General features: G+C 37.3%; 4 protein-coding genes, 2 long non-coding RNA genes and 1 pseudogene across 7 annotated transcripts; 4 read left to right on the forward strand and 3 right to left on the reverse strand.

Moving 5' to 3' along the window:
• Nucleotides 1–9,487: 9,487 nt before the first annotated feature.
• LOC139142049 (cell adhesion molecule 3-like) lies at nucleotides 9,488–12,868 on the reverse strand. The gene has a single exon (XM_070711843.1). It carries the CDS (start codon nucleotides 12,721–12,723, stop codon nucleotides 10,735–10,737), a length of 1,989 nt encoding a protein of 662 aa, XP_070567944.1. The 5' UTR covers nucleotides 12,724–12,868; the 3' UTR covers nucleotides 9,488–10,734.
• Nucleotides 12,869–24,634: 11,766 nt separating this feature from the next.
• LOC139142051 (uncharacterized) lies at nucleotides 24,635–28,285 on the forward strand. The gene is made up of 3 exons (XR_011554288.1): nucleotides 24,635–25,249; nucleotides 26,324–26,443; nucleotides 26,887–28,285. It is a non-coding gene; the product is annotated as an uncharacterized lncRNA (long non-coding RNA).
• Nucleotides 28,286–28,290: 5 nt separating this feature from the next.
• Nucleotides 28,291–32,442, reverse strand: LOC139142050 (uncharacterized). The gene is made up of 3 exons (XM_070711844.1): nucleotides 31,290–32,442; nucleotides 30,931–31,063; nucleotides 28,291–28,707 (listed from the first exon to the last, which is right to left on the reverse strand). Exons 1-3 carry the CDS (start codon nucleotides 31,491–31,493, stop codon nucleotides 28,403–28,405), a joined length of 642 nt encoding a protein of 213 aa, XP_070567945.1. The 5' UTR covers nucleotides 31,494–32,442; the 3' UTR covers nucleotides 28,291–28,402.
• An 11,491-nt stretch (nucleotides 32,443–43,933) lies between these two features.
• Nucleotides 43,934–51,223, forward strand: LOC139142052 (uncharacterized). 2 transcript variants are annotated; one of them, XR_011554290.1, is made up of 6 exons: nucleotides 43,934–44,183; nucleotides 45,099–45,197; nucleotides 47,084–47,132; nucleotides 47,584–47,722; nucleotides 49,266–49,351; nucleotides 49,582–51,223. It is a non-coding gene; the product is annotated as an uncharacterized lncRNA (long non-coding RNA). The 2 variants fall into 2 exon arrangements; XR_011554289.1 differs by having other exon boundaries at nucleotides 43,977–44,183; nucleotides 47,088–47,132.
• A 26,689-nt stretch (nucleotides 51,224–77,912) lies between these two features.
• Nucleotides 77,913–79,406, reverse strand: LOC139141510 (cell adhesion molecule 2-like). The gene has a single exon (XM_070711103.1). The coding sequence runs from the start codon at nucleotides 79,404–79,406 to the stop codon at nucleotides 77,913–77,915; it is 1,494 nt and encodes a 497-aa protein (XP_070567204.1).
• A 5,809-nt stretch (nucleotides 79,407–85,215) lies between these two features.
• On the forward strand, nucleotides 85,216–92,127 carry LOC139141511 (para-nitrobenzyl esterase-like). Its single transcript, XM_070711104.1, has 5 exons — nucleotides 85,216–85,453; nucleotides 86,379–86,523; nucleotides 89,072–89,994; nucleotides 91,058–91,144; nucleotides 91,604–92,127. The coding sequence occupies exons 1-5, from the start codon at nucleotides 85,216–85,218 to the stop codon at nucleotides 92,125–92,127; spliced, it is 1,917 nt and encodes a 638-aa protein (XP_070567205.1).
• A 15,834-nt stretch (nucleotides 92,128–107,961) lies between these two features.
• Nucleotides 107,962–126,634, forward strand: LOC139142053 (alkaline phosphatase-like; annotated as a pseudogene).
• The last annotated feature ends 17,545 nt before the right edge of the window (nucleotides 126,635–144,179 follow it).

The raw sequence follows: 144,179 nt of genomic DNA on the forward strand, positions 1-144,179 counted from the left end.
ATTGATAACTATCTAAGCGAAATACGAGCATACCTGCATTTCTTTTCAAATCAATATATGTGGTTATCTGGGATCAAAATATCGTGACACTCGTACTCTCTCTGCTCGCACATTTGATTCAGTTCAACCAGAACAGTGGAAAAATATAATTTCACCGGCTACATGAAATAATATCAAAATCGTACTTATCCCTTTACATTAAATCAGTTTTTTCATGTAGGACTGAATAGTATCAAAGGGCCAGAAGTTGTAACTTTTGATAACTTTTTTACTTTTTTGGATTTCAATGTCGACTACAGTTTCTTGTTCTACTCCCCATAGTATGCTGAGATTCACAGTGTTGATCTCGTCATCTCAGCCTGTATATGTGTAAACTGCATTGTTACTGTGGACAAATGAATTCAGGTCCAGACTAGAATTCAATGATAATTCATTTCCAACGTATAGGCGCCAGGTTTGACAATGTGAATAGTAAACTTTAATCATGAAGAACTTGCAGTGGACATAAAAAACAAAAATAGTGAAAAACAAACCCATAAAAGATTACAGCTGCTGGCCTTGCAAAGATAGTACTCCTATCACCGTTGCCTTCGTGCAGCAAAAATATACATATATACACTCAAAACTACCGTAGTTAGCTCTTTCAGAATCAGACGATAATTTGTGTTTTTATGACACAAGCAATAATTTCGACAGAGATGACCAGAATAAGCACATCTGCCTTCACGTAGGTCAAAGCATTCAATATTCCGATATATTCCATCGATGAGTAAATTGCTTGTAGCTGGTACTCTGAGGTTTAAGAGTTGCTAAGTCTTGATTTTTCAATTTCACTATCCCAAAGATCAAATGATCTGTTTTGAATACTATTTTCGAAGTGTCTACGGATTTATGTTTGATGTGAATCGATCTGAATGACCGACAAATCTAGCACTAGATAACTTACATTCCGGGACAACATAACGCACAGCAGTTTTGATAACGTCAAATTAGTCGTTCAAAATACGAACGCCTAAAATAGAGAATCAGATTTGAAAAGGTTAACTTACTTTATTACATTAAAAGTAAAAACGAAACCTTGTAAAATTCTGGGCCTGCTGGTCTATATATATATGCAGAAAAACTATTGATCATAACAAACGCATAATTTCATTATATTATTTCGGAGATGTGGTTATGTAAAATAACTTGTATTGGTTTCTCCTTATTACATGCATTTAATATCTAAATTTGCAGGATTAAAATGTGTTTGTTGGGCGATTTAATTTGTTTTTTGAATTTGAAAATAATTACCAAGTCTCTTTCTCCATCTTACACTGGACTTCAAAGGTGTTCCTTAGCAAACTAAATATTAAATTAAAGTCTTCATAAAATTATAAGAAAGGAGGGTTTAATTGGCGGGTGGGCACACTCTTTCAGAGAAAGCGTTTTAGCAAACGAAATGAAAAGAGAAAATCATACAAACGAACTTGTGTCTTCCGCAATGGGTGGCGTAGGTATAGAAATGAGTATTGCTGGTGAAAAGTATTGATATCAGACAGGCTAGGCTCATGCAGTAGTCTATTTCTTTGGACTCTGTAGTTCCGCATAAATCACTGATGGTTCTTGTCTCGTCAGTGTCGAATCAGAGGCCCAAGCAACATTGCTACCACGATGAAGGTCAAGATCAGCGTAAACTATCTCCTGCACATTTCTGGATTTTCTGGATTTCTTATCTCCTTCTTTGCTTCCCTGGTCGCAGGATCCGACGTCAACTTGGGAGAATGATAATTTATCATAGTCATCAAGTTTTATTTTATTGCGTTCACCTTTGCAAACACTGGCGTAAATCACGTCGGCGGTACCTACGCTATCGTTCTCACATGCCAAATGTTCCCCTGTTGCAGAATTCCACAACGATTCTTTATTCGTAGTTTCAGCCGATATTGAATGCAAATCGCTGGTAACGATGCCTTGCACTACGTCATAATGCACTGTGTCTCCATGATCAGTGTAGCTGCACCGAGGTTCGCTCAAGTTTAGCGACCTGGTTGTGGATTTGGGCACTTTTCTCCGGACACACATTTTCCGTGAACGGACGTAGACCATCACGATTGCTACTACAGCTAGAATGAGACATACAGAGATTGTTAAGGCGTATACTAAGTGAGTTTCAGAAGTACTTTTTTCGTTCAGGACCAAATCTGGTAATTTTGAAGTAATAACTGTTGAAGATGATATATACATCTCAGCTTTGGATGAGCCTGCCGAACCAGGTAGTACATCACCCTTAACTGTAATTCTTGCTTCTGAACTTGTTTCATAACTTCGTGGCTCTGGATCGTAGTGTATTCTAATAGGACCGATGGCACATTCACGATCCCGCAAAATGGCAGGACCATACATTGAACACACTATGTAAGTACCGTTGTCTCGTTCGGTCAAGGTCCATGTAGCCGCTACAGAAGAACTTGGTCGGGATGTTTTGTTTGTCTCGATGCCATTTTTGCTCCACGTAAAATACATCGGGGCATTTCCACCCCGAGTCCTGCATTGCGTGTGAAGCAAGTCACCTTCACTGTAATAATGGTCGAGGGTCGATGGGATGCATTCTGGATATCGATGGTCCGGTGGGAAAAGCACAGAAACCCATGCAGGTTTTGATGTTAGAAAGTGCTTCATAAGGATAGCGATTCTGCAGAAATACCGTCCAGTACTGCCCCTACTGATATTTTTTATCATTAAGTCATACCGACCAGAACCCGCATGGCCAAGAATTGATACCACTCCCGAAGACTCGGAGAGATCAGCATTCACGATTTCGTAATTACTTGAAAGTTGAACATAATTTCGAAGCCAAGTAACGGAGAAACTACCATGGTCGAAGTTTTGAAGGCGGCAATGTAGTGTCAACGTTTGTCCTTCGACGACTGTCTTGTTTGAGGGGAGATTTTGAAATGACGGTATCCGAATTACTTTCAGGTAGCCACGTCTGGATTGCATTTTGAAGACACCGTCCACGTATATCTCGCAGCAGTAAAACCCCTGATCAGTTGTATCGCTGCGTATCACGGTTAGTATCTCTCCTGGTATTGGAGTAGTTTCTGAAATTGAGTAAATTACACGATGTTGCGCTTTGGGATACAAATAGTTATCATTAAACTTCCAGTGTATTGTAAGCTTATATCTTGCATTTTGAGTAAGCGCACCACCAACTCGACAGTTAAAACGGACGGCATCGCCCCGTAAGACTGTTGTATCAACGGGCTCTCCGTCCCGAGCAAAGAATAGTTCCCCAGCAGTTTCCAAGACTCCTAATTCAAACAGACTGAGCAATATAAACGAAAAAATGTTCAAGAACTTCATCCCGCTGTCTTCTGAAAACTGGCTCTGCTGACGTTTTTGATGGTCTTCAAGTGATGTATGAGTATTTTGATCGACTCAGCGTTTTATTGTGCGCCAGGGATGAAAAGTTGTCTATGTACCGGAGGCAAAATATACCGCCAGGGATGAAAAAGAAAGAAATGCAGGAAATAGATAAGGTTACTCTCACAGATGCGCACGTATATCATTTTCTCTAACCCACATCAGATAATCTATGTCTTATTTCTCTTCTGAAACAGCTCCATACAGCGTCTATCTACATCTTGACGCGTTTTCCATCACAATTTTACCACCTAAATACCACCTAATTTTTTCCGCACTCAGAATCAGGAACATAAAGAGTAAGCGTGCCGTTAATCCTACCGGGTTTCCATTTTTGCACTTGTCAGGCATCATGACAGCAACCGTGAACAGATTATACAAAATAATTTCACTTTCACAAAGAGCAAAATATTACATGTAACCATTGGTATATATTACTGGGCACGTACGGTGGTCAATAGCTGTCGTCGATTAAAGTATTTAGAAATTATTAATATTGAAATGAAAGTAAAAGTAAATTTAAGTAAAAAACCGAAATGAAATGCATTTTAACTATTGCCGACAGCGGGCACAGTATACCAGCATGCCTTTCGGTTTCCATAGAGCTACACACAGACGAATGGCAGCCCAAGGCAGCTGCGTCACGAGAAAAAAGGGAAAAGAAATCATAAATTTACGATGGCAGACAGCTGCCAATGTATACCAACATGCAATACGCCCGTTTTGGGTGTCGGCAAGACAAAGTCAATAGAGACAAGCAAATATCCCAATAGGAAAAACCTCTATTTTTTACCCGAGCTCCTTAAGGTATGCAGTCACCTGTAATCTATTAATATGGTCAAAGGGGCGTTCTAGTATTCAAAATGCCATGTGAGGGAGCGGCAACCCGCTTAAAATCACCCCTTTGTAATTGCGCGTTAACGGTTCACATCTCGGATATTTCGTCTTTGACGGTTAGAGAACTTTTATTCGCGCATTTTTACTTCGTTCTTTATCGGTCTCACTACTGAGATGTTATCCATGACAGTAATACTCGCCAGTACTTACTTTGCTAATATTCACAATGTTCAAATTGTATGCACTTGTCTCTCTTTCATTTATAACTAACTTTGTCTCAAGATTTTGTCAGGAAGGATCGAATAATATGACAGTGACTAATACCGCATGGAAACTTGTCTCCATCATGAAACCTGCTTACATGAAAGCGGTCTTTGTCAACCTTGTTGAGTTGACAATGTAGGGTCACATTTTCCCTCAACTTTGTCCCTCGTCAATCGCATGTAAAACATCAGTTAAACATCGTAGAGTATACAATGTATTGTTTCAGCATATGAGAGTTTGGCTTTTTATTAGCTCACGTGTGTAAACACGTGGGCTATTGTCATAGCGATGTCTGTCTGTCTGTCCGTGTGTGTGTGTGTGTGTGTGTCTGTCTGTCTGTTTACACGATAACTCAAAAACGCCTGAACGGATTCAAGTCAGATTTGGTACACAGGTACCATATGCTATTTGCAAGAACTGATTAGATTTTGGTTAGTGTGGCTTGCATATTAATGAAGTTATGCAATATCGTTTTTTTCCATATAATGGTTTCCCTATGGAGACGGTAATGACAGTGTAGACATATATCAAGAAATACTGCACAAAATTTCATGAAACTTTTCACAGATCACAATCTCAGAACATTATGATGATACTGTGAGTGTCATGTCAATTGCCTTCTCATTTGCATATTTAATGAACTTTTGTCATTAGTGAGATAACTCTGAAATTCCTGCACCAAACTTGATGATACTTGCAACAAATATTGATCTGATATATATCTAATTATACTTAGAAGCATTGGACAGTGTCAAGTTAATAAATAGGTAATTTGCATATTTTATGAAGTTTTGTAATTAGTCATATAACTTCGATATAACTTCACCAAATGTGATGAAATCTGCTGCAAATACTGATCCGACTGATATCTAACTGTAGTGTAAAGTATTCAGTAGTGTGAAATTAATTAAGGGTTCATTTGCATATTTAATGAACTTTGTAATTAGGTATATAACTCTGAAATTACGGCACCCAAGTCTTTGAAATTGGGTACAGATATTGTTTTGATAAATATCTAATTGTACTGAGAAGCATTTGGCAGTGTCAAGTTAACAAATAGGTCATTTGCATATTTTATGAAGTTTTGTAATTAGTGATATAACTCCAAAATAACTGCACCAAATGTTATGAAATCTGCTGCAGATACTGATCCGACTGATATCTAACTGTAGTGTAAAGTATTCAGTAGTGTGAAATTAATTAAGGGTTCATTTGAATATTTAATGAACTTTGTAATTAGGTATATAACTCTGAAATTACGGCACCCAAGTCTTTGAAATTGGGTACAGATATTGTTTTGATAAATATCTAATTGTACTGAGAAGCATTTGGCAGTGTCAAGTTAACAAATAGGTCATTTGCATATTTTATAAAGTTTTGTAATTAGTGATATAACTCCAAAATAACTGCACCAAATGTTATGAAATCTGCTGCAGATACTGATTCGACAGATATCTAATTGTGGTGTAGAGCATTTACTTGTGTGAAGTTAATTAAGGGTTTATTTGCATATTTAATGAACTTTGTAATTAGTGATACTACTCCAAAATTACAGCGTCAAATTTGATGAAACTTGCTACAGATGTTGATCCGATAAATATCCAATTGCACTGAAAAGCATTGAACAGTGTCAAGTTAATAATTAGCTCATTTGCATATTTCATGAAGTTTTATAAGTAGTCATATAACTCCGAAATAACTGCATCAAATCAGATGAAAACTGCTGCGTATACTGATCTGACAGATATCTAACTGTGTTGTAAAGCATTTAGTAGTGTAAAGTTAATTAAGGGTTCATTTGCATATTTAATAAACTTTGTAATTAGGTATATACCGGTAACTCTGAAATTACGGCACCAAATTTTGTGAAACGTGCTACAGATATTAATTTGATAAATATCTAATTGTGCTATGAATCATTGAACAGTGTCAAGTTAATATAGGGATTATTTGCATATTTAATGAACTTTGTAATTAGTGACATTACTCTAAAAATACTGCATTAAATAAAACGTGCTACAAATGTTGATCTGATGGATTTCTAATTGTCCCATGAAGCATTGAGCAGTGTCAAGTTAATTAAAAGCTCATTTGCATATTAAATAAAGTTTTGTAATTAGTGATTAAAATCTGAGAGTACTGTGCGATATTGAAAAAAAACCTGCTTCATTAGTGATAACATATATCTTATTGTTCTGTGAAGCGTACTACTATTAATGAACCTGTTGTAAAACACGTGAGCATATTCAGTTCATATCTGGTTTTAATCAGTTGATGACAAGAAGCAGCAAATATTTTGTAAAAGAAGTGAAGAGAGGCACTGTATATGAAAGTCTCACCGTGTTCCTTAAACTAATCAGCCCCTTGTCTTTCATTTAAAGTCTCATCTCGCCATTACCTATTGTTGCATTTTTTCAGGATGTAAAAAGTTGGATTTAACTGAAAATCGAAGAGTTGTTACAGGAGCTGGTGGTACAGATAATGAAGAAGATGAGTGTACAGTGCCCAGATGCGTGTCTGCTTTTAATGATATCTCTTTTAAATGTAATATAGATATTTTTTCTACGCTGTGTAGTTTTTAAAACTATTTTATCCAGTCACTTTAACAGTTCTCCTTTTTGATACGTGTATGTTTAATGTATCGTGCTACTTTTATGGTTGTCTTGTATATTTGTCTTGTGTTTGTGTGACTTTTTTGTTTCGCAGATCTGTTAATGGGTTTGCCCGTTGATCTGTGTATCAAATAAAATAAATAAAAAGTACAGGTAGCTGTCTGGAAACAAGCTTGAGAACCTCAGTTCATCTATAATGTAGATTTAAACTTCCAAGGGTCAGTAACTGAATTTTGATAAGATTCTGTACTTTTGTTCTGAATTAATCTGAGCTTTGGTAGCATGCTATGATCAACTAAATGTTGCTGGAGAATAAGCATTCACAGATGTGTAGTCTCCGTTATCAGAAGCAAAGGGTGGAATAAAAAATTGAAGCTGAAGTCAGAGTAAAAATGTCCACTCTGAATTACTGAATTTTCTGAAATTTTCATTCTGAATTTTCTGTCACTTTCTGCTTCAATTTTTCATTCCCCCTTGCATCTGATAAAGAAGATTTCACGTCTTTGAAAGCTTATGCCCCTGTAACGTTTAGTTGATCATAGCCTGCTACCAAACCTATTAAAGATTATTTTGTATTGTAGCTCAACACGTCTCTTGTAATTAGCAACTGGTTTTTAGCTTTGCTGTCAGCTAAATAGGTGGATGTGAAGCATTGTCCTGAAATTTGTACATCCACAGGTTTTTCTTCAAAATAGCCTGTACGAATCCTTTAATATTTGGATTATTGGTCCCAAGGGATTACCCTAACCGGATGTGTTCAAATTATGATGAAATATGCAAACTTATATTTTTGAGGCTAATTTTGCTATCGTTATGCAAAAATCTTCTTCTCTTTTACTGATGTCTTCAATATTTGGTAAACATGTCCCTAAGAATGACCTTAGTAAAATTTGTGCTAGTTGTGATGAAATATTCAAATATTTATATTTCATGGCAATGTTTTTCATTTTTGGTCAAAAAATCTTTAAAAAATCATCTTCAAAACTGCTAATTGAACAGCTTTGATATTTGGGACATAGACCTCTACTGATAGCCTTTTTCAGATTGTTCAAATTATGCAAAAATCTGCAACTTTTTTTAAGACATTAAAGACATTTCAGATATTTTTAAGACATTAGGGATTAGCATAATATTCAAATTGTGATGAAATCTACATTTTTTATTTTAAGGGTGATTTTTACCATTTGTGGTAAAAATAATTGTATAAAAATTAATAGCAGGTACAACAGAATTTGAAAGTTCTTCACGAATATGTTTTTTAATTTCTGAGAAGTAGATTTTGAAATGTCACAGATTTATTTCAGGGTTTATTTAAAGATATTACAAACAAACAAACCTTTTTGTTTATGAAGAACTTTGTTGGACAAGGAAATAGGTTTTACCCTGCCAAGGACCCACTTTCCCCACTTTCTGCATGTTGTGCCTTACTGTGACACTTTGACAACTTGACATCTTGTGTTTACTTTAGTGTGGACAACTATATACCATGTGCACTAGAGAAGCCTTGACTAACTTTTTTTTCTTCAAAATTTACAATTGTCTATACAAGAGGAAATGTCTTTAAGAAACCATCTTACAAAAATGGAGTATGCATATCATACATATACGTGTTTTCAACACAATAGTATGCCGAATTTTGAGCTTTTTCAGATTTTTTTGTACATTTTAAACAAGTATGAACATAAAACGTAATACACAATATTTAAGTAAAATCTGTTCTGTCATTACTTTGTTCATATTTTTTTAAACGATCTACAGTGTTTATGGAGATTTTCATGCTTATGTTTTTGATAGGAGGGTGTTAACACCGTTGGTATTTTCCTCTGACAAATTTTACATACAAAGTAGTGATGTTTATTTGCTCATTTTACAGAAAATTATTGTATTTTACTCTAGAAATGTTTTGTATATTTTTAGAATAAAATAATTTTACTGAATATCAGTGGTCCGTAATGTTACTTCAAGGCTTGACACCCCCCTGAACGCCCCAAATTAAAGGTGTTCAACAAGCGCGCATCATGTGTTCTAGCCTTTAACACACTTATCGTTGAACGGCGTCCATGCGTTCAAAAAGTGTTACAGCCCTTTGATCGCGTAATGTGTGTTCAATTTTTTGAACACATTTCATGTGCAACGTGTGTTCAGATATGGAACACCATGGTGTTCAATATAATGTCTGATGAACACGTAGCGTTCAAAATCTGCACACGTGTGTTCAAAAATTGAACGTTGGTTGAACACGAAGTATTGAGTTTCTGAACGTCTAGACGCGTTCAAAAAGTGTTACAAAAAGGCGTTAATTGGTGTTCTATCCTTTAACACTTAACTTTACAGTGTAGTGTAATAGCATAGCCAAGTAAGCAACTTGGGCAAAATAAGAATCTTTTCGATTTTAATTAGTGTTGAGTTTATATTTGTGACACCTTGAAATCTGTAAAAAATCTAGATTATTCATGACAATGGAGAATAGTATCTGAATACTGCTTTAATACTTATAATATCGCGCATAGTTAAACACGCAGAACTTGTTACTATAAACCAATTTTATATGGTCATTAATAAATGGCTGAGGTTCATTTTATCAGATCTTAGTTATTGCCGTCACCATGGCATCGTGTTAGGACACCGTTGCAGCCCACTTTATCACATGTCTTAAATTACCACTCTCCTGAAATCATGAGATTCGTCAATGTTTTCCAAAGCTTCAACTGAAATGAACAATTTACAAGTCTGCCACGCACAACAATAACGGCAGTCAAAGTTATCTCCATATCAAGCGAAGCTATCTGTGCATAGTGAATGATGGCGACGCATGGGTATAGGTTACCAAACTTGATCGATCGATATCGATTAAGTAATCCAGGCAAAATAAATTATATCCCACGAATTGCAGAGGGGACAATGACCTTAAATGACAGTACGTTAGTTCAATGTCACGGCACTCTTATTGTGAGCTTGAGCTTAGCCGTAAACTTGACTGCAACAGTGTCATTCAGTTTGATCAACAACTCAGGGCTTAAATGGAACGGTGTTGGCTGGAAACGTTACAGTATTTTCTTCCGACTTCGCATTCACATCTCTTTGACATAAACTTGAAAATTCTTTCTATGAGTATTACTTAGGATACGTGAATATATTCTCAGTGAAGTTGCTTGACAATTTGTGAAGCCGATTCAAAAACGGACTGTACACCTCGCAATTTGAAATAAAATATTTTGCTTCTTTCTACATTTTGCGATATAGTTTTAATGACCTAGTGCGTTTTTATATCGGCAGGTCCTTTCCTCACCCAACCATCGGTGCTATGCCGACACTTGGACACATATCAAATCAAGACATACCAAAATTCACTGCTTAGAGAGCGAACGACTGGGAAATTCTATATCTGCATATGTCACCGGCGCCTCTTTTTGACCAGATTTTACAAGACTTTCTCCCTGACCAGCGCCATGTTCATTGCCGTGGAAAGTCAAGTTCAGCATAACTAATCCTTCCACGTTTCTATATCACTGCCATCTGGTACAGCGTTTCCATTATCAGCAATCGGCGGTTGAATCTGTTTTACGGCGTAGGTTTTATCTTAGTTTGGGGGTCGCGTTTCGGGACGATTCTTTTCCTAGCAAACCGTTGCGTATGTATAATCGATCTCTTCCTGGCTGGGAAGACGTTCTACACACTCTAATGACACTTTCAGGGAGGTTTCATCTAGTGATGCGATGTTGTCTTCTACATGTTTCGCTTCCAGATTCAAATATTTTACAGGATTGATCGGCTGTAGATCTTCATATTGTACAGAATCGTCGTTCATCCTATAGTTCGCATACACCTCACGGTCGGACTCGCGAGTTTTCGGTTTGTTATCTGGTAGGGTGATGCTACATTCCACTGGTTTCTCTCCCAGATACATATACTTTGGAACTTTGATTGGCTGTATTTCTTCGTACTCCGTAGTCATCTCATTCATCTCGGCGCCTGTGCTAACGAACGCCTCATGGCGGGACTCGTGATTTTCCGGCTCGTCGTCGGGTTTCCCCTCTTTTTTCGTCAGACGAGTTTTTCTGCAGCGGAAATACACGATGAAACTTACCGCTGCGACGAGAACGACAGCAGCAATCGATACTATTACGATATTGACTACTGCAAGGCCCGAATGAGAAGGCGGCTCCACCTCATCCAACGGTAGAAACGTTGACTGTTGTCTTTTTGTCATTGCTGACGTAGATGGCGCTGTTTCTGTTGTTTCTTCCGTAAAGGCAGCTTTTGAGACATTTAAACGGACAGAAGCGCGCACAGTTTCATTGTTGCCAGCTTGACAGCTAATCAAGGAATCATCATCCGTTTCCTTCAGCGACTGAAAGATCAAAACGCTTCCATCATCTCTATCTACGATCTGATATCTTGTTGATGAGGAGATTTTGTCACCGTTTACAAACCAGAAATATTCTTCCACTTTTGGATTTGAACGAACAGAACAATTGACGGTGACATTGTCCCCAACGTTTGACTGTATGTCATCTGTGGTAACAGAGATTATAGGGCCATAGTGTACACTGATAGGTCCAATCGAACATTCTCGCTTCTCTGAAATGGCGGGGCCTGTCATGGAGCACACTATGTGACTACCGTCATCTTTTGCCGTTAAACTCCATGAATCATTCACACCTTGACGAGAACTCTTTCCCGCCTTTGCGAGCGCCGTTCCATTCTCTCTAACCCCGTCCCTAACCCACTGAAAGTAAACCGGGGCATTGCCACCTCGGGACCAACATTCCGTTTGTAGCATGTCACCCTCTGTGTAGTTGCGCGTTAACGTTTCACATCTCGGATATGGCGCTTTTGGCGGGTACAAAACTTTTATCCGCGCGTTTCTGCTTCGCTCAATATCGTTGTCAATGTCAGCATGATATATACGACAGTGATACTTTTCAGCTCTTGTTTTGCTTATATTTGCAATGCTTAAGTCGTATACACCGGACTCCCTTTCATCGATGACACTGAACATATCTGAAGACTTTGCCGAGAAGCGTAATTGTGGACTGATATGACCACGCGAAATACTCGACCCATTTCGAAACCAACTTACGTAAAAGATGTCATCGTTAAACTTGTCTAGCTGACAGTGTAGAGTCACATTTTCTCCCTCAACAACAGTCTGATCGGATGGCTCTTGTCGGAATGAGGGTCTTGAAATCACTCTCAAATATGCCTCTTTTAAATCTGTCGTTGCATTCCCGCCTTTCAACAAACTGCACCTGTACCAACCTTGAGCAGGCTTAGCTGCGGACTTCACTGTTAGCAGACTGGCTTTAAGAGACTTCGATGAAATGTTGTAATTTTCGTCCCTGTTAATGACAGATCCATGTCTACTCATATTAGCCGAGGAGAACGTCCACTGTATAGAATATGGGTCAATAATGTTAACGTTCAGTCGACAACGGAAAACCGCAGACTCGCCTTCAACGACGCTTACGTTCTTTGGTCCTTTGCTGTCGTCGAACCGTGGTTCTGGAGTCGCACGAACGAGTTGAGAATGGAACACCACGAAAAAGATCAAGGCCGGCGAAAACATGTTGAATAAATCTATGCCTGTTACAATGTTCAACATAAAGTTTCCCTTAGTGGTTGTTGTGAAGAAATCTCAGGACTGTTCACTGATTTTACAGATGGTCTGGTTTCATATTGTCGATGCCATTCTTTGCAGCACGATATTATAATACGTGTAGATAAACACAGCAGTCAGCTTGGGGAAATGTAACACAAGCAAGGAAATAGAAAAAATCTTGTAGGCAACGATAAGTTATCGAAAACATGTGTTCCGGTACAATGTGTTTATCATACATGTATAAATAAACCGCAATATTTCTGATGGCATGTTATGATGTACTATTTTTAATGTTAAAACATATATGAGTAAAATTGTAATCTGTGTCATCATTTGAGACTGTAGTCTGTTTACATCGCGAGATTCAGGAATCATCTTCCTTGTACTCGTTGTACTTTGCCGGCCCCACTTTATATAGCCACTATACAGGCGAGTATCAAGACTTGCCCGTCACCAGCAGTTGAGATTGTCGCCGGACAGCTGTGCATGCCACTATCTTGCAGACAAAGGTGATATTATTACCGCATACAGGAACAGCCAACTGGTGGTTTGTCTCAGTTCGGCTGCTAAATCGTACAGTTACGTCGATCAAATATCATACAAAATTTCAAAAGTAAAAGGTGAAGTTTTGTTAGTTTAAATTTGCAATATTCGATACCTATAAACATGATGAGATTTGCTTAGCTATTATTTTGATTTAAGGCAGAACGCGCCTCGGGGACAGATATTCTGACTCAAACTTTTACAATTTTTTTCTGATCTACCACTTGTGGGTGTTGGTTTTAGAGCTCTTGGTGTAAGAAAACTTTTCACCGGCTTAGTTTTACGAAATTCGAAAATTTTCGCCACAGAGTAAGCACAGGGATGGGGACCATTTTGAATTTTTAATATCGGTATATCTTGGATTATTTGTTTATAGTACCAAAATTTGCACGGTGACGCCCAATTTTTGTTATTGATTTTGAAAGAGAAGAATGGAAGATTTGTTAAGGAAAGTTTGAGCAGAAGTTTAAGTCTTTCACTTTCGAGGCGCATACTACCTTAAATGAAGAAATATGACTGAGTGGTCGGCATTGTAAGTCCGAGTAAACGAGTCAGATCATTGAAATTCCTTCAAATGTTAAATTCTGTTTCGGACATTAAATGATTTTATGTGCGTACCTTTAGAACGGCAACAACGTAAAACAAGGAAATTATGTCCTACCAGGATATAAATTCAATATTTATAACCCAATCTTTCTAATATTGAATGTTTACAGGGAAGAGAAAAACAAGGAAATTTAAAGATCTGGCTGAACCAGATAAGAGATTCTCTTGCAATTTGCAGCCGGCGTTTGTTGGGCTAATGGCGTATTGTGATCGGGAAAATTGGAATCAGAAAGTCTGCGTCAGTAACACTGCAAATATTTGATTTTTTGGTGTGATATGAAAGTGAAATGTCTGAGGATGTGCACAATGACAAGATTGATAACTATCTAAGCGAAATACGAGCATACCTGCATTTCCTTTCAAATCAATATATGTGGTTATCTGGGATCAAAATATCGTGACACTCGTACTCTCTCTGCTCGCACATTTGATTCGGTTCCACCAGAACAGTGGAAAAATATAATTTCACCGGCTACATGAAATAATATCAAAATCGTACTTATCCCTTTACATTAAATCAGTTTTTTCATGTAGGACTGAATAGTATCAAAGGGCCAGAAGTTGTAACTTTTGATAACCTTTTAACTTTTTTTGATTTCAATGTCGACTACAGTTCTTGTTCTACTCCCCATAGCATGCTGAGATTCACACTGTTGATCTTGTCAACTCAGCCTGTATATGTGTAAACTGCATTGTTACTGTGGACAAATGAATTCAGGTCCAGACTAGAATTCAATGATAATTCATTTCCAACGTATAGGCGCCAGGTTTGACAATGTGAATAGTAAGCTTTAATCATGAAGAACTTGCAGTGGACATAAAAAACAAAAATAGTGAAAAACAAACCCATAAAAGATTACAGCTGCTGGCCTTGCAAAGATAGTACTCCTATCACCGTTGCCTTCGTGCAGCAAAAATATACATATATACACTCAAAGCTATCGTAGTTAGCTCTTTCAGAATCAGACGATAATTTGTGTTTATGAACAAACAATAATTTCGACAGAGATGACCAGAAAAAGCACATCTGCCTTCACGTAGGTCAAAGTCCGTTTGCATTCAATATTCCAATAAAGTCCATCTATGGGTAAATTGCTTGTAGCTGGTATTCTGAGCTTTAAGAGTTTCCAAGTCTTGATTTTTCAATTTCACTATCCCAAAGATCAAATGATCAAATGATCAAAAGATGCCATTTGCTCCACGCAAAATACACCGGGGCATTTCCGCCTCGAGTCCGGCATTGAGTTTCAAGCAAGTCACCTTCACTGTAATAATCGTCGAGGGTCAATGGGATGCATACTGGATATCGATGGTCCGGTGGGAAAAGCACAGAAACCCATGCAGGTTTTGATATTAGATAGTGCTTCATGAGGATAGCGGTTCTGCAGAAATACCGTCCAGTACTGTTCCTACTGACATTTCCTATCATTAAATCATACCGACCAGAACCTACATAGCCAAGAATTGATACCACTCCCAAAGACTCGGAGAGATCAGCATTTACGATTTTGTAATTACTTGAAAGTTGAACATAATTTCGAAACCAGCTAACGGAGAAACTACCATGGTCGAAGTTTTGAAGGCTGCAATTTAGTGTCAACGTTTGTCCTTCGACGACTGTCTTGTTTGAAGGGAGACTTTGAAATGACGGTCTCCGAATTACTTTCAGGTAACCACGTCTGGATTGCATTTTGAAGTTACCGTTCACGTATACATTGCAGCAGTAAAACGCCTGATTAGTTGTCTCGCTGCATTTCACGGTAAGTATCTCTCCTGGTACTCGAGTATTTTCTGAAATTGAGTAGTTTTCACGATGTTGCCTTTCAGGATACAAATAGTTATCATTAAACTTCCAGTGTATTATATTTCTTGTATTTTGGGTAAGCACACCACCAACTCGACAGTTAAAATGGGCTTCATCGCTTTGTAAGACTGTATAGTGTTAACGGGCTCTCCGTCCCGAGAAAAGAATAGTTTCCCAGTAGTTTCCGAGACTCCTAATTCAAACAGACTGAGCAATATAAACGAAAAAATGTTCAAGAACTTCATCCCGCTGTCTTCTGAAAACTGGCTCTGCTGACGTTTTTGATGGTCTTCAAGTGATGTATGAGTATTTTGATCGACTCAGCGTTTTATTGTGCGCCAGGGATGAAAAGTTGTCTATGTACCGGAGGCAAAATATACCGCCAGGGAGGAAAATGAAAGAAATGCAGGAAATAGATAAGGTTACTCTCACAGATGCGCACGTATATCATTTTCTCTAACCCACATCAGATAATCTATGTCTTATTTCTCTTCTGAAACAGCTCCATACAGCGTCTATCTACATCTTGACGCGTTTTCCATCACAATTTTACCACCCCTAATTTTTCGCACTCAGAATCAGGAACATAAAGAGTGAGCGTGCCGTTAATGGTTCCATTTTTGCACTCGTTGTCAGGTATCATGACAGCAACCGTGAACAGATTATACAAAATAATTTCACTTTCACAAAGAGCAAAATATTACATGTAACCGTCAACTGGTATATATTACTGGGCACGTACGGTGGTCAATAGCTGTCGTCGATTAAAGTATTTAGAAATTATTAATATTGAAATGAAAGTAAAAGTAAATTTAAGTAAAAAACTGAAATGAAATGCATTTTAACTATTGCCGACAGCGGGCACAGTATACCAGCATGCCTTTCGGTTTCCATAGAGCTACACACAGACGAATGGCAGCCCAAGGCAGCTGCGTCACGAGAAAAAAGGGAAAAGAAATCATAAATTTACGATGGCAGACAGCTGCCAATGTATACCAACATGCAATACGCCCGTTTGGGTGTCGGCAAGACAAAGTCAATAGAGACAAGCAAATATCCCAATAGGAAAAGCCTCTATTTTTACCGAGCTCCTTAAGGTATGCAGTCACCTTAATCTATTAATATGGTCAAAGGGGCGTTCTAGTATTCAAAATGCCATGTGAGGGAGCGGCAACCCGCTTAAAATCACCCCTTTGTAATTGCGCGTTAACGGTTCACATCTCGGATATTTCGTCTTTGACGGTTAGAGAACTTTTATTCGCGCATTTTTACTTCGTTCTTTATCGGTCTCACTACTGAGATGTTATCCATGACAGTAATACTCGCCAGTACTTACTTTGCTAATATTCACAATGTTCAAATTGTATGCACTTGTCTCTCTTTCATTTATAACTAACTTTGTCTCAAGATTTTGTCAGGAAGGATCGAATAATATGACAGTGACTAATACCGCATGGAAACTTGTCTCCATCATGAAACCTGCTTACATGAAAGCGGTCTTTGTCAACCTTGTTGAGTTGACAATGTAGGGTCACATTTTCCCTCAACTTTGTCCCTCGTCAATCGCATGTAAAACATCAGTTAAACATCGTAGAGTATACAATGTATTGTTTCAGCATATGAGAGTTTGGCTTTTTATTAGCTCACGTGTGTAAACACGTGGGCTATTGTCATAGCGATGTCTGTCTGTCTGTCCGTGTGTGTGTGTGTGTGTGGTGTGTGTGTGTGTGTGTGTGTGTGTGTCTGTCTGTCTGTTTACACGATAACTCAAAAACGCCTGAACGGATTCGAGTCAGATTTGGTACACAGGTACCATATGCTACTTGCAAGAACTGATTAGATTTTGGTTAGTGTGGCTTGCATATTAATGAAGTTATGCAATATCGTTTTTTTTTTCCGTATAATGGTTTCCCTATGGAGACGGTAATGACAGTGTAGACATATATCAAGAAATACTGCACAAAATTTCATGAAACTTTTCACAGATCACAATCTCAGAACATTATGATGATACTGTGAGTGTCATGTCAATTGCCTTCTCATTTGCATATTTAATGAACTTTTGTCATTAGTGAGATAACTCTGAAATTCCTGCACCAAACTTGATGATACTTGCAACAAATATTGATCTGATATATATCTAATTATACTTAGAAGCATTGGACAGTGTCAAGTTAATAAATAGGTAATTTGCATATTTTATGAAGTTTTGTAATTAGTGATATAACTCCAAAATAACTGCACCAAATGTTATGAAATCTGCTGCAGATACTGATTCGACAGATATCTAATTGTGGTGTAGAGCATTTACTTGTGTGAAGTTAATTAAGGGTTTATTTGCATATTTAATGAACTTTGTAATTAGTGATACTACTCCAAAATTACAGCGTCAAATTTGATGAAACTTGCTACAGATGTTGATCCGATAAATATCCAATTGCACTGAAAAGCATTGAACAGTGTCAAGTTAATAATTAGCTCATTTGCATATTTCATGAAGTTTTATAAGTAGTCATATAACTCCGAAATAACTGCATCAAATCAGATGAAAACTGCTGCGTATACTGATCTGACAGATATCTAACTGTGTTGTAAAGCATTTAGTAGTGTAAAGTTAATTAAGGGTTCATTTGCATATTTAATAAACTTTGTAATTAGGTATATACCGGTAACTCTGAAATTACGGCACCAAATTTTGTGAAACGTGCTACAGATATTAATTTGATAAATATCTAATTGTGCTATGAATCATTGAACAGTGTCAAGTTAATATAGGGATTATTTGCATATTTAATGAACTTTGTAATTAGTGACATTACTCTAAAAATACTGCATTAAATAAAACGTGCCACAAATTTGATCTGATGGATTTCTAATTGTCCCATGAAGCATTGAGCAGTGTCAAGTTAATTAAAAGCTCATTTGCATATTAAATAAAGTTTTGTAATTAGTGATTAAAATCTGAGAGTACTGTGCGATATTGAAAAAAAAACCTGCTTCATTAGTGATAACATATATCTTATTGTTCTGTGAAGCGTACTACTATTAATGAACCTGTTGTAAAACACGTGAGCATATTCAGTTCATATCTGGTTTTAATCAGTTGATGACAAGAAGCAGCAAATATTTTGTAAAAGAAGTGAAGAGAGGCACTGTATATGAAAGTCTCACCGTGTTCCTTAACCTAATCAGCCCCTTGTCTTTCATTTAAAGTCTCATCTCGCCATTACCTATTGTTGCATTTTTTCAGGATGTAAAAAGTTGGATTTAACTGAAAATCGAAGAGTTGTTACAGGAGCTGGTGGTACAGATAATGAAGAAGATGAGTGTACAGTGCCCAGATGCATGTCTGCTTTTAATGATATCTCTTTTAAATGTAATATAGATATTTTTTCTACGCTGTGTAGTTTTAAAACTATTTTATCCAGTCACTTTAACAGTTCTCCTTTTTGATACGTGTATGTTTTTTTTTCAATTTAATGTATCGTGCTACTTTTATGGTTGTCTTGTATATTTGTCTTGTGTTTGTGTGACTTTTTTGTTTCGCAGATCTGTTAATGGGTTTGCCCGTTGATCTGTGTATCAAATAAAATAAATAAAAAGTACAGGTAGCTGTCTGGAAACAAGCTTGAGAACCTCAGTTCATCTATAATGTAGATTTAAACTTCCAAGGGTCAGTAACTGAATTTTGATAAGATTCTGTACTTTTGTTCTGAATTAATCTGAGCTTTGGTAGCATGCTATGATCAACTAAATGTTGCTGGAGAATAAGCATTCACAGATGTGTAGTCTCCGTTATCAGAAGCAAAGGGTGGAATAAAAAATTGAAGCTGAAGTCAGAGTAAAAATGTCCACTCTGAATTACTGAATTTTCTGAAATTTCATTCTGAATTTTCTGTCACTTTCTGCTTCAATTTTTCATTCCCCCTTGCATCTGATAAAGAAGATTTCACGTCTTTGAAAGCTTATGCCCCTGTAACGTTTAGTTGATCATAGCCTGCTACCAAACCTATTAAAGATTATTTTGTATTGTAGCTCAACACGTCTCTTGTAATTAGCAACTGGTTTTTTTGCTTTGCTGTCAGCTAAACAGGTGGATGTGTAGCATTGTCCTGAAATTTGTACATCCACAGGTTTTCTTCAAAATAGCTTGTACGAATCCTTTAATATTTGGATTATTGGTCCCAAGGGATTACCCTAACCGGATGTGTTCAAATTATGATGAAATATGCAAACTTATATTTTTGAGGCTAATTTTGCTATCGTTATGCAAAAATCTTCTTCTCTTTTACTGATGTCTTCAATATTTGGTAAACATGTCCCTAAGAATGACCTTAGTAAAATTTGTGCTAGTTGTGATGAAATATTCAAATATTTATATTTCATGGCAATGTTTTTCATTTTTGGTCAAAAAATCTTTAAAAAATCATCTTCAAAACTGCTAATTGAACGTTATTAACAGCTTTGATATTTGGGACATAGACGTCTACTGATAGCCTTTTTCAGCTTGTTCAAATTATGCAAAAATCTGCAACTTTTTTTAAGACATTAAAGACATTTCAGATATTTTTAAGACATTAGGGATTAGCATAATATTCAAATTGTGATGAAATCTACATTTTTTATTTTAAGGGTGATTTTTACCATTTGTGGTAAAAATAATTGTATAAAAATTAATAGCAGGTACAACAGAATTTGAAAGTTCTTTACGAATATGTTTTTTAATTTCTGAGAAGTAGATTTTGAAATGTCACAGATTTATTTCAGGGTTTATTTAAAGATATTACAAACAAACAAACCTTTTTGTTTATGAAGAACTTTGTTGGACAAGGAAATAGGTTTTACCCTGCCAAGGACCCACTTTCCCCACTTTCTGCATGTTATGCCTTACTGTGACACTTTGACAACTTGACATCTTGTGTTTACTTTAGTGTGGACAACTATATACCATGTGCACTAGAGAAGCCTTGACTAACTTTTTTTCCTTCAAAATTTACAATTGTCTATACAAGAGGAAATGTCTTTAAGAAACCATCTTACAAAAATGGAGTATGCATATCATACATATACGTGTTTTCAACACAATAAGTATGCCAAATTTTGAGCTTTTTCAGATTTTTTTGTACATTTTAAACAAGTATGAACATAAAACGTAATACACAATATTTAAGTAAAATCTGTTCTGTCATTACTTTGTTCATATTTTTTTAAACGATCTACAGTGTTTATGGAGATTTTCATGCTTATGTTTTTGATAGGAGGGTGTTAACACCGTTGGTATTTTCCTCTGACAAATTTTACATACAAAGTAGTGATGTTTATTTGCTCATTTTACAGAAAATTATTGTATTTTACTCTAGAAATGTTTTGTATATTTTTAGAATAAAATAATTTTACTGAATATCAGTGGTCCGTAATGTTACTTCAAGGCTTGAACACCCCCTGAACGCCCCAAATTAAAGGTGTTCAACAAGCGCGCATCATGTGTTCTAGCCTTTAACACACTTATCGTTGAACGGCGTCCATGCGTTCAAAAAGTGTTACAGCCCTTTGATCGCGTAAATGCGTTCAATTTTTTGAACACATTTCATGTGCAACGTGTGTTCAGATATGGAACACCATGGTGTTCAATATAATGTCTGATGAACACGTAGCGTTCAAAATCTGCACACGTGTGTTCAAAAATTGAACGTTGGTTGAACACGAAGTATTGAGTTTCTGAACGTCTAGACGCGTTCAAAAAGTGTTACAAAAAGGCGTTAATTGGTGTTCTATCCTTTAACACTTAACTTTACAGTGTAGTGTAATAGCATAGCCAAGTAAGCAACTTGGGCAAAATAAGAATCTTTTCGATTTTAATTAGTGTTGAGTTTATATTTGTGACACCTTGAAATCTGTAAAAAATCTAGATTATTCATGACAATGGAGAATAGTATCTGAATACTGCTTTAATACTTATAATATCGCGCATAGTTAAACACGCAGAACTTGTTACTATAAACCAATTTTATATGGTCATTAATAAATGGCTGAGGTTCATTTTATCAGATCTTATGTTATTGCCGTCACCATGGCATCGTGTTAGGACACCGTTGCAGCCCACTTTATCACATGTCTTAAATTACCACTCTCCTGAAATCATGAGATTCGTCAATGTTTTCCAAAGCTTCAACTGAAATGAACAATTTACAAGTCTGCCACGCACAACAATAACGGCAGTCAAAGTTATCTCCATATCAAGCGAAGCTATCTGTGCATAGTGAATGATGGCGACGCATGGGTATAGGTTACCAAACTTGATCGATCGATATCGATTAAGTAATCCAGGCAAAATAAATTATATCCCACGAATTGCAGAGGGGACAATGACCTTAAATGACAGTACGTTAGTTCAATGTCACGGCACTCTTATTGTGAGCTTGAGCTTAGCCGTAAACTTGACTGCAACAGTGTCATTCAGTTTGATCAACAACTCAGGGCTTAAATGGAACGGTGTTGGCTGGAAACGTTACAGTATTTTCTTCCGACTTCGCATTCACATCTCTTTGACATACATAAACTTGAAAATTCTTTCTATGAGTATTACTTAGGATACGTGAATATATTCTCAGTGAAGTTGCTTGACAATTTGTGAAGCCGATTCAAAAACGGACTGTACACCTCGCAATTTGAAATAAAATATTTTGCTTCTTTCTACATTTTGCGATATAGTTTTAATGACCTAGTGCGTTTTTATATCGGCAGGTCCTTTCCTCACCCAACCATCGGTGCTATGCCGACACTTGGACACATATCAAATCAAGACATACCAAAATTCACTGCTTAGAGAGCGAACGACTGGGAAATTCTATATCTGCATATGTCACCGGCGCCTCTTTTTGACCAGATTTTACAAGACTTTCTCCCTGACCAGCGCCATGTTCATTGCCGTGGAAAGTCAAGTTCAGCATAACTAATCCTTCCACGTTTCTATATCACTGCCATCTGGTACAGCGTTTCCATTATCAGCAATCGGCGGTTGAATCTGTTTTACGGCGTAGGTTTTATCTTAGTTTGGGGGTCGCGTTTCGGGACGATTCTTTTCCTAGCAAACCGTTGCGTGTGTATAATCGATCTCTTCCTGGCTGGGAAGACGTTCTGCACGCGCTAGTGACACTTTCAGGAAGGTTTCATCTGGCGATGCGATGTTGTCTTCTACATGTTTCGCTTCCAGATTCAAATATTTTACAGGATTGATCGGCTGTACACTGCAAATTCTTCTGGATTGAAATTTCAGAACACTGTCTAGTATTTATTCCAATTAGGTTTGCGGGCAAGCTTATGTGTCTTTGAGCATGAAATACTGATTAATACCTTAACCAGAAAACTTATGGTTTGTGAAAGGCACTGACCAGAGGCGAAATTAATGGTTTGTATTCCACCCGACAAGATCACTGTGCAAAAATTGGTCATCATTGGTTTGTTGACAAACTAAACCTATTCTATGATCTGGCGAGAATTTATTCCATTTTGAAATAGAGATTATTATCCACTGCAGCGGTTGATTTTTGACCGTTTTTCATGACATGCGGGATTGCCCCTGGTTTGAAAATATAACAAGTGGAGCCACACTCGCAAAGTGCAAATAAAACTCATTTGGCGATTTTTTATTTGATAGTCATTATATAGCCATGCATGCGAATTCAAATTTTCGACCCGAAAAACGGTTTGGTTGGATCGATCACTCAATTGCGACCGCTTTTCTGCACTGTTACTTCCGGGTTCTGGAAGCGACCCGAGTACTCCGTTCAGAATGGTATTAGAATGCAAGGGTGAGCAAATGCACTACCCAGAGCTCACTGGCCAGCTGATTTTACCGCCGGGCAAGTACTAATTGTTGGTGCCTACAAGCCCGACGGGTTAGCGTACTAGTTTAGGAGAGTAGCAAAGTCATTCGGCATCAAACGCCATGGAGTACTATGAGAACTGTATTGCTTCACGATAGCACAAAGCAAACATAAGCTTAGAGACGGTTTCCGAGCCCAACCAAACTGACAAAAAGTCTTCAAGGTTTGAATTCAAAGAGCGTATGCAGTTCCCGGATGAAGAAAACGTAGCTCTGAGTAAATATAGTTTGAATTTAATCTTGGAAAAAAGGCAAACAATCGATACGATTTAGCGTCAAGCGTTTTACGTCTAAATTCAACTGATGTGGGTCTAGTACATGTATCATGCAGCGTAGCTGCAATAATTGTAGCCTTTGTTGTTGGTGCGGCTCGCGCTTGCCCCGCACGATAGAAGCCCAATCCCCACCAACAACCAAGGCTACAATTATTGCAGCAACATGCAGCGCAGTGAGAGCAGCATACGAAAGTACAGACCTTTCAAAGATCAAAATTAAAACAATTGCAGCAATATTAGTTGTAGTCACACTTAAATTTTTCGAATAAAAACATTCTTCATGTGGATCGTGCTGTGAGAGATGAATTCTCTTGTACCAAAAGAGTAAATAAACTTCTGTCGAGCTTGGTGGAGGCCGTATAACGCCGGGAACACACAGACCTGTACGAAGGGCTAAGTTCTTACCAGCGCGTATTTATTGCAATTATGAAGCGCGTATTCGAAGTGCAGCGGAGAATGACGATGCCGATGGTACGTTGCTATGACTGCCGTGTACATGAGCGCGGTGGCTGGAATGGAAACTTGCACGATTACGCACATAGGGTCATATTTTAAGCGGGAAGACTTGCCACGTTTGCATGTCATTTCCAAGTGACACACTGAGTTACACAACATGTTTAACTTTCAAGTTTCTCGACCTTCGTTGGACGGGGGGGGGGGGGGGCGGAGGCACGAATATGTAAAGAGGGTAAGAGGTCAATACGTAGCCCAGTTTGCTTTCCACTGCTAATGCTTGATACTTTTACCCCTGAAATCATCATGAGAAAATGTTCATATTTACGATAATGAGTGTAAACGCTGCTGACTCGCAGCGATTTTCCAAGGTTGGAACTGATTGGTTGGTGTGTTTGAGTGACAGGCTCCGCCCCAACGGTTTTAGGATAGCGCGCAATCCCAATCCTTGTGGAGCCTGCTATATGTTTTGCCATAGACAGTGGAGGGGGAAGACGGACGCGTCTCTGCCGCATTTTTTTTCAAATAACCTATGTTGTAATAACCTATGTTGTAATCCTTAAATCAGATTCCCGGTAACAAGATTATCCCCGTGAAGTTTTAACTTCGAGGGCTTCCTGTCTTCGTAAAAAATATCGCGATCTCACGCATATGTGACTCTGCAAAATAGCTGTGAAGCGATCATGACTGCCAGTCAAGATGGACGCCACGAGCTCTGAAAGTGAATTTGCCGACGTGTTTTCTGCTTTAAAAACTGATGATTACGAAACGACTGTGATAGTTCGTTCAGCGAAGAAGAGAATGATTTTCAGCCCCAACCAACGAAGCGTCGGGACTTGCGTTATTTGGAAAATTTTTTGAGGCGTATCGACACGAAGACTGTAAAATGTGACGTTTGTGAGAAATCATTCAGTCGAATTCAGAGCTGCAAACAACATTTACTGAAGGCCCACAAGATTGTTGGTATGTAATTTAAATTACACATGCTGATTTTGTCAACTTTATTTACGGGATGGTCGAGAAAATGACACGTCTTGTCAGGCGACAAAGTTTCACTGAACAACGCATACTGAATGTGAACCCTCCCCTACACTGCACTCTACCGTAACTCTATGATAATGACATGATGTAGTCCGATGGCAGTGATGCAATTTGGAATTTTAACCATGGTTCGCCTATTTTATATCACCTCCTGCCTCAGAATAACTTCATCTCTTTTGTAAAAGGTTGAGTCCGGAGGCGTTCATTTGTGAGCATGTGGTTTTCAGTTTGGCATCACCGGTCTCCCAATTGAGTTGTCGGTAGATCGGGGTCGTTATGAAATAAATGAGCAAAGCTGAGAAAGTAGTGTCCGGAACTAGCTGCAAAATTGTAGCGCTACGGTGAGGCGGTCGGTGATTTTTGGTTTTTGCGACTTCGCTCACCAGTAGCGCTACAAGGCCGATGGCCCTGGGGAGTATCATATAAGCGCGTCGTACTCGACCAGGCGTTTTGATGTGGAATGCAACATATTTACTGCATTTGGTCGTACCGATTTATCACTACTGAAGACTAAACAGTATACTGCACTAACTTTGTCATTTATGGGGTTTGGAATTTGTTCAAACACCACGATCGCGTTCCGAAACATTTCTGGGAGCCGTCATTACCAACTTCCGGTAATGGCGGCTCCCACAAACACCGACGCCCCACGCTCAATGTTTTCAGAACGCGATCGTCGTGTTTGAACAAATTCCAAACCCCATAAACGTCAAATTTAGTGCAGTATACTGTTTAGTCTTCAGTAGTGATAAATCGGTACGACCAAATGCAGTAAATATGTTGCATTCCACATCAAAACGCCTGGTCGAGTACGACGCGCTTATATGATACTCCCCAGGGCCATCGGCCTTGTAGCGCTACTGGTGAGCGAAGTCGCAAAAACCAAAAATCACCGACCGGCTCACCGTAGCGCTACAATTTTGCAGCTATGTCCGGAACGTGAATGTTCTGCCTAGTTTGTGATTTCCACTGACCAATACATGTATTTTTTTTCAGCAGATCAATCACAAAAGGAGAACGTTGTAAAACATGGTATCAAACTACCTAAACGTCAGGCTACAGATTATGCTTGCCCTAAAAACCAGCAACTGCAAAACCATGATATGGGCAACAAAGGTAAGAATTATTTTTTGTCATCGTTCATGGAAACAAGATAATTTCAAATAAATGTCAAATCACAGACAGTCTACTGTCTTGGTCATATCATAGAGAGTAGAAGGGAGGGAGATATCTAAGTAAACTATTTTTACATATACCAATGAATTACTCTATATTAAAATCTGATCTCCTGATTACTGTAGTACCAGGATAATAGTTTTATTACTTGTTGTCATAATGCAAAATGGGGAAACTCAAAACTTCTTTATGATGTAAATGTTGGGTAGAATTTTTTTGTCTGATGTGAACTTATGCAGGTAAGATTGTGATATGATAGATATAGGGTAAAATTCACAACAAAATGCTACACATGAATAATTTAGATATCTCTATAGGTCATGAATGTAATTATTTTCCTACTACGATTTATTTACGAAATACTCTCTCAATTCTAATATCAGCTACGACCACATCACTGATGACGATTGAAGATGCTATCAAGGATGCACCAAGTATGGTCTGCTTAGCCATGGAACCTTTGAAGACAAATTCCATCTTCAACAGCAAAACTTTGCCTGGTGTGGCAGAAGTGAAGACTATGGCAACTACTCTGTGTGAAGTCCTGACAGAAAACCCCACGACTGTAAAGTGTGAGCTGGAAAATGTTGTCAAAACTCTGTGGGTAGCAGTTGTTGCTGGTGACCGACAACGCCTTACATCAAATAGACGTGAAGCAATGTTCAGGGCATTTCATTTACTGAGAACTTCAACAGAATTACGTGAACATTTGAGGACACTTTGCGCTACTAGCTAGGCATATTTTTGAAAGTCTTGTCAGTCAGAGACAAAAAGTAATCAAAGTTAATGGCAACTGTGATGGCAGCATGAGTTCAGTTGAAGGAAATATTCTTCGATATGCATGTGGGTATATACCTATGGCATTGATATCAAAGCTACAAAAGCGTGGGCCTAAATTTAGCTCAATGGTCAAATGTCTTCAAGGTATGAGGGGTTCAGGTCAGACTGCTGCAACATTTCTCTCCTACACCACTGAATGGGTTAATAAAGAAAATAGGGGAGGGTTATACACTGTGAATGACACAGCATATCTATTTTTTAGACGGGTGGAGTTTTTCATAAGAAAACATAATAGGGTCTTGTTGAGCAACACTGCTTCCAATATTCATGAGTTAGTCAGTGATGAAATTTTAGATGACATGGCAACTCTGGAGCACTGGTCCAAACTGGCAATAGGACTGAGTGAGAAGTGTTCTTTGCAACTGATGTTAATGTGTGCTAAAATGTGGATAAATATCAGGGGCCATTCCACTGCCAGGAAAATGATACAAGAATTCAAAGTTGGTGAAGGATCAAAGAATAGAAGTAATAAAGCACTTAGAAAAGAACTCAAAAATCAAAAGTCAGATTAGAATACTATAATATTATCAATTGCTCACAAGATAATGACAATTGAAACTAACAAAAGCAAGTGTGCGATAGGTAACTTAGTTTTGTTTTGTTCATGTATTCTCCAGAAGATAATACATTGGTAATCAAGATCTTTTGTAGGTGCAAGTATTTTTTGAAATAAAAGCCAAGCTATTTTAACTTTGAAGTTGACAATTTTGTTCATGTGTGTATTCTCAGGAAATGAATACATTTTCAATAAATTATCTTAAGTTCTAGTACCGGTACTTTTTGCAATGAAAGCCAAGCTGTTTTATTTTAACTTTGAATTTCAGTTTTGTTCTTTTGTGTATTCTCAGGAAGTGAATACATTTGTAATCAATATATTTTTTTAAGTTTAGTGGAAGTATGTAATTCAATAAAAGCCACGTTATTTTGTTTTGTATTAAAAAACGTGTGTTTATTGCATCATTTTCTTTTTCGAAGAGCTGTCCAAGTACATACACATAGAATGGAATGCTGCATGTTATCTGAAACATTGTCCCACTAGTCCTCAGATTCAATGAATTTCTATATGTGTCCACGATTATTTCGATCTGTATATGAGCGTCGTGGTAAAGCTGTACCGTCAATAAGTGCATCAGCATACGTTGTAACATTGGCCCCTCTCACAGCTAACAGATGAGATGATTTGAGTCGTAGGGCATTGGCATTCTGGCAGAATTGCAAGACGGATGGTGCTTCATTCCCTCCCCTCATCTGCCGCTGGTTACCGAAGTAGGACTCCAATGGATCCTGGTTGAATTTCTCTGAAAGGACGCAATGGACCCCAGGTCTTCCCAGCAAATATCTTGATAGGTCAACACATGATTTGACTGTGAAAAAAGAAAATGTAAAGAAACATTACCACAGCCAGCATACTTAAAATCCAATGCAAATTGTACAGGAACATTTAATATAAAAAAACTGGTACTAAATGGTATCTTTTTTAGTCCCCACGGACACCGTCCGGGGGGGGACTTATAGGTTTGGTCATGTTCGTGCGTCCGTCCGTCCGTCCGTTCACGCAGATATCTCAGACATGCCCAGGTCAATTTCTTTCTAACTTTGCACAAGGATAGTTCCCTACCCCATACAGATGCACGTCGATTTGTTTCACAATGCGATCAATTTTGGCCGTGTTGGAGGACTTTTTAGTTTTCACCTCCATAGACACCCATGTATAAGGCATTCTCCATAGACTCCCATGTATAAGGCAGTCCATAGACTCCCATGTATAAGGCAGTCTCCATAGACTCCCATGTATAAGGCAGTCCATAGACTCCCATGTATAAGGCAGTCTCCATAGACTCCCATGTATAAGGCAGTCCATAGACTCCCATGTATAAGGCAGTCTCCATAGACTCCCATGTATAAGGCAGTCTCCATAGACTCCCATGTATAAGGCAGTCCATAGACTCCCATGTACCGGTATAAGGCAGTCCATAGACTCCCATGTATAAGGCCAAGAAAAATAAAAATTTAGTTTCTCATCGTATTCATATTGCAAAAAGGATGCAGTGACACAGTTTTTAGTCCCCACTGATGAAGTCCAGGGGGCTTATAGATTGGGTCATGTCCGTCCGTGAGTCCATCTGTGAGTCCATCAGTTCACGCAGATATCTCAGATATTTTGACAAAATGTCACGTGACCTTGGTGACCTTTGACCTCAAATATATATATTTGTCCATAACTCAGTAACCACAAGTGCTACACCCTCAGTCCCTTCATATATGGTATGATGGGACAGCTTATGACGCCACATACTGTACCTCATTAATTATGTGTATATCTAATTTTATGCGAGCCAATAGAGCTAGAGGTCTGATTTTTGGTATATATGGATACTATTTTTTTTTCAAAATGTCACGTGACCTCGGTGACCTTTGACCTCAAATATACATATTTGTCCATAACTCAGTAACCACAAGTGCTACACCCTTCATATATGGTATGATGGGACAGCTTATGACGCCACATATTGTACCTCATTAATTATGCACATATCTAATTTTGAGCGAGCCAATAGAGCTAGAGGTCTGATTTTTGGTATATAGGGATAACTTAGCAATACAATTTTTTTGACAAAATGTCACATGACCTCGGTGACCTTTGACCTCAAATATACATATTTGTCCATAACTCAGTAACCACAAGTGGTACACCATTCATATATGGTATGATGGGAGACCTTATGATGCTTCATACTGTACCTCATTAATTATGCGCACATCTAATTATGAGCAAGCCCATAGAGCTGGATGTCTGTTTTTTGGTATATAGGGATAACTATAGGATAGAAATTTTTGACCAAATGTCATGTGACCTCGATGACCTTTGACCTGAAATATACGTTTATGTCGATAAATACGTAACCACAAGAGCTATGTCCTTTATATTTAGTAGGGTGGGAGACCTTATGACACACGCTTTACCTCATTAATTATGCACACATCTAATTCTGGGCAAGCGAATAGAGCTAGAGGTCTGATTTTTGTCATATTGGGATTAATTAGCAATACAATTTTTTTCAAAATGTCACGTGACCTTATGACCTTTGACCTTGATTATACATATATATGCATAACTCAGTAACCACAAGTTCTATACCCTCCAATTCTGATAGGATATTAGACCTTAAGATGTCACATCTTGTACCTCATTATTATGCGCATATGCTTGGCTGGCCAATACAGCTAGAGGTCTGATCTTTTTTCCCGATTTAGAACCATAACTTAGACATGCCTCATGTGTTTCAAATTGAGAACAACGACATAGACCTATGTGCCCATAGATCTCAACATATACACTCCAGTGATACTTCTTAATGACCACATTTCCCTGCCCCATCAAGACTAATACTCCCCTATTACAAGTGGGGACTATGTCATTGTCAATGACTTGTTCTTTATACACCCATTTTTTTTTCCTCATTGATACATTAGCCATATTCACATGACCAGGAATAATTGTAATTGCATATGGATTACATCATAGTCAACACTAAATTTTGCTCAATTATCTGGCTGGTTGTACCTTGTTTTACCATTACACATACCTGTCATTCGAAGACCCTCTAAAGTCTCTCTGCTTAATTTCATCCGGTTCTTGTTCTGCTTTGATATGTGTTCCCTTGCTTCAACTCTCTCATCCCAGTTCTGTAGATAGTTCAAGAAGTCTGTTTCCAGCCACTGTAAGCAATTGAAACATATTAAGTGTCCTTGCTCAAAATTTGTATTAAAAATGTTTAAAAATGATAGTACAGTACAGAACATAGCATTAAATTACTCTAGCTTAAGCTATGGAAGTGATCCTACATGTGCAAGTTTTTTTTCACTGAGAAAGCATGCAAATAAATGCCACATAATGTTTTGATTACTGTGATTTGATTATTTGATTACAAAATCAAATACTTACTGTTAATCTCTCATCATTTGGAGATCTGTAGGGCAGCAAGTTTGGTTTCCTCTTCTTGAATCCTTCAGTCATACTACGGACGTTCAGACAATCAAAAAACTTGTCAAAGTGTCTGACAAACTCAACTGTAGCTCTGTGGCCATCCCCATACAGCATCTCTATACCATTCATGTCTTGTGATGTAGGTGAAGGACACAGTGTCATAAACGGTATTTCTTGTATTTGAGTTATTTTTTTTCAAAGAATACTTTTAGTCAGCAGGGTATGTTCACGTCTTGTGATGTAGGTGAAGGACACAGTGTCATAAACGGTATTTCATGTATTTGTATATTTTTACAACGAATACTTTTAATCAGCAGGTATATATTCATGTCTTGTGATGTAGGTGAAGGACACAGTGTCATAAACGGTATTTCTTGTAATTGTATTATTTTTTTCAAAGAATACTTTTAATCACCAAGTATGTTCACGTCTTGTGATGCAGGTGAAGGACACAGTGTCATAAACGGTATTTCATGTATTTGTATATTTTTACAACGAATACTTTTAATCAGAGGGTATATATTCATGTCTTGTGATGTAGGTGAAGGACAGTGTCATAGATGGTATTTCTTGTAATTGTATTATTTTTTTCAAAGAATACTTTTAATCACCAAGTATGTTCACGTCTTGTGATGTAGGTGAAGGACACAGAGTAATAAACAGTATTTCTTGTATTTGTGTTATTTTTTTTCAAAGAATACTTGTATTCACCAGGTATGTTCACATCTTGTGATATAGGTGAAGGACACAGTATCAAAAACGGTATTTCTTGTATTTATTATATTTTTTTCAAAGAATACTTTTAATCATCAAGTATGTTCACGTCTTGTGATGTAGGTGAAGGACACAGTGTCATAAACGGTATTTCTTGTATTTGTATTATTTTTTTGAAAGAATACTTTTAATCACCAAGTATGTTCACGTCTTGTGATGTAGGTGAAGGACACAGAGTCATAAACAGTATTTCTTGTATTTGTATTATTTTTTTCACAGAATACTTGTACTCAACAGTGTATGTTCACGTCTTGTGATGCAGGTGAAGGACATAGTGTCAGAAACCATAGACAGTGGTCTCTACTGTCTATGCTGAAATGGTATTTCTTGTATTTGTACTAAGTTTTTGTTTTGACTTAAAAGAAAAAAATCTTTTAATCACCAGGTACTGGTTTTTTCATATCTTTAATGATGACTATAATAAAGACTAAAATAAGTTAAAAGTTAGTTTTGGCCTAATGTTATTTTTTGGTCAATTTTCTGCATTACCCAATGCAATTTACCAAGGAACTATGACTGTTAGTCATAACAGTCATAGTTATATGACATAGTTATAGTTATAGCCAACTATGATGGCTTAGTTTTGCGATATTTAGTAATTTCAGGGTTATCTCTAAGATTTTTCACAGGCGGCAAAAGGAAAAAGAGTAGCTGGCGAGGGAACGCAGCGACCGAGCGGGAGGGAGGGTTTTGGAGGGGGCCCGGGGTGTCCCCCCTCCCAACCGTTGAGGATTTTTTTATTTTGAGCTTCCATTTGTGATGATTTGTTGGCATTTAAATACCTGATTTTTATAAAATTTATCTACTATGGATCTATGAAAATTTGGTGTTTTGGTAGTTTTTAATAATGTAATTTTTTATTAAAGAAATATTTGCGTTGTTTGACAATGACACATTCCAGTTACATTATTATTCATTTACTTTTAATATGATCATCAACTGTACATCACAAACATAGTCATCTTTATCTGATGAACCACTATTAAAGAGACAAAGTCACTATCTTTTTTACCCTTTTTCACAAATATTGTTGCTAGTGTCAAGTTACTGATGTTGTTAGACTTTTGGAGAGAGGTCTCAAAAACGGTTGACGGTAGACAACTTCGGTCTCGTTTGCGTACACATTATAAAAAAACCCTTTGTCAGGGGTTAACGCTAGGCTAGTATTAACCCGAGCCTGATATAACGGTCATGTCAGGAATGTTTGAATACAAACTGCAACATATCGTGCAGGCATTTGTAACAATGTTTTTACTGTGTGGCCGCTGTCACAGTGATAAGGACAACAATCGTTACAATGTAGCAGTAGTTGTCTATAACTGAAACCTCTGGAATAGAAATGGTTCATGTCTTCTGCGAGTTGAACAAAATAATAATAATAATAATAATAATAATAATAATATTTATTTCTTTAAAGCGCACTACACATACGTCTCAGTGCGCTTTACACATTTAAAATAGATAAAATACCAGCAAAACATGACAAACAAGAAATGTAGAAATAATCAAAATATGCTAAAAACGTAAATGGATTAAAAATGAAGAAAATTTCTGCTGAGTAAAAAAAAACCAGTTGAAATATAGATAAAAAAAAACATTATTAAAATTCTACAGAGTAAGTAGCAGAAAACGTTAAAATAAAATAAATGAATAAATACTCTCCTAGCGTTAAGCATAATGAGAGGTTTTCCGCTAGTTATGTACCATCGTAATTTGATAAAACTATCCAGAAAATAATGTATTTTTAGCTCCGCTGTCAGCGACGCGGAGCTTATCAAATAGGTTGATTTTCCGTCGTCGTCCGTCGTCGTCCGTCGTCCGTCAACAATTGCCTTCTCCTCTGAAACCGCAAGTCCAATTGCTTTGAAATTTTATATGCAGTTCACTTGGGGTGACCTCACTTAAGTTTGTTCAAATTGTGGTGATATTTGCATATTTGTATTTTTGGGGCATTTTCTGCTGTTTTTGGTAAAAAAATCTTCTTCTCTGAAACCGCTTGTCCGATTGCTTTTAAATTTAATATGCAGTTTACTTAGGGTGACTACAGTCAGATTTGTTCAAATCGTGGTGAAATTTGCATATTTGTATTTTTAAGGCAATTTTTGTCATTTTTGGTAAAAAAATCTTTAAAAATCTTCTTCAAAACTACAAGTCAGATAGCTTTGATATTTGGTACATATGTCCCTGGGGATGATCTATTTCAGATTTGTTCAAATTGTGCAGAAATATGCAAATTTGCATTTTTAAGGCAATTTTTGCCATTTTGGTCAAAAAATGTTTTTTTCAAAAAGTACTGGTCTGATAGTTTTGAAATTTGATATAGAGGTTTCTATAGATGAACTTAGTAATATATTTGAATTTCTGATGAAATCTGTAATTTTGTATTTTTGGGGCAATTTTTGCCATTTTTGGTCAAAAAGTGTTTCTCAAAAAGTACTGTTCTGATAGCTTTAAAATTTGGTATACAGGTTTCTACAGATGAGCCAAGTAATATATTGAATTTCTGATGAAATCTGTAATTTTGTATTTTTGGGGCAATGTTGCCATTTTTGGTCAGAAAATTACATTCTCAAAAAACTACTCATCGGAAAGCTTTGATTGACATGTTCTTAGGGATGATCCGATGTGATATATTCAAAGTATGATGAAATTGTGTATTTTTGCAGCTTATTTTGGCCACTTTTTTCTGGCCATTGCATTGAGCTATCAAAGATTTCCACCTTCTTCATCAACATGTGTCAAAAATAGTTACTCTCTACACAAACACAGCGGAGCTCTATCGGCCGCTAGGTCGCTTGTTAAAATTAAAAAAGGTCAAAAGATAGTGACTTTGTCCCTTTCAATTCACTGATATTAGCTGTTTGTAACGTCTTGTCCAGTCACTACTTTAAAAAAAATTATACATGAACTACAAAAAATGAAATAGTAATACAAAAAAAGTAAAACAGTAGGAACACACACATGATTAAATAAATATAATTGGTACGTTTTTATTTGAAATTTTACTCCAAAACATCTTACATGAACTTCCAAGTTTTATTAGAATGCTGTGATCATTCCGTCCTACAAGTTACGTATACGCTCGTTTCTGTAAGTTCAAAGCACATTGACCGGCTTCCTCGATTAGACGTGTGAAATTAAAACCACTTCCAAGTGAACAAACTCCGTATTAACCAAGTGTTCTTGTACATGTAATACGATCGATCGCGATGCACATTATTTCAATCGGACGGGTCCGTGTACAAGTAGACGTTCAACATCCCGCCCGACCCAACATGTATTATTCAAAACATACTTGATACTTATAGCGAGAGTAATATTTGGTCAGCTGTTTGTAATATTAATATGACTGTTAAAACTGTTCAGAATAACTTACGCAAACATTATCAAGCTTCTTGGTACAGTGACTTGTTCAATGATAACAAGACTCTTGGGAAGGGAAACAATAAGCTCAGAACATACAGAGAATTTAAAACTAAATTTGGTTTAGAAAATTACTTACTAGATATTAAGAACATTAACTGCAAAAAATTGGTCACAAAACTTCGTATTTCTGATCACTGTTTACAAATAGAGTTGGGTAGAAGGTCAAAACCAAGAATTCCACCTGAATCAAGATATTGTAAGTTTTGTAAAACTTCTGTCGAAGATGTAGTGATAGAGAAGTTCTCTTTTCTGCAATGAATCTGTATTATCCAATGTTTGATAGTTTAAATGAAAGAGAGAAGTTTTTGTATATTTTAAGTTCAGACGACACATTGTCTCTAATGAAGTATATTAGAAAGACTTTAGTTCCCCCAGCAGCCGAAGGTAAAGACATCAACAAGAATGTTTCATTTAATGTATAGTTTATTGTCTTGCTATACTGCACTTTCCGAAGTGTGTTGTTACGCAATAAAATGATTAAAGTGATTTATTTTACGTGCATGATCTATCATCGATACAGCTTAGTGGGGCGCGATCGGCAATGCACACTTTATTTACCTTGTGAGTTCATATGAAAAACCCTTGAATTGAAACATAATTGTGGTACTTACTTTCATTCTTTTTTAGTCTCTTACGAAAAATTGATATGCTGGGAATTCTTTTTCCCACCGCTGAACTTAAAACGCCATGATTGTTTGTTCATGTGACGAAGAATTACGTCCTCTTGTTGCAATGACAACACGATGACCAATCATAGCATGGGTTACATCTCCCCCGCATGGAATCCCAATGCGTTACAAATCTTCTGTTTAAAACAGACGCTGTGATTGGCTGTATGCACGCATTCAGGTAATTCTACAAGGTCATGACATTCAAATAAGCACTGTAAATGCGGCTCACACGAGTTTTAGTGGGATCGTCTTTGCGATTTTCAAGCTTTCTCGCCATTTACTCTTCAACATATAATTTAAGATCACAAAATACTTAAGTAACAATTTGGGTGATGAAACTTCTGAAAGTAGCCAGTAAGTCACGTACACGACTTTTAGTCAAACCAGGCGGTTGTTTTTTGCCCGTTGTTTTTTGCCGGCTGCCCAGCCGGCTTTTAAGTTTTAGCGAGAACACTGACTAAGCTTTAACAGATATGCTGGCACGGTAGAGTTGACTTTTCAGGTCCTCAGATTCAGATCCTCAGATTCAGATCCTCAGATCTCAGATTTCAGATCCTATAGTACGGTGGCCCAAAACTACCTGTTCTCCGCATTCAAAGTCTGCGTCGCATTCAATTGTTTTTCTCTCACATATGTCTCCGCATTCAAAGTCTGCGTCGCAATCAAATGTTTTTCTCTCACATATGTCTCCGCATTCAAAGTCTGCGTCGCAATCAAATGTTTTTCTCTCACATGTCTCCGCATTCAAAGTCTGCGTCGCAATCAAATGTTTTTCTCTCACATATGTCTCCGCATTCCAAGTCTGCGTCGCATTCAATTGTTTTTCTCTCACATATGTCTCCGAGGTATGCCTCAGTGTACGTTATTCCGCGAAGCATAATTTCTATCGAACAGCGCTCTCAGACGGTCGCTATTGACAACGACGAACATTGTATCAAGTTATTTTCAATAGATTATCGATCGAAAATTTGTTTGGACGCCGCTTGTGCCGGGCGCTCGTGTGTTGAGGTCACGTCATAAACATTTCCACAATAACCCATATATTGACTTATACACTTAAATATCAACATTGAAGGTATCCGTTGGTTTCCTGTACTGAAATTAAATCGACGACAATTTTTTTAGTTTTGGTGATACTGTTACGTACGTTTCGGAACATTTTGGCGCACCTCGGCGTAGTTTGGCGCCATTGTGAACGGGGGACAACACGCGAGTGAGCGAGACAACAATGTATCAATTTCGGACAAAAGGATATCGATCGATAACGTTCACTGCACGATTACAGTGGAGACTCTACGCCCGTTCGCCTCTGTTCTGTGTTATTCTTGCAGTTTACTGGGATTTTCATAGTTAATATTCGCCAAAATTTGGTATAAATTACAACAACCTGACTGGTATTTGGTCTGTATAATTTAAGAGACGCTAACCGATTAAAATGGGTCAATATTAGACCCTGATTCTGCATATGCAAACGCTGTAAGATCGCCATTTTATTGAGGGCAAGAGCAAAAATTCAGCGATCGGAAAAATAAAATGCAACTAAAACAAGTTTCGTCGAGAAATTCAAAAAACTAAAACGACAGCAATTTTGTATATATATCAAGGAAACACCGTGCCACTTTTCACTATAATTGGTTCAGAATTGAGAAATTTGAACGAGCGATAGTTGTACGGTCTGTTCAGTACATTAAACGCAATTGTTTTCTATGGAAATCGAGCAGAGTAGACACATCGTAAAATGAAAAATACATCTGAAAAAAAACCGTTGGTTTAACTTTTCATTTCGCTGTTATTTTTATAGTATTGGTAATACACATATCATGAAGGGTAACTAAAACTCTATGGTTTTATTTTTTTTAGTTTCCCTCTTTTTTTATGAAATGACGAGTTGAAGATCGTTAGCTCCTGCACTACGGCCCAAAGGCGCCCCATTTTGTACGGTATAGGCTATGGCGTCCCGAATTTTTGCCACACATACGTGGAGTGCGCGTTCGGAGAGTCAATTTCACCTCCCGCGTCATGTTGAAAATTTCGCCGTATTTCCTTGCTGCACATCTAAATATTAATGAAAGAGCAACAGGTCCTATTTCCCGTATATGCTGCCCTTACAATTATAATATTTGGGAAGAATTTCACAAGGGAATTCCAAAAATACGTAAGCGATAAGAGACATATGCAAAATCAAGTAAAAACACAGTCAACAGCAAAACGATCTTCAACTCGTCATTTCATAAAAAAGAGGGAAACTACAAAAATAAAACCATAGAGTTTTAGTTACCCTTCATGATATGTGTCATACCAAATATTATAAAAAATAACAGCGAAATGAAAAAGTTAAACCAACAGTTTTTTTTCAGATGTATTTTTCATTTTACGATGTGTCTACTCTGCTCGATTTCCCATAGAAAACAATTGCGTTTAATGTACTGAACAGACCGTACAACTATCGCTCGTTCAAATTTCTCAATTCTGAACCAATTATAGTGAAAAGTGGCACGGTGTTTCCTTGATATATATACAAAATTGCTGTCGTTTTAGTTTTTTGAATTTCTCGACGAAACTTGTTTTAGTTGCATTTTATTTTTCCGATCGCTGAATTTTTGCTCCTGCCCTCAATAAAATGGCGATCTTACAGCGTTTGCATATGCAGAATCAGGGTCTAATATTGACCCATTTTAATCGGTTAGCGTCTCTTAAATTATACAGACCAAATACCAGTCAGGTTGTTGTAATTTATACCAAATTTTGGCGAATATTAACTATGAAAATCCCAGTAAACTGCAAGAATAACACAGAACAGAGGCGAACGGGCGTAGAGTCTCCACTGTAATCGTGCAGTGAACGTTATCGATCGATATCCTTTTGTCCGAAATTGATACATTGTTGTCTCGCTCACTCGCGTGTAGTCCCCCCGTTCACAATGGCGCCAAACTACGCCGAGGTGCGCCAAAATGTGCCGAAACGTACGTAAAAGTATCACCAAAACTAAAAAAATTGTCGTCGATTTAATTTCAGTACAGGAAACCAACGGATACCTTCAATGTTGATATTTAAGTGTATAAGTCAATATATGGGTTATTGTGGAAATGTTTATGACGTGACCTCAACACATGAGCGCCCGGCACAAGCGGCGTCCAAACAAATTTTCGATCGATAATCTATTGAAAATAACTTGATACAATGTTCGTCGTTGTCAATAGCGACCGTCTGAGAGCGCTGTTCGATAGAAATTATGCTTCGCGGAATAACGTACACTGAGGCATACCTCGGAGACATATGTGAGAGAAAAACAATTGAATGCGACGCAGACTTGGAATGCGGAGACATATGTGAGAGAAAAACATTTGATTGCGACGCAGACTTTGAATGCGGAGACATATGTGAGAGAAAAACATTTGATTGCGACGCAGACTTTGAATGCGGAGACATATGTGAGAGAAAAACATTTGATTGCGACGCAGACTTTGAATGCGGAGACATAAGCTTATGTGAGAGAAAAACATTTGATTGCGACGCAGACTTTGAATGCGGAGACATATGTGAGAGAAAAACAATTGATTGCGACGCAGACTTTGAATGCGGAGACATATGTGAGAGAAAAACATTTGATTGCGACGCAGACTTTGAATGCGGAGACATAAGCTTATGTGAGAGAAAAACATTTGATTGCGACGCAGACTTTGAATGCGGAGACATATGTGAGAGAAAAACAATTGAATGCGACGCAGACTTTGAATGCGGAGACATATGTGAGAGAAAAACAATTGAATGCGACGCAGACTTTGAATGCGGAGAACAGGTAGTTTTGGGCCACCGTACTATAGCTTCAGATGCAGATTCGAATTTACAAGCCTTTTACAATACCCGTATTAACAGTATGATTGCAATATTAAATTAAATGATTTGAATATGACATGTACAAGGCAGTTATGAAAATAAAACAAGTCTACGTAAACGTTTTCGCTCAACAAGTTTCAACGAACACGGGTCTACAATTACAGATTAGCTAATTTGCTTCTTCCGACCCCTGAATTCTGATTTAGCCCTGGGTAACTGGCCTCCAACATAGATTGGTTAGTTTCCTCGCCATCAATATTACGAACGATGGTAAAATACGGACTGTCGATAGCCAGCATTTACATGATCATCGCGGTCTTGATGGTTTAGATCGCGGGTGTGTTGATCTCTGTGAGGGAACGTTCACGTGATGACATAACAAGTGGAGTCATTGCGCACCATGTCTTCGACTGATGACATTCTGATTCTGAGATCGAAGTTTTTAAGTTCAAGATACAAGATAGAAATAAAATAATTTCTAAAGCCTTTTCAAATCTACATTATATTTTATTTATCAGTTATTACATCAAACTTTGAAAATTGTGAAATTTTAATTCCGAATCTGCGTTTGAAGTTATAGGATCTGAGGTCTGAGATCTGAGGATCTGAATCTGAGGATCTGAGGATCTGAATCTGAGGATCTGAAAAGTCAACTCTACCATGCTGGCACTGTTGAAGTCACAGCTAGTAGCTGTAACTTTTGCCTATATTTTTCACTCGATGTCATGATGGAAATCAAGTCATATTCTGTTGAAACCACACTTAAGGTAGCGTGTTATGTTCGTTGGCAAATTTTACTTACATGTTGTGCTCAAAACAGCAGAAAAAGCCCTGAAAGCCTAGCTGTGATCATAGACCCTCGAGATTTCTCTCGAGTCTATGCTGTGATCAACAGTGCTCAACACAGAAAAGCCTGTGATCAACACTGATCAACATAATCAACAGTGCTCAACACAGAAAAGCCTGTGATCAACACTGATCAACATGATCAACAGTGCTCAACACAGAAAAAGCCTAGCTGTGATCAACAGTGCTCAACACAGAAAAGCCTGTGATCAACACTGATCAACATGATCAACACTGCTCAACACAGAAAAAGCCTGTGATCAACACGATCAACAGTGCTCAACACAGAAAAGCCTGTGATCAACACTGATCAACACTGCTCAACACAGAAAAAGCCTAGCTGTGATCAACACCCGGTGGTGGCAGTCTCGGAGCAGCCGGGTACGCACGCTCGTTAGAAATTTCGCGGAAAAGGGGGTGATTTTCGTCGGACATCAAGGAGACATCTAGGTCCGTGAAATCGACAAAAAGGGGTACTTTTTCAGATCACCCTCCGAGAATAGGTCTGGTTCTTCTCCCAAGACGCTTTTACACTCGAGAGAGTAAAACTCAGCAGCGGTCCCCCAAGCATGGATGTAAAAAATAGCTATTTACATCCATGCCCCAAGCCATGATCCAGAACCGTCCCGGGTACATTCAACAAGGCAGTCTGTTACTGTGCACATCAAACACAAAGTCAACCCATGCTAAGCTAGTGTATAATGTGTTCCTTTTTAAGAGTCAGCAAACTCGCTTTAAAATTGGTAAATTATGGTATTCAAATGTCTTGGCAAACATTTAGGTAAAATCTCCCAGATATAGGAAAAAAGGGGGTGTTCTTCGCAGTGATTTTCTCCCAGATTTTCCCAAAAAGGGGGTGTTTTTCAGAGAAAAATTCTGGAAAAAGGGGTACATTTCAAACTCTGCTAACGAGCGTGGGTACCCACCCATCCAGAGACTGCCACCGCCGGGGATCAACAGTGCTCAACACAGAAAAGCCTGTGATCAACACGATCAACAGTGCTCAACACAGAAAAGCCTGTGATCAACACTGATCAACATGATCAACACTGCTCAACACAGAAAAAGCCTGTGATCAACACGATCAACAGTGCTCAACACAGAAAAGCCTGTGATCAACACTGATCAACATGATCAACACTGCTCAACACAGAAAAAGCCTAGCTGTGATCAACAGTGCTCAACACAGAAAAGCCTGTGATCAACACGATCAACAGTGCTCAACACAGAAAAGCCTGTGATCAACACTGATCAACATGATCAACACTGCTCAACACAGAAAAAGCCTAGCTGTGATCAACAGTGCTCAACACAGAAAAGCCTGTGATCAACACTGATCAACATGATCAACACTGCTCAACACAGAAAAAGCCTAGCTGTGATCAACAGTGCTCAACACAGAAAAGCCTATGATCAACACGATCAACAGTGCTCAACACAGAAAAGCCTGTGATCAACACTGATCAACATGATCAACACTGCTCAACACAGAAAAAGCCTGTGATCAACACGATCAACAGTGCTCAACACAGAAAAGCCTGTGATCAACACTGATCAACATGATCAACACTGCTCAACACAGAAAAAGCCTAGCTGTGATCAACAGTGCTCAACACAGAAAAGCCTGTGATCAACACGATCAACAGTGCTCAACACAGAAAAGCCTGTGATCAACACTGATCAACATGATCAACACTGCTCAACACAGAAAAAGCCTAGCTGTGATCAACAGTGCTCAACACAGAAAAGCCTGTGATCAACACTGATCAACATGATCAACACTGCTCAACACAGAAAAAGCCTAGCTGTGATCAACTAAGTACTCAACACAGAAAAGCCTGTGATCAACACTGATCAACATGATCAACAGTGCTCAACACAGAAAAGCCTATAGCTATGTATGATCAACAGTGCTCAACACAGAAAAGCTATAGCTGATGATCAACAGTGCTCAACACAGAAAAGCCTGTGATCAACACGATCAACATACAACAGTGCTCAACACAGAAAAGCCTGTGATCAACACGATCAACAGTGCTCAACACAGAAAAGCCTGTGATCAACACTGATCAACATGATCAACACTGCTCAACACAGAAAAAGCCTAGCTGTGATCAACAGTGCTCAACACAGAAAAGCCTGTGATCAACACTGATCAACATGATCAACACTGCTCAACACAGAAAAAGCCTGTGATCAACACGATCAACAGTGCTCAACACAGAAAAGCCTGTGATCAACACTGATCAACAGTGCTCAACACAGAAAAAGCCTAGCTGTGATCAACAGTGCTCAACACAGAAAAGCCTGTGATCAACACGATCAACAGTGCTCAACACAGAAAAGCCTGTGATCAACACTGATCAACATGATCAACACTGCTCAACACAGAAAAAGCCTAGCTGTGATCAACAGTGCTCAACACAGAAAAGCCTGTGATCAACACTGATCAACATGATCAACACTGCTCAACACAGAAAAAGCCTAGCTGTGATCAACAGTGCTCAACACAGAAAAGCCTGTGATCAACATAATCAACAGTGCTCAACACAGAAAAGCCTGTGATCAACACTGCTCAACACAGAAAAGCCTGTGATCAACACAATCAACAGTGCTCAACACAGAAAAAGCCTAGCTATGATCAACAGAAAAGAACGCAAGTTTAAAGCATGAACAAGCTGTCGTGAACAACACAATCCCTCAAAAAAAAAAAACAAGTGTAGAACAAGCGTACCAAATTTACATTTAAAAAAAAATAGACGCACAAATAGTTAAGAACACTTAGCTTATCCCAATTTTTACTATTGTGGTTTAATTGACAACATTGAACAGAGCCACAACCGTCAATGCATTACTGCTTCTAGGTAAATTATGCACATATGCAAATTATATAATTTGAATCGGCCAACCAGCTACAACCTTCGAAACTGCTGCAAGTCAGCCCTGTAAACGTTCAGGTGTGAATAAGATAGAGAAAAAATATGGTAATAACGTTACTTTATATTTTTGATCGGCCATGAGTACGAGTGGGAGCGTCTCATAACCTTTGACCCTGCATCCGCTGTCATAAGTGCGATGAACCGCGCCTTTCAGTTGTTATTTCGCTTGCGGATGCCTCGGACGCAGGACAGCCACTGTTCTTCAAAACTATCCGCCCGCCCTTTGTACCCGGTATACGGTGAAGACAATGGCCAACTCTGGACCAAAAGCCCGCCTGTCGCTAACATGTCACAGGAAGAGCTTCAGCTGCATCTAAAGGACAACCGTTTCCCACAGACAGTTTTGAAAATTCTCAACGGTAAGTGACGATCGTCCGACCTCCATGACAGGCCCCACGGTCTTATTTACAGTGTTCTCACTCATGTTTCCTTAAATGTTGGGTGCTTCATCATTTTATCGTCAACGCATAGGCAACTTGCAGCTGAACTTAAACGGGACTAGAACATGATCTTAAACGTCTTCAAATCTGCTTTGTTATATATCTAACACATTTCATGTCACCGTTTTACATTCGACATTGTGTAGCAGAGGCCATGACTAGGGTAATTCTGTGAAAGGAATTCATACATCATTTCACCACCACAGTAAGACAGACGGAGAGAAGATAAGTCGTGTTTTCTGAGATACTAATTCATTTTGCCAAAAATTATTGTGTAGGTATGTTTATGTGAGTAGAAGGCTAACAAAAATCAAATTCAACCTCGGCTAAACTTCAACTAGAAGGGATTTACCCGCCAAAATTCTTTTTCGCACCGCTTGTGGTATCAAGTTACGATTGGGTTCGCATAAATGGTGTGCCGTGTGTTTGATTTTCAAACGTCATTGCTATACTATACGTTTTACTATTTTCACGGCAGGAAATTTTCTGCGCAGCGGAAAAACTTACAAGGTGATTATTCCTCAACAATTTCAGCTCTGCGGTCAGTAATGCAGAGCTTGGAGAGTGCTGAGAAATGTTATGGTAGAACATATGACACTCTCGCATCTGCTCATCACACAAATGGCCCTTGTTTACACTTCATTCTCTTTCAGTCTCGCAAGCTTTATCTGTAACCAATGAAAGGCATTTGCCCGTCTTACTTACCCGCCAAAAGCGATTAAATTACTGCCAACGCAGTCATAAGGTTCAGTGTCTCAGACTTCATGTTCAATCTCATTAAACAACACGATAAAGCAAATTAAACTTGTTTCCTAATTTATTTTTCTTTTGCAGATCAAAAGATTGATGGGCCTGATTTCTTTCCTTACAATGGAATGACGTCAATAACCTCTAGGCTGAAGGGCCATTTTGCAGTTCATAGAGAAAGTTAAGGTAAGGTTTAATTCCTTTCTCACCATAGCAATGTATTATACTGTGTATTCTGTGAGTGTCTTCTATCAAATGAATAATCTTCTCAGAGATGATAGGCCACCCTATCTAAATCCATATTTACAGTATACTGTAAAAGTTATCATAATTGATCATGCTAAACTAACCTATTTTGCGTTTAATCCAAGTTGATCATAAAATTTATATGCAAATAATCAAACTTTATATTTGAAATATCAAAAAACTATATCATACAGAGAATTTTGTAAACTTTGTGATGTTCACATTTGCCTAATTAGCTCCGCTGTCATGAGCTTATCAAACAGGCTGATTTTCTGTCGTTGTCCATATGTCCGTCCATCATCCCTCAACAATTGCTTTCTCCTTTGCAACTGCAAGTCTGATTGCTTTGAAATTTGATATGCAGCTTATTTGTGATAACCTTGTTCAAATAAGTTGTTCAAATCGTAGTGAAATTTGCATATTTTTGTTTTTAAGGCAATTTTCATCATTTTTGGTTAAAAAAATATTTGAAAATCTTCCTCAAACTCACTGGTCGGATAGCTTTGATATTTGCTACATAGATCCCTATGGATGATCTATTTCAAATTTATTCAAATAGTGGAGAAATATGCAAATTTGTATTTTCAAGGCAACTTTGTCATTTTTGGTCAAAACAATTGTTTCACCAAAGTCGCTCGTCTGTCAGCTGTGATATTTGGAATACGGGTTTAAAGGGATGAAAAAATGTGATATATGCACATTAAGATGAAATCTACAATTTCGAAATTTTGGGGCAATTTTTGTCATTTTTGTCAAAAATTGTATTTCTCAAAAAGTATGGGTCTGATAGCTTTGATATTTGGTATACAGGTTCCTACAGATAAACTGAATGGGATGTATTTCGACATTATGATTAAATCTGCAATTTTGTATTTTTGCAGCTATTTTGCCTTTCTTTGTCCAGCCACTGAAATGAGCTATCAAAGATTTCCACCTTGATCAATACATGTCAAAAAAAGTTATTCTCTACAAAACACAGCATAGCTATATTGCCCGCTAGGTCACTTTTTATACTACTGACAGCTTTACACAATGTTTTGTTTGCATACAAGTGAGTAAAATAACTGATACACAATTGCACAATATGGATGAGAACTTTTAAAAAACCAGGTGGACCCAGTGTTCAAAATTGTGTCAGTGTGAAAACCAACTACATGTCATGATACATTGTGTTCATTAATATTTACCATTTTCAGTATCAAACAATGAATGCCATCAACTTTATTTCCTATTTTCTAAAAGGGTTTCCTGAATTATTATGGGAAGATAGTTTGTAAAGATAGGAAGAAGCAAACACAATTGCACAATATGGATGAGAACTTTTATTAAAAAAACAGGTGGACCCAGTGTTCAAAATTGTGTCAGTGTGAAAACCAACAGCACGTCATGATACGTTGTGTAGGTGTGTGTATGTGCAGTGTGTCTCAAAGCGTAGCTGCCTATGACACTTGACACCGGAATGCACTTTTTAAAATAGAGTCGCTGCCAGTGAAAATAGTGTCCAATAGGATTGCACGCGATGTATAAGTTTTTGGCTGTGTTGTGCGTGCAATGTATGTTATCCTATGTTTTGGTTTTACACCTGCCTATGCGTCAATTACATTCACAATCCATAAGGAACGATGGCAATACACAAATATGTTCATATATCCTCAATGTCAAATTATCTTCAGTTTCAAAGTAGCTGGATTCAATCTCAAGTGTCAACTGATTTAATTCCGCACACGTTGTGTTCATGAATGTTTACCATTTTCAGTATCAAACTGTGAATGCCGTCAACTTTATTTTCTATTTTCTAAAATGGTTTCCCGATTGATAATGGAAAGATAGTTTGTAAAGATAGGAAGAAGCGAAGGAGGAGAATAAGACATATAAGTATATAATTAATTTTGTATTACACTTTGTAATATGTTTTTCACTCACACAGCACTCTATCCTGTAGTCACTTCCTTCAGTAGTGAACCATAGAGTTTAAATTATGTAATACAAACTACAAATTCAAAAGCATACATTTTCCCCAAACTTTTCTTCAGGAAACATTTCACTATACATACTTCAGTGCCAGGGGCCTCCATGGCAAACATGGTAAACATTTTACATACTGTTAAGATTCAAACAAGCCATCATTTGCGTATGAAGTTTGTGGGGGAAATTACATGTCAACTTTCAATGTTTACAAAAATATGTATGGCGAAATCTTCTTTTGCTCCGTGAATATCATCGTGATTGCTCATTAGTGATGAACTAGTGCATGTTCAGAGTCCAAATACCTGAGCAAGAGGTGCATACTATGTATTTCAACATCCAACATCTTTTCTCTGTACAGATTGTAGAGGATATGATATACATCATCCAGCAAAATCCAAATTCACCACAAGTAACCAGAGATGAGCTTCAGGCTGATTGGAAAGCAATTGAAGACAGTCTCATCACGTATGGCTTGTTACAAAACATTGATGCCAAAGGTAAATCTTGTTGCCAGGTATTACAAGCATGAAAAACGGGCATAATATGATAGACAGCAAAGCAATGACACGTAAATTGCTATTCTGGTACCTTAATGGAAGTTTCATAAACAGTGTACACATAAATGAATAGACACTACTCCAAGATCTCTGTTTTTAACATCTATAGACTATTGTCTATAGAAGCTATTGGGATGGGTATCCGTCCGGCGTCAGTCTGTATGTATGTATGTCCGTTTGTGAGGTGTCCGTCCACTCAAATATCTTGAGAACCGCAGTACTTACTGATTTGATATTTGTTGTGTAGATGCAAAATATGATTATGAGAAACTAGTTTTTTTAATTTTTTGATATTGTTGAAAATATGCAAATTAGTGCCAAAAAAGGCGTTTTTGGTAAAAAATCTTCTTCATAACTGCTGGTCAGACAGCTTTGTTATTTGGTATACAGATCCCTAGGGATAACCCAACTTAGCTTTGTTCAAATTGTGATGAAATATGCAAATCTGTATTTGTAAGGAATTTTTTGTCATTTTGGTCAAGACTTTATTTCATCAAAACCACTCATCTGACAGCTTTGATGTTTATTATACAGGTTCCTACAGATGAACTAAATATGATATATTGAATTTATGATGAAATGTGCTATTTTGTATTTTTGGTGCAATTTTTGCCATTTTTGGTCAAAAAATGTGTTTCTCAAAAACTACTTGTCTGATGCCTTTGATATTTGGTATACAGGTTCCTAGGGGTGTCTTAGTGTGATATATTAAAATTTGATGAAATCTTTAGGTCACTTTTTGCCATTTTTAGTCACAATATTTGTTTCCCAAAAGTACTCATCTGATAGCTTTGATATTTGGTATACAGGTTCCTAGGCTTTATCTTAATGTAATATATTGAAATTATGATGAAATCTTCAATTTTGTATTTTTGCAACTAGTTTTGCCATTTTTGGTTAGGCCATCCTGAAATGAGCTATCAAAGATATCCACCTTCTACATCAATACATGTGTCACAAAAAGTTATTCTCTACATAACACGGCAGACCTCTGTCGACTGTTGGGTCACTTGTTTTGCAAAACTGCTGGTCAGACAGCTTTAATATTTGGTTTACAGGTCCCTAGGATGACCTTAGTGAGATAATTTCATACAGTCAGGAAATACTTAATTTTGTATCCATGTCTATAGTAGCTTCAGGGACTTTGGCCGTATGTTTTTAAAGTTGGAAAGGTTGGCATTGCAATAAATCTATCCATGTTTGCTTTGTTATTGAGTAGTACAGTATTGAGTAGGGTAGAATATTGTGCTGTACATAGTACATAGTTGTATAGTCAATGATTCATTGACTCTCTATTGCCTTATATTGTTTTACATTTCGATGCAATTTTGAGTCAAATGCACCTGAAATTTAAAATGTAATGACATGCAATATGCTGGACTTATGTAATATCAACAGGTTTGCCCTAGAATGATTGTATAAAAAGACTTTATTTTAATGATAAGATACATAATGCACAATATTTTTGGCATTTACACTATAGGGATCAGAACATTGGCAGTTATCAGAGTGTTGGAGATCACCTTTGGAGGTCAAAGTGCACTGGGGAAGATTGTAACCATTGTTGATGTAAGTATCATATCTCTCAGTAATTCAACGTAATATGATAACTTGATAATATTGTGTCATGTTCATTATGCTCTTTGTCTCTTTTGAGTAAGCTTCTGTCACCACAGTAGTGGTTTAACTCTGTGTTCACATGCTGGACAAATTTAAGAACAAAGCCTTTCAGAGTTATATAAAGAACCTTGTCTTATATTGGTTATATATTTTTTACCATGATTATTCTTTCTTCATAGGATGCTGGAAAACTTTCTGTGAAAGGAAGAAAAGATGCCAGACTACCTCGTTTGGGTGTTTTGGTACACGAGGACAAGGTTATTATATATATAAGCAGTTTGTTATTTTCCTTGAAGGAATAATCTTTTGCAATGTTGAAAGCAATAATCTTGTTCTTGCACTCCTTTCTTATATGGGAGTGCATTTCCTGTGTAACTTTGACTATGCTCGAGCTGTAAAGAGTGCATGTCAGTTTTTAGAATACTTTTGGCTCACATCTAAAGAAAAAAATACAATCCAGGGTAGGGTCAGACAGTTAGGCCTTGCTATTATGGGAAATGTGTAATTTGGTCATAGCAAGACAATGTCTTCTGAAAATCATGAAACATCAAAAGTAGGACTTTGTATGTATGCCTATTTTCTCAATGGCAGTATTAAGAAAACTTCATTTTTACTATTTTTTGCTTTGCTGTCAGAGATGGGAAGCTGATCAGATAAGCTGACTCATTCATTTTGTCTGTCCTCAAATTTAGTCTTCACTAAAACTGCTCAGATGACATTCACCATGTGATATTTGGACTACAAGCCACTGACTATGACTGATTTATAATATTATTAGAGGACAAATACCTTGCATATGCAAGTTTTTTATCTGATTTTTTTGTGTTTTCAAACAGCCTCTTTTCTGATGTGGTTGGTTTGACAGCTTCTTGTCTGATATGGCTGGTCTTACAGCTTCCAAAGTCAATGTGCAGCTTCCTTGGGAGCCCTTATCAACTGTTAATGTCAAAATGTACAAAAAATTTGTACATGTACATGTGTTAGCATTTCTTTATATTGCTCAACTTACTTCAGAAATCTTCATTGAAATTGTCCACTTCGAATATTTAGAAAAATGTTTTGGTAAATTTGCTACTTTCTCATAAAAGCATTTTCTCACATAGTGTTTATCTGAAGCTCTCAAGTATAGCTTTTAGCTTTGTAGGGATGCTATTGGTAGGTGTTTGTTAAATTAGCATGAAAATAGATATTTTAACTTTTGCAAGTACTCTGACTTTTATGCAAATGTTGGTAACATTTGTATCAGCAAGTGTTTTGTATTTCCTATGATAAAAATATTGTTGGTATCCTACTGGTCCCAGGAACTCCTAATTCAGCAATCTAGCACTGGCATAATAAGTTTGTTTGAATTTTTTATACTTTTCCAGCTTATTTTTGTGATCTTTTTCTCCAATACCAATTGCAATTAAAATTGATTTTGTTTCCAAGGATGACCTCACTATGGTTTGTATGATCATAACAAGTACTTACTGATCTGGCATGTGCCACTAGAAATTATAAACATTATTCACAATTGTTTTTATTTCATATAAAAATCACTGAGGATAACCATACTTGTTATATTGATATGATGAGGATAATTTCTTATATAAATTTTTGGCAGCTCATTTTATCATTTGTGCTTGTCTGACATTTATTCAGATGTTACCAGTCGACAGGTTTTCAGTTTTGCTGTGTTGCTGTCTCTCAATACTCCCATGAAGGAGCGTAACAGTTACAGAAACATTGTTAGATGTGTAGAGTAAAGAATGAGGCTGTTCAGGTGGTAGAGTTATTAGCTCTGCTGTGGGCATGCAGACCTTATCAAATATGTGTGGCATTGTCCAGGTGTCAACTTTTAACATTCCAATTTGTGCCTTCAAAAGAACTTTCCAATTTCTTTAATTTTTTTAGTACAGGCCGTCAAAGATGACCTTATCATATTTGTTCGTATTTTAAGGCTTTTTTCATCAATTTTGGTCAAATATTTCTTTTACTATAATTGCTTGTCTGATAGCTTTGAAATTTGGAATATATGTTCCCAGGTATTATCCTTATTATCATGTATATATAGCAACATGATGAAATCTGCAATTTTGTATTCTTCTGACAATACTTTCCCTTTTTTGTTAAAAAAGATTGTTTCTCAAAAACTACTTGTTTGATAAATTTGATATTTGGTAGACATGTTTGTAGGCACGATCTTTATGTGATCTGTCAAAATTATGATGACATCTTTAATTGTGTATTTTTGCAGCCAGTTTTGAAATATTTGGTCATGCCATCCTGAAATGAGCTATCAAAGATTTCCAGCTTCATACTTAACATAGTAGAGCTGTATTGGCAGATAGGTCGCTTGTTTAAAGAACACCAACATTTTGGTGACACACACATTGCCTTCTTCAGGGTAAACACTGATAAAGGATTTCTTCTATCATGGTTTACCCTGAAGAAGGTGAAATGTTTATCGCTGAAACATTGGTATTCATTAAATAAAATATTTTACTGAAGATTTGAGACCTGTTAAACTTCCTCATTCTTTGCTCCCCACATCTGCTATGGTCCAGGCATGTTCCCAAACTCCATTCGTAACTTCAATGGTTGTAGTAGGACTGACTTTTTCCATCAAACTAAGACATTTTTAGACTGACTTTTTTATAAAAATTAGTTATTTTTTACATTATTTCTTAAAATACTTTTTCTTGTAAACTGCTTCAGTAGAAGTGATGACTTTGATTTATTGCAACAATGAAATTAGTGTACTGAGTCTGCAATGGTGATGAAATTCACAAATGTACATGTACATGTACATTATTACATGTACGTTATTTGTCATCAAATTTTCTCACTATTTGTTTCAAGTATTGTTTTTATATGCAACTTGTTAGATTATTTTAAGCTTTGTTTTGTAGCTTTCTAGGAATGCAAAAGGTTATGTAGTTGCATTATAATTTATTTACAAATTTTTTTATTATTATTGTCATTGAAATTTATATACTTGTTTTTTCGAGGGGCAGTTTTACAGTTTCTGGTCCAAAAAATCATTTTTAGCTACTATAGACTATAGTCTATAGAAGCTATTGGGATGGGTATCCGTCCGGCGTCCGTCGTCAGTCTGTATGTATGTATGTATGTATGTATGTATGTATGTATGTATGTATGTATGTATGTATGTATGTATGTCCGTTTGTGAGGCGTCCGTCCACTCAAATATCTTGAGAACCGCAGTACTTACTGATTTGATATTTGTTGTGTAGATGAAAAATATGATTTTGAGAAACTATTTTTTTAATTTTTTGATATTGTTGAAAATAGGCAAATTAATGCCAAAAAAGGTGTTTTTGGTAAAAAATCTTCTTCTTCATAACCGCTGGTCAGACAGCTTTGTTATTGGTATACAGGTCCCTAGGGATAACCCAACTTAGATTTGTTCAAATTGTGATGAAATATGCAAATGTGTATTTTTAAGGAATTTTTTGTCATTTTTGGTCAAAGTTTGACTTACATTGTATGTAATTCTTGTACTCTATAAACCCTATCAATTCACCCAGAAAAAAATAATTAATATGATTTTAAATAATTGAATTAATTAGGAAATCATCAAAGCCAAAATAATTTTAGTGTGGAATTATCAGAAAGTTCAACTTTTTTTGACAGTTCACAGTGAATTGAGGATTAAAACATGTAAAGGCAACTTTCCTGAATCCCAACTTTGATATATTCTGAACCACCATTTATGTTATCTAAAAGAAATTGTTCATAATAGTTTGTCATGATAGGGTGGTCAAATAAATAGAGATAGAGAAAGTTCTAATTACCATTTATGGTTGACTTGGTAAGGATAAAATAGGATTACTTTTTGAGGAAAAAAATAGAGTGGTCAATTAAAAGAGTGGTCAAAGTGATAGGGTTTTTATGGTAAAGCTGGGCTGTAAGCTTCCTCATGTGCTATTTATAGCAATTATGCAATCTGTGTAAACAGTGCAATGAAAGTGTAACATGATTCCTTATAATGCTTTTGATGACCTTGAACTTCTTAAGTTTGAAACATTTGTCTCTTCAGTGTGCTTTCTCTGAGTAGTACAGTCTCAACTTATTCAACAGAACTTACTTACAATGTTAATTTGATAGTAAAATGTGCTTGGTTAATAGGATGAAAATACTGATATTACCAAAAGATAACCAGCTCAAGATTCTTTATAACCTGACAGATATGCTGTTTTTTTATGACGTAAATCTTGATTTAAGCAAATCTTGTTTACTTTGATTAGAATGTAATTAACTCTCGTTTATTTGCTATTATACACTAATATAGTCTGATGAAATATGCAAATCTGTATTTTTACGGAATTTTTTTCCATTTTTGGTCAGGCAATCCTGAAATGAGCTATCAAAGATATCCACCTTCTTCATCAATACATGTGTCACAAAAGGTTATTCTCTACATAACACAGCAGAGTTCTGTCAACTGTTGAGTCGCTTGTTTTTTCAAAACCACTGGTCAGACAGCTTCAATATTTGGTTTACATGTCCCTAGGATGACCTTAGTGAGATAATTTCATACAGTCAGGAAATACTTAATTTTGTATCCATGTCTATAGTAGCTTCAGGGACTTTGGCCCTATGTTTCTATTAATCAGCTCTTCTGATTTGTTTGAAACTTGGCATTTAGATTCCTTGGAGTGACCTCAGGTTTTTGGCTTCCCTGTTAGTGATGCAAAGCTTAATTTTAGGTGGATTTGTGGCATTGTCTGTCGTCCGGTCCGGAAGGTTTTACACTCCAAGCTTCCTCTTCAAAACAGCCAGTGGGATTCATTTAGTATTTAATACATTTTTGTTCAAATTGTGATGAAATAAGTCTATTTTTGTGGCTAATTTTGCTATTTTTGGTCAAAAATTTCTTTTACCAACCCGCTTTTCTGGTAGCTTTGACACTTTGCAAACGGACTTCATTGGAATGATCAAAATGTTACAATATATTGAATCTGTGTGATGAAGTCTAGAATTTGAATTTTAGCCATTTTGGGTCATTTTTTGTCCTCACAAGTGTTTGTCTATTAGCCATGACATTAATTATACAGTCACCAAGGGTTATCCTATGGTAATGTGTATCGAAATTATGATAAAATCTGTAATTTTGTATTTCTGGTGCAATTTTTATCCGAACATTTGGTTTCCATAAATTACTTGTTTGATAGCTTTGATATTTGGTGTAGAAGTTCTAGTGTTTATCTTAATATGATATACTGAAATTATGCTGACATCTGCAATTTTGTATTTATAGGGCAAATTTTGCCATTTTTGTCACAAACTTTGTTTTCTAAAACTGCTTGTCTTATAGCTTTGATATTTGGTATAAATGTTCTTACGGATGATATTAATCTAAGTCAAGGTCAGCCAGGAAAGTGTTATCTTTCCTGCCATTCAGGCTGAGCAGAGATGCTTTGCCTTTCATCCTAATGAGTCCCATGTCTTTCTTCACTTCAAACATATCAAAGGTTGTGAAAGATTTCCACCTTCGTCAAAAATATGTCACAGATAGTTAAATCTCTACACAATACAGCGGAGCTCTATCGGCTGCAAGGTCGCTTGGTTACAGATTTTTGTGAGATTTGCATATTTGTATTTCTTTGGCAGGTTTTGTGCCTCCATTTGGTTTTTGTTTTATGCACAAATACCAGAGAGCTTCTATAGTTGTCGGTATCTGTATGTCTGTAAGTATGTAAGTATGTCCGTCCACATCTAAATATGCAAAACTGCAGCACCTACTATCTTAGTATTTGGTGTACAGGTGCACCCATGGGTGGAGATGTGAATTTGTTCAAACAAATATGTCAGTGTACAAAATATCTAATGAAGTTATAAAGGGAAAATCCAGTAAATTGCTCAAAAAATTCGTTTTCTCTGAACTAACCGTTCTGATTGCTTTGAAACTTGGTATACATGTACCTAAGGCAACCTTATTTGAATGTCTTCACATTTTGGTGAAATTTTCTTATATTTGTATTTTTGGGCAATTTTTCCAATTTTTTGTTAAAAAGATCATTTTCTCTAAAATTGCTCATCTGATTGCTTTGAAACTTGGTATGCATGTTCTCAGGCGTTAACTTTAAATATACACACTCTGGCCACATCAAACCAAATGTGAGCCAAGTGTCATTGAAGCAATGTTTTCAGTTTCAAGTCAAAGAATTATTCTTCAGAACTACTTATTGACATCCTTAATGTATTCTAGTCACTGGGAATGACCTAGTTTAAATTTGAGTGACAGTGTCATTGACACTATGTTTTGGAATCAGATGTTATTTTATGCCATTAATTGAACAGTTGGCCAGTATATTTTTTAAATCTTCATCAGCACTTTGTCATTTTAGAGTCCTGTAGTTTTTTTTTAATATTTTCCACATACAGCAAACCTGTCTACCTCCACTTGGACTGGAATTTTTTTGAAATGATATTTAGAATATTTGTCATTGTGCTGAAAACTTGAAAACCTCTAACGTTTGACTGTGCTATTTAGGCAAAGTTGAGATAACACAGGTTTTGCTGTATTTTATTTCTTACCAAGTTACACTTATTATTTGCTTACATATATATATTCAAGTCATTATTATTATTATTATTATTATTATTATTATTATTATTATTATTAGCATAAATGTTTGTCAAGTCACCTTTACCGTAATTGTAAAACTTTGTCAAGAATTTTCATTTTATCAATAATAATCATAATAACACTAAAGACATTTCTCTGTGTGATTTCTTTCACAGGTTACCACCATAGCCCTCTCCCTTTCACTGGACAAAATGCCATTGTATAGGGGTGTCTTTTACTGTTTCTTACAGGATTACGCAGTTTGTCAGTGTTTAGTGTACCGGATATATACATCAAGACTAAGTCATTTTAATCCTCTTTCTCCTAAGTGATATTAATATCCAAGCTTTGTCTATGGAACCTGATAGAAAAAGGATTAAATTGACTCTAAGAGGACAACAGACAGAAAAGGCGTCGTCAGTGCCAATCACTCCATGCCAGCCCCATATCCCTCCTTCCCCCGCCCAACTTCGCCCTACCTAAAACTGGATGCTCTCCCGGCCTGCCGACAGACCACAAATGTATTATGGATGGCTTGCAAGCAAACCACATTCATGCCAGTCTAACAAGGAAGACCTGGCTTGCCTGTAAACTGATGTTTTTTTGAATTTGGTCTAAATTCAACCTTTTTTAGATACATGTAGTGGCTTGCCAGCAAACCAAGTCCTACACTCTGTGTGGTCTGTTAACTTGCCAGTCTGTTCAATCAAGTGGCCTGTAGGCAAACTGAAAACAAACCAAAAAGCAAGCCAATTTAGGGAAAATGAAGCAATCCGTTCAGCGACAAATAAACCGGTACGAATTTAGCACGAATTTAGCTTGCCGGAGAGCTAGAAGAATTTGCAGTGATATGTAGATCATTTTCATATGTACAGAAGCGTCGTTCATCCTATAGTTCGCATACACCTCACGGTCGGACTCGCGAGTTTTCGGTTTGTTATCTGGTAGGGTGATGCTACATTCCACTGGTTTCTCTCCCAGATACATATACTTTGGAACTTTGATTGGCTGTATTTCTTCGTACTCCGTAGTCATCTCATTCATCTCGGCGCCAGTGCTAACGAACGCGTCATGGCGGGACTCGTGATTCTCCGGCTCGACGTCGGGTTGCCCATCGTTTTTCGTGAGACGAGTTTTTCTGCAGCGGAAATACACGATGGAACTTACCGCTGCGACGAGAACGACAGCAGCAATCGATACTATTACGATATTGACTACTGCAAGGCCCGAATGAGAAGACGGCTCCACCTCATCCAACGGTAGAAACGTTGACTGTTGTCTTTTTGTCATTGCCGACGTAGATGGCGCTGTTTCTGTTGTTTCTTGGGTAGAGGCAGCTTTTGAGACATTTAAACGGACGGAAGCGCGCACAGTTTCATTGTTGCCAGCTTGACAGCTAACCAAGGAATCATCATCCGTTTCCTTTACCGACTGAAAGATCAAAACGCTTCCATCATCTCTATCTACGATTCGATAACTTGTTGATGAGGAGATTTCGTCACCGTTTACAAACCAGAAATATTCTTCCACTTTTGGATTTGAACGAACAGAACAATTGACGGTGACATTGTCCCCAACTTTTGACTGTACGTCATCTACGGTAACAGAGATTATAGGGCCATAGTGTACACTGATAGGCCCAATCAAACATTCTCGCTTCTCTGAAATGGCGGGGCCTGTCATAGAGCACACTATTTGACTACCGTCATCTTTTGCCGTTAAACTCCATGAATCATTCACACCTTGACGAGAACTCTTTCCCGCCTTTGCGAGCGCCGTTCCATTCTCTCTAACTCCGTCCCTAACCCAATGAAAGTAAACCGGTGCATTGCCACCTTGCGACCAACATTCCGTTTGTAGCATGTCACCCTCTGTGTAGTTGCGCTTCAACGTTTCACATCTCGGATATTTCGCCTTTGGCGGGTACAGAACAGTTACCCACGCAAGTTTACTTTGCTCGATATCCTTTCCACTGCCATCATAACGTATACGACATTGATACTTGCCAGCGCTTGCTTTGCTTATATTTGCGATGTTTAAGTCGTATACACCAGATTTATTTGTATCGATGACACTGAATGTATCCGAAGACTTTGCCGATAAGGTTGGCTTGATATCACGACCACGCGAAATACTCGACCTATTTTGAAACCAACTCACATAAAAATGATCCTCGTTGAACCTGTCTACTTTGCAGTGTAGCGTCACGTTCTGTCCTTCAACAACCGTCTGATTAGACGGCGTTTTCAGAAATGAAGGTTTTGTAATTACTTCCAAGTATGCCTCCCTAGAATATACCGTGGCATTTCCGTCTTTATGCAAACTGCACATGTACCGACCCTGGTTATTCTGGTCTGCAAACTTCACGGTAAGAACTTTGACTTTCCGAGGAGATCTTGATGAAATATTGTAGTTTCCACCACGCTTAATTTCGACGCCATCTCTCTTGGTATCAGTGGAAAAGAAGTTCCAATGTATCGAATACGAGGCATCAACAGCAACGTTCAGACGACAACGAAAAACAGCGGACTCGCCCTCAACGACGGTTGTATTGTTTGGTCCTTTGCTGGAGTCGAACTGTGGCTCTGAAGTCAGGTTTACGCTTTGAGAGTAAGACAACATCGAAAAAAGCGTGGCAGACAAAATGATGCTGAATAAGTCCATGTCGGTTACGTTCCAGACTGCGTTGCTATGCCGTTGATGTTTGGGCTAATGTAGTCGCAGAGTGGTGATATCACAGATGGCCTGAGTTCACTTCATAAATACCATCCTTCACACGCTCATTGCTATACTACATATACATCATCATGGCAGTTAGGGCCACAGAATGAAATACAAACAAGGAAATAGGAAAGTATTGCAGGCAACGATAAGTCATCGAAAATATGTGTTCTGGTACGATGTGTTTATCATATAAATAGACTGCAATATTATGATAGTTATATTTTTAATGTAACCTGAATAATGTAGAGTTTAAATTATAATCTATGTGTTCTCATTTAAGATTGTAATATCGGTACTCCGTCAGTTTCAGGAATGATCTTCCGTGTACAAAGTGAACTTTACCGGCTTTACTTTCTGAGATCGTGTCGGTGTGGCCATCATGCATGCGAGTATCAATTTTTGCCATGACCAGCAATTAAGTGCGCGTTTCTGTGTATTCCAAACTGTACAAAGAGTCTCTATATTTTCCTGCAGACAATGTGATATGCTTACCTCCTGCTAACAACTTTCATGTAAACAATAAAAATTAGCGTTTTGTCAGAGTTTGGCTGCTAAATCTATATCATAGATTTAGCGGCCAAACTGTGACAAAACTCTATATTTCATGATCAGTGAAACCAGCTCTGAAACTACATTAGCACAAAAGGACCCGCAATGTTCTTTGGATAGGGGTGATCAGAGTGCTGCTATTAGGCTTTCAGTATTTCAAATTCTATCATTCCAATATATTGATTGCGTAAAACACAGCGATCTGATTGGTCGAGACGTGAAAAGAACCGTGGCATATTCATGATATAGCACGGTCACAGTTAGGAAGGTCCTCTTTTTATGTTCCATGTCAAAATTTCAATGTACTGTTCGATCTAATAGCAATAAATCACACCCAGCGACGGTATACTACTCGATTTGCCCAGTTCACTTCACATATTCACTTGCTATCGCTCTTACATATATGTCGTGAACTGGTTAAAATTTTGCGGTATACCGTCGCTGTGTGTGCTTTATTGCTTAAATGTTCTATTGAAAGGTATATCGTTTACAACAAAGTTTCGCTTTTGGCCATAATCCCCTAGCAGTCAGTTCCTAAAAACCACTGAACAGCGCAGAATTCCCCTAGTGTTACTGTAGCACCTTAAGAAGCATCTTACGAAGATGCTTTTACAACTGTTTAAACAGCATATTTACACCGCCACTGTATTGTGAGGAGGATGGGGAAACCAACACAATCTATTACACCCTTGGACCTTTTTGATTGCGAGACAGATGCAAAAGAATCATAGGAAGGTTGACGACATCAATCGATGCATGCTCTAAATACATGTTGTAAAAGAGAGACTGGTACATAGTGCAATAGATTAAAAAAGGATAAATTCTGTCTCCATTTATAACATTAGGTGGTTAGCAGCCTGTATAGACACGCAATGAACTGTAAGCAACAATAACGCTCGGTTAATGTTGTCATCGCTTCAAATAACTGATTTCTAACTTCACGGCTTCACTGGTCAAAATATTAGCCGTACAACGATGCCCTGTGATGCATGTTTGACTGTTGATAGAAAAACGGCAACTTTCTATCTCAATAAACTCTATCAGAATAGTTGTGTCGAACAATCATTGAAAGATCACGGACTCAAGTTTCTGAAAAATACTGCTAAAATGACCATTGTTTTGCATTATTTTATGATTGTATGACGTTAGCTTACACTGAGATCCACAGAGGAATAATATTCCCTCTTCTAGTAAGTTGTTATTGACAGAGAATATACAACAAACATAGTATTGGGGCAATATTTGTTGCTCTCTTTATTTCAGATATCATAAGTAAATACACAATTGTATAGCAAAGTTAATCAATAATGTGAACTGCAACTTAAATGTTGTCAATTATTCCGATCTTCATCTTGTCAATACAAAACCAAGCCTTCAGTGCTTTTAAATTTGCTTACCATAAAAACTATGCAAAAGTTATCGCTTCCTAGTGATGAAAATTAAATGGCTTCCCCAGTTATAGATTGATATTTATCATATAAATCGACGGGAATATTATTTGAAGGTATATTTTAATGTAAACTGAAACTTGTATAGTCGACACTGTAGTCTCTGTTCTCATTTAAGATTGTAATATGGTTACTTCGTCATTTTGAGGAATTATCTTCCTCGTACAAAGTGAACTTTTACCGGCTTCACTTTCTCATGTAAGTGCGTCATGCCGGTATCAAGTCTTGCCATGTGTGGGGTAAACACTTGGGGATAGGTTCGGGTTAGAGAGAGACAGAATGGCCGGAGACAGCTTTGTATTGTGTCTTAGTATGACCAAGTTCAAGTCTGGCCCGCAGTTGTAATTTTCGCTTTTCTGAGTAATTCAAAGCTGTACAATAAGTTTCCGTATTATCCTGCAGACAACGTGATATGCATACTCTCTGCAAGCAACTTTCATGTCAACCATAAAATAAGTGTTTTGTCACAGTTTGGCAGCTAAATCTATATATTATATACGATTGTGCCTATATGCAGATTACCGTAAGGTAGAATACGACTTGAAAGATACATTAGAACGCTCAAATCTTTTTCATACCCCCTTTTGTCTACCTCTTGGTAAGAAAAGTTTCACCGCCTTAGTTTTTTGACAAGCGAAACTTTTATTTTACTCTGCAGGGTTTACGCAGTCTGGGGGATGGCGGCCACTTAACGCTTGTAGTGTGTATTCTTTTGTCTCAAGCGAAGAAACGTAACATGTTAGTGTGAATCAATATTATAAGTCAGGGTGAACGAGACCGAACATATTCGATATGACTGTAAATGTAAAATTTTGGTTCTAGCCAGAAATTTTCTTGTCGAATCGACAGTGTCAAATAAGGAAATAATGTTCTAGCAGGATACAAACTTAAATGTTTATAATCCCGTCTTTCTAATGTTACACATATAGGAAGGGGAAACAAGGAAATGTAAATATATGGTTGAACAGATAAGAGTCTCCGTACATGTGACGGCGTTTGTAAAACAAATAGAAAATGCTGATCAGAAAGTCAGAAATAGAAAGTCTCTTTCCGTTTTACTGTTCTGTTTTTGTGATTTTACAGCCGGATGTTTTGCATAATACTAACACCTCTTTAAGGTAGAATGCTTCGTGAGGACAGATATTCGAAATCTCAAACTTTTATTCTTTTTTGATCTACTACTTGTGGGGGCCACTTTTAAAGCTCCTATTGCAGGCAAAATTTCCATCGTCTTAATTTTTCGAAAATCAATATATAACACGATTGGAAATATTTTGGGTTTATAGGATTTTGAAAAGTTTGTCAAAAATTATTAAAAAATAAGGCACCTGACCATAATTTGTTGCTACAGAGTAAGGTAAATTTCTTAATTTTGTTCAATCTACTTGGCAACAAAGTTAAGTTAACTGCTTTTTACTAAATATAGTCAAATTTGCTTTTTTTGCAAAGGTAAGTACAGTGAAATAAACAAAAATTTTGCAAAATGTACTTATCATATAATTCTGCAGAATGTTTTGAATCTTACAAATTTTCATCCTTTACCTGTTTTTGATATATCACGATTGTCAAATTGCAATTTTTCGAACAGTTATAATCACTACTTTGTTTGACTGCTGATAGTACATTGTAAACTCTCCTATTTTGCTAAACTTTCATTTTCATTGTGTGGTAGATGTTCAGGAAACTAAGGTATTTCATACTTTTGAAGTTAGTACCTCAATAAGGCAAAGTAAAATAGTTAAAATTGTATTTTTTTATTCTATCTACTTAAAAAATACAAGGAGTTCAAGTAGCTGGTGAAATGTTTGTATTAAAAAGATATTTTGAAATTGAAAAGTTGAAAATGTCTAAAAATTGTTCATAACAACACTACCTTATATTTTCAATGCCACCTTGAACATGACCCTCTATTTTTCAAGGCCACCTTAGACATGACCCTCTATTTTTCAGGGCCACCTTGGACATGACCCTCTATTTTTCAAGGCCACCTTGAACATGACCCTCTATTTTCAAGGCCACCTTGAACATGACCCTCTATTTTTCAAGGCCACCTTGGTCATGACCCTCTATTTTTCAGGGCCACATTGGACATGACCCTCTATTTTTCAGGGCCACCTTGGACATGACCCTCTATTTTCTCAAATTACCAAAACTTGGGGAATGGACAAAACAATAATGACAATTTCAAAGAAAACAATAGGATCTGTCATTTTGAAATGGTAGAAATCTATTTATTGTGCAAATTTATCAAAAGTGTCGGGTACCCTATAGCTGAAAGTTACAATATTACAGATTATCCTTAAAAACATGTGAATTGCAAAAACAGAACAGTAGATGAGCTTAACTTTACTGAATAAACCAATATTACTACAATATCCTATTATCCCAAAATATTTCCAATCGTGTTATATTTCTTTTTCAGGATAGAGTTACCATAGGGAATGCGGCCATGTTGAGTTTAAAATATTGGTAAATCTTTGGTGATTTGTTCATAAGTCTTCCACTTTCAAGGCGCATAGTGCCTTTGAATGAATGCCTTTTGATGGATATTATTATGTGGTTCACTGGGATCAAAATATTGTCATCCCTGCATTCATGCATTTTGCATCGGTACAGTGAAACATATTTCCGGCTACAGAAAGTAATATTGTAATCTTAATTACATTGCAATGACTTAAGTTGTTGTTTGTATATGACTGAATATTATTAAGAATAGAGCTCCTTACTGTTACTAACATGCAACACTTGAGTGTAAATACATGGCAAGTCATCGTGGCAAATGTTAGTGATAGTATAAGGACCAACAATGATCTGTGGATAGGAAAGATCAGAGTGCGCCTATATCTGCCGTTAGGCATTCAATATTCAAAAAATTCCATTGAAAGGTATTATATCGTGTGAGAAAAGTTTCAATTTTGGCCACCATCCAAGGGATCTACACGTCAGCTCCTAAAACCATTGAAAAGTGCACACAACTCCTTTTCCGTCAGGTGTTGCTTCTTACGGAGTATAGACTGAGAGTTTAGAACGCATAGTTGCATCGTCACTAAATATTAGGATGGCGGGACCAATGCTAACTACTGGAGGACCTCGGCAATTGTGAGACCCAATGACTCATAGTAAGGTCGACGACATAAACAAATAGTTGCTTTAAATACATATTGTAACAGAAACGATTTTAAATATTGGTATTATAGTTTGAAAAAAGATTGTTTCACTCTTCATATAAACATACTTAGGTGATTCGTAGCCTGTATAGATATGCGACGAACTATAAGCAACAATAAAGTACGGATAATGTGGTCATAATTTACATTTCCTGATTAACTTGAACTTAATATGGCTTAAATGGTCAAAATATTGGCCATGAAACTGTCATAAGTTCCAGTTCTACGTCAACACTCGTCGTCAGTTCCAGCTTCTTTCCATATGTTATAACAAAACGATGTTCAGTGATGCATGTTTGACCGTCGATGAAAACAACTGCATCTTTCTTTCTAAAGTTTACACTACACTGGAATAATGCCTTGGATAAACGTTTAGGTGTAAACTTTCGCCAGAAGGATTTTCTTTGGCGTTGGAAACTTTTTCTTGTATTCTTGTAAGTTGCTTGACTGGGAGAATTTTTTGCAATAAGAGAAATTGTGAAAAAATGCGTATAATTTTGACGATGGGTGAACGGAAGTGAAGAAAATGCATCTCAATTAAATAGTGTTAAGATTACCCTCTCATTCTAGTTACTTTGGATGCTGTAATTCAGAATAAATTACGGGTGGCTCTTCCCTCCTGAGCGTCGAAGCAGCGGTCCTAGCGAGACTGTCACTCTGCTGAAGGTTAAGTTCAGCGTAAACTAATCCCTCCACATTTCTAGATTTCTCGTCTCCTTTGCTTCTCTGATTGCCGGATCCGTTGTTACTGCAGGGGAAGGATAATTTATCGTAGTCGGTTGTGTTTGTTGTATTAAGCTTACGTTTGCAAACACTGGCGTAGGTGGCGTCAGCGGTAACGACAATGACTTCGTCATTTGGTTGAGTCCTTGATGAAAACGACGACTCCATATTTATAGTATCGGCCGATCTCAAATTTGAATCGTTGGTTACAATGCTTCGTAATGCGTCATAATGCACGGTGTCTTCGACGCCAGTGTTGGTGACTCTACAACTCTGAGATTCATCCATGTTTGTGGCTTCAGTTGCATTGTCTCTGACACTTTTCTTTGACCGGACACACACTGCAGTGATTGTTACCGCGACCACAATCAAAACACCGATTAAGACTGTTAAGATGTATGTAAGGTGATTTCCCGCTACCTTGTTGGGTTTCACCTCGAAATGGAGCGTTCTTGTCTGTGCCTGTGACGTGGCCATTCTCGACAGTGTTGTTTTAGAGGAAAATGTCGCCTCAGAGCTTATCATAGGAGATGAGGTTTTGTCAGTGTCATGCATTGCTTTCGTAGCAATATCAGAACTTCCTGAGTCATTGTGTATTCTGAATGGACCAATAGTACATTGTCTTTTATCCAAAATCGCCGGCCCTCTCATAGAACACCGTATATAAGTACCGTTGTCGCTTTCTGTCAAAGTCCATTCATTCTCAACAAGATAATCGCCACTATGTGATGCAGGCTGTATTTTTCTATCCTTAATCCAGAAAAATCCAATTTGTGAATTCCCACCTTGTGAGTGACACGTCGTTCGAAGAATGTCCCCTACGCTGTATAAGTCAGGTGTCTGAGGAGTGCACAGTGGATATTGCTTATCAGGTGGGTAAAGTACTGTAAGCCAGACAAAGCTTGATTTTAAAACTTGCCTATTTCCCATGAATACGCTACAATGGAAATATCCCTGGCCGGCTCTGCTGATATCTGTTATTTTTAAGTCATACGCAGCGGCTGTGGTTTGCATGTGACGTCTTATAATTTCTACGTTGCCATATGACTCGGGCACATCTGGATCACTGATATAATAATTTTGTGAAAGTTGGACATGATTTCGAAACCAACTCACGTGAATTGATGAACATCAAAGTTTGGATGCGGCAATGCAGCACCACACTTTTTCCTTCAACGACTGCGACACTTGATGCAAAGTGATACTGAAACGACGGCTTTGAATCACTGTAAGATAACCAACTTTAGAATACATGTAGAAACGGGCATTCACATAATAGAAATGGCAGTAGTAATCACCAATGTCAGATAAATCGCTGTCTTTAACGATGAGCTCCGCTCCAGGTATTGAACCGGTTGAAACGGAATATTTGTAAACACTATCCAAATCATGTGAAGTAAACCACTGACCCTTGATATTCCAGTCTATTCTGTATCCTGTATTGTCATCTATGCCATCGATATAGCAACGAAAATATGCAGAATCACCTTGCAAAACGGTCATGTCCATGGGCTCATCGCCGTGTCTAAACTGTATTCTTGCAGTCACGTTCAAGACGCCAAACAACACGAGAACAAACAACGGGAGTACATTCACGAGCTTCATGCTGATCTCCCCAGATTCTGAGTCTCACTGTTGTACATCCAACATCAGTTTAACAAATTTAGCAAAGTCTTTGATTATTTTCCTCAAAGTGATCATGTTACCCTATTCCGCACTGGAAAAAAAATGAAAGCTGTAAAGTACGGAAACAACAAAACGGCATCTACAATAGCGATAACAGTTTTCTATAGGAAAATAGGAAAGAAATTTGGCGGAAATGACTAGTCTTGCAAGTAAGGGCAAATTAAATGACATTCTTGTTAAAATACAGCTGCACACAAAATGACTATTTTGTTTAGGAAGCACATTCAATTTGAAAGTCATTTCCAACTACTGTCATGCATTTCACCACAGACAAATAGAAGAATCAGACTAGCAACGCGGCATGGCTTTTGTTCCATGGTCGTCTTGGTAGACTATGGCCTTTTCATATTAAAATGAGCTTTAAAGGTGTTAAATTTTTTGAGACCTTTGTTCGTGGTTGATAATTGCACGAGATGAGGGCTCGAAGCTAACTTCGGTTAGTATTTTATGTCCGAATCAGATCACAGTATTCGAGTTATCAATATACTTGTATATCACAACGTGAATTACATTGCCATAAATTATTAACAATTTTTGTTCAAATGTTAATGAATAAGAAGGCCTCATTACTGTTCCCACCATGCAACAGAGGAATAGATATAAACCCAACAAACGGGCAAAGCTTTTTGTCAGACGGTTATTAGTGTATAAAGACCCCCAGTTACATATTTGAAATGGTGTGATACAAATAAACATATCCGCCTTATAGGGCAAAGCCCACGTGCATTGAATATTCAAGTATCTTCAATCGATAGGAATATTATTTGCATCAATAACATGTACTATTAGCGCTAAAATTCACTTCTTTTTCTTTAATTTTAAAGATCTATGAAAAATGAAAATGAAAATGAACAAGACGTCACGATGAACCCAAGGTGAATGATGGTGATCCCAAGCACATAGAAAGTGGTGAATCTCCGTCTGATTTCTCACGGACCAATCAGCGATACGGACGGCGTTCCAATATGATAATTAGTTGCGTTATTACATCCCGGTTTGTCAAAACGCGGCAGATTTCTTCAGAAGTTTTCATTTTATCGTGACATGAGTGTGATTTTGGGATAGCAGAGAGCCTTCCACATCAAACGAGGTAACTGAATGTGGGATTTGTCTTGATTTTTCGACTCTAACGGACAGTTTTATTTCCAGGCCGGACAAATCAGTTTCACATCTTGGGGATAGTCTACGTATCAGAAAGTCGGAACGCAGCATAAACTCTACACTATTCATGCTACTAAAAATCCCAGTTCACATTACGGCCGTGGGCTTCATGCTCCGAGTCCATTGAGCGATACTCCATTCCATTGAGTGAATGCTCCGCAATCCATGACCTTGCAGATTTCGCGCGTTTATACCAATATCATTGTCACTTTTATGTTTTCACTCACACATTATTTCAAGAAAAGTGAGTCCAGTATGCGAAATTACGGACATGGCTTCAGAAACCTTTGAGTCAACTTAGTGGATAGTTCGATATACAGCAAGCAGACTCAACAGTTTCTGAGGCGCCATGTTTTATAATTTCACACTCTGGACTCAGTTTGGTTTACAAATGTCCTTATAGTAATAAATGTGCCAATGAAATTTTAAAAGCGTCGACGATATTAGTGTTTCCGAGCATTGGTCCACTCTTCCTTACCCCCGTCCCTATCTAAATAGGAACATTACCATCTTGTGACCAACATTCTGTTGGTCACAAGCATTTTCACTCAGTGTGTAATTGCACGTAAACAGTTCACATCTCTGATATTTCGCCTTTATCGGCCAGAGGACTTACATCCGCGCATGTTTACTTCGTTCGATATTTGGGTCATTACTGGGCTGATATACATGACAGAGATGCCCGCCAGTTCTTCCCGTTTGATATTCACAATGTTAAAATCGTCCTTGCTACTGAATGTATATGTAGAATTGGCTCGCAAGGATCTAATAATATCACTACCGAATAACATTTTGTCTCCGTCATGAAACTAATTTACATAAAAGCGCTTTTGCCAACCTTGTGGAGTAAACAATTTACTGCCATATTTTGTCCTTCAACTTTATCTCTTGTCTTTAATGACATTTATCTGAAGTGAGGGGCTTGAAATCACTGTTAATATATGCCTTTCTAAATCTACTATGGTATGTCTCTTTTGCATTTCTGCCAACTACATTGTGTGCCAACCCTGGACTTCACTGTTAGCGTGCTGGCTTTTACATATCTTGTTTAAATGTCACAATGCTAATTTTCGTCAATGTTAATTTGAAAGCTATGTTTTCTCATAGCAGTTGAGGAGAACGTCTACTGTGCCGAATACGAGTCATTAGTAGCAGCAGCGTTCAGCCGACAATTGAAGAATGCGAGCTCGCCCTCAACATTCTTTGGTCATTTGCTGAAGTGTATTTGTAGTTCTGAAGTCTTATGAATAGATTTAAAATTGGACAATATAAATAAGAGCAAGGCTGCTGAATCTACGTTGAATATACCCGTGTCGATTAATTCTTAGTTCACTTTATAGACGCCATCCTTTGCATTTTAAACACTATTCATCACCACAGTAGTTGAGAAATGCAGTAAAAGGAAGTACAAATAAGGAAATAAAAATCTATTTTGGGAAACGATGTCGTCATATATATATATATATATATATATAATATATATATATATATATATATATATATATATATATATATATATATATATATATATATATATACACTTGCGAGTATCAAGCCAGGAATAGGAAAACGTGACCGGCCAATCGACATTTTAAGTCGGAGTGAACTAGAGTGAATATAGTTTGATATTACTGTGAATGAAAAATGTTGTTCTGGACCTTAGTCTTTTATATTGAGCCGACGTTGTCCAATAAGGAAATAGTGTCCTAGCAGGATATACACTTATATGTTTACAATTCACTCTCTCTGATGTTACACATCAACGTGATTATCACACGGAGGAGAAAAAAGGAAATGTAAATATCTGGTTGAACCAGATAAGAGTCTGCGTCAAGTGACAGCGTATGTAAAACTGATAGAAATGATGATCAGAAAGAGAGAAATAGAAAATGTCTTTTCCTTATATTGTTTTGGTTTTTGTGATTTGACAGGTGGTTGTCTCTAAGAATTTCAATTGAATTCCACCAGCGTTTTTACACCCGTGGCCACTTTAGTGTTGATTAAGCCTGTCTGGTGCAAGCAGAAATTCTGTTTGTATAAACGAAACAAAGTGGTGGTCGGTGTAATAAATGTAAGGTTCACTATCGGCACCCCACTGTTAGGATTGAGATAACGTTCTACTAAAATGTCTCGCCTACCCAATTCAAATCGATCACAACACTGCACTGTAGACACGCTGTAAGTCTGCCCTCCGACAATGAACATCAATAACAACGGTCGTGAATATCATACAGCAGCTTGATTGTTCAAAATATAAGACATTGTGGTGGCAATTTGGCATCTAGCGAGGTACCACAAGGAGCTACAAAAATTAAGCAAGCGACCGTTTTAAGATAAGCGTGGAGGGAGCCAGAAAAGTTTGGTAGAGATATACATGTATCAGGACAGGTTCCCTTCAACCGGAATGAGAAAAGTGTCGTTCATATGGTTATACACATGTGAATACATGTACATGTAAGATGCTACCCCGACTGTACTTTACTCTTACCTTTTCTCTCTTACCAAGTGAAATTGGGGTACATTTATTCACGGTTTGTAGGAAAGAAACATGGCTTAGTGCAAGTGAATGTTTATTTCGAAAGTTTTGCAGTCAAGACGGGCGATGTCTGTAATTTAATTGCTAACATTTTCTCAGTGGCATTTTCTCAATTCCCGCGTCTGAACAAAGTCTGAACACGACACTTGCGATACACGCTGTAGTATCGTTGGTATTCATTAATGCAATATTGAAATCGACACAAAATGTGTGATGTTCTGCAACACTGACTGCATTTGAAACACATGAGTTTTACCTGAAACTAAATACTGATAGGGCAAATGCTGTGGTCAACATCATTTGTATACAGTGTATTTTATAATCACTCCGTAATTTCAGGCTAATCGGCGTGTCCAAGGGGTACCGATAGTAGGATCATTATCACCACTGATACAGGGTAAAGTAACCGTTTTATCACCCTTCTGCAGACAGAATTTCTGCTTGCACCAGACAGGCTTGATCAACACTAAAGTGGCCACGGGTGTAATTGCATGTCCCTGAGACTGTTAGTCCGTGGGCTAGAGGGGGTCTACGTGCACCCCTCCCACAGGATAACAAACCTGTATTTTTCAGAAGCCTTGGGATCCCTAGAATACGAAATGGAATTTTAACAGAAAAAATATAGGGAGGAATAGCTGTTATGGTCATGTTTGAAGGGTACCGCAAAATCATGATTTTCCAAGCCAAATGCGTTTTCGTCAAATCTGTCTTCTTGTAAGTCATGTGCTGAGCTCGTTTTTAATATAACCTCACTTGTTTAGTATCATTAGAAAGATAATTCATTCTTCTTTAAGATGACATATTGTACTATGCAATATCGTCAACACTTTTTGTCAAATATAACCAAAACTTACCCCTTACCCCAAAATTTAACATTGCAAATTACAGTAAATCTCAAATTCTACCAATTTTTTAGCTAGGCATAATAAAAAATGCAATGTTTTGTCTGAAATCTGTTTTATTTGATACAGAAACATGTCAGAAATATAAAATAGACTTTTAACAGAAAAAATATTGGGAATCTACAGCTATAACAGTCATATTTTGAAGGGTACCGCAAAATAACAGTGTTGCAGATTTGCATGCATTTTTGTTAAAACTGTCTTCCTATAAGTTATCTGCTGAGCTTGGTTTTGAATATAACCTGGCTTGTTAGGTATCATTAGAAAGATAATGTACTAACCTTTATAATGACGTATTGTAACATGCAATATCTTCTATAGTTTTCATGATATATAACCAAAACTTACCCCATACCCCAAAGTTTACATTGAAAATTTCAGTCATAGCTAAAACCAAATTCTACCATTTTTTTTACGTAGACATATAAAATCTGGCCGTTTTACAAAAAATCTGGCCGTTTTTGCTATTAAATCTATTTTATTTGGTACAGGGACATGTCAGAAATATGAAATAGACTTTTAACAGAAAAAATATTGGGACTCTACAGTTGTAGCGGTCATATTTTGAAGGGTACCGCAAAATCACAGTGTGGCAGATTTGCATGTCTTTTTGTTAAATTTGTCTTCTTATAAGTTATCTGCTGAGCTTGTTTTTGAATATAACCTGGCTTGTTAGGTATTATTAGAAAGATAATGTACTAATCTTTAGAATGACATATTGTAACATGCAATATCTTATGTAGTTTTCATGATATATAACCAAAACTTACCCCATACCCCAAAGTTTACATTGAAAATTTCAGTCATAGCTAAAACCAAATTCTACCATTTTTTTTAGCTTGACACAAAAAATCTGGCCGGTTTTGCTATTAAATCTATTTTATTTGGTACAGAGACATGTGAGAAATATGAAATAGACTTTAAACAGAAAAATATTAGGACTCTACAACTGTAGCAGTCATATTTTGAAGGGTACTGCAAAATATCAGTGTTGCAGATTTGCATGCATTTTTGTTAAATCTGTCTTTTATAAGTCATCTGTTGGTTCTGTTTTTGAATATAACCTGGCTTATTAGGTGTCATTAGAAAGATAATGTACTAGTCTTCAGAATGACATATTGTAACATGCAATATCTTCTGTAGTTTTCATGAAATATGACCAAAACTTACCCCATACCCCAAAATTTACATTGAAAACTGCAGTCTTAGCTAAAATCAAATTCTACCATTTTCTTTACCTAGACATATAAAATCAGGCATTTTTTTGTATGAAATCTATTTCATTTGGTAGTGGGTCATGTCAAAATATAAAATAGACTTTTAACAGAAAAAAGATTGGAATTCTGTAGTTGTAACAGTCAGATTTGAAGGGTACAGCAAAATCTCAGTATTCCTGACTTGCGTGCATTTTTGTTGAATCTATCGTCTTGTAAGTCATCTGCTGAGCTTCTTATAGAATATAATGTAAGTTGATAGGTATCATTAGTAAGATTATTTACTACTTTTTAAAATGACATACTGTAACATGCAATATCTTGTACAGATTTTTATGAAATATGACCAAAACTTACCCCATACCCCAAAATTTACATCGAAAACTACTGTCATATCTAATGTCAAATTCAAGCAATTTTTGCGCAGACATAAAAAATTAGGCAATTTTTGTATGAAATCTGTTTTATTTGTACTTGGCCATATCAGAAATATGAATGAACTTTTAACAGAAAAAATATTGGGATTCATAGCTGTAACAGCTGTATTTTTAAGGGTACAGCAAAATCTCAGTATTCCTGATTCGCATGCGTGTTTGTTGAATCTGTCATCTTATAAGTCGTCTACTGACCTTGTTATTGATTATAACCGGGTTTGTTTGGAGAGGTAATTAACTGGTATTTACAATGAAATATTGTAACAGGCAATATCTTGTATAGTTTTCATGGAATATGACCAAAACGTACCCCATACCCCAAGGTTTATATTGAAAGTACTGTCATAGATAACGTGATCAATTTCCGTGAATTTGTAGCTAGACATGATTAAAATAGCTCTGTTTCGGTATTAAATCTGTTGTATATGGTACTGGGTCATGTCAGAAATGTGAAATAGACTTTTAACAGAAAAAATATTTGGACTGTATAGTTGTAACAGCCATATTTTGAAGGGAAATGCAAAATCGCAGTACCGCAAACTGGCACCTTTTTGTTAAATTCTTCTTCTTGTAAGTCATCTGCTGAACTTATTTTGTGACACAACCTGGCTTGTGAGGTATCATTAGTAGGACAATTTATTCTTCTTTAAGATGACATATTGTAATATACAATGTCATTCATATTTATCCTGGAATATGGTCAAACTTTACCCCATACCCAAAAAGTTCAAATCGCAATTACGGCTCATCTTAAATTCTACCATTTTTTGCTGCACATAATACAAAAGGCAATTCTTATTTAAAATCTGATTTATTTGTTACAAAGTATGTCACAAGTATAAAATTAACTTTTAACGGGAAGATGATACAATTTAGTAGCCACTTGGATCATTTTTGGAGGGGGAACCCATATATTGCAAATGTATGTGTTTCGGCAAATTTGCCCTGATACCTGGGTACCCTTCCAAATATGATCCAAAAGGCTACAAAATCATATTATGTTCCTGTTAAAAGTTAATTTCATATTTATAACATATTTTTTTAACAACAAAAAGAAATTCATAGATTGCATACAAGCATTGCCTTTGGTATGTAAAGTTAATAAATTGTAAAAAAATGTAGAGTTTCAGATTTGCAGTAATTTGCTGTGTAAACCTTGGGGTATGGGGTAAGCTTTGGTCCTATTTCATGAAACCTAAACAAGACATTCCATATTACAATATGTCATTTTAAAAACTATTAAATTACCTTTCTATTGATACCTAACAAGCCAGGTTATGTCAAAAATCAAGGTCAGCAGATGACTTATAAGAAGACAGATTTAACAACAAAGCAATCGAGTTTTCAATACTGTGGATTTTGCGAGACCCTTCAAAATATGACTGTTACAGCTGTAGAGTCCCAATATCTTTCTGTTAAAAGTCTATTTCATATTTCTGACATTCCCCAGTACCAAATAAAAAGATTTTATATACAGCATTGCCTTATTTGTTATGTCTAGCTAGAAAATTGGTAGAATTTGACGATAGCTACGAAAGTTAATTTCGATATAAACTTTGTCGTATGGGGTAAGTTTTCGTCATATTCCATGAAAACTATATAAGATATGGCATATAACAATATGTCATTTTAAAAACTAGTAAATTAGCTTTTCAATGGTACCAAATAAACATGGTTATGTTATAAAATAAGCGCAGCAGATGACCTACAATGGGACAAAGTTAACAAAAACACATATGAGACTGCACTGCTGTGATTTTGCAGTACTCGACAGAATATGCCTGTTACAGCCATAGAATCCCAATATTCTTTCTGTTAAAAGTCTATTTCATATTTCTGACATGTTCCTGTACCAAATAAAACAGATTTAATAGCAAAAACGGCCAGATTTTTGTTTCTAGCTAAAAAAATTGTAGAATTTGGTTTTAGCTATGACTGAAATTTTCAATGTAAACTTTGGGGTATGGGGTAAGTATTGGTTATATACAATGAAAACTATAGAAGATATTGCATGTTACAATATGTCATTCTAAAGATTAGTAAATTATCTTTCTTATGATACCTAATAAGCTAGGTTATATTCAAAAACAGACTCAACAGATAACTTACAGGAAGACAGTTTAACAAAAATGCATGCAAATATGCAACACTGTTATTTTGCGGTACCCTTCAAAATATGACTGTTACAGCTGTAGATTCCTAATATTTTTTCTGTTAAAAGTCTATTTGATATTTCTGACATGTCTCTGTACCAAATAAAATAGATTTAATAGCAAAAACGGCCAGATTTTTTGTGTCAAGCTAAAAAAATTGTAGAATTTGGTTTTAGCTATGACTGAAATTTTCAATGTAAAGTTTGGGGTATGGGGTAAGTTTTGGTTATATATCATGAAAACTATAGAAGATATTGCATGTTACAATATATCATTCTAAAGAATAGTATATTATCTTTCTAATGATACCTAACAAGCCAGGTTATATTCAAAAACAAGCTCAGCAGATAACTTATAGAAAGACAGTTTAACAAAAATGCATGCGAATCTGCTACACTGTGATTTTGCGGTACCCTTCAAAATATGACTGTTACAGCTGTAGATTCCCAATATTTTTTCTGTTAAAAGTCCATTTGATATTTTTGACATGTCCCTGTACCAAATAAAATAGATTTAATAGCAAAAACGGCCAGATTTTTTGTTTCTAGCTAAAAAAATTGTAGAATTTGGTTTTAGCTATGACTGAAATTTTCAATGTAAACTTTGGGGTATGGGGTAAGTTTTGGTTATATATCATGATAACTATAGAAGATATTGCATGTTACAATATATCATTCTAAAGATTAGTAAATTATCTTTCTAATGATACCTAACAAGCCAGGTTATATTCAAAAACAAGCTCAGCAGATAACTTACAGGAAGACAGTTTACCAAAAATGCATGCAAATCTGCAACACTGTTATTTTGCGGTACCCTTCAAAATATGACTGTTACAGCTGTAGATTCCCAATATTTTTTCTGTTAAAAGTCTATTTTATATTTCTTACATGTTTCTGTATCAAATAAAACAGATTTCAGACAAAACATTGCATTTTTTATTATGCCTAGCTAAAAAATTGGTAGAATTTGAGATTTACTGTAATTTGCAATGTTAAATTTTGGGTAAGGGTAAGTTTTGGTTATATTTGACAAAAAGTGTTGACGATATTGCATAGTACAATATGTCATCTTAAAGAAGAATGAATTATCTTTCTAATGATACCAAACAAGTGAGGTTATATTAAAAACGAGCTCAGCACATGACTTACAAGAAGACAGATTTGACGAAAACGCATTTGGCTTGGAAAATCATGATTTTGCGGTACCCTTCAAAACATGACCATAACAGCTATTTCATTCCTATATTTTTTCTGTTAAAATTCCATTTCGTATTCTAGGGATCCCAAGGCTTCTGAAAAATACAGGTTTGTTATCCTGTGGGAGGGGTGCACGTAGACCCCCTCTAGCCCACGGCCTATGTCTTTCGCCCAGTCAAGCGACGTGTATCCATTGCTTTGATAACGAGTTTTGTGTGTTAGCGAGTAAATGAGTACGAGTTCGTCATGAATTCTTCAGCGTGAGGAGGGGCTGCAGTCAGAAAAATTGTAACATCTTAGTTCGGATTATTGAACCACTTTATTTGAGACGGGGGATTTGCCTAGCGGTTTTGACTGTAGCGTCTCCGCTAGGTGACTGGGTGCCGCACGTTGTAAGTTCGAAGCGATCGAAAACTTACTGTACATTCATTTCTCTTAAGATGGATATAGTTCTGTAATTTACTGATCGAAATATATCATCTCCAGGGCCTGCGTTCATCCATTTTTTTTCGGTACTGTGAAACATTTTTTCAGCATACCGAAAGTAATGTTGCAAATTTAATTACACTGCAACGAATCAAGTCTTTACTTGTACATAACTGAATAATGCTAGGAATAGAGCTCCTTACTGTTACCAACATGCAACACTGGAGTACACATACACCCCACGTCATCGTGGCAGATGATGATGAGAGTAAAATGACCAATAATGAATCTTGAATAGGAGTGATCAGAGTGCGCAAATCTGCTTTTAGGTATTTGGCTTTCATTGAATGTTCCATAATGTTCTATTGAAAGGTATGTCGTATACATCAAAGTTTCAATTTTGGCCACCATCCTCTTAAAGGAGCTTACAGTCAGTTCTAAAATCATTGAAAAGTGCATTCGTCCAGTGTTGTATCTTACGAAGTATAGACTGGGAGTTCAGAATGCATAATTGTACAGTCAGAAGTATTGAGAGGATGGAAGGGAAACCAATATATATTCTACTGAAGGACATCGAAGATTTCGAAACCGATGCAAATGACTCATAGCAAAGTTGATAACATCAAAGTTTTAAGTGTTCGTTTAAAATTGAAAATCGTGAATCGTAACCTGTATAGTTTAGACATGTGATAAACTATCGGTAACAATAATGTACGATTAATATTTTCATCACTTACAATAATTGATTCTAACTTAACGGCTAAACCAGTCAAAATATTAACCATGAAACAATATCCTTGTTGTACTTCTGACTAGCGACTGTCGATGGAAAAACGGCAACTTTCTATCTAAATTTAGCCGAGCGGTTCTCTCTGTGGCCTCTCCGCTAGGCGACTAATGCCGTATGTTGTGGGTTCGAACCCGATTGAAAACTAGCCGTATTTTCTACCCTGGGTTGGTAACTCTGCTGGTGGACAGAATTGTCCCCGAGGTTATCGTTCGCCCAGTTAAAGCGATGAAATTCGTTTCTTCGCCTCGATAAAGTTTGTATGTGCGATGTGTGATAGTGAGTATGCGTGCGTGAGTGCTTCACGAACTCTACAACGTGTGGAGCGGTCTCAGTCAGAAAAATGTAACAACTTAGCCAGCTATTGAACCACTCTTTTTTGGGAGTGGAGATTTAGCCGAGCGGTTCTCTCTGTGGCCTCTCCGCTAGGCGACTGATGCCGTATGTTGTGGGTTCGAACCCGATTGAAAACTAGCCGTATTCAAACTGTATTGGAATAGTACCTTAAAGAAAAATTATTCAAAAAATTCAAAATTATTTGGTGTTGGCAACTTATTCTTATTGTTTAAGGAAATTGTTTAAATTGGAGATATTCTTACAAAATGTCAAATTGCGAGGTACATGTTAAAGGTTTCGACGATATATAAACGAAAGTGGAGAAACTGCATCTCCGTTAAATGTGTTAAAATCATTCTCTCAATCTAGTTATTTTGGATGCTGTAATTCAAAATAAATCACGGATTGTTCCCCCGAACGTTGAAGCGTCAGTCATAGCGAAACTGTTACTTTGCTAAAGGCCACGTTCAGTGTATAATGATCCCTCTACATGTCTAGATTTCTTGTGTTGCCTTTGCTTTTCTGGTTGCTGGATCCGTTGCCACTGCAGGGAAGGACAATTTCTCATAGTGGGCTGTGTCGCTGTTGACATTGATCCGCAATGCTTCATAATGCATGTTGTCTTCGACGCCAGCGTTGGTGACCTTGCAACTATCGGAATCATTCTTATTTATGGCTTCAATTGCGTTATCTTTGACACTGGTTTTCTTCGACCGGACACACACTGCAGTGATTGTTATAACGACCACAATCAAAAAACTGATCAAGACTGTTAAGATGTATGTGAGGTGATTCCTCATTATCTTGTTTGGTTTCACCTCGAAATGAAGCGATCTTGTCTGTACTGGTGACGTGGTCACTTTCGACAGTGTTGTTGTAATGGATAATGTCAGCTCAGAGCTTATCTTAGGAGAATTCGATAAAATTTTGTCAGTGTCATGCATTGCTTTCGTAGCAATATCAGAACTTCCTGAGTCATTGTGTATTCTTATTGGACCAATAGTACATTGTCTTTCATCCAAAATCGCCGGCCCTCTCATAGAACACCGTATATAAGTACCGTTGTCGCTTTCTGTCAAATTCCATTCGTTCTCAACAAGGTAATCGCCACTATGTGTTGCAGGTTGTATTTTTCTATCCTTAATCCAGTAAAATCCAATTTGTGAATTCCCTCCTTGTGAGTGACACGTCGTTCGAAGAGTGTCCCCTAGGCTGTATAAGCTAGGTGTCTTTGGGGAGCACAGTGGATACTGCTTGTCGGGTGGATAAAGTACATTAAGCCAGACAAAGTTTGATTTTAAAACTTGTCTACTTCCCATGAATACGCCACAATGGAAATATCCTTGGTTGGCTCTGCTGACATCTGTTATTTTTAAATCATACGCTCTGGTTGGCCTGTACCGTCCTATAGTTTGTATGATGCCGTAGGACTGGGACACATTTGGATCACTGATACGATTATTTTGTGAAAGCTGAGCATAATTTCGAAACCAACTCACGTTGAATCGACGAACTTCAAAGTTTTGGATGCGGCAATGTAGCACCACACTTTGTCCTTCAACGACTGTGACACTTGAAGCAAAGGGATGCTGAAACGATGGTTTTTGAATTACGTTGAGATATCCAGCTTTAGAATACATCTGTACACGACCATCTACATAGACAGCACAGTAATAAGAACCACGGTCACTTGAATCACTGGTTTTAACGATGAGCATCGCTCCTGGTATTGAACCGGTTGAAACGTAATATTTGTGAACACTATCCAAATCATGTGAAGTAAACCACCGACCCTTGATATTCCAGTCTATTCTGTATCTTGTATTGTCATCTATGCCGTCGATATAGCAACGAAAATACGCAGACTCACCCTGCAAAACTGTCATGTCCATGGGCTCTCCGCCGTGTCTAAACTGTATTCTTGCAGTCACGTTCAAGACTCCAAACAACACGAGAACAAACAACGGGAGTACATTCACGAGCTTCATGCTGATCTCCCCAGATTCTGAGTCTCACTGTTGTACATCCAACAATGTTACGAGTCTATCATACAGTTAACAATGTAATTTAGCACAGTCTGTGATCGTTTTCCTCAAAGTGATCAGGTTACCTTATTCCGCACTGGAAAAAATGAAAGCTGTAAAGTACGGAAACAACGAAACGGCATCTGCAATAGCGATAACAGTTTTCTTATAGGGAAGTAGAAAAATTTCGAAAATTTGGCGGGAATGACTAGTCTTGCAAATAAGAGCAAATTAAATGACATTCTTGTTAAAATACAGCTGCACACAAAATGACCATGTTGTTTTCAAGCATATTCAATTTGAAAGTCATTTACAACTACGTCATGCATTTCACCACAGACAAATAGAAGAAACAGACCAGCAACGCGGCATGGCTTTTGTTCCATGGTCGTCTCGGTAGACTATGGCCTTTTTTATATTAAAATGAGCTTCAAAGGTGTTAGATTTTTTTAGACCTTTGTTCGTGGTTGATAATTGCACGAGATTATGCAAAAAGTACGACGAGATGGCATCGTGCTGCCAGTCGCGTAGCAACCATACTTATCTTGTGAACTCTCAGGGCAGAAACACTGCTTCACGCCAATCAAAACATAACACGCCCGCAGTTTCATAAACACGTCCTTCAATGACCAACTTTTAAAAGACGATATGACTGACCGTAAACCATTGAGTAAAACCAGACAGTATCGATAGAAGATTTTCAAATTTGGTTGAAACACACTCATTATATATTCAAAAAAATGTGAGAGGAATTTTTAAAATTGTAAACTCACTTTCCGAAGCTCAAAACTTTCCCGTTTTCGCCAACATGCCGATTCCACTCAGCACCACATGACAACAATACACAAGCTTTGCCGAATATACTTTCGCTTAAAAATTAGCGAAAATCCGGAAACTACCGAAGGGTGCATGGTCGGCACTCTTCGGAAAAGCGAGGCGAGAGCTACCTGAGGCGAGGCGAACATGGATGATTTACGTAACCGCTTCATGCCTTGAGCAATACCCGTTGCCAGTCTGTTTCTATTTGTATGTGATTTCACCAAATTAAGTTTAAGTGTTTTGTAAATTGGTGAATATTTTATTCTCCAGTACCCACCATAATATACCCAAATGCTTTTATTTATAATATACATGTAGGAGGGATTTTGTTCTATTTTCTAAATGTTTTAATATAATTTCATTTCTCGTTAACCTTAAAGACATCGTTTTATTGGACTCGAGTTTACAGATATTGGCGTAGCTGACATCAGAGATATCTGTCTTCACGCTATCGTTTGCTTTAATCGATGTACTGTTGTGGCTGAATTCAAGCGCAACTCAACTTTGCAACAATCTTGCAGATGCCACCGTTCAGGAACTTAGGTCAACGCTAGCTTTGCTCCGTAATACCTGATAATGCATTGCTTCCTGCAATATTTAGGGTGCTATAACCATGGGATTCCTACATGTTTAGAGGTTGCTAAGTGTGCTCACTCGATTTGTCTTTGAGTGCGGTGGTCTTTATCCGGGCACACCCTATACTGTGATTGTTAGTAGAATCACAATCAAAAGACCAATCAAGACTGTGAAGATGTATGCGAGATAATGACTCATCTCATTTGGCTTCACTTCGTAATTATAAATCGTTTTTGTTTGTGCCGATGATGTGGCAGTTTGGATCGGTAATGTTTTACACGATGATGTCATCTCAGAGCTTATCAAAGAAGATGAAATTTTAGCAGTGTTATGAAGTGTTGTCGCTATCCCTTTCATAGAAGACAATATGTAGGATGTGGATACCATTGTCGCTTTCTGTCAAAGTTCATTCATACTCAACAAGACAATTACTACAATGTGGTGCAGTCTTTATTTTGTATCCGTTTTGGAGAAAAACCCAACTTTAGAATTATAGTCTTGTGAGTGACATGTCGAAGAATGTTCCTTCACTTTATCAATTAGTTGTCTGAGGTGTGCACTGTGGAAACTGTTTTTATGATGGGTAAAATACACTGCCAGCCAGACAAAACGTGATTTTAAACTTGTCTATTTTCCATGAAAAACTACAATGAATATCCTGCGCTGGCTCTGCTGAGATATGACATTTTAAATCATACGCTTTTACCGGCATGTGACTTTCTGTAATTTCTATGTTGCTATAGGATTTGGACACATTGGGATTACTGATTTGACTGTTTGATTTCGGCCTTTCATCCAAAAGCATGGAACAACTTAGTGTAGCCCTGTCACTGTCACTCAACTCCCTTCAGTTCTGAACATTACACAATCCAAGTGAAATGAAGGAGGCTTTTACTTTCCTTCTTTGACCAAGAAAATTCTAACTCCAGCACCCGATCCCCTTGTGAATGGCATAATGTTTTTTAGGAGCGGACTTAGGATGATATTTGTTGTCGGGTGGGCAAAGTGCCACATTGTGATTTAGAAACTACTTGTAGTCTATTTTCGATAAATGCGCTATTGTGGAAATATCCTTTCGCATTTGTTACACTTAAGTCGTACACACCTGGCAACAGGGAAATCTCCCCTTCCATGTCTACATTGCCGAGGAAAGGAACAGATGGGGAGTAGTAATTTTGCGAAGGTTGAACGTCGTCATTTAGAAACCACTGCATGTAAACAATCATTTTCAAATTTATTAGATAACCGGGCAATAATATGGTGTGTCTTTCGACCACTTTGACACTTGATGCCAAGTGATGCAATGCCGACTTTTGAATCACTGTGAGATAACCACGTTTAAATCATGTGTTCATACGGTCACTTACGTCGACGACACAGTAATATTAACCATAGTAAGTTAAATCGCTATGTACAACGGTGAGCATTTACCCAGGTAAAATTTACTCTACTGCAAGAGATATGAAAAATACCAAGAATAATTTCGAAAAACCGTCAAGCTTACGTGATTTGCACGATTCGTATAATTTGTAGGAGAGGATTGCATGGGAAGGATGATGAAAGTTTAGCGAATATATGTGGATCACACAAACAATTAAAAAATGGTGTTTTGTCACAGTTTGACAGTCAATCTATGCAATTATGTCGATCAAATGTTATGAAAAATATTCAAAAGTAGAAAATACCGAAGGTACCTTTAACAAATTTGCATTATTACATATTTATACACATGGTGCGATTTGTTTTGCGGTTCTATTTTGCAAATGAAGGACCATGACAAATTAGTCGGCATCACAAGTCCGAGTATACGAGGCAGAATATATTTGAAATAACTGTAAATTAAATTAAATGTAAAATTCTATTCAAGACCAAAATTACTGGCCATGTGTTCGTTTAGAACTGCCACAGTGTAAAATAAGGAAATGATGTCTCAACAGGCTTTCCTAATGTTAACATATCAAAATGTGGCCACTACAGGGTAGAAAAACAAGAATGAAAATATCTGATTAAACAAGCACAAGAATCTTTGTCATAACATTGCGTTTGTAAATCTAATGGAATACGATGATTGAAAAATGAAAAAAAGAAACCTAAAGATAGTTTCCCTTATACTGTAATCCCAACTTATTTTACAGTCTGATATGTAAAATGACAAGAACCACAGCAATCAAAACAAAAGAATAATTTTATTCTACCACCACAAAAATAAATTGAGATTGAGCAGCGTTTGTATTTGCCTAATAACTGCATTTCAATTTAGATAAATGGTAACTTTAACGTGGAACGAAATATCGTTAATCCCAGCCTTCATGCATGTGTACATATTTGCGTTATTAGTGACGAACACGAAACAATTATCAGGCTGTAATCAAACCACATCCGACGACGGCATATGATGGGATTTTCACCAGATCACAGCATATGTGCACGAGCGACAACGGATGTACTAAATGTAGTGAACTGGAGTAAAGCGAGTGGTGTACCCGCTGCTGAAGTGATTTTTTGCTATTATATAATAATATTGAATGGCAATTCTGGCGTGAACAGAATTTTTTCTCTAGCTGAGATCTCATATACCTGTTACTACCGTGCTATGTTGCGAATATAGCATGGTTATTTTTATGTCTGTACCTATCAGATCGCAGTATTTGTGCCATTAATATACTGGTATGACATAAGGAACATCACAATCTGAATTACATTGCAATTATAATCATAAACAATATTTTTAGCTCAAATGTTAATGAATAAAATGTCTCCTTACTGTTACCGAATTGCAACACTGGAATAAATATAACCCAAACTATCGAGGCAAGCTTTTCAAAGTTTGTAACACTGTTATTCCTGTATAAGGACCTATAATTATATATTTAAAATGGGGTATAGACATATCTGCTTTGTCGGACAAAGCCAAACTGCATTGAACATTATATTATCGTCCATAGATGGGTATATTAATTGCAGCAATAACATATTCTCTCAGCGCTAAAATTTACTTTTTTCTTTTTACTTTAACTTTTAGTGCAATATGTTAATCTGCCTTCGTCAGTCCCAAGAGGGAGCCATTTTCATACGCTTTTCCAAGTGCCATGACAGCAACAGTGCTACAAAATAATTTCATTTTCACAAATAGGAAGTACAACTATTGCTATACCTAGAAGAGACATTTTATTGTCAGGCATGTATGATTGTCTAAAGCTGTCGCCGATTAAAATTCGTAACAAATATAGATATGTTTTGTTTCATTACGGGAAAGCTCCATTAACTTAGGAATACCCTAACTTCCCTACTTGCTTATCAGAGGATCAATTTCACAGACCTGCCTTTCCTACAATGGCACCAGCTGGATAAGATAAACATAACAATGGAACATTCACACTTTGGGGATTAAAAGTCTTCTGTTTGTCACCCGAGTTGGTCAGGCAAGGACCCGAGTTTCAGGTACCATGCAAGTTAATGTAGTCTTTCCCTAATGATTGTGAAAATGAAGTTAAAAGTGAATTTTTACAAAAAACAGTTCCAGAAATTATTGCAAACTTAAACAAGATATAGTAATTCGAAAACAAGGCATTTTTAATGTAAAATGAAACAAAATGTTAGAAACAAAAAAATCAGAAAAGCAGGAACATTTTACGTGATATTTTGTTCTTAATGTGAGAAACAATACAAAAAAAAACCCGCAAAAAAAGACAAAAAACAAAAGCAAAATGTACATGAATGTATGTAGACACTGAGATTTGAGCTGCACTTGTCATCGTAGGGAGTTAGAAGGTAGCGTTGGAATGGCACGGCAAATGACGAAGAAAAAATCAAGAGCATGAATTTGAGGATTTTGTTACCATGTCCTTGTTTTTCACCTGTAGTATGTCACACAGCACTCACAGATAAATAGTAAATGGTAATTTTGTATTTGAATTGTACTTACCATGCTTTATAACTTGGAAATTTTTACAATCAACTTATTGACAGGATCGATGCAAAACTGTCGAGTTTGTGTCGGAAGAAGGGTCAACACAGCTACAGCAGTTTTGTTCACCTTCGTCAAGCTGTCCGGAAGGTGGAGCAAGCTATGGCGAGTGCGCAAGTGGCCGTGGTGGCACATGCGCAACGCAGTGTTGTCAAGGCGATATGTGTAACTTTTTCCGGCCGCCAGATTTGACACTGAAATCACCAATAACACCCGGTGAGTGTTTGTGTAGCACAATACATACATACATACATACATACATACATACATACATACATACATACATACATACATACATACATACATACATACATACATACATACATACATACATGCGATTGAATTTCCTATTTTAGTAATACCTGTGCGTCCAGCAACGTCTCCTGCGAGAAACACACCCATGGTGCCACCATGTCGACTAAACTCACCACAGCGTTAGTATCGAGAACATCCACCAAGGGAGAAACAACGACAGCGCCACCCACGTCAACTAGAGACAGGAAAACTGAAATGCTATTCACGTCTACTACAAGAACAACAAGTGCGCCGAAGTCGACGAGAGAAAGTACGGTTCAAATGACAGAACCAATAACAACCACGGAAGCCGTCAAACTTCATTGTGAAGCAGAAGTAACGAGTGACAAAAAAGGTATTGTTGAGTGGCCGACAGCGGAATCTAACACAACAATACATTTCAACCTTGTCCATTCGGCCCAAAAGACGGGAATAGTGAATTCATGATCGGACGCAAATGGTAGGTTGTACGCCCTAAAAGCCACTGCTTTGAAAAGTACATTGTGAACAAAGCAATCAACTGAAAACATCATTAAAAATGGTGGCCTAAATCTATATTTGGTGTAGTCGTCTGTGGTAGACCATATTTATTCGGTATGCAAACTTTAAGAAACGCATGAGTCATTTTGATCAAAAGAATCTCTCTCTCTCTCTCTCTCTCTCTCTCTCTCTCTCTCTCTCTCTCTCTCTCTCTCTCTCTCTCTTGTCATCTTCAAAAGCAGAATGGAGTGTACCTGATACCGATGGCTGTAAACGTGAATCGCAATCAACTAAAGAAGAACGTTTCAACAAGATAGCAAATATGACCATCGAACCAGGTAAAAGTGACGTCATGAATAAACACTGTTTGAAGCTGTCGCGATCAGTGTGGTGAATTCTAGTCATGTGAAAGTCACTGAATGCCTATTATTTTAAAAAGAGGATTTTTCACTGTTGTGGAAAGCTCTTAATTTCGCGCAGAACGAAGGCAGTAGTGCAGAATTCAGCCCAACAACTAGACAAAATCAAACACCCGTTTTTCTATCTGGTTTTTACCCTAGAGCGCGCGCATTTAGATGTACATGTGTAACGAGTACAACAATATTTCGTGTACTTTTCATAGCTATGACAATTAGAAAAGAAAAAATCATGATTATCGTTCTGAACCACAACAAATTTGTTCACTAACAAGTTGTTTTTTTTCCGTTGAAGAACAAGCAGAGGTGGTGTCTGGCCAGCTTAGCAGGTTGACGACTGAATCAAGGGATTTTAAAACGCAGACGACGTATCCACATCGGTAGATATTATTGACAGAATTCTGGACTGTCAGGTCAATGGAACTGATGTGGATGTCGCACAAAATGTGCTACAAATCGTGAATAATTTGCTGAACGCTGGAAATGACGTATTGGCAGCTAGTGAGGAACAGGACGACAGCGCCTCAAGGTTTGTGATTGTTTTGTTAAGGTAGCTTGCACGTAGCAAATGAAAAACTTAAAATTTTGCGTTAACTTTCCTAAAACAAATTGGCAACCGTTCTCTTTCTAAAGTAAGAATAAAAATCGGGGGGTCACTTAGCAAAGTGGTTCTAGACAAACAAATTGCCTAATATATACCGATATTTGTCAAATGAGTTTTAAAATGGGTGCCATCCCTCTTTGGGGGAAATGTCCGATTTTCAAAAAACTAAGCCCGTGAAACTATTATGTATTCTGAGAGCTTCAAACAGAAACCTAACAAGTGGTAGGCCTAAAGAGTGTGAGAGTCCGAATATCTGTCCCCGGAGCGCATTCTACCTTGACAGCATGCAGGTGACTTTTATCAGAATCCCAAAATGCAATCTCGTAACTTACTAGTAATATGAACGGGCAGCAGATCCTGATAACTTAAATTTTAGATCGGGTTGAAAACAGGGGTTGTTGTTTTCTTACATTTATTTCTCTATCTACAGATTCCTCATCGATGACGTCATCACCGAATGACTATACCTATGACAAAGAAGATTTTAGTACATTTCGATCTGAATGGGAGCGCTAGACACGCAAAAAATGTTACAAGCGACAATATTGTTGGAACTGTCGCACTTTTGCAGCTTCTTTATTCTTTAAATAATCGGTTAAACTGATTTCTTTGATCTCATGAGATCTAAATCACCACTCTAGACCAGAATTATTTTGATTGGATGTTTTAACTTTAGTTTTGTCATAGTTTGTTTTTATTCTTGAATTTTGTGTTTTTGTTAGGGTTAACAAATATTAAGAACCGGTTTATGTCATACATGTCCCGTTTTCACCCTCCTCCTCCGGCTTGGATAGTAGATGAGTGCGCGCCTCCCAAAGGGAAGGATGAATTTTCCTTTCATATTCATGAACCTCTAATACAGAGATAAATATGTCATTTACACAAAATCTACAAGTGGCAGTATTCTTGAAGATCAGCTGCAGCGTTCTCTCTGATCCTTCATGACCGAGATTTGATAATGCCAATAATCTCAATAATTGGCCATCACCTAAGTACCTCACACATGAGAGCGCCCTTCGCAATTAAAGAAAACATGACGTTTTTAATTGTAAAGGAATGATCACGTTTCACAGTTATCCGGGAATACCATATATAACAGCAAATATATATCTTACACTTGCTATTATTTAATTAAGGTATTAAAAGGATAAGAAGTACTTTTCACACATTGGAAGCTACAAAGCAACTCACAACTGTGACAGCGGGTATAAAGTATTTTTAAAACCACATACGTTGATAGTTGCCGACTTGTCGCAGTGTTGAGTGAAATGAAAAGCTATTCTTTTGTTATTTAAGTTGCCATACACTTCAAATGGCCAATTCTGGTTTAAAATATACGTTTAAAAGACTGGTGTTTGCTCTGTCTGTATTTGTGTCCACGTTCATGTTGGGACTTATTTAAAAAATACAGCTTTTGAAAAAATCAGTTGGAAAGTTTTAAGATATATTTTCTTCCTTCATTTTCTTCCAAATGATGGCAATGCCGATCCATGCAATGTTCAAATATTACTACATTAAGTTCACTATTCAGACTATTATTGGATTACACTGGTGGATCGTACAAATTGCAGTCTGGTGTCACAAGCTGTCAATAATAAACCTTCTAGAACAGTCTCAGAGAATATTTATTCATATCACGGTTTGAATTTTCACGTATGACTTAAGTTGTCGTAAAGCGTCCTGAATAAAATTACTTTTTCGTCACACTTTCTGGTCCAGTCCACATGTTTGAATGTGACAGCAACGATTGTCACAGGAAGGGACAATATTCTTTCAGGCCACTATACCCAGTGTTGGTCCTGTCACATCCCCTGTGGTGTAAGTCTGTATCAGCAAAGACAGTACACAGCGTTGTACCTGTGCTGTGACGCTGGTCCGTTTACAGTGCTTTTAGACCATGATTGGACACTGTATCAGTACCTGTATTACATGACGAGATACAACTCTGTTCAAACAGACATGAGACACACACACAAAAACACATACACTAATTATATTTGTATACGTCTATACATATATATTTTTGATCATGTTTGAATTTAATCTTTAAAGTAATATTTTTGCAGACAGCAATTCTATTATACAGAGACCTGTATTGTAATTTAAATCCAGATACTGTTAGCGTTAGGATTTCAATAAAGGATTACACTACATTACATTACATTACATTACAATAAGCATGACCATGAAAACATATTTTAGGGATTTACATAGAGCGTATGTGATTCGAGCCATAGCGTCTGACTGAATAAGAAGTGATTTATCGTCAAGGTCGTCCACAGACATTTCATCGTTCGCTGATTCAATATGTCTACCCGCATCACCATCAATGTCGCTTTAAGTCTAACGTGTGCAACTGATTTGATCATCACACATGTTACTACAGGGGAAGATCTTGACGAACAGATCATCGATGGGGCCAAATCATGGCTATCGGACTCTCTAAGGGAACGGTCGAGTTATGTTGAAACAGACTGTGGACCAATAGCAGGTCGATCAACAAGAGGCGTTCATGTCTTCAAAGGGATCCCATACGCAAAACACCAATCAACGACTTAAGATGGAAACCACCCGTTTCCCTGAAAGATAGTGGTAACTGCTGGTCAGGCACTCTCCAAGCTTTGGATTTTGCACCGGTATGTTTTCAAAAGCCTACAGGTCCTGGTATTATACGGAGTGAAGATTGCCTGTATTTGAATGTCTACACGCCTTCCCTGGACACCTCAGCCAACTTGCCTGTTATGGTATGGATTCATGGCGGAGGTCTCATGATTAGTGGATCTTCGTCGGCGGGTTACCATCCCAACCTTACAACAGTCATTGATACAGGCATGGTGTATGTATCCTTTAACTACAGGCTGAACGGATTTGGTTTTCTTGCGCTAGATATTTTATCAGAACAGTCAGACAGCCATACATCTGGAAATTATGGATTTATGGATCAAATCCTTGTACTGGAATGGGTGAGGGATAATATCAAAGACTTTGGTGGCAATCCTGATCTAGTTACTCTCTTTGGACAAAGTGGAGGAGCTACTTCCGTGATGGCACTATCTGTATCTCCTCTCGCCGAGGGACTTTTCCATCGTGCCTGGATGTCGAGTGCTGCTCCACATTTTCAAATAACCTTGGAAGAGGCGTCTAAGGCTAACTTGGTGTTCCTAGAGAGATCCCACTGTAGCGACGTCGAATGCATTTATTCCCTGACCCCTGAAGAAGTTTTACGTGCTATTCCCACCGATGTCTATCCGTATTGGGGTGATGTGAGATTTCTAGACCTTCCCATTAAAGGCTTACTTAGCGGTGGGTTGTGCATTGTTGATGGGGTGGTCATTCCTCTTGACCCATTAACAGTATGGAAGGAGGGCAAGGCTGCTGATATACCACTAGTCATAGGTAAGCCCTTCCTCCTCCGATCTTAACAAATCGTGCAAGCCCTACTTTGATTTTAGTCACCCACAAGTTCATAATATTACAAATAACACTGACTATTATATCTGTCAACCTTTTCATTTAGACATGTGAAACTATATATAGAGAAAGAAGGGAGGAAGATAGATAGATAGATAGATAGATAGATAGATAGATAGATAGATAGATAGATAGATAGATAGATAGATAGATAGATAGATAGATAGATAGATAGATAGATAGATAGATAGATAGATAGATAGATAGATAGATAGATAGATAGATAGATGGATGGATGGATGGATGGATGGATGGACGGACTGACTGACTGACCGACTGACTGACTGATTGATTTATTGATTTATTGATTTATTGATTGATTTATTACAATAAGTTAGTGGGATAATTTTTGATTCACGAAGAAGTACAATGAAGCAAATTACAAATGAATGTAGGACTTTCTCAATGATATCAAAACCCGAATACTGATGTTTGAATGATGGCAGGGTGAAAGGGGTCCATTCAAAGTGTAAAGGTTACCGTGGTCAGGGTTCATTCTAGTAGGTCAGTGGTCATTCGAGTAATTATTTCGACCCAGTTCAAGAAAGTGACTGGCAACTGTTGCTTCTGCTGTAATCCTAAAGATGAAGGAATGTGCTCATTTCCACTCTGAGTGGAAATGAGCACTGCTATTTTGACTTTCGTTAAAATCTGTTTGATGCTGGTCGATAACTGTGAAGTTGTTTGAGATATCCTGCATGCAACTAAATGTCATATAGCGTTACCTGTAGAGAGGTATGTAATAAAAATATTATTGCCAGAATACATAGATTTATGTGCCCTTACAGCAGGAGACAACTTGCTGTCATATGGCGTCGGGCAAATTGTCGCCTGCTCTCGGGCTCATAATCCCATATATATTTAGGCAATAATATAAAATACTTACAATTCGACCTGGAATTTCTTATTCCTACTTAACACTGTAAGTATACATGCACACAGAATATAAAGGACATTTCTCTGTTGCTTGATTGTCTCCTCAATATAGGCACAACAGCTCAAGAAACCGACTTCTTTCCGTTGTCGACAGAGATTCGGAATTGGTCTTGGGCTCAGTATGAAGGTCGCGTAGCAGGTGAGATGCAATGTTCCCACAAAGAGAAAGAGTATAACCACAAACCACAGCAGGAATTTACATATGGCAATTAAAACTATAGTGTACTTGAAAATAATGACGCTTCACCTTCGTGATATTCCTGTGAAGGAGCAATCGTAACAGTGCTATTTCTTTGCATCTGGTGTACAGAGTATTTGGATGATAAGGTCTTTACCATGTTGTTCTCAACATGTAGTGTTCTCAACTGTGCATTGTTGTTGTTTGTCGCAAATTTGCATGTTCTCAAAGGCAGCAACAAGTTCGAGATTGAGAAAATACGAATTTTTTCAATTCGTGTTTTTGTGTCTAGAGAATTTTTAATTAAGTTGACATACACGCGCGCGCGCACACACATACACAGATACACACAAAGATGAATCGTCAAGCAATGTATTTATCATTAAGTTACTGTTTGATATTTTCCGTTGGTAATGATAGAACACCTTGATACATTTGGCAAAGACATCACGGTGCAGGCATTGTCGCTTTATCCCTATGACAAGACAAAGGATACACCTGAGTTGATTTATACAACGATGGCGACTGATGTTAGAGCCACTTGTGGAAATTCCTTGAATGCTGAACACGCTTCCTTGTCATTGAAATCACCCGTGTATCGCTATGTATCCACATGGTGGCCTTCGGAACCGTTTTCGGATTCAGGACTCCCATGGAAACCTCGCTATGCTTTCCATACATCGGACATGTATGCATTCTTCGGGTTCATTCCGTATTACATTCCAAATCCGACCAAAGAGGACATGCAATTCCAGGCCCTGATGCAGCAGGCAATTGTGTATTTCGCTAAAGAGGGCGTGATGCCGCCAGAGTTCAACTGGTTGAAAGAACCGGATAGCGTTGCACTGATTGGCAATGAAATGGTAATTCAAGAAGATTACCACAAGAAGGAGTGCAAATTTTGGATGAACAATAGGTTTTACCGTTACTCAGCGATGCTTTAAATTTTTTGAGAAGGGAGGCTAATTACTTTATTCAATGTTTGTGTCACATTTGATAAATCTTCAAAAATATATATCTCGGTGTCATTGTTCGAAGAGAGATCTACAATCACATGACACATATGAAAGAAGTTTTTCTGTCAAAGTACGGCGAGGATAAATAAAAGTATATGATGGGATGTTAAAGTTATCCATAATTGTGATCATTCGGGGTGTTTGTTTGTTTAATATTAACGTCTTTATTGTTTGGTTTAACATTTAGGTGTTTACAATTATCTAGCGTGATGACTCGAGTTCAGAATATCTGTAATATTTGACATATTTGCATTGTTTTCGTTTTAACCCTTTGAGCGCCAAAGTCAATTTTTATCACCTATAGAAAATATACTCAAGTCAATTTTTCGCAGATTTTTGTCAACATTTTGATAACAAACTGTAGCCAATGAAATGTGATGTCCAATTGGTCCACAATTATCAAAATATTTCAGAAAATTCATAAAAAATTGTAAAAATGTGGCAATAAAATTTTGGTGGGAAAAAATAACGGCACTCAAAGGGTTAATAGTATCGTGTTTTACTTTGTATACAACTTCAACTTGTGAACACAGCCTGTATTAGTGTGAAATCCAGCCTCATTGTGGACAACTGAATTTTGTCACTTAGTGGTTGCTGGCAAAGTTGCTGGAGAAGATGTTGTGAATGATCGGAGTATATGCATGATTTTGGTGATTATGTGGTAGGTGAATCACGTGAATATTATTAAAATAGTGACAGCAAAGTTAGGCTCGATGATTCACATATTCCTGTCATACTATGTCAGATGTACCTAGCATCAATTGCACGAAATTACCAAAGCGATGCCAAAACACAGCAAGATATTCCAAAACACAGTTGATATATGATTGACATAATTACTCCGGGAAACAGAAACCTTCGAAAGAATACACTGAAATAGATAAAATGGTTATAAAATGTTACCTCAACAATGGCTTCCGCCCTCCCCCCAAACCCAACACCAACATTTTTATAAAGAGGTTTCCAAATACATTGTCCGACAAAAAGGGATGTTAAATTAACTCGACGTATTTTCTTATACAAGGAAAGGTTCAGATGTGAATGACATGCATTTTAAAAATGATGAAATTGTCAACTGAAATTTTAACGCTCGGTGCTACTAACGAACAAAACTGATCAATATGATGTAAATTTATCGCAGTTTTTCATTTAATCGGAAATGCCTCAGTCTATCGAGATCCTTTGACGGATTTCGCACTATACAAAACAATTCAGAAAACAAAATAAGGGCTAAAATTCCATTGAAATTAAATTTTTCTGTGAAATGCATATGAATGTTACGGAAAATAATTCAACTATATTTTTTTAAAGGACAAAAGGGCAAACATATCATATTCTTGCAACTTCACTCAATTTCGGAATTTGTCACCTAAGTTTGATATTCCATTCTCCATGAACGAGCATAACGTATACTTTTCAAACTCCCTTTGATTTTCAATCAAAAGATTTATTCTCATCTCTTAATATGTTAATTTGACAGCGTATTTTTTATTTTACGGTCATTTTGATGTTTAATTAAATGTATGAATGGAAATTGTCCACACTATTTATCGAGCTTATTTACTCTCACTAGCAATATGCAATACCATAATACACGGTGTGCGTATCGCCAGGACTGTTATATGCCATGATGTATTTCAACAGCTGGTCAACGTACGTTTCACTCTCAAGTGTCTAAAGTGTGAAATGCCTTACCTACAGTCTTTATACCCTCAAAATATAACTTGAATGATTTTAACAGAAGGAACTTCCCCCTTTACTTTTTCTCTTCTTGTACGTATTCTGTAATCTGTACTTATTCTGATTACGTTTTCTGAATCAGCTTGATGAAAATAACATATTTTAACTCAGCCGCTCTAAAAAGATGAAATTTTGAAATGTAAATTTATGCAAATTACCAGATTTTCGGGCTTCGTTTTTTTACCTGTTTTGAACATTTGAGGGAAGGGTATTACTCTATTTTGCCATGGTCAAATTGTTCAAAATTTTCATATTTTACTTGTCAAAATGGCATACAACAAAATTGCAATTTGAAATGAAGTTCCCACCGTGTAAATAAGGATTATTTGAATGTGATCATAACTTTAAAATTTTAGTAATATTGTTACAGTAGAAGATCTTTTTCTCAAGGTTTATGCCAAGCTCTCGCACTTATATCAACACACTTTGCGGTCATTGAGCTCTAATCTACAAATTGTTGAAGCAAGGTCATGTCTCAATGATAGGTTAAATATAAAGCTTTATCGACAATAACTCATTGTTGTAATATAATATGAATATGAATGTGTACTTTTTAATGGCATTATGCAAGTATGGAAGATCAGTTTCAACACAAGATGGTCACTTTACGGCTGTGTAAGACGTGTTTTAAATTTCAAGAGTTTATGTACAGTGTTACAGTCAGTGTTGCACTCATGAGTCGACTGTGTTGGATTTAGTGCAAGTAACATTTGATACTAACGATGACCTTTGTTTTGCATGATTATTTTGAGGGCTTATATTTACTTTCTTTCGGAGCTGTGATTAGAAATAGTTAAACGCTGTACTTGATATATAATAACTTGCTTGTTGTCCGACTGAGCTCTGATTGGAGGAAGATACATTATCCTGCGATCGCGACGATTACTAAAATTTAAGGATAGCGACGCGGTGCGCTTTTTCAAACCAATTCATGAGAAAAAAATAATACACAATTTGATTAAATCTGACGCGTTTGTGCCCAAAATGTGTAAAATGTCCCCAGAAATAAACGGTAGAGGGACACAGTGTCCCCAGGTTTGGAAATCCTGGCTCCAACACTGCATGTATGTTCCGTTCTCCCAGACTGTTAATTTAAATGAATAATGTAAAACAATAATTAGGCTATGATTGTATAAGGTAGAGCTGTATAGAAAAGTTTTTCCTACGTATTGATTCACATTAAAGGATAACCTACAAATACCTACTAATTAAAATTTACAAACCTACAAATCGTCTAGATCAGTCGTTTTTTTTTTTTTTTTTTATCATCAGTTGGATTTCCCAGCTCTAGGTATAGTATTTTATCTCCTCTTTATACCTAGGCATACCAAGGTATTGGAGAAGATGTATCTTGAGTCATGGCATCAATAAGCTTGTCTATCCAGAAATCAATACCGAGCAGTTGAAACGTCTTCGTACAGTAACTACTTTAAAATAATCAAAATCCGGAGTACTTCTAAGCAAGCCAAGACGAGCAATCCCCATGTCAAAACTCTAACTCGTTATTTTACTGTGTACCCTTCAAGTTCTGATTTTAAGGTAAGCTTCTTTACCGTAATTGAGACTTGATATCCTCAAAATGAAAGATTTTACCAATTGTAAAAACCTGATTCTTTCTTGATTTAAATCTTGCGAAATCCGTTTCATTCCTTTGACATCGAATGATGTATGGCAAGCAATCCTAAATTTTGTACCCAGTGACATGATAATGTATCTGATTGTACGTTACAAAACTCCGAGTTTCCAGTGTATACAATGTACTTTTTATTTTCGAAAAACTTTGAATACTGTCACAACTGCCTACTGTTTGTGATGAAGTTGAACTGAAGTGAGATGGACAGTAAGTTTGATAAGTAGACATGCAGACAAACAGACAGACAGAGCTTTGGTTTTCAAAAGATATCTAAACGACGACACATCAACCATACAATAGATATGAATTAGAGACAAAAGATTTCATTGGATCATAAATATCAATACAGTTCTTGATCTGCAATTTACATATCACAACAAGTCCTCCTTATCTAACACGTTACAAAACCATCACGTGAAATTTTAGTGTTCGTAATATAATTCCAACACATATAATTGTTTTCGTCAATGTTCTCTAGTAACATAAACAAACGTCATTTTTGCCTAGGTAATGTCCAAAATAATTTTGAACGCGTCGGTGGTGTTTTGATTTATTACATCGATGTAAACAACAGCAAAGTGCGCGAACCATAATATTTCATTAAATAGTATCACCCACAAAGATTTCATTTCATTTCATTTCATTCCATTTCATTTCATTTTATTTCACCAGGGGAAAGATTACACAACACATTGAAGCAATAGAAATATACAGTGGGAGCAATGATACAGCAGTGCTAATGATTACACTGAATAAACGAGCCTGGTGAGGACCATGGAAATAGTTCATTCAAACTAATCAAGTCCATGGCCCTAAACTAGTAAAGATCACTATTCATCATGACTTTCAGGTGACAAAGCAGTGGAAATAAGGAGAAAAATACATGGAATTGAAGTGACACATAAAACATTGTATAAAATTTAAGTATAAAGATGGAAAATCAATGTCTGAAAATAAACAATAAAGAAATGACCGAATAAATAAATAAGTAAATAATTATTAAATAAATAAATAAATATATAAATAGATAGATAGATAGATAAATAAATAAATAAGTAAATAAATAAATCATACAAGTAAGCTAAGAGATGTCAGCAAATGAAAGACTGAGACAATGTCGATGTCAATTCATGTCAAGTAAATAATTTTTCAATTTCGCCTTGAAAGAGTGACGATTTGTTAAGTTTTTGATGTAGCATGGAAGAGAATTCCAGTGTTTGGTTAGATTGTCTCCCATGTGTTAAGTTACCCCTTGTGTCAACACACGTGGTTCTGCTTTGTAATACAAAATGAAATAGTCAGATACAGAATGCATTGAAAGGCGAATTCACACGTTTTTTTTATTTTCAGCCCTTGATAAAAGCTGTGTGTGTACAGCCGAAACGTAGGGTTTTTAGCAATAAAAGCCAACCTTTTTACAATGCGTGAGGACTTGAGTTGTTTTACCAAATGCCGTTTTATTTTAATTTTGTTTAGGAAAAGTGACGATTTATACAAAATCATGTTGGCTTTGCAATAGTTTTTGATAACAGAGCTGACACATTATATTAAAACATGAAGTCAAAAGAGGAAAGTTACTTATTCATGATCGCTGCTGGTAGACGTGGTTGACGGTGTATTCATAAGGTAAGCATGGTGAAATGTCAATTCAATTTTCAGAATGAAAAATATTCTACGAACTCAAGAACGCTCGTGAAGTCATTGGTTCGTCGGGAATGAAACGGTTCACACATTTTTCCTCAAATGTTGATTTTTTATTGGTTTTGTTCTGATTGGAAAAGTGACAATTTAAACAAACATTGTGTCCGTTAGTCAATAATTGTTGATAGCAGATACAGTGGAAGAAGTGGATTTGCGCCCCTATTCTGCGCTCTCGAGCTCTCCAAAACCACATGTACATTAACGAACCTACCAGCACAAGAACGTTTTACATCGTTCATGATTTTAGTATTTCCATCATTTGATTTGCTGATGTGACATCGTATCGCGACATGGTGTAAAATATGGGTATAGGAAGTTCTGTACTCTCTATTATATACGAGCATTTTGGACCCGTTTTCGCTCAGGCAGTAACTAGTACTGTAGTATCGGTTCTGTGCCAGCCTGTTGACTCGATTGTCATGCTGCTCGCTACCATAAATGTAAAACATCCATGGTATCACCTACTAGGAGATAGAACTATATGACTTCTAAAATTCTGCGCTCCTTTGACTTTCCAAACACGTAAACTGCAAAAGTGGTGGAAACGACACAACCATCATTTCAGGTATCCGCCATTTGAAATTTACGTCTGTGGTCCCTCTATCACCGTCACTTCACAAACCGGCGTCCTTCACTGATGTCACGGATGTCATACAAACATTGTGTATGAAAATTCAAACGAGAAAATGATATAAAATGGCACAACGATGTTGACAAGTTTTAGAATCAGCAGACAATGCCTTGAAATAGGTGTGCACAAACTGGCCCCGTAAGCTTGTATCTTCACTTGTGGACACGTATACGATATGAATATTTTAATTTTCGTCATCATCATCATCATCATATAAATTTACTGCTGAGCCGTGGCCGCTACGGTTAACGGTTTGCAATATTAATATTTGTTGAAATGCAAAGAGGTGCTTTTAAACTAACAAGAAAGAGATGACCGGTCAGTGAAAAATGAAATATTGGAACAGGTGACAGTGTACTGTTTGATTTGCTTCATTGGGAGGAAACAATAGTTATCGTATTTTCTTCCTGTTAAAAATACTGAATTACCAGAAAAAATCGATTTAAAGTTATCCGATTCTATGACGTCATATTTTTACTAAAACCTTAGGCATTTTAGAAAGACCAGTATCTAAGCTTTCTAAAACTATAAGGTATATGATATTTCAAGCCAGTTTACTTCATCAAGGAAAGAATGTTGTACCCCTACCCCTAGCTTTTGCACACCCCATACAGATACACGCAATTCAAAATTGACTCCGAAGAAGTAGTGTATAGTTAAATATCTGATGTTAACACTTTTTTTCATGCCTAAAATGTCGGAATAAATAACATAAATAATTAAACACAAAAAGTAGTGGAAATTTTGCTTAATAAAAAGTAAATCACAATTGTTACATGGTATTTTGGGTAAACAATTTCAAAATTGTCAATAAATTCATTTTAAAGTCGTTCTATTCTATGTACACAAATTAATTTTGCTAAAGTTGGTGTCCCTAAGAAAAAGCAGTATCTGAGCTTTCAACAAATGTAAGATTTGTGCTATTTCATGCTAGTTTACTAAATTTAGAGGAGGATATAGTACCCCTACCCCTACCCATTTTTCGCCATTTTTTGCCGTGCATACAAATCAAAAACCAGTGCAGACAGGTAGTGCATCCCAAAATATCCAATGTCATCTTTTTTCTAGTTCAGCAGATCCCAAAAACAAAAAAATACCCATGTAGTAGGTTTATGGGGGGGGGGGGTGTGCACGGTGGGCCCCTCCAGCCCACGGACTATAGTTGCGTCGATATTAATTCTAGGGCAGAGTACGCCAATTGTAAAGTTTCCGTAATAATGATGCAATCAGCCCGACATGGCCGCTTTATAATAAAAAAAACTTTTGCGGAATATACTCACTGATTTCTAATGTAATTAATGATTTCTGACAAAATCACCAGCGTTTTTCAAAGTCCAGGTGGAGACAACGAAACTGTTCGTGAAAAAATGGTGTTCGCAAACGGTTCGTTGGCGCGAGGGCAGGTATTTTATTCTCTGAGTGGGCGAGGGTATCTGTTTTCTGTCAGTGCGCGGGAAGGGGATGATTATTTCATACTAATCGGCGATTTAGAAGCAAACAGCTGGCAAAATTACCATCAAATGCCGGGTAAGCTGTCAAGCTACTTCAACATCATCATCTTGGAGTCGGGCGTAACTGTGCCAATGACGCAAGCACTGAAGCAGTTGTCAACATTTTCGCAGGTTGTCGGTCACTACCGTACTAACATATTTTATATAAGTGGAATGTATTAATCAAAACTTCAGAATTGAATGCTTAACTATTAATACATAATTGACGTTCGATTACAGATCTTTGTGAGAGCATTAGGTGTTTCTAACCTTCAGCGAAAAATATCTACCTTCAAGTATGTCAACACATGGCAACATCCTGTGACCCTGTTGTGATCAAGGGCGCCCTGGTCCTGTGTATATATACAGCATGTTTCTTTACAGTGAACACTCTAGCGCCTAATAATTCAGTTTAGGACGTTTTCAGCAATGTTAGCTTCCGCCTTGCTCCGTACAAAATTATAAACGAAGCCGGGCGTTCCCTGGCGCCCTCAACCGAACCATTTAACTGTAAGACAGACATCCCCTGACAACGATACATCAAAAGATGTCAGTTTATGTTCTGGCAGTAAGAGGGACAAGTAGTTTCTTCAGCTATTTATACAAACCGCAGGAACTGATGGACTCAGTGTAACTTCCGAGAGATAGCATGACCAAAGATCCAAGAGGCAAGTTGATGCCCTGTCGACGTGTTTTAAATGCACTATTTTTTCGAGTAGACAACCAATAAATTTTCATCACAGAAAATGTGAATGGTTTAATAAATAAAAGCCCAAATATTCTCATTACTATCGTCGTGGATTGGAAACGCTTCACTATGAGCCCATAATTAACTGTCGAGCGAGATAGGTCATCAATAAATTCGTAGCTAAATAAATTTGAACCTGAAACAAACTTTCTCATACACAAAAGCATATTATTTCAAGTTAGTGGAGAGTGTTGTAAAAAGAATCATTCAGGTTTACTGAGCACGTATGTCCCTTTCTAAGACTGGCTTCGCCTGCTACGTTATCTGAGCCATCAGTATCAGCAGAAACGAACAAGAAAAGACATTGTAGATTTTAACACTTTCTTACAACTGTTCCATGAAAGTAAGAAGCATTGGATATATTTTGATATTTCAAACGGTGCGGCGGTTGATGCTTATGTTTTTGCTTTAAGGTTGTATGCTTCTCGAAATTGAAAGACTTAAACTGTTGCTGAAAAAACCTTTCGCAACGAAACTTTAAACCATTCTTTTGCGAAATCAAGAATGAAAATGGGTGGGCGGGGGGTTGCCTTGCACAATTTAGAACATGAAAAACACATCGCCGAATAAGACATAAATAACTCGCTAACTATAGAGATTTTTCTTTACTAGTTACGGGTGTCATGGTATCTCACCACTCCATAATAAAATCACACACACCCATGGCCTCAAATCTTGACAAAGGAGTTAAGGGGGAGACCCACATTCGCAGGCACTTTTCTTTAACCTGATTTTTCACCATTAAAATGAATCTTTAACCCGACATGTAGTATATGTTTGGGTAGCTGGACAATTGAAGATTATAAATATTGTAAGAATATTTCAAAACCTGTTTGCGTGTGTTTGTTTTGCTCAAAAATGTGTGTTTTTGAGTTTTTTCACTTAAAAAAGTGTAAGTATGAGAGGGTGATTGCCATTGGTGAGCGTTTACTGCAATTGATAGCAGGGTAAGGTGTGTAAAAAACCGTGTCTTGGATTTTTGATACTCCGCTTTGTTTTTGCACAATTAGCCTTGAAAGTGAGAAGTGGTGGATTCTGAATAAATTAACGGCTTTTGTCCACGTTTGTCACGATATCTTTTGTTTTTGGAACATATCGGAATTCTGAGACAAAGTTTTGTAGAAACAGTCATTAACTACAACCTGTGCAAAGATAAGGCTAATCCGTCAACGCGGCGCCAAGTTACTCTCCAGAAGTTGCGATACATTGCCAGAAACGGAACGGAGTAAATCGCAGAAATGTGTATGCGACCCTTGCAGTCGCACAAAGTCAGCTAAAATTCCGGTTTGCTCACATTTTCGGTGGAAATTCCTGCCCATAATGAAGTACAGGACTTTTGACACAATTGTCTGAATTTGTGGTATGAATGAAATGATACATGACGTGAAAATTGGAAGAAAATGAACACTGAAACGGCCAGTTCGCGGCGTAAGCGTGAGGCTTTATTTACACAACTGTCATTCCGAGCTAAATCTGGGGATAATCTTCTTGCTAAATACAAACTAGCGTATTAACTGTACACTGTTGTGTACCAGTTAAAATCTGATTATCAAGCTAAGAAATGGCTGGCTGCATATACTTCGTAAAAATTACGTGATTTTGCACGCCAAGTCCAATGACATTGTGTTTTCCTGTATGTTGGTTGCACAATTGTCACCGCGTTTTCAGCTTCCTGCCCGGAGAGAGACACATGGCAATGAATTTACAATGTCGTACATACCGACAAAGCCGAAGTTCATTTAGACGCCGTGTTGCGACGTTAGCTTTTACGTTCCGTACTGCATGTTGAAGTACGACCACAGTCCGCCTTGAACATGGCATGGAGCTAAAAAGGGACAGCTACATGAACGTGGTTTCCGACCTCAGAAGCACCATTGCCGAGCTATTTGTGTTGTGCCAGGTTAGAACCCATCGTTAGGCTAAACTAAATACAACACTTGACAATATCTGGTATCTAAAACGATTTGCTAATAGAAAGATAAAAAGTTGGCGAAAAACTGAAATAAATCGATTTTGACAAGAAACTTGAACAATTCTAAAAGCGACTTGTTTTGGCTTCGCGAATACCATGGAGGAGAGTACCTAAAACAGATGTGAATCTGTGACCACGCTGACTGAAGACGTCATTCTAAAATCGCGACGGTCGAATTTGTACAAGTAATGAAATGCGTGAACTTCAGTCAAACAGTTGAATATCGCGTTGGCTGATATGTGGAAACGAGCATTCGTCGTTCTCCGGTGGTGACTGTACTGTTCGTTGAACTACTATAATAACGACGATAGACAGGCCAGCAGCACGCTGTTTTTCAGCGTGATTGAGTTTATCAACAGAAAAAGTAGTTGCTGATTCGAAAAAAGCACGTTCATGGTTGTTTAATTTTTTTCAATTTCATGGAAACTATTCTATCATTTTCAATTTTGGTTTCTTTAAATTTATTGCATAAGTTTATAATTACCTAATAACAATTAAATCGCAATGATTTTAAAGGTATACTGACATGAATTTGTGCTTTGAAATATCGCATACTTTTCAATCGAGATTGATTTCGACCCTGGATTTCGACTCACTTCATAAACAGTCCGCCAATAAAAGTTCAGTTGATCGAGACAAATTATATATGCTCTATGATTAGCTCCGGTACAGATTGAAAAACAAATGCTGGGTCAACGTTGTGTTTGCATTGTAAATCACGGCATCATTCTAAACTGTACGTGCATTACCCGCATCACGTTCCCTCTGTGTCCGCATACAATTTACAAAAAAATAAGCTCACGTTTCCTAACCGGGACAGAGCAGACACCGGCGCGATTTTCTCGTTATAAAATTTTGAACTATTGGCATATTTCTAATTTCTAATGAGAGGAATGTTGCTCGCCCAACTGTCGAAACAAAAAGACGTCGCAATTATTTTCACAAAAAAAGGATAGAAAACTTGTAGTGACGTACAGGAACGTAATCTTCATTGCGTGCTTTAGGTGTAAACCGTAACGTAAGCGGTAACAGTTTTGGTTGCCGGACTTCACTGGGCATTTGCAGACGTAAAAAAATCATCTGACATTTTTATCATCAGTCGCAATTAGTTCGGAGCGGGATCAATTTTGAATGTCGGACTTCATTAGGTGCACACAAACATGTAAACTGTTATCAGAAAAAGGCGTAATTTTTGGATTTTCGGAGTAGCCTAGTTTGATTGGGCGGGGTCAGTTTTGAATGTCAGACTAATACTTTGCATTGAGTCCACGTCATTTGTTAGCGGACACAAATGTACGTTTTGGTTTTCGGCGGCGATTAATTTTGAATGCTGGACTTTATTTAGCCAAACATGTAAAGACAAAGACCTACTATTTGGATTTTCGGCTGTTATTTGTTTTGTACGGGAACAGTTTTATTGGATACGTGTTATAGGAAAACGAGGTAAAAATAACGTAAACTACAATGAGCAGCCTCTCTGTTGTGCGCAAGATGTATCACCAGTTTTTGTTCGAAGCTCAGTTTAGTGTTGAAATGAGTAAGCGTTCTGCGTTACATTCCTCGCTTGCGACCATTTCCAGTTTACACCTTTTCAACGCATCGGAAACTGGAGTTTTAAGCCTGACTGTAACTCTGACAATTTCAACTGTTCTCTCATTCCCGGCCATATGCTTGATATTCGCTTATGTGGACCATGCTTTTGCAATCGACGGCTACCTGCAGCATGTTCAGTAGCCACGACATACTTCCTGCCGCCAGCTTGGAAGAAGACTGACGCATGCGCACTCCTCCGGACGGAATTAACGTAATCTACTAACGCTCTTGAGATAGCCTTGACTAATCTGGAAACCGTTAAGACATAAGAAAAACACGGCACGCGAACTGGCCTACAATGCTTATTTTTGTTAAAATCTTACTCATTTCGAGTATGTTATGGTTTCAAACTTATCGTCCACTCAAAGGCCATATTAGACAGATTCAAAATTTACCATAAAACGAAAAATGACCAAAATCACTAAAGGAAGGTGGGTCTACCCGTTAAATGAACCACGACGACATACACCCTGAAACGTCTTGGGTCACTGTACTGTAGCCCCAAAGGACGACGATTCTACCTATTGAAATTTGTTCAAGGGCGTACAAGAAGGTATAGGAATTGAACTTTCTATCGCCCGATGAAAAATCTTAGAATAAGACTCATCCCTGACGCAAACAGACTTGTTGCACTCACTCTAGCTCTAGCCCCTATTTCTACATTCTGGCATCCTTGTGGATTGGACTACCAAGTGCCAATCAAGACAAAGGGCTTTACTTTTTTTGAGAGAATATACTCGTGTAACACGGTGTAAATGGCCAGTTTTCATTTTCATGGATTTCAGACGCTACATAAATTACTTATCGTATTGTTTCAGATAATATTTTTTTAATGTTGTGCATTAACAGGCGCCATGCATGTTCTCTGCGACTTTTATATTTTAAACTATGTTTTATATGCCTTAATAATTAAGAAACAAGCGTTTAACGAAGAGAAACTGTCAGAATATCATGCCAACAATGCATATAGGAATTAGAACAAGAGTAAGTAAGAAAGTTTTGAACAAGGTTCGACCGTTTTAGTTAGCAGGCGACACTTCACAAATAACATCATGGTGTAACCGTAGTGTTGCTTCGCGGGAGATTTCGATATTGTTGTTCTTTTAAAACAATCTGCAAAGCCGCGGCTTTTGAATGCAGCTCTATATCTGATGTGCATCATTGAACTTTTTCTCAAAGAAATTCAGAGTATAATATAAGCTTTAAGTAGGTCATCGCTCTGCCAGTGTAGACATTCCTTGGTCGTCAGTAGGATGCGTTGTGCTTAAGTCATCTGAAGACAGCAAAGATCTTTAAACGGGGTTGATCGAGAATAAGCAGTCAAATTGCAAAGGTCAATAGAAACATAATATCAATAAACAAGTCCTCGTGTATGACGTAGTGCCGGATCCACTGTTCGTGGGACCCGTTAGTCCTTATTTTGATTCTCGGGATGTCAAAGTTCTTGTCCACGATTGGTGATGACATTGATTAAGATCTACCATACCAAGTAAGATATAAACTTGCTTCCTAAGTTACAACATGACTGTTTTCGTACGGATCTGTTAAAGTGTTTTTTTTAGTTACTTAACTAACAAAAGGCAAAGGGTACTTACTAATGGCACCTCGTCTTCGTGGTGTGACATATCGTCTAGTGTAGCACATAAATCCATATTGAGTCCTCTTTTGTTTGTTTTATACGTCAACGATTTACCTGTTACTCAGCAAAGCAATTCTTATTTGCAAATGATACCAAACTTTACAGTGAAATTTATAATTTTGAAGACAGTTACAATGTGCTTTCATCATTAAACAAACATGTAAGTGGTCAAATACTTTGAAAGTACCCCCAAATATTGACACATGTGGCACAATGAGGATTTCTTTGCAAAAGATTCCCATTGTATACGACTATCACATCAGTAACAAAACTCTTGCCAGGCTTAGTCATCAGAAAGACCTTGGTGCGTACGTACCTACGTACATACATACATACATACATACATACATACATACATACATACATACATACATACATACATACATACATACATACATACATACAGACAGACAGACAGACAGACAGACAGACAGACAGACAGACAGACAGAAAGAAAGACAGACAAGGATCAGAGAGATGAGTTCAACGCACAAACTTCATCTGCGGCGTCTTAAGTAAATGTACTTAAGCCTTTCTTTTCATTTTTTCGATGTGATCATTACAGTCACCTAAAATATATATAATCAGTAAAGTGTACGTGACCCTAGAAGTTCAGAAAATGAGGTCGGAGTGAACCAGACTGTGGGGTCATTGGCAAAGATGCAAAGCCACATGATTAGGCGAGGCACTGAATGAAAATTGATTCGGATGGTCACGCATTGATAAACAAACAGCTAAAGGTACGTGAAGTGGGTTAGTCACTATTACAAGGCCGCAGCTTCTTTATCGTGTGACGTCCACCTTAAGAGGTCAGCGTTGCAAACTGTAAAAACGCTTTGAAGTTGTAGGAAGGTAGAAACAAACTGGAGTCCCTAATTTGTTGTTTACGTGAATAGAATTCACGGTATTGACATTTTTGTTGGATCTTTGTGCTGTTGTGGGTGTGCCTTTGAAAAGGAGAGGGTGATTTTTTTAAAGAGATACACGAATCTTCAAATTTTTAATATCTGACGTCTATAAGTAATAAACATCACACCAGTCCGCCATAATAGTCTCAGACGGAGTGTTACGGTTTGGGAGGTTTTATGGGCCTGTAGATGTTTATTCTTAAAATTTCTTACCATGGATGTCCACTTTTCCTTTCCACTGGCAATAACGTTTCGTTGTTTTCTACATTCTGTACTAATGGAGAAAAGTTGTCGAATGAGGGAACTCGTGTGTATTGCTGTGGCAGCGTCCTGGGTTTATTACAAGAAGGTACACATTTGAAGATGATTAACCTTCACTTATTCAGACAACCGAAGCATGAGTTATCTGCCCTGACCTACGCCAGTTTCTTTTCTAAGTAAGGTTTGCGGTCTCAGCTGACGGCTGCCGACCGGACACACAAATGAATATCACCAGCCTGAAAGATACATAATTTACATTGGCCTGAACAAAAAGCAATTTGTAAAGTGGCCCGTTTCTTATTTTTGTCGGATGTTTCACAAGCATACACGTTGTTTTCGCATAAATAAGTAATCAATCTTATATGTGTTCTCTCTCTCTCTCTGCGCTAGGTGATTGGGTGCCGTGCGTTGTGGGTTCGAGTCCCGGTTGATACCATCGTATGTATATCTCTCTCTCCCTCTCTCTCTCTCTCTCTCTCTCTCTCTCTCTCTCTTCTCTCTCTCTCTCTCTCTCTCTTATAAATCTTATAGATAGATAGATAGATAGATAGATAGATAGATAGATAGATAGATAGATAGATAGATAGATAGATATAATATCTGTTACTTAAGTTTCAGGCATCCTTCAATCCCCACACAGAAGTGAAAGAATTCTTAGCTCGACTCCCATTTATGTGATAGAGACGTACCATTCTATCTGTAGGTGGGGTCAAAATTAAAATAATATTTGTTTTGGTTACGACATTTTGAAACCTACACAGACCGTTTTTCGTTATGGAACGATTGCATGTGATTAGGGAAACGCGTCTTCAAGGTGTTATCAATGAGGCCGATGTAAAATTTCTCCGTGTTGTCTCCCGCTGATACCTTGGCCTTGTAAACCACACCCTTGACCTGACAGCTACCCTTCAACGGGCATGTAGATTTGTCCCGCTAATTACAATCAGTTGGTCGATCTTTTCGCTGGTCTCCAGTGATTACCCTCATATTATGCGATTTGATAATACTAACCATATTCTTCGTACAGCTGTAACTCACTTTAATTGTGTTTCTATTGAAGATTTAATGGAGTTATCTTATAAGAGTTTTTGTTAACAAGATGAATGAATTTCTCGCCGATATTAGTTGCTACGTTCTTGCTATATATATATATATATATATATATATATATATATATATATATATATATATATATATATATATATATATATATATATATATATATATATATATATATTAAATATTAGGTAATTTGCAAAACTTTTTTTGAAAACTTTACTGCCGAAAATGTTGCATCATATAAAAGAATATAGCCGCTACGTTTTCTTTTGCCACGTGTTTGAATTCCACGGCTAGTGGACAGATCGTCAATTTTTTTCTATTGTGATTGACATTTGGTATACACCTCTAAGGGCACACTTGACCTTTTCAATCGCCCTGCATCGTGACGCATCGACAGTTGTCATTGGAACTCATGCAGACAGCATCTCAGACGTTAAGGCAGTAAAGCAATGACAATGGCTCGGTGTGTACGTGCAAGATTCTTCCTAACCCTCATAAGTACCTGCTTCATAGGCCAAGGAGCTTCACAAGGTAGGCCAATCTCAAAGAAATGCACATATGTATCACTTTTCTCAGAGGATTTTCATACATACTGCGTTACCTCATTTGCTTGCAATGCTCAAGTCTAAAATGGGCAAGGTGTAACATTGGAGCTTATGGACCGATATGCACATGAACTTTTGCAAACACGTCTCATCAAAATCGTCTTAGGGAGAAAAATCGTCTTAGGGCGACATTTTTAATTCTTGCGTTTCTCATCTCCCGACCGACCGTAAATGTAAGCTCCGACATGAAATTTCAAAAAAAAAACTTTTTTATTTGCGCCGCCTCTGAGGCGATCATCCTGGCATGTATTTTTCATCTAGTGTGCGCAATTGCGCGGTTCCCCGTCTTTGGTGTGCTTGGCGCCGCCAATTTTACATGGGAGGGGCGTCCCATCGCGCACTGCACTGAGTTTGTCGGAATGGCATATCAAATATCATTGGTGTCACACTTCGATGCATTTGACCCGTTATCGGCACAATTTGAATTCGGTAGGTTGATTTTGCATATGAAAGCCTGTCAGCCAGTTAAGACCCAGCTCGATGAGGTTTCTGTGTCCCATTTATCTGTATACGATTGAGAAAAGGAGACAACTGAAGTTTTTGCGCATGGTATGAATGTCCACAACACTATGAAAATAATTCTGGTAGCAAAAATTGACACGAAAAATTGGACGTTACTGTTACAGAAACGTACGTGTTCAGTTCAGTCCCGGAGTTCAGTGAATGGCATTGGCACTGTGACGGGACTGCATGCAATGAAATTCATAAGCAAGCTGTGATGTCAATGGGTCCAATTTTTGAATTAAATGAACAAACGCTGACTTGTTTTCAGGCAAATAAACCCTAAAGTTAACTGTCCGTGACAACCAGCCTTTGAGTTTTTTTTTTCCTTTTAACTTTCTTAGTCTGCGCACAAGACTACCAGACCAGCTAGGTCACTAGAAAAAGACAGCTAACTGGTTTGTATAGGGCAATGTTGATCCAAACTTTACAGTGGTTAGGGATTATATAATCACAGTAAAAACATGACAAAAAAGAAAATTATTTTTTTCAGAAGCTACAAAACATTCCTTTATAACTACTCAAGATTTTTCTTGCTTTGTGTAAGTGCCCACAGTTCAGTTAAAAATGAAAACAATATCCCTTGCAGGTACAGTGGAAATGGCTAGCTGTTTTTTTATGCTTGGATGTAGTTCAAGCCTTAAAGAGGCACTTCCACTTGGTAACATTTTTAAAACACTATTTTTTTCTAATGCCAATGGTCGATATTTGACGTGGCGACTCCGCGCGGATCGCGAGATATCGATAAAAGCATGTCATTTCCCGAGCGTATTTTTCACATCCCGAAGTTTTACGATTGTTTCTGGTTATGACCCGAAATCCCCCGAAAGTGTGTTGTTGTGCTGATTGACGATATTCTAAGGAGTCCAAAAACGTTCGAATGACGCAATTAATTTACCTCCTACTGCGATGACTTTATATACATCATTATCAATGCCTTTACCTCTGGTGATTCTTTTTTAAAACTTCTCCTTAGTTTTTGTCGTTTTCATTATTCTCAATCAGTTGTATTAAATTTTAAAACAATACCACATAGATATCAGTTTTTACGTATAAAATATTAGTTGCCTCTGATGACTACATTTTGTCGTCTGCCACACAGTTACGCGTGGTTCGATACATAGCGGCCGCCGCGTGTGGAATGCGCTCATACCACGCGGCGGCCACTATGCATACTATCAACCGCACCTATCTGTGCTAGTCACCTATGCGAATTCTGGTGGAATCAGCAAACTTTGTTTTTCGTCTTTTTGCCGAGTCAGTAGGACTCGGCTTTCTCCATGGGACATGACCGCTCACCCACGCGAGTGGTACTGCTATGGCGTACAGCAGCGTAAGCGTAGACTCGTACTCCATAGCTTAGTTGACAATGGCCCCAGTGCCGAACGTTCAATGTTCGGAAACTGAATTTAGGTGGGCCACCGGAATTCAAACTTTAACCTTTTTGAGGACATGTTTTTATCGATATCTCGCGATCCGCGCGCAGTCGCCATGTCAAATATCGACCGCTGGCATTAAAAAAATGTGTTTTAAAAATGTTACCAAGTGGGAGTGTCTCTTTAAGAAAGCAAACATTAAGAATACAAACAAACCTACAGAATACTATAGCATAAAAAATATGCTACAATTTTTTCAGGAATATTAATGCTTATGAATATTAATCAGCCATCCGCCACTCTTGGAAAACTCTATAATTTCACAACAGTGATACTCAAATTTGTTGAGTTTTCAAAAAAATCTTATGGAGGATGGTGTTTGCACCAAGCAGCTTGGATTGTGTAAGCAAGTGATTTATGGCTTGTAGTATGTGTATCACAAGTGACATCATTGCAACATTAAAACTTACGTGTAAAGTACCTGTTTCACTTAAATCCCCCCCAAAAAAAAACTTTAAAATCCCCCTCAAAATTCCTGTAGAGGTGACTTCTCCTGGTGTAGTATCGTAGATGAAACACTTCAATGAACTTAAAAATTGTAGAGACTAAAATGAGAGAATACTGAACTGAAAGATAAGAAATTGCACTGACTGAACGGAGAGAACATTGAACTAAAACAAATACACATTTTTTTGTACTTAAAAATTGTACAGACTGAATGGACAAAACATTGATCTGAAACAAATAGAGGTTTTTTGGTATTGTTTGTCTTTAATTTCGCCCGCCAGCCCTGCTTGAGTATTCCTCTGGAGATGAGAAACGAAAAAAATTGGGTCACCCTTATCTTCCCCACCTCTTTCTTGCTGACGAGTCGTAGCGTTGTCACTGAAAGTTGGCACGCGATAGATGTGCATATCGCCATGCCACACCCTAACAGAAACAACACCGGGACATTGGGTTACAAGTTAGGGGCATCCCTAAGGCTTGTGTCTGTAGCGGCGCGTTGGTGTTTGTGGGTGCCAGTGCGGAAGGCGTAGTCAGGAGCTTCCAACAGCATATCTATGTGTACAACACACTTAGTATTGACGAGACCGGCTTTCACTTTTAACCCCAAACAGTAAAATGTAAATTTTCCTGAATTGATCTTTTGGTACGTATTCTTGAAAAGTGCATTGCCCTTGGCACTTTGCCTTTGAATTCCCCGATCTAGTGGTACATGAATCTCACTCAAATTTAACTTTTAATTGATTCATTATGGTGCGCATGCTGCAAAGTCACACTGTCTTTTATATAGAGCGAGCTGTAATGTAGTTTATTCAGCTGCGTTAACAAATAATAGTGAGGGGGTGGAGGAATCACGATTGAAATCTTATTTCTTCAGACCACCCCTCAGTCAGTGAGTAATTGCTTGATTTCTTCGCATGTGTACATGTACACATATGTGTCAACTCGTATGGGTTGGTGTATTTTACATACATACATACATACATACATACATACATACATACATACATACAGACACACAGACACACAGACACACAGACCCCGCTGACCTATAATATAAGCTCTCAATTGGTATATATACATAATCCAAATGTGAGCTTAAATTGCCATCTAGCAGCGTTATTAAACATATCGCGACACCAATAGATATCCATATGTATGCCATATATATTGTCTCTATATCAATTTTCTGTGGGACCCGCTGTTCGGGCATACGTCCCAGTAAAAAATCTGGATGCTAATTTTTTTTCTTCAAAACTATCGTCAAGCCGCCATATATTGTAAGCTTACCGGAAAAAAGTAAATCATAGTACAACTGCTATGTACCATTAGGTAATAACTTTATCATAATGGTCGCCTGCAGCCATATTGGTTCACATTGCTACACAAATTGACGAGCAGCTACAGGTCATAGCTTATTATCTTTTAATTTAACTTGGTCGACAAGGATCAGAGAGACGGATTCGACGCACGAACTTCATCTGCGATGTCTTAGGCAAATGTACTTAAGCCTGTGTCTTCATTTTTTCGATGTAATCATTACAGTCGCCTGAAATCTATAAGCAGCAAAGTGAAGTTGTCAACTCCCACAAGGTTGACCGTAGAAGTTCAGAAAATGAGATCGGAGTGAAACAGATTGTGGGGGTCATGGGCAAAGATGCAAAGCCACATGATTAGGCGAGGCACTAAATGAAAATTGATTCGGATGGTCACGCATTGATAAACAAACAGCTCAAAGTATTTGAAGTGGGTTAGTTATATTACAAGGCCGCAGCTTCTTTATCGTATGACGTCTACCTTAAGAGGTCAGCGTTGCAATTTTTAAAAAATCCTTTGAAGTTGTAGGAAGGTAGAAACAAACTGGAGTCCCTAAGTTGTTATTTACGTGAATAGAATTCACGGTGTTGACATTTTTCTAGTGTTGGATCTTTGTGCTGTGGTGGGTGTATCTTTTAAAGAAGAGGGTGATTTTTTTCAATAGATATGCGAATCTTCAAATTTTCAAACACCTTTTATCTGACGCCTATAAGTAATAAACATCACACCAGTCCGGCTATACTAATCTCAGACGGAGTGTTACGGTTTTGGGAGGTTTTATTGGCCTGGAGATGTTTAACTTTATTCTTAAAATTTCTTACCTTGGATGTCAACTTTTGGGAGGTTTTATTGGCCTGGAGATGTTAAACTTTATTCTTAAAGTTTCTTACCTTGGATGTCAACTGTTCCTTTCCACTTGCAATAACGTTTCGTTGTTTTCTATATTTTGTACTTATGGAGAAAAGTTGTCGAATGAGGGAACTCTTGTGTATTGCTGTGGCAGCGTCCTGGGTTTATTACAAGAAGGTACACATTTGGCGATGATTTACTTTCACTTATTCAGACAACCGAAGTATGAGTTATCTGCCCTGACTTACACCAGTTTCTTTTCTAAGTAAGGTAAGCGGTATGAGCTGACGACTGCCGACCGGACACAAAAACGAATATCACCAGCTTGAAAGAAAGATAAATTACATTGGTCAGAACAAAAAGCAATTTGTAAAGCGGCCCTTTTCTTATTTTTTCGGATGTTTAACAAGCATACACGTTGTTTTCGCATAAATAAGTAAGTCAATCTTATATATATATATATATATATATATATATATATATATATATATATATATATATATATATATATATATAATATATATATATAAAGTTTAAATATATAATATATATATATATATATATAAATATATAAAGTTTCAGGCATCCTTCAATCCCCACACAGAAGTGAAAGAATTCTTAGCTCGACTCCCATTTATGTGATAGAGACGTACCATTCTATCTGTAGGTGGGGTCAAAATTAAAATAATATTTGTTTTGGTTACGACATTTTGAAACCTACACAGACCGTTTTTCGTTATGGAACGATTGCATGTGATTAGGGAAAAGCGTCTTCAAGGTGTTATCAATGAGGCCGATGTAAAATTTCTCCGTGTTGTCTCCCGCTGATACCTTGGCCTTGTAAACCACACCCTTGACCTGACAGCTACCCTTCAACGGGCATGTAGATTTGTCCTGCTTTACTGCCGAAAATGTTGCATCATATAAAAGAATATAGCTGATACGTTTTCCTTTGCCACGTGTTTGAATTCCACGGCTAGTGGATAGACGGTCAAATTGTTTCTATTGTGATTGGCATTTGGTATACACCTCGAAGGGCACACTTGACTTTTTCAATCGCGCTGCATCGTGACGCATCGACAGTTGTCATTGGAACTCATGCAGACAGCATCTCAGACGTTAATGCAGTAAAGCAATGACAATGGCTCGGTGTGTACGTGCGAGATTCTTCCTAACCCTTATAAGTACCTGCTTCATAGGCCAAGGAGCTTCGCAAGGTAGGCCAATCTCCAGAAATGCACATAGCACTTTTCTCAGAGGATTTTTATACATACTTCGTTATCTCATTTGGTTGCAATGCTCAAGTCTAAAAAGGGCAAGGTGTAACATTAGAGCTCATGGACCGATATGCACAGGAAATTTTGCAAACACGTCTCAGCAAAATCGTCTTAGGGCGATATTTTTAATTCTTGTATTTCTCATCTCCCGACCGACCGTAAATGTCAGCTCCGACATTAAAAAAAAAACACTTTTATTTGCGCCGCCTCTGAGGCGATCATCCTAGCATGTATTTGTCATCTAGGCTGCGCGAGTGCGCTGTTCCTCCTCTTTGGTGTGGTGGGCGCCGCCAATTCAGTGTACATGAGAGGGGCGTCCCATCGCGCACTGCACTGAGTTTGTCGGAATGGCATATCAAATATCATAGGTGTCACACTTCGATGCATTCGACCCGTTATCGGTACAATTTGAATTCGGTAGGTTGATTTTGCATATGAATGCCTGTCAGCCAGTGAAGACCTAGCTCGATTAGGTTTCTGTGTCCCATTTATCTGTATAGGATTGATAAAAGGAGACAACTGAAGTTTTAGCGCATGGTATGAATGCCCACAACACTATGAAAATAAATCTGGTAGAAAAAATCGACACGCAAAATTAGACGTTACAGTAACAGAAACGTACGTGTTCGGTTCAGTCCCGGAGTTCAGTGAATGGCATTGGCACTGTGACGGGACTGCATGCAATGAAAGTCACAAGCAAGCTGTGATGCCAATGGGTCAAGTTTTGGAATTAAATGAACAAACACTGCCTTGTTTTCAGGCAAATAAACCCTAAAGTTAACACACCGTGACAACCAGCCTTTGTTTTTTTTTATTTTGCCGAAGACCAGTTCGACCGCCTAATATGTTCGTTTTAACTTTCTTAGTCTGCGCACAAGACTACTAGATCAGCTAGGTCACTAGAAATAGACATCTAACTTGTTTGTATAGGGCAATGTTGATAAACACTTTACAGTGGTTAGGGATCATATAGGCACAGTTAAAACGTGACAAACAAGAAAATTATTTTTTTTCAGAAGCTACAAAACATTCCTTCATAACTACTCAAGATTTTTTCTTGCTTTGTGTAAGTGCCCATAGTGCAGTTAAAATGAAAACAATATCCCTTGCAGGTACAGTGGGAATGTATATTAATCAGCCACCCGCCACTTTTGGAAAACTCTATAAATTCACAACAGTGATACCCAAATTTGTTGGGTTTTGAAAAAATCTTATGGAGGATGGTGTTTGCAGCAAGCAGCTTGAATTGCGTAAACAAGTGATTTATGGCTTGTAGTGTGTGTATCACAAGTGACATCATGCAACATTAAAACTTACGTGTAAAGTATATGTTTCAGTTAAATCCCCCCAAAACTTTAAAATCCTCCTCAAATTCCTGTAGAGGTGACTTGTCCTGGTGTAGTATCCTAGATGAAACACTTCAATGAACTTAAAAATTGTAGAGACTAAAATGAAAGAACACTGAACTGAAAGATAAAGATAAGAAATTGCACTGACTGAACGGACAGAACATTGAATTAAAGCAAATACTCATTTTTTGTACTTAAAAATTGTACAAACTGAATTGACAAAACATTGAACTGAAACAAATAGAAGGTTTTTGTGGGTGTTTGTGGGTGCCAGTGCGGAAGGCGTAGTCGGGAGCTTCCTACAGCATTTCTATGTGTTCAACACATTTAGTATTGACGAGACCCGCTTTCACTTTTAACCCCAAACAGTAATGTAAATTTTCCTGAATTGACCTTCTGGTACGTATTCTTGAAAAGTGCATCGCCCTGGTCACTTTGCCTTGCCTCAGTCAGTGAGTAATTGCTTGATTTCTTCGCATGTATATATATACGCTTGTATGTCTATTCGTATAGGTTGGTGTATTTGACATACATACATACATACATACCTACATACATACATACGTACATACATACATATCTATCAAATACATACATACGTGTGTATTTCATTGATAATGTTGATTCACTATTCATGGTAGTCTATGAGCATACCAAGAACAATATTTTCCAATATAAAACAAGCAATATCTGTGCATATAAAAACGTTAGATATTTGATATACTGTAAATTTACTTCCTTAGATGGTAGCAATTGCATATGTGTATATAAAATTTGATTGTGTAATTTCATCGAAAATGTTGATTCACTATACATTGGAGCCTGTGAGAAAACAATGAAGGATTTTACAACATTAAAGTATCTAACTATGTGCTTTTATAACTGTTTGACAATTGATACAAATGCACTTTATTCAAATAGGGTATTTGAAGTTCAGATGTGAACAACAAATATGATATTGGAATTTCACTCAAAATTCCAACTTCACTTCTCATGGTAGCCTACAGATAAACTATTGAATAATATCCCTCACAAAAATGTTATATCTGTAATGTGTAAATATATAATTAATATATATGTGTATTTTTTAATTGTTGACTTTTAGGCGCGCTGTTTTAAGTTTCTTGATGAACAATACTAGCGCTCTCTGTACAAATAAGAGCCTAACCGTAAATAAAGGTCAACAGTACAGCTATTGTCCCTTTTGCGATCACATAACAAAGGTTTAGAAACAGGTTCACTTCCCTCGATGTACAAACATAGCATGCTAGAATAACAGAATTCTGTTTAGGAAACACTATGTATATGCAGCTGTAAAGATCATTGTTATTGATGACAAATGTTTTGATAAGTTAAAAACCTGAGTTTCTTTTACGCTTCAGGCAGTAGAACAAGAAACTGCAGTGGATACACAAAACAAAACCACTCAAAAATTAGCCAAACTTTAAAGCCTAAAATTGGCATCCTAACAGATATTTCATATCAATCAGAGACAGTTTTGTTTCGAGTCCCCCTTTAAGTTTCCAAATTCTTTCAAGTTCCCAAAACATGCCCTTGATATTTTCAAGTCACCCGTCATGATTCTCCCACCCCTCCAGAGATGTTTGTGAATGCAGCCTTAAAGGGACAAAGTCGACCATTTTTCTGTGAATTTTGTTTGATACGAGATACTACTGATATTGTTTGACATGTTGAAAGATACTGAATGAATGGGTGACCATATATATATATATATATATATATATATATATATATATATATATATATATATATATATATATATATATATATATATATATATATATATTCGACCTCGGATTTAGACACGGTACATGAAACCATGGCGAAAATGAATTAATGGTCATGACTATTAATTCATTTTCGCCATGGTTTCGTTTAATTTGTCTAAAATCAGGATCGAATATATGCATGGTCACCCATTCATTCAGTATCTTTCAACATGTCAAACAATATCAGTAGTATCTCGTATCAAACAAAATTCACAGAAAAATGGGTGACTTTGTTCCTTTAATGGGTTGACCTGTTTGATATCAAATGTCTGTAACCAGGGTAATGTTTTCAATCACTCCCGTTTTTATGTCAGCGTGTCTAGAGTCAAATTAAAACGGCTTGTTTTCAATCGGGTTCGAACCCACAACATACGGCATCAGTCGCCTAGCGGAGAGGCCACAGAGAGAACCGCTCAGCTAAATCCCCACTCTCAAAAAAGAGTGGTTCAATAGCCGGCTAAGTTGTTACATTTTTCTGACTGAGACCGCTCCACACGTTATAGAGTTCGTGAAGCACTCACTCCAGTCACTCACGCATGCTCACTTTCACACATCGCACATACAAACTTTATCGAAGCGAAGCAACGAATACATCGCTTTAACCGGGCGAACGATAACCTCGGGGACAATTCTGTCCACCAGCAGAGCTACCAACCCAGAGTAGAAAATACGGCTAGTTTTCAATCGGGTTCGAACCCACAACATACGGCATCAGTCGCCTAGCGGAGAGGCCACAGAGAGAACCGCTCGGCTAAATCCCCACTCTCAAAAAAGAGTGGTTCAATAGCCGGCTAAGTTGTTACATTTTTCTGACTGAGACCGCTCCTCACGTTGTAGAGTTCGTGAAGCACTCACTGCAGTCACTCACGCATGCTCACTTTCACACATTTTAAGAAATTTCACACATTTTAAGAAATGTTGGAAAAGGTTATGAAATTCGGCAAAATCGATCTGAAATCCATCTCGATGTTCTCGGGTCGTTTTGGAAACGGGCACATAGCCAATTGACTGGTCGGCAGACTAATTTTGGCCTGTCGGATTATGGCCGAGTTGGTTTTTTGGTCGAGTGTGAACCTCCATGACCACATATCTTTGACCAATGTCTTTGTAGCCGCGGACGATTGGAACCGATGGGCCAAAGAAGACTTAGAGAAGACTTTAAAGTTGGAAAAGCTAAATACCAACATCGCAAAGAATGTGATCATGTTTATGGGGGACGGCCTTGGAATATCTACAATAACATCGGCAAGAATTTACAAAGGTCAGCTGGAAGGTAAAACAGGTGAAGAGGGCTCCTTAACCTTGGAGACACTACCACGCTCTTGCCTTATAAAGGTTGGTCGAATTTACGTCATTAAAACGTTATACAGATCTCGAATGACCACTGCTTAAAGGTACTACGCGTCGAAAGTGAAAGACTTACAGTTAATTTCAAAATAACTTGGAATTACAACGTTCTTGGGTAATAAGAAAAAACGTTTCTGGCGATAGAAAATGACGCCATCTGCATTCATTACAAACGTTTCCTTCGATAAATTTTGCAACAATTTAACCCAATACGACGACGTTTACTGTGCCACAGTAAATATCATCAGTGTTGCCGCGCTCACATTGAAAAACTCACCCGTCCACTGACTGCTTGAACATTCTTATATTGCCTTTATGACATTTCCCGTCAATGAAACTGCACAGAATACTAACGATAGTTTTTTCTCGGTAAAATGTGTACGGGTCGGCACAACGATTGGTGTTTCGTACGCTGAACGCTTTCTGTAAGTGAGAACAGTATACGTCGTATTGGCTTAAATTGTCGCAAAATTTATCGAAGGAATGCAGTTGGCGATATTTTCTATCACAAGAAACATTTTTCTTATCACCCTAGCACAATTCTAAGCTATTTTGCAATTCACTTTGAAACTTTTTCTCAAACCTTCTTCAGAAAACTTTAAAATCAGAGAATAAAAACTAAGGGGTAATTGTGAAAAGTTTGGTAATAAAAAAACAAATAACCTTAAATTTACCAATATTCCATTCAAAATGGCTGCTATGCCTTCTTTAACTCTATGGAAAAAAACAATTTAAATTCCATTTTCACAAAAATAAGACGGTGACAATGAACCCCCACAAGTGGCAGACCAGAAAAATTTAAAACATTTGAGAGTTTCAAATCCTGTCCCCGATGCGAATTCTACCCTAATCGCTCAGTGTATCCAAGAATCCAAATAGTTCTCTACAGGCTACACGCTGTTGTACTTTCGCCGAACATAATGTCAATAGGATACGAGTATTACAATTTCACTGCTCTGTCAGATCCAAATGGCATTTGTAATTACTATTAAATTTCGTCAACAATCAAATGATAGAAATTCACTGCTCCCTGATGTGTGTTTTGTCCTGTGTGTTTCTATTAATATTTTAAATCAATTTAACGCTCCGCCACTCTGTTTTTTTTTACAGACGTACAATACTGACCACCAGGTAGCAGACTCTGCTGGCACGGCAACAGCTATTCTGAGCGGGGTCAAAACTAAACGAGGAGTGATCGGCGTGGACGATTCCGTGATTAAGTCCAACTGCAGCTCTACCAAGGCAGCAGAAATCGACTCGATATTTGACATGGCTCTTCGTCAAGGTAAATATTACAGGACATTTTGAAATTTCAACGTAAATGTAGTCAACTTTCTGGTTTTTGTGGTTTTTCATTTTTTTATAGAAAGTAGACCAAGAAATGCAAACAGTGACTGCGGCTAAAGAGAGCAGAATACTATACTTATCTTTATCATGATGTTTAAGATCACTCAATAAATTTGGGGAAATTTTCATTTTTTTAAGAAACATGAAAACACTCAAAGAAAAGCAGGCACCACATTGAAAGGATAAGACGATGTATAATCCTACCACTAAAAGAACTTTAGGAAATTACAGAGGCATATGGGTCAGGTCCAGTGTCAAAATGTCATCAACAATCTATACATTTAAGTCTTGCCATTTCTCAACATATTTACACGTAGTGCCCAAGCCCTCTTTCAGTGCTTATCGATTTTACTTTTGGATATGCCTAATGTATATCTTTAACAGCTGTAAGCTTAGATACTCTTTCTTCAGCTTATACTCATAAATGCATTTCTTATACAGAATAACAATACTTAAGATTGACCATTCTTCATCTCACGGAATTATTTGCTCACATAGAGGATTTTCAGGACAATTCAGGAATTAGTTCCATGATTTTACAGTTTATTCCGTTTACTTTTGGAAAACTTACAATCAACAAAATGATGTGCCAACGTTCCTGATGTAATTTGACAGAATGTACAGGGATCCGAGCTAACTAAATGTGACTTTATTATATACAGTGTTGCTTTTCTTAGAAGGATACCTCCCACTGAAACTCACGCAGTAGTACTGCTGATGATAACTTGTATTAAGGCATTGTATTGATAAACTTCCCGACTTCCTGTTCAAATAATCTTCTATAAGAAGACTGACTTTTATGGACAACAAAAAATAATTACTACCAATCGTCTAATCGATGTCTTCCATTATCGATCTCTGATTTGCAAGTTTAATCAACTCTTCTTTCGATATGAACCAAAAATATAGTTGATAGAAAATGTCCATGGCAATCGTTTGAAGAGATGGGATATTTTCCCAGAAAGTTGTAAGGTATAGTTATGAGTATTGGTCAAGGTGATTTACCATTCAGCGTACTAACATTGCTCACGCCGTTTTACATCCAGGCAAAGCTGCCGGCATCGTAACAACGACCAGAATTACACACGCATCGCCTGCAGCTGTGTACGCGCATAGCGCCGATCGAGAATGGGAACACTCAGCGGACGAAGGCTGCGTCGACATAGCCGCTCAACTGGTAGAAAGGGCCATGGACTTTAAGGTTAGTGCCATATATAGACTCACTTGACAAAAATGAACTACAATCAATGGCCGAGAAACTATCTCGTGGCCACGAGAAAGTACCTGGTGCGCAAGGGATACTATCTGGTGCGCTCAAGATACTTTCACATGCGCCCAAGATAGTATATCGTGCGCACGAGATAATAATTATTTTTTTCTCAAAAAATATCCCTTATGGGCTTTCATAATATCATGGTTCGCTTGTTTTTACTCACTCTGTCTGTCTGTATGTCTGTCTGTCTGTCTGTCTGTCTGTCTCTCGCTCTAGGTGGTATTGGGCGGCGGTAGGAGAGCATTTATGACAAACGCCACTGAAGATCCTGAGGACAGTTCCTTGAAAGGACGCCGAACAGACGGACGAGATCTCATCAGTGAATGGAAAAGCAATCTACCCGATGGATTTAGCGCTGAATACGTGTGGAATAAAACACACTTTGACGCTGTTGACCCCGAAAGTACTGATTATCTCTTTGGTAAGAGGAGGGAGTTATACGAAATATTATATTCACTTTTAAGGTAGAACGCACCTCGGGGACAGACGTTCGACTCTCAAACTTATACAATTCTCTTCTGATATACCACATGTGGGGGTTCATTTTAAAGCTCTTGGTGAAAGAAAACTTTTCACCGGCTTACCTTTTCGAAATTCGAAAATTTTTATTTTGCTTCATAGAATTAACACAGGGATGGCGGCCATTTTGAATTTCTAATATCGGTAAATCTTGGGTAATTTGTTTCTCTAGTACCAAAATTTGCACGGTGACCCCCTATTTTTATTCTTGATTTTGAAAGAGAATGATTAAAAGATTCCTTGAGGAAAGTTAGAGCAAAAGTTTAAGTCTTTCACTTTCGAGGTGCATACTACCTTAACTTAGCTCAGTTTCATAGATTAAGGCCAAGCTAAAAAGAGAGTATGTCACGTCACTTGTTGGAGAAGGTTTTGAAATTTTGGCGAAATTTATCTGAAATCAATCTCTTAGTAAACGGGACAGGGTGTGAGTTTGGTTTCGAAGGCTTATGTGCTTTCAGTGACAGAAACGTTGACATACAGCGTCTAGCTACTTAATAGAAAAGTTTTGCTGAAACAAAATAAAACTGAGAATCAGGTGGCGTCTATTAAATGCTACTTATGTAGACGTCTACAGCACTTTCTGAGAAGTACTCCTCAGGCAGGTGATTATGTTAAATAGATAAAAACAACTAAAACTCGTCTCAAAGTGCTAAATTGAAACTCTTTTTCTTTTCTACACGACAGGTCTCTTTGAATATGACCACATGCAATAAGAAGCTAACAGGGCAAACGACACTGCAGGGGAACCAAGCATTACAGAGATGATGGAAAAAGCCATACGGATGTTGAGTAAAAATGACGAAGGGTTCTTTCTCTTTGTGGAAGGTTAGTAGCCACCTCTCTATCGAAACCGCTGCTCGGTAATCAAAGAGTCAGTGAATGAGATACATTGTGAGTCTTTGGAACGAAGTCAGGGAGCGCCTACTTTCAAACTGAAACGTTGAATCCCTGTCTGTTTCTCTGTCCTGTCTCTTTCTCTCTTTGTTGTCTGTCTGCCTGTTTTTGTGTGTAGCTCTGCGTGTCTCTCCGCGTCTCGCCGTCTGTGTCCATCTCTCTCTCTCTCTCTCTCTCTCTCTCTCTCTCTCTCTCTCTCTCTCTCTCAGAGTGTACGAGCTGGTTCACACAAATACATTATTCTGTTTAAGCACATTTAATCCATCATCCGGGTTTCAAAGTTATTTTTGATATCCCACGAACAGGAGGAAGAATCGACCACGCTCACCATAAAACCGTGCTTATGACGCCCTCGTCGATACAATAGCGTTTGATGAAGCTGTCAAGAAGGGCCTGGAGATGATACACACGAAAGACACATTGGTGATCGTAACAGCTGATCATAGTCACGTAAACGTTATCAACGGTTACCCAAAGCGAGGAAATCCGATTTTAGGTATTGAGAAAAGTCAATTATAAACAGCGATCAAATACATTATTGTGTATACCATCCATATAAGCATATTGAAGTTCTTTAGTGCAAATGTTAATGTTGAAGTTATTCAAGCATACCAAAGTCTGAGAGAATGTCTTCCGAAGGCCATGTAGTAGCTCAACTTTTGATGATTTTTCACTGTTTGTTAGCAAGCCAATTGCAAGTAACTGTTCTACTCACCAAATTATGTTGAAACGCGACAATTTAACTTGTCAGTTCGGCGTCCATAAGTGTAAAATGCATTATCGTCGTTTACATCTGTGTTCCTGTGCGAACCAGTTTTCACTCGTCAACAAAAACAATGCAGTCAACTCATGGACAGGCTGAGCTGACAATCTGAAAACTGTTCATCTCGATATCCTTTTGGGAGTAGAACAAAACGCTCCAGTTAACATTAAAGACAAAAATGTGAAAATATCATCAAATGTTACAGCTACTGGCTCTTTAAGAGAACATGTTTAACCTCTGTTAAACGTTTGAAATGAGAATCTCAAAGTGACCATATCAAAGAATTTATAAAGTAACTTGAAGTTTAAGGGAAGCATGCGCAGTGTATTTGGACATTTTGCGGTTTACCGTGATGTAATCATTTCCTATGTGTTTTCAAGGGAAAACCGGTGGAATAGCAGACGACGGCCTGCCTTATACCACTATTAGTTACACCAACGGACCAAACGCACTGGCGATTCAAGAATCCTTCAGGGTGAACGGTACCAGGCCTAACATCACTGACGTTGACACAGGTAAAGAGTCATTAATTATATGATAATGTAATAGCAAGCCCTCCATAATGATCTGTAATGAAAGGTCTTTTAGCTATAACTTTTGATTTATATTCCAACGTTTTATTTCTGTTTGTATAGATTATGGTTTCTTGTCCCAAGATACTAAAATCATGTCGAGACGCCCCTGTGTTCAGTTTATCGACAACCCTTTATCCCTTTTTTGCGACCTGAAAACGTTTGGTCCGGAGCACGATCGCGACATACACCACGACATTTTCAAGAATGAACACTGTCAGTGTTAAATGTTACTGTTGGCAATCGAGTTCTGGACCAGATTCGAATTTATCCGACAACACTTGGAATTGCACTTTGTACTCGACGCGTTGCGGTTGCTAAGCTGTGTACTGTTTCGTATTCCAATATCAGTCCGAAGAAGAAGAAATATACTCGTTTTTCTAAAATAACAATAATTAAAATACCATAAAAAATTCCAGGTATTTGAACTTTAATTAATTGATCGCTTGATTAATCAATCAAATGCCCGATGTTCGCCCGTTTGATCCTAAGGTACTAAACAAGCACAGATCTTTATCATGATAGCTTTGTTGACGTGTTACCAAAACCGTGTGCTCTGCAGAAACTGCAAGAAATATGATGACTTGAGACTCAGAATGTGCCAATTTGAAGTTGTTGACATTTAATATTGATCTTCAGTTACATGTGCTGAACATCGAAAGGTTTTATTATTTGTTTAAATTGCGCAGAAGCGCCAGACTACCTCCAGGAGGCACTTGTGTATCGGGACTGGGAAACCCATGCTGGCGAGGACGCTTCCCTCCACGCCGACGGGCCTTACTCTCACTTGTTTCAAAACGTCCACGAGCAGAATTACATCGCTCACGTCATCAAGTACGCCGCTTGTCTCGAGGAATACAAAGAGGACTGCAAATCCCGAAATGAAGTCCCGGCAGTCCCGATTTCAGCAGGTACGTATCACATGAGCCCCTTATGGGAGAGAACGAACGCACACATTTGCCTGGAGTTTTTTAAATGCAGTATTACTAATTAATGAAGCGGAATGAAAAAACAAAACAAAACAAAGTATAGCTAATGAAAGAAAATTAATGGGAGGGATTCTCTTATAATAGAATCTGGCTGATCTTTTCTATAAGTGTTCCATGGACTTTCATGCATTATCATCGCATCACTAGAGACAATAAACCGATCAAAATTGAATATCATGACTTTGTTTTGAGAGTCCAATGTAAGGTAGGGTACTCCGGGAATCAATGCATGTTCATAGGCTTACAACCTACACGAAATGATCACCGTTTCAGTTACTATGTGTAGATTCAGAAAGCATGTGCTCTATGTATGACGAACAATGACACTCAACTTTTCAAATGACATTGATTTCCATTTTTTACCTCTAATAATCATTACAGGCACAGTGAGTCGCGCTTCTGCCGCTCAGGTCTTATGTCTCGCTGGAGGTTTGGTCATGCAAGCAGTCAAGATATTCTCCTAGACTTTCAGGATGAACGTAGTCGTTTAAGCAGCAATACAAAACACCGAGGGGCCTCAAGGACACCATACTTTAATCATAGCGTTTTTTTATTAACAAATCCAAAAATACTACAAAAAACTTATGTAAAATAGATATCGTTGCTGTTTGTTTTTATTGTCTTCAAGATGTAAGAATGATCTCATTAGCAGATAACTCTAAAATTTTCCATATATTGTCTAATGTCCAATAAACAAAACGCTGACACAGTGTTAAACCCGAGCATGAACGTTTTCTGGATTGAAGAACATGATTTGTATGAATGCCCGTTTTGAAATCTTAATATATGCATTTTCATGTACATCGTAAAATTTATGTGTTAAAGCCATGATGAAGTAATGCATCGATATCGTGTATCGTGACAATGAGTCACACATGCGCAGTTCTGACGGACACCTCCCTTTAAACTAGAGTTTCGTATCATATTAAATTATAGTCCTGGAGTAAGAGCATTAGGTGCTGTCTTTGGACTTCCTGGGATTTGTAGTGAGATGGAAAAAGAACTAGGCCAATATTACAATTTTGTAGATGTAGCATATAACTTCAAATCCGAGTCCCGAAGACGACAGGAACCCTGCAACTTATCAAAATATTGTGGTCATACCCGAACAGGGTCTCATGATAGATTATCAAAATCAGTATTCATAACATACAATCGTTGACCCAGACTAATGTACTTCCGATGTTGCCGTCATGGAATTATAGCAATGCACTGTAAGCAGAAGAAAAGGGGTCATGCGTGAATAAGATATGTTTTCTAGAACGGACCATGCCATATTAGTATTGAGCTGTCTCTGTCTATTGAATGATTGACGTGAAATAGTCAGTATGCCTAATAATGTATGAGTGTACTCAGACGAGCTAGAAACTGTTCGGCGTAACTACACTAAATATTTCTGCTATGATTTAAAGATAAGCTTTGATGATTATTCTTATGCCGATATCTGTATTGTACATTTAATCAACAAAAACTGTCTAAAAGGGGCATCTGTATTTGATTTTGTCTTTAAACCCAAATCAATTTAAGTTCTTGTTGATATTCCCTTGCGATTAACTAGACAGAAAATAAGATATTAGGAACCTGACAAGCATTGCACAAGCAATGCACGTTTTGATTCATTGCCACTTTATAATATTTATGATTAGAGTTTAAAAAGAATTGCATAAGTGTTTGCTTTTAATTTAATGTTCAGTTTCATTCTGGTTATTTGTCACTTATTTTGATTACTTTTTTCCTGTAATTTTTTTATTTCTTTTTTACTAAAATCTTCCTCTCTATGCGGATGTATATGGTTTCAAAAAGTAAGCTTATCATATTTGTGTTTGAGCTCAAAATAATAAATACATATAAACAAATGTCGACTTCGTTTGCATAGAATTTGAACTATGGAATGTTTGGTGTATGTGAATAATGATTTTATGACCACTTTTAAAACACAGGCCTGTGAAAATTCGACTATCGTCGGTGAAAGAATAACTGAAGGGATTTGACACGAACCGTCGATGGAGGGCGCTCTGTGCTCTCCCTTGCTCTTGCGGACTTGGGCAGTGTTCTTGGGTGCCACTCTACTGGCTGTTACATGCATTGCAACTTGTTTCCCAATAATTACCATTCTGTCTTTTACATCTAGAGAAGGCTTTAAATGAGTAATAAACTATAAATCTACTTATTTCTACCCGTCGAATATGACAATGTCATTATCAACATTCCTGTTGTGAATCCTGCTATACAGAGAAGTCATGTTCATTGCATGTGTAACTTAGATGTTGACATAAGGACGACAAGAAGTCGGAACATGTTAACCATACCACGCCAAATTACATTCTATTTGCCTTTGCTTTGATTCGCTTGTCAATCGTGTCAGCACAGGAGTTGTACCTGCTTGCATCCATACCTTTCCTAGAAATGTCTACGTAAACCTCCATATTGGTCGGAGATAAAACTAAAATATTTGTTCAAATACTAATAAATCTTTTCGCCTGTACGTCCAACGAAAGTAAACAATTTCTAATAATTGTATCGTAATCTTAGAGAATTTTGTGCTATTTTAATTTGTTTGCATTGTTTTTGTCATTTAATCATCTTTTATTCGACTCCTAAAATCATGTCGGCATTCACAGTATTAATCGATTTGATTTTTTATTAGTTCTTGTTTTGTTTTCCATTTTGACGGCTGAATATTCTTAGCCGGGGCATCCACTTGTCGAAAGCATTGAACTCAGTATGTTGTGTGTGAAGGCTGGTGTTGTAATTATATCTTAAATATTAGTCACCATATCTTAAATATTAGTTTTTACCCGCATAAAAACTGCCCCTTAATTATTCTATATCAATTGTCAGTATAAAATTTAGTCTACTGCCAGTGATGTGAAAAATATCAAGAATAATTGCGAAAAACTGTCAGGCTTACATGATTTGCATGATTAAAAGCTCTACTAAGTTACTCTGCAGGCCTACGGTGAGGCGAGGGTTGCATGAAGGGTACGTGGTGAATGTTTAGCAAATATATGTGGATTTATAAGCAAACAATAAAAATGGTGTTTTATCACAGTTTGACAGCCGATGTATGCAATTATATCGATCAAATATTATGAAAAATATTCAGAAGTACCTTTAACAAAGTTGCATTATTAGATATGTACACATTCTATTTTTCAAATGAAGGACCATGACAAATAAGTCAGCATCACAAGTCCGGAATATATTTAAATAAGTGCAATGTATCCAACTTGTTCCGGACCTAAAATGTCTTGCCGTGCGTTCTTTTAGATCTGTGACATGGTTAAATAAGACAATGATGTGTTGTCAGTTTGTTTACATAAAAAAATGTGGCCATTACAGGGAAGAAAAACAAGAAAATGAAACGTTCTAGTTGAACCAGCCTAAGAATGTTTGTAAATCTAATGGAATGCGATGATTCAAAAAATGAGAAAAAGAAACTTGAAGATAGTTTCCGTTATAATGTACTGAATTTTATTTGTACAGTCGGTTGTTTGAATATATGAGAAATGACAAGAACCACAGCAATAAAAAAAGGATCAATTTCAAAACTTATTCTAAGAAAACAATTTTCAATCACCAGCGTTTGTAAATGCGTTATAATGCATTTCGATTTTAATAAATGGTTCTATGAACTTGGATCAAAATATCGTCACCTCCTGCCTTCATGCGTGTACATTTGAGTTGTTATTGGTCACGAAATGTGAAACATTTTACCGGCTATAATAAGTAATGCCGCAATCTGAATTAACCGTTTTTGTTCAAATATTAATGAATCATATATCCTTACTATTAGTACCGACATGCAACACTGGAATAAATACAGCCCAAATCATCGGCTAAACTCCTTTTGTGTAAGACGATTATTTGTATATAATGACCCTCAGGTACATATTGCAAATACGGTGATAAGATGGGAAAAACCTTAACATTTGAACCTTTCCTTGATGAATTTTCTTTTGCATAGGTGATTATTTCCTAGATTTGTGTAAACATGTCTAATTTTAAAAGAAAAATCGTTCTTCTATGAGCAATTGTTAGAAACCATTATGTATATCCGCGTTTTGGGAATTTGACGATGGAAAAGCATAGTCATTGAAAAGTTTTTAAATCTGCTTTCATTCGAGTTGCTTTTGAAAAGTGCCATAAAGAATAAATCATGGGGGTTTCTTTTATTCTGCGTGTCGAACCATTCGTCCGATTGATAATAGCACTTTCCTGAATGTCAAGTTCAGCGTCAAGTAATCCCTCAACAGTTGTAGATCTATTGTCATCTTCGTTTGCAGGATCAGTTGCAAATGCAAAACAAGGATCATAGTTAGATGTGTTTGTTGTAATACTGTAACGTTTGCAACGTGGGCGAAGTAACATCAGTTGCGCCACCAACGGTGACGTCCTCAGTTAGCAGAGTTTCTCCAGTCTCATATTCCAACAGGAATCCACACTCATAGTTTTAGCCGATCTCAAATTTGAATCACTGGCGACGATACGTCATAATGAACCTTGTCTGCAATGTTGCTGTTCATGGCTTTATCCCTTCGACACTCGTTCATACTTTCAGGGTCGACTTGAAGATTCATTCCCGTTTTCCGTGACGTTGGTGTTCTCCGCCCTCGAACACACACTGCCATGATTGTAACTACAATCACGATAAAAAGACTGATCAAGACTATTATGATACATGTCAGATGAGCCGTTACCATTTCGTTTGGCGTCACTTCGAAAACAGGCGTTGTTGTCTTGGCAGTTGACATTGTGCTATACAGCATAGTCATGACACTGAATGGTTGGTGGACGGTTTCGACTGAACTATAAGTAGCAGGCGAAACGTGAACTTGGAGGACAGGATTAGCTTTATCTGACGATTTTTTCTTGACGACCGTAGTAGCAATTTCATGGGCAGAAGCAAGTTTTGTCCCGTACATTGTTTCCGTGACACTGTGCATAGACGCCTTGTTGTTATGCATGATTATCGGTCCTATACGGCACACCCTTTCACCGGAAAACGTGTTACCTGTCATTGCACACCAGATATAAGTACCGTTATCTTTTCTTGTTAAAGTCCATTCGTTTCTAATGAAGGAACTATTAACACTTGAGCCAGGAATCTCAAATCTGTTTCCTTCCCTGATCCAAGACAAGTGAACATGTACATTACCGCCCCTCGAGAAGCATGTTGTTTGGAGGACGTCTTCCTCGCCGTAAACTTGAAGGTGCTGAGGAGAGCATCGCGGGTATATGTTGTCCGGCGGGTAAAGTACTGTAATGAACTCGGGATATTGTTCGAAAAGCAGCCTTTTCCCAAAGAATACACGACAACGGAAACTCCCAGTAAAGGATCTTTTAACATGTCTTATTTTTAAAAAAAGCTTGCTCGATAAGTCAGTAGGGCCAGCATACAAATACGTACCGGGTATGATGAAGTTATAGCCATGAATAAGTTTGACCTCATTTCGATACCAACTAACGTTGAAAGGACCATCGTAAAATCGGCAATTAAGTATCAGAGATTCTCCTTCATAGACTGTTCGCTTATCGTTATACGGCAATGGACCGTCAAACAACACTTTATAAAACACTGTCAGGTAGCCTTTTTTTGAATACATTCTGAATTCGTCGTCTTCGTAGACGGCACAGTAATAGTGACCTCGATCAGTTAGACCAGCGTCTTCAATTTTAAGCACCTCTCCCTTTATCCTCGTATTGGTTGAAATAGAATGTTTATCAACATTACGTACTCCGTTAGGTGTAGTCAAAAGGAGATGATCTAACTTCCAATCGATTCTATACCTTGTGCTGTCATTAGTTGATTCGACATCTATACCGCAAGAGAAATTAACAGAATCGCCATTCAAAACTGTTTTGTTTATGGGCTGACTGTAGAACCGTATTTCTGCTGCAACGCTTGAGTTCTTCATCCAAACCAGAACAAGCAAGACTATTGGGAGTGTGATCAAGAACGCCATCCTTACAATTTCTCGGGACCCTTGCCTTTGTACTTCCAGCGATGTTATAACTATCGCACAGTGTGACGATGCAATTTAGCATAGTTTGGAAATACTATAACGTTACAGAGCTCGTCCCGGGAAACAAAGACAATGTATAAATGAAGGAACTACATAAAAGAGTTCCGGACATTGATAAGACTTTGTTTAGAAGTTCCACGGAAGAGCTTTTTATATCGCTGATGGAAGATCGAAAAATCCAGAACTCTTTATATGTATGCAAGGAATTAGTAAATTGATGAGTGTTCTTTAATGGTGTTGTCGCAATTTTTTCGTTTGTACCCTTCTCACACGCAGCGTTCTTCTCTGACTGTTGTAAATTTTGATCACAATATCATATGAACGGTTTATTCCTCGTAAAGGGTAGAGCTTGAGAAGTTACATTTTCAAAACAACCCCGGGAGATTTTACTCGAAACAGCCAGAAAATGTACTGTTGTCGATTTGAATAAGTGTGATAGAATGATAGAAAGCCCCAATAGATTGTACAGTAGCAGTCCAGCTCGGTGCGATACAAAGTGATGACCTGTCTTCGAAAATTTGAGCTTTGGCGGTATATTATACATATGAAATGTGGCTTATATAGCAACAAACGAGTTTAAAAGTGGAAAATGGTTACTATTGTGAATTTTGGAAACGTTCAGAATGCTACAAGTATAAATAATAGACATAGGTCTTAAGATCATAATTAAAACCAAATACTACGACTTTGCGAGAACAGATCACTGGAAAGATTGCGTAAAGTAGAGAGACATGATGGGTCGTTTTTTTAGTTTAACAATGAATACAACCAATCAACATTTTAGTGATATTTTTGGGACTTAGTCCTCAATCACACATTTACCTGACAGCTTTTTACTCTTCAACGAGTAATACAGCTTTACCTCAGTAGGACATTAAAGGTATACAGTCACCTGTAATCTAAATATGCCCATATAGGGTCAAAGGGACGTTCCTTGCTATTCAAAATGCCCATGTGAGGGCGCTGTTTTTACAAGCGGCCACCCGCTTAAAGTTGTTATTGGTTAGATTTTCTCTTTCAATGGTAACTGTGGTAAAATTGGAACAGGTGACAGTATACCTTTAACAACATTCAAAAACATACGATGGAATGCCTATTGAGATCAGGTACTTTTATTTCACACTTTCACTACTTAGGCGTATCAGTTCAAAGAAGGAGCTCAAACTAGCCGGTGAACTTGTAATGGAGTCTTTCCACAGTAAAGCGCAACATTTGACGTTCCCAATTTTGGAGCTCTAGCTTTTTCAATGATAACAGCATTCACACAGAATGATATTATTTTTAGTAAGTACTACATATGAACATATATAAAAATAACATTAAAGCTGTATGTCCTACTCAACAAAAATTATAGATTTTTATCTTTGTAAATATGGCCTATATTTGCTCACCATTTTGTGACATTTTGTACCCCTGTTACATTAGGAAGGGATAGTTACAATATTGATACTATTTGAATTGATTTCAAATGCAAAGTAGTAATGCTTTATAAGCAATTACGAACTAAATTTATTCTTGGAAAAAACACTAGGGAAAGGGCCAAATATTATGCCCAAAAATATTGCTAACGTGTAACTATGTCTGTCCAACTCTATGCGAATTGATAATATGAGAACAATAAATATAGTGAAGGCTGTAAGCTGCAACAAACCACTCATACATTTGGCTAACAATGAAATCTTCCACTATGTAACATTCTTTATTCTGTCTTTATTGAAGCTTGGGTTCTCTTGCAGTTAAAAATATTTCTGGAAGGCGTCTGTCCACATGTTACACGCGTTAACTCATTTCCAAAATTAAGATTAAAAAAAATCCTTTTGGTATATATTGCTGAAATGTTGTCATTTGAGGGTGTCCTAAATTTCATGTTTTATGGCGCAATTGAATATAAACCAATGGCCACCATTACTGAGAGCACCTGAATGGCAGGATGTCTGTCCTCTTTGTTACACGCGTTACCGGTGTTACACGCGTGGAAGTAATTGTAGTTTAATTAAATACTGGATAGAATAATGTTAATTTGTTTTTCAGTTTGACAATTCTATCTGTATCAGAAAGTTACTGAAAGCTTTCTTTACAACTATTGATGCACCTCAGATGCCCATATCGTTTATGAACAAATTGGACGGAATTGATGATGTCTGTCCAATGTTACATACGTTATCCCATAGACAATACAGGGGTCTTCCCTCTGTTGTCTATATGGTTATCCACAGAGCCAATGTATAACAATTCACTTCATAATTCTGAGGTATTTAACTTCGTCATGACATATACATATATATAAATCAATCAAGTACATTTATTCAGATTGGAACACACACAATTTGTGTATAAAGCCAATCCAGTGTCTGTCCATGTTACATACGTTGCCAGTTGCCATAACATTGCATCAGATATCCTCCTCTTCTGATAATATTTAAGATTAAAATATCTTCTGAAGTGTGTTTCTAGTTCTTGGAGACTAATGGGGTTCTTTCAAACTTGGCACAGGGATCATAATGGCATACATATGATCAAATACAATGCAATGTCATGTCTGTCCATGTTACACGCGTTACTGTTGCCACGACAATTTGCCCTCCTTCTTAAACAAAGAAATTATTTATCTTAAAGAAATATTTTTAGATGACACACCTGTTGTACTGTCCACCCACTCAACTTTTAGATTCAGATTAATAAATTTAAGTTTTGACCTTATTGTCACAAAGTGGTTGCACTTTACTATGGAATGACTCAATGACGTAACCTTTAAGCTCACGTGAACTGAATACTGCAAATATTACATTTGATCCGACATTATGACATTACGTAACAAGGAAATGCATAAAAGACACTTATTGTTGTTGATATTTGACTATCGCCATAAGTATCGTCACATTTCCTCTGTAATTTTGAATGTGTTTGAAAGATTGTGTACAGTGCCCTAGTAATGAATATTGCTCTGAAATAAAATTCAAATGGTATGACATTGCGTGCCTTTTGTTCACTCCTCACTGTTTATCCAAATATACAATGTAGAATAAATGTTGTAGAGTTATACAGAGTTTAGTATCTAAATGTACCATTTCTCTAAACAAATTGAAACTCAGTATCAATTTCATATTCATGCAATCATAATATAGAAATGTGAAAATTACCCTCCAAATATCATGTCACAGAAAGGAAGTACCTTTGATATTTGTAAAGTTGTCCGATAATTGTAATTGATTATCTAAAGTGATTTCCGCACACATGTCAAATTCTTTGTATACAAATACCTCTGGAACACAAACAAATATGTGATAACCTTAAAACTTTGCAAGTTAATTAACACTTTTTAACTGCTGGCAATATCAATTTTCATGTTTAATTCTCCTAAATCTTTATTGGTCTGTTCCATAAAGACTGTTGAAATAAAAAGTATTTGGATTGATAACATAGCCTGCATATCCATTAGGTCAGGTGCGTTCTTTTTGTTATTACCATCGATACAATGTTGACAATTTGACACTTCATTTCCCACGTATACACACTGTTTGGCTAGTAAAATATTGGGTTAACGGTTTAACCATCAGGAAGTATTATAATATAACTCACTACATTGAAACATGCTAAACACTGAAAAAAGTTCTGTTACAGCGTGGGCAAATCATTGAATAACATGACTGGAAAAGCTTATACGGTAGGTGAAATTAAAAGCTGAATATTACAAGACTTTAAATTATCAGAGCTCGATATAATTCTTTTGCCGACGTATGCATAGTGTATGTTAGGTTGTTGCAGTGATATACACCTGCTCTCCTGTGAGTGTACAATGGCCATGCATGTGTCACAGTTTATCAACAGCGTACTTGATGATCCTCCTTATCACCAAATAGAAGATTATCTTTTATTCTTGTACCAATAAATGCCCCTATTTTGGTTTTCAGTATGTTTTACTGCCTTCGTACCAAGGTTCAAGTGCAGGGGTTTGACCAACGGGTTTCACGTAGTAAGTTCATTTAATTTTCAACAACACATCAAAATGTGAACATTTTGCCGGTCAAAACGGTCAAAAGACCGAAGGTAAGCTATACGATAGCAATATCATCTGAAGTTCAATAATATCTGTATTGTTTTCGACATGCGTAGTGAATACATTGGTCTGGCACTTTTCCGGCAACAAAACAATGCAAAATATGGACAAGCACGGTGGAGTGTTCATCCAGGTACATAGAGTCCTGAATAATAAATCAAGCATTGGATTAATTCAAAATGAAATAAAAAAGATAAATTATTTTGGTTTTACTTCCACTTTGTTTCCCGGCAATCTCGGATGACTAAATCTTTGAAATCTATAAGATTAACCGGCAAACTACAAATTAAGATAAGTCGAGACATCTCCGAATACTCTTTATGCTTACATACTTTAAAAGGACATTAGCTGTAACTGATGACTTATTTTTCACTTTCCTGTTTCAAAGTATCAACTACAAAATTTTACTATAATCCGATCATCATGACCAATGTCCGGCGTCCTACTTGCCAACACAGCCTGTATATGTGAAATGACCATTGTTATTGTTGATAAATGTATTATAGTCCGGACCTGAATACAAAGTTTAAACAATAACAATGCAGATTATACTCATATAGGGTATATTTATGAACTAAATATTAGGAATTTCTCTATGGTTCAAGGATTCAAACCAGAAACTGCAGATGATAAACAGAACAAACAAAATAAACAAAATGACCAAAGTTACAGCTAATGGATCGTTAAGGTTTCTTGTATACTGCCAACAGATTCATGTAAGAGTGACGTATTTAATAAATTTTCTCATAGCTACTTACTTTAACCGATAAATATGGGATAATTGAATACTTAATTTGGAAAGTTAGACCAGATTGATCTTGGTTTAAAAAGGCAAAATAATGGTAGATCATAGATGCACTTTTCCTTTGTTTCACTTGTACTTATTTCTGATGATCAAACAAAAATTACTTTTCGTCGGTCATCATATGAAAACAATATTATAAGTAATATTTCCGCTCATTACGTTCTATCCCTTGTACGTTGCTCTACGGACTGTGTAAACAACTTGACATTACTTACACAGTCGATTAAATATCACTATAAAGCCTTTAGCCACTATTCATGCTCATACAAATAATATTTCCTTCTCATGCCATACATTTAGAAAGCACCGCTGCGAGTTCAGATAAATACTTAGGATTCATTTCAAACAGACATGTCGAGACAATAGTTTAATATCAAAGTCGCATTCAGTACGTGCACATCATGTTGAAGCGAGATTTGGTTCAAAGTTTCAGCGAGTTGTTTTTCACAATTGTTGACGACTATCGGCTATAAACAGAGTCTTGAACAGTATGTTGGCGTATGCATTTGAGTTCAGCGTTAATGAAGCCACTGATCACAAAATGTTTATTGAGCCGAGGAAGATCGCTCAGGGAACCGCACTTCGGCATACGTCACCGACTCGGACAAATCCCCCCGGACTGAATCAGTGCAACTGTTTCCGAAGCAAAGGTCGGCATAGAGCAACCCTTCTACATTTCTACATTTCCTCACCTCTACGTCATCATTAAGTGCGTCATTGGCTGTGTCAGGATCTTCTTCCAGGGATGGTTTGTTATAATCGGGTGCTTTAGTCCCAGGAAGCGGCTTACGTTTGCGCACGACGGCATAAGTGACGTCAGTGGTATTCGGGTCAGAATCTTCTTCCAGAGATGGCATTTCATCATCAGGTGAGTTAATCCCTGGAGGCTCACCTTTGCGCACGACGGCATATGTGACGTTAGTGGTATCCTTGGTGATGTCAGGTGCATCTTGGCAGTCAGCACATCGGCTTAAACGGCGCACCTGATTTTATGGAACTCGATACCAAATCTTGTGAGCATGTCTTTCTTGTTTTAGGAGTGACGCCTATTTGATTTAATTCGTCGTAATGCGTTTCTCCATCGATGTGGTACAAATGCGGCTCAATAAATGACTCGTATGAAACATCTAACTCGTTCGATTTTCTCGCTGCACGTTTCTTGCGATTCTGACGATACCTCACAGATAAAACAAGTATGATAATCAAGACTATTATCACAATAGTAACTAGACCGATTGCAATGAAGGGAATTGCATAGTCTGTCAGGGAACGAGTCTCTACATTTGTAGGTGTTGGTTGCGTCGCAGTCCCTATCACGTCACGGTGGACAGATTGCGTTGAAATCGTTGATATATGGACAGGCGTAAATGATTCTGACCCGATGACTTTAAGCTTAGCGAAGGCATGGGCGTTAGTCGCATTGTTCACTTTACACATAAATATGAAGTTATTATCCATTTCAGTCACATAATAAATTGTCAATTCACTTCCACCACTACGGTGTCTAATTTCAAATTTCTCTGACTCGGGCACTGCGATAACATTAACAAGCCAGCCAAAGGCATCAGAACTTTTTGTAGGATTCGCACTAACAGAACATTTAAAAGTAACGTTATTGCCTACTGTTGCTGTCAAATCATCTTCGGCAAGTGTAACAGTTAGACCATAGTATACCGTAATTGGACCTATCGTACATTCTCGTCTTGTCAAAATGGCAGGTCCTTCCATTGCGCATACGATGTACCTCCCATCATCCTTTGCTGTTAGAGTCCATTTCCATGTCGCGAGTTTCTCTCCCTTGGGATTTTCATTCACACGAAGTATTTCCTCGTTCGTTCTTCCGCGCTTACTCCATTTTCAATAAATTGGACCGTGGCACCCCTTTGCCCAGCATTGAGTCTCAAGGTGCCAATCGGGTCTGTAATGAGACTTTAGAGCCTCCGACGATTTGCACATGGGATATTCTGTGGGAATAGAACATCAATCTTGGCAGTTTAGATTTTTCTGTGCGTCGTTCGTCGCCCGAACAATTTAAGCGACAATCAAAATATCCCGTCGTCTCTCTACTGACATTTATAATGGTCAAGTGATATACTCCTAAATGAATTCATTCTTGGGATCTAGTTGACGGGGTGAGTTGGTGTTGTTAACTCGAATTTGATTTCGAAACCAAGTCACGTTACAATATTTGGTGTCAAAATTTTGCAGGCGACATTTCAGTGTAACATTTAAACCCTCAGCTATCGTCTGATTAGACGGCTCAAGGCGAAACGAAGGTTTTTGAATTACTGCTAAGAATCCCAGCGTAGAGTTTGATTACCTTCCATCTTTCGACATACAGCACCAATAAAAGCCCTGGTCCGTTTTTGCCACATGCTGTACTGTCAATTTCGTTCCCCTCTCTGATATCACGTACTTTTCCCGGGCAACAACATCGTCACCATCCTTTTCTAGATTTTCTGGTGACCGAAACTTCCATACTATAGATTTGTCGTTGGATGACACATTTGTCGGTTGATAGCGAAACGCCGTTGTCTTCTGTGGCACCTCTTCCCAGTCCACTGGTAGCATTGTATACGTCAATATTACAAGAAGCAGCCTGGCTGATGCAAATTCTCTAAATAAACCCATAATTCTGACAAAATAATTGTATTTCCTCCAGCAGACTTGTACGTGTGGTTACCGTTGAATCTGAAATACTAATGTTATATCATCTAGTGCTTACCAGCATGTATAAAACAATTTTTACAACATTCTAGGTTTAACAAATCAACGCAGTCCAAAATACCCGTTAAAATTATGTGAAAAACAAACCACTTTCGACATGGAGTATTATTCGATTTTTAGATTGCTGGGGTTTGCGATCTAAATTTTAGGCATATAGTCTGAGGCAATGCAGTAATAAAATCACCACAATTACGTAGGCGATTATGTGGAAAGCAAAAACAAAATTCTGCGAAAATTCTGATAAATTAATCCTCTCGTGAATACATAAACGTGAGCGACACTTTGAAATATATTTTCTGGTGTGTGCAAGGATACAGTTCAGGCGATATGCCACTGTCTTCGAAGGCCTGCATTCAACTCCTATCTAATGGCAATTCTATCTTATCTTGTACTGTACAAGAATTTTCAGAACAGACTGGACTTTTGAGAGATAATTTGGGTTACATAATGCTATGTCACTCACGAAATATAGAAAAATGTCTAAATATTGTACGTAGTCCACTTCATTGTACTTTGTAACTAGGGACACCTAAGGTTAAATTTGTGGGGCCTTTAAAACTACCACTCGCTGTGAGACATTACAACGCACCAATATCATGACTGTAATTTCTGGTTTCCTTTGTAATTGTACAAGAAAAATTCCCTTGGGGCAGCTAGTTTGTCCTCTGGAGCACAGCAGACCCAATTATTTATATATTATTTTAATCATACTGCATTCGAGGCGTTGTAACAAATTGTGCAAGACAGTTAAATATATGTTAAAGAATTAAAGGCAAAGTGTCGTATCAACTGAATATAGGAAACTGGTAAAGAATATTTTTGTACACCTGCGTCTGTAACCTATGGAGTTTCGTCGTACATTAAGTTTCGGTATCAGTAGACGCGGAGTTCAATAACTTTGATGGGGGGTACTATAACTTTAGGTGTTATTGAATGCTATTTGACCTTTGACCTAAAACACCTTTCCGTCAACACGGGGGATAAGGAGAGAAAATTGTGCATTCTTTTACAAAAATATATACTTCTTAACATTCAGTTCTTCAGAAAGTAAGTCATGGTCAGTCCAAAACCTGTGAATTCGAGTGAAATTATGCTGCTGACCTACAATTTCTACCATGTGCACTACCATGTGCAGCGAGGGTTGAAATTTCGTTGATGTTTAGATTGCTACAAGTATAACACAAATAGACATAGGTCTTAAGATCACAATTAAAACCAAATACTACGTCTTTGCGAGAACAGGACATTGGAAAAATTACGTAATGTAGAGAGACATGGGTCGTTGTTTTTTGAGTTCAGCAATACACTGTCATTAAAGGATTTATGACAACCAATCAACATGTTAGGGATGTTACTGGTATTTTCTCCTCAATCACACATTTACCATCGACGGCTCTTTACTCTTCAATGAGTAACACACCTGTACCTTAGTATGACATTAACAACCGTGTAAAAAACATACAATTGAATGCCTATTGAGATAAGGCACTTTTATTTAAAACTTTCACTACGTACGCGATCTGATTGGTCGAGACGTGAAAAGAACCGTGGCATATTCATGATATAACACGGTCACAGTTCGGAAAGTCCTCTTTTTATGTTCCATGCCAAAATTTCAATATCCTGTTATGGTATAATAGCAATAAATAACATCGAGCGACGGTATACCACTCGGTTTGCCCAGTTCACTTCACATAATTAACTCGCTATCACTCGTACATATATGTTGTGAACTGGTTCAAATATTGCGGTATACCGTCGTAATTTATTTCTTAAATGTTCTATTGAAAGGAAATCGTTTACAACAAAGTTTCAATTTTTGGTCATCATCCCCTCCCAGGATCTAACAGTCAGTTCCTAAAACCACTGAACAGCGCATAATTTGCCTAGTATTACTGTAGCACCTAACGAAGATGCTTTTACAACTGTTTAAACAGCATAGTTACACTGCCACTGTATTGAGAGGATAGTGGGGGAAACCAACACAATCTATTATACCATTGGACCTCTTTGATTGCGAGACAAATGCAAAAGAATCATAGGAAGGTTGACGACATCAATCGATGCATGCTCTAAATACATGTTGTAAAAGAGAGGCTGGTACATAGTACCGTAGATTAACAAGGATTAATTCTGTCTTCGTTTATAACATCAGGTGGTTAGTAGCCTGTATGGACATGCCATGGACTATATGCATCAATAACGTTTGGTTAATGTTGTATAACTGATTTCTAACTTCACGGCTTAACTAGTCAAAATACTAGCCGTAAAACGATATCCCGTGATGCATGTTTGACTGTTGATAGAAAAACGGCAACTTTCTATCTCATGTTAAACTCTATTAGAATAGTTGCATCAAACAGTCTTTGAAGGAACGCGGACTCAAGTTCCTGGAAAATACAGCGAAAGTAGCCCTTGTTTTGCATTATTTTATAATCAACACAGGAATAATATTCCCTCTTCAAGTATTTGTTGCTCTCTTTATTCCAGAAATCATAAGTAAATACTCAATTGTATAGCAAAGTTAACCAATAAGTAATGTGAACTGCAACTTGAATGTTAGCAATTATTCGAATCTTCATCTTGTCGATACAAAACAAAGACTTCAGTGCTTTTAGATTCGCGTGCTATAAAAACTACACAAAAGTTATCGCTTTCTAGTGATAAAAATTCAACGGCTTCTCCATAACTGAGGCAGCCATTTATTTATTTCCCGTCTATTTATCATATAAATAGACAGGAATATTATTAGAAGGTATCTTCTAATTTAATCTGAAACTTGTATAGTCGAAATTGTAGTCTCTGTTTTCATTTAAGATTGTTATGTGGCTACTTAGTCAGTTTGAGGAATTATATTCCTCGTACAAAGTGAACTTTACCGGCTTCACTTTCTTAGATCGTGTAAGTGCGTGGTAATGGTATCAAGTCTTGCGATGACGCGCAGTTGTAATTTTCACTTTTCTTTGTAATTCAAAGCTGTACAATAAGTTTCCGTATTATCCTGCAGACAACGTGATATGCATACTCTCTGCAAATAACTTTCATGTCAACCATAAAATAAGTGTTTTGTCACAGTTTGGCAGCTAAATCTATATAATATACGATTGTGCCTATATGCAGATTACCGTAAGGTAGAATACGTCTTGAAAGATACATTAGAACGCTCAAATCTTTTTCATACCCCCTTTTGTCTACCTCTTGGTTAGAAAAGTTTCACCGCCTTAGTTTTTTGACAAGCGAAAATTTTATTTAACTCTGCAGAGTTTACGCAGTCTTGGGGGATGGCGGCCACTTAACGCTTCTAGTATTCTTTTGTCCCAAGCGAAGAAACATAACATGTTTGTCTGACTCAATATTATAAGTCAGGTGAACGAGACCGAACATATTCGATATGACTGTAAATGTAAAGTTTTGGTTCGGGCCTGAAATTTTCTTGTTGAATCGACAGTGTCAAATAAGGAAATAATGTCCCAGCAGGATACAAACTTGAAAATTGTTTATAATCCCATCTTTCTAATGTAACACGCAAATTTGGTTAACACAGGAAGGCCAAGCAAGGAAATGTCAATATCTGGCTTAAACAGATAAGAGTCTCCGTCACATGACGGCGTTTGTAAACCAAATAGAGAATGCTGATCAGAAAGTCAGAAATAGAAAGTCTCTTTCCGTTTTACCGTTCTGTTTTTGTGATTTTACAGCCGGATGTTTTGCATAATACAAACATCTCTTTAAGGTCGAATGCGTCGCAAGGACAGATATTCGGAACCTCAAACTTGTATTCTTTTCTGATCTTCTACTTGTGGAGGCTCTTTTTAAAGCTCTGGGTGTGAGCAAATATTCCATTGTCTTATTTTGTCGAAAATCAATTTATTTATTTTTCTTGATAGCGGCCATGTTGAGTTTAAAATATTGCTAAAACGTTGGTAAATCTTTGGTAATTTGTTTTTAAGTCTTTCACTTTCGAGGCGCATAGTACCTTTAATGAATATATTTCTGTGGTTAACTGGGATCAAAATATCGTCATCCCTGCATTCATGCATTTTGCATCGGTAAAGTGAAACATTTTTTTCCGGCTACAGAAAGTAATGTTGTAATCTTAATTACATTGCAATGACTTAAGTTTTTATATGCTTATAATTAAATAATATTAAGAACAGTATACTCGCTGAGTCTTTCATCCAAAATCGTTGGTCCTCTCATAGAACACCATACGTAAGTACCGTTGTCGCTTTCTGTCAGAGTCGATTCGTTCTTAACAAGATAATCACCACTTTGTATTGCAGGCGTTATATCTCCAGAAAAAAAATCAACTTGTGAATTCCAACCTTGTGAGTGACACGTCGTTCGAATACTGTCCCCTACGCTGTACATTTGAGGTGTCTGAGGAGTGCACAATGGATACTGCTTGTCGGGTCGGTAAAGTACTGAAAGCCCGACAAAACGCGATTTTAAAACTTGTCTATTTCCTATGTATACACTGCAGTGGAAATCTCCTTGGCTGGCTCTGCCTACATTTGTTATTTGTAGGTCATACGCTGAGGTCTGTCTGTAGTGTACTATAATTTCTACGTTACCATAGGACGGGGACACATTTGGATTACTGATAGAATAATTTTGTGAAAGTTGGACATAATTTCGAAACCAACTCACGTTGAATCGATCAACTTCAAAGTTTGGATGTGGCAATGCAATAATACACTTTGTCCTTCAACGACCGTGACACTTGATGCCAAGGGGTGATGAAACGACGGCTTTTGAATTACTGTGAGATAACCACGTTTAGAATATATGCGAAACCGGCCATTTATGTAGACAACACAGTAGTAATAACCACGGTCAGTTAAGTCGCAGTCATCAACGGTGAGCATCCTTCCTGGTACTGATCTGGTTGTCACGGAATATTTGTGAGCACTATATGTGTAACGTGTACTCAGAAAACGACCATTGATATTCCAGTCTATTCTGTATCTCAGTCTTGCATTGCAGTCTAAGCCGTCGATATAGCAACGAAAATATGCAGAATCACCCTGCAAAACTGTCATGTCCGTGGGCTCTCCGCCGTGTCTAAACCGTACCTCTGCAGTCACGTTCAAGACTCCAAACAACACGAGAACAAACGACGGGAGTACATTCACGAGCTTCATGCTGATCTCCCCAGATTCTGAGTCTCACTGTTGTACATCCAACAATGTTACGAGTCTGTCATACAGTTTAACGATGTAATTTAGCACAGTCTGTCATTGTTTTCCTCAAAGTGATCTGGTTACCCTATTCAGCACTGGAAAACAAATTAAGCTGTAAGAACGGAAACAACAAAACGGCACCTGCATAGCGATAACAGTTTTCCTATAGGGAAATAGGAAAATTGTCGAAAATAAATTTGGCGGTAATTTCAAGTCTTGCAAGTAATGACAAATTATCAAATACAGCTGCAGACAGAACGCCCATTTTGTTTAGGAAGCATATTGAAAGTCATTTACTGCTACCGTCATGCATTTCACCAAAAATAAGTTTAGCGTTTTGTAAATAATATGGTGTCTTTCGACCACTTTGACACTTGATGCTAAGTGATGCAATGCCGAACTTTTAATCACTGTGAGATAACCACGTTTAAATCATATGTTCACACGACGACACAGTAATATTAACCACGGTGTGAACAACGGTGAGCATTTACCTCGGTGAAATTTACTCTACTTCAACAGATATGAAAAA

The sequence above is a fragment of the Ptychodera flava genome, chromosome 10 (assembly GCF_041260155.1).
Source record: "Ptychodera flava strain L36383 chromosome 10, AS_Pfla_20210202, whole genome shotgun sequence".
In the NCBI taxonomy this organism is placed as follows: domain Eukaryota; kingdom Metazoa; phylum Hemichordata; class Enteropneusta; family Ptychoderidae; genus Ptychodera; species Ptychodera flava.

What these genes read in the sequence shown, in the direction of transcription:
- LOC139142049 (XM_070711843.1), bottom strand. Translation starts at nt 12,723, where the DNA reads ATGTTGAACATTGTAACAGGCATAGATTTATTCAACATGTTTTCGCCG.
- LOC139142050 (XM_070711844.1), bottom strand. Translation starts at nt 31,493, where the DNA reads ATGACACTGTGTCCTTCACCTACATCACAAGACATGAATGGTATAGAG. An exon ending in CAAATGATGAGAGATTAACA is followed by an intron (nt 31,064 to 31,289) that starts GTAAGTATTTGA and finishes AATTGCTTACAG; the next exon opens with TGGCTGGAAACAGACTTCTT. An exon ending in AGAGGGTCTTCGAATGACAG is followed by an intron (nt 28,708 to 30,930) that starts GTATGTGTAATG and finishes CTTTTTTCACAG; the next exon opens with TCAAATCATGTGTTGACCTA.
- LOC139141510 (XM_070711103.1), bottom strand. Translation starts at nt 79,406, where the DNA reads ATGAAGCTCGTGAATGTACTCCCGTTGTTTGTTCTCGTGTTGTTTGGA.
- LOC139141511 (XM_070711104.1), top strand. Translation starts at nt 85,216, where the DNA reads ATGTCGACTAAACTCACCACAGCGTTAGTATCGAGAACATCCACCAAG. An exon ending in CAGGACGACAGCGCCTCAAG is followed by an intron (nt 86,524 to 89,071) that starts GTTTGTGATTGT and finishes ATGTTGAAACAG; the next exon opens with ACTGTGGACCAATAGCAGGT. An exon ending in TGATATACCACTAGTCATAG is followed by an intron (nt 89,995 to 91,057) that starts GTAAGCCCTTCC and finishes TCCTCAATATAG; the next exon opens with GCACAACAGCTCAAGAAACC.